Source organism: Glycine max, chromosome 13 (assembly GCF_000004515.6).
Source record: "Glycine max cultivar Williams 82 chromosome 13, Glycine_max_v4.0, whole genome shotgun sequence".
Classification (NCBI taxonomy): domain Eukaryota; kingdom Viridiplantae; phylum Streptophyta; class Magnoliopsida; order Fabales; family Fabaceae; genus Glycine; species Glycine max.
Window position 1 is genome coordinate 14,702,330 of NC_038249.2, and position 137,417 is coordinate 14,839,746.

General features: G+C 31.8%; 10 protein-coding genes, 1 long non-coding RNA gene and 4 pseudogenes across 16 annotated transcripts; 9 read left to right on the forward strand and 6 right to left on the reverse strand.

Moving 5' to 3' along the window:
* Positions 1-11,062: 11,062 nt before the first annotated feature.
* LOC100811507 (uncharacterized) lies at positions 11,063-15,200 on the reverse strand. The gene is made up of 6 exons (XM_003543849.5): positions 14,840-15,200; positions 14,018-14,167; positions 13,341-13,599; positions 12,802-13,020; positions 12,562-12,704; positions 11,063-11,618 (listed from the first exon to the last, which is right to left on the reverse strand). Exons 1-6 carry the CDS (start codon positions 15,152-15,154, stop codon positions 11,319-11,321), a joined length of 1,386 nt encoding a protein of 461 aa, XP_003543897.1. The 5' UTR covers positions 15,155-15,200; the 3' UTR covers positions 11,063-11,318.
* A 2,644-nt stretch (positions 15,201-17,844) lies between these two features.
* On the reverse strand, positions 17,845-21,469 carry LOC100809368 (uncharacterized). 4 transcript variants are annotated; one of them, XM_006593399.4, is made up of 3 exons: positions 21,337-21,458; positions 19,246-19,284; positions 17,845-18,999 (listed from the first exon to the last, which is right to left on the reverse strand). In XM_006593399.4, exon 3 carries the CDS (start codon positions 18,996-18,998, stop codon positions 18,204-18,206), a length of 795 nt encoding a protein of 264 aa, XP_006593462.1. In that variant the 5' UTR covers position 18,999; positions 19,246-19,284; positions 21,337-21,458; the 3' UTR covers positions 17,845-18,203.
* Positions 21,470-25,748: 4,279 nt separating this feature from the next.
* On the forward strand, positions 25,749-35,240 carry LOC100806175 (probable ubiquitin conjugation factor E4). The gene is made up of 16 exons (XM_003543842.5): positions 25,749-26,920; positions 27,827-28,031; positions 28,252-28,403; positions 28,492-28,780; positions 28,930-29,082; positions 30,690-30,893; positions 30,986-31,098; positions 31,235-31,349; positions 31,829-31,918; positions 32,006-32,209; positions 32,302-32,397; positions 32,537-32,659; positions 34,102-34,194; positions 34,301-34,465; positions 34,691-34,780; positions 34,878-35,240. The coding sequence occupies exons 1-16, from the start codon at positions 26,070-26,072 to the stop codon at positions 35,049-35,051; spliced, it is 3,117 nt and encodes a 1,038-aa protein (XP_003543890.1). The 5' UTR covers positions 25,749-26,069; the 3' UTR covers positions 35,052-35,240.
* A 3,474-nt stretch (positions 35,241-38,714) lies between these two features.
* LOC100801925 (probable mitochondrial saccharopine dehydrogenase-like oxidoreductase At5g39410) lies at positions 38,715-41,775 on the reverse strand. The gene is made up of 2 exons (XM_003543835.5): positions 40,976-41,775; positions 38,715-39,563 (listed from the first exon to the last, which is right to left on the reverse strand). Exons 1-2 carry the CDS (start codon positions 41,618-41,620, stop codon positions 38,874-38,876), a joined length of 1,335 nt encoding a protein of 444 aa, XP_003543883.1. The 5' UTR covers positions 41,621-41,775; the 3' UTR covers positions 38,715-38,873.
* Positions 41,776-49,081: 7,306 nt separating this feature from the next.
* Positions 49,082-53,050, forward strand: LOC100797299 (chorismate mutase 1, chloroplastic). 2 transcript variants are annotated; one of them, XM_003543826.5, is made up of 6 exons: positions 49,087-49,511; positions 50,237-50,462; positions 50,593-50,679; positions 51,367-51,510; positions 52,180-52,272; positions 52,634-53,050. In XM_003543826.5, the coding sequence occupies exons 1-6, from the start codon at positions 49,351-49,353 to the stop codon at positions 52,868-52,870; spliced, it is 948 nt and encodes a 315-aa protein (XP_003543874.1). In that variant the 5' UTR covers positions 49,087-49,350; the 3' UTR covers positions 52,871-53,050. The 2 variants fall into 2 exon arrangements, with proteins under 2 accessions (XP_014620773.1, XP_003543874.1); XM_014765287.3 differs by lacking the exon at positions 51,367-51,510 and having other exon boundaries at positions 49,082-49,511.
* Positions 53,051-58,218: 5,168 nt separating this feature from the next.
* Positions 58,219-60,405, forward strand: LOC100305564 (cupredoxin domain-containing protein). Its single transcript, NM_001250228.2, has 2 exons — positions 58,219-58,483; positions 59,798-60,405. Exons 1-2 carry the CDS (start codon positions 58,312-58,314, stop codon positions 60,133-60,135), a joined length of 510 nt encoding a protein of 169 aa, NP_001237157.2. The 5' UTR covers positions 58,219-58,311; the 3' UTR covers positions 60,136-60,405.
* A 1,513-nt stretch (positions 60,406-61,918) lies between these two features.
* Positions 61,919-67,067, forward strand: LOC102662678 (uncharacterized). Its single transcript, XR_005888123.1, has 9 exons — positions 61,919-63,373; positions 63,509-63,995; positions 64,082-64,166; positions 64,246-64,376; positions 64,467-64,512; positions 64,658-64,812; positions 65,854-66,325; positions 66,464-66,548; positions 66,655-67,067. It is a non-coding gene; the product is annotated as an uncharacterized lncRNA (long non-coding RNA).
* A 2,095-nt stretch (positions 67,068-69,162) lies between these two features.
* Positions 69,163-71,844, reverse strand: LOC100788336 (lamin-like protein). The gene is made up of 2 exons (XM_003543815.5): positions 71,594-71,844; positions 69,163-69,722 (listed from the first exon to the last, which is right to left on the reverse strand). The coding sequence occupies exons 1-2, from the start codon at positions 71,778-71,780 to the stop codon at positions 69,382-69,384; spliced, it is 528 nt and encodes a 175-aa protein (XP_003543863.1). The 5' UTR covers positions 71,781-71,844; the 3' UTR covers positions 69,163-69,381.
* A 3,197-nt stretch (positions 71,845-75,041) lies between these two features.
* On the forward strand, positions 75,042-77,499 carry LOC100790963 (checkpoint protein hus1). Its single transcript, XM_003543818.5, has 2 exons — positions 75,042-75,685; positions 76,917-77,499. Exons 1-2 carry the CDS (start codon positions 75,173-75,175, stop codon positions 77,358-77,360), a joined length of 957 nt encoding a protein of 318 aa, XP_003543866.1. The 5' UTR covers positions 75,042-75,172; the 3' UTR covers positions 77,361-77,499.
* A 6,836-nt stretch (positions 77,500-84,335) lies between these two features.
* On the reverse strand, positions 84,336-97,581 carry LOC121172704 (GPI transamidase component PIG-T-like; annotated as a pseudogene).
* Positions 92,638-93,314, reverse strand: LOC100787791 (GPI transamidase component PIG-T-like; annotated as a pseudogene).
* Positions 97,582-101,069: 3,488 nt separating the features above from the next.
* On the forward strand, positions 101,070-105,119 carry LOC100779243 (protein RTF1 homolog; annotated as a pseudogene).
* Positions 105,120-109,916: 4,797 nt separating this feature from the next.
* LOC100781931 (uncharacterized) lies at positions 109,917-114,885 on the forward strand. Its single transcript, XM_003543808.5, has 7 exons — positions 109,917-110,206; positions 110,726-110,820; positions 111,396-111,513; positions 111,643-111,761; positions 113,537-113,717; positions 113,885-114,028; positions 114,476-114,885. Exons 1-7 carry the CDS (start codon positions 109,982-109,984, stop codon positions 114,770-114,772), a joined length of 1,179 nt encoding a protein of 392 aa, XP_003543856.1. The 5' UTR covers positions 109,917-109,981; the 3' UTR covers positions 114,773-114,885.
* A 783-nt stretch (positions 114,886-115,668) lies between these two features.
* On the forward strand, positions 115,669-119,845 carry LOC102668497 (purple acid phosphatase 23-like; annotated as a pseudogene).
* A 5,179-nt stretch (positions 119,846-125,024) lies between these two features.
* Positions 125,025-131,387, forward strand: LOC100787268 (protein IMPAIRED IN BABA-INDUCED STERILITY 1). 2 transcript variants are annotated; one of them, XM_014765349.3, is made up of 9 exons: positions 125,025-125,911; positions 127,350-127,634; positions 128,022-128,339; positions 128,604-128,831; positions 129,025-129,122; positions 129,457-129,568; positions 129,660-129,992; positions 130,471-130,513; positions 130,680-131,387. In XM_014765349.3, exons 1-9 carry the CDS (start codon positions 125,585-125,587, stop codon positions 130,688-130,690), a joined length of 1,755 nt encoding a protein of 584 aa, XP_014620835.1. In that variant the 5' UTR covers positions 125,025-125,584; the 3' UTR covers positions 130,691-131,387. The 2 variants fall into 2 exon arrangements, with proteins under 2 accessions (XP_014620835.1, XP_006593682.1); XM_006593619.4 differs by having other exon boundaries at positions 125,026-125,911; positions 129,651-129,992.
* Positions 131,388-137,417: the final 6,030 nt, after the last annotated feature.

A 137,417-nucleotide genomic window follows, 5' to 3' on the forward strand; every position in this document is an offset into this window, starting at 1 on the left:
AACTTAAATTCATGTGATGCGTATTATTCATAAGATATATCTTGATTTCTTGATTTATGAAAAATAATATAGAATATTTTAAAATTTTAACATATAAGATTTTTTAAAATTTTGAATTAATAATTATCAACTAAAATTAACTTTTTTTGCTTGATGTCAATAATGTATCACAAATATAACAATTAAGTTATTAATTATTATTGTGAAATATAAATAATCAATTGAAGATTCAATTAATTATTATATCTTAAAAAATATGGAAATAATAAAAATATGAATTAAATTTATGTTCACTCAATAAATTATTTATATTTTATTTTAATTTGAATATATTGTAATTTTTAATCAAAACATATTAATGTTATTAATTAATCCAAATTAAAATATATATTACTCGTAATTACTTTAAATTATTTAAATTAAATATTTTAAAAAAGAAATGATTGAGTATTTTATGTTGAATATTTTTATTTTATATTTAAAATATTTTGTTTTACTTTCTACAATGAGTTATGGGATACTCATGTGGTTTCTTACCCAACAAAAAAAAATTAAACTGATATTTTATCACACTTAATAGAATTATATATTTTTTCATATAAAATAGAATTACGTATTTTAATATATAAGTCAATAAAATCTAAATTATTATTTTTTAATTTATTATGCAAATAAAATATATTTTTATTTGTTTCAAAATTTTAAAATTTCTTCTATGGATATCAACTTTTTTTTTTTTCAATTTACATATAAACTTATTTGATTATTGATATGTATAATTATTCCATATTGAATTATTTTCAAAGATACATCCCTTTTATTCTTCAACTTTGTTTTAATTAAAAATATAAATATTAGATACTAATAATTTTCATTATTACATATAATGTGAAATTATGTTCAATCAGAAGATACTATAAAGACAAATTTTTTTATTTTTGAATGTCATAATTGTCTTTAAAATATTTTGTATGCAAATAATTGTACATAAATTATTATGTTTGCAAATAAGCATGACTAACACATAAGCAAAAAAAGTGGAGACACCAAGTAATGCTATTATTTATAATTGATAAAGATATTTATTCAAAAAGTTTAAATACAATTTTGACTGCTCCATTAAAAAATAGAGATATTTGGTTCTCTTATTTTAAAAAAATTATAATTTTATTCAAATCTTCAATTTTGCCTATGATATATTTCTTTTATTTTGATAGTTGAACCTTAGACCTAATATATTCATTTAAAGTATCATAAAAAATGATTTAATTAATTATAATGTAAGATATAAAACTTAAATAAAATTAAATATTGAACTAAAATTGCATATATTTTAAAATATGAAGACTAAAATATAGAATTTTTAAACATAGAATGACCAAATGTCGCTATTTTGAAATATGTGGACTAAAGTGACTGATATTTTTAAAATAGAGGGATCAAATGTCTCTATTTTAAAATATGTGGACTAAAATGATAAATATTTTTAAAATAAGGGGATCAAATATCTCTATTTTAATGGAAAGACAAAAATTACATATTGAACAAAATAGGAAAATCAAAATTATATTTAAGTCTATTCAAAATAGTGTATGAAATATTTTTTAGCAATTTTATATTCATTATTGGCCATTAATTTTTTTTATTACTTACATCTGTAAATAAACAATTAGTTTAATAATAAGTAAAATATGTATGCAGTAAAAAATTGTAATATGTATAATTATCATAAATCATTTTTATTATTATAATTATAATTTATAAAAAAATCTTATTGCAATCAATTATTATATAATTTAAAATGAATTATCTTTAAAAAAATCAAATAAATTTATTGCTTAGAACTTTTGAGAATGTCCATGTGTAAACCTCCTTATTGAAAAATATTTTCGTATATATTATTATAGATTTTTAATTTTTTAAAAAATTTATATTAGACTAATATGTGCTTACATGACATTTCAAGTAAAAGAAAGAATAATATACTCAGCATGTATTAACTTTTTATATTAGATTAACATGTGATTATATAACACCTCAAGTCAAAGAAAGAATCAGTCTAACTCATTATGTATTGACCAAATTTAATGCCACCACCCAAGTAAAATAGGATAAAAATCTTATTTTATTGTATTCCTTAATAATTTATACAATAAATGATAAAATAATAGTAATCAGAAATTTAATAATGCACACAATTATTTTTCATTTTAATTTTTAATTATTAAAGTATTGCCTGATGTAATTTTATTTCTTATTTTTAATCATCTATGTAAAAAAATGTGAAATATTAGAAATTATTTTTACTATTTTCTATGTAAGCTTTAAAAACAAAAAAAGTATATCGATCTTTTATATTAGACTAATATGAGCTTATATGACATCTCATGTCAAAAGAAAGAACTAGTCTAACTTATCATGTATTGACCGAAGTTAATGCCACCACCCAAGGTCACAAGGTAAAAATCTTATTTTTATTTTATTCCTTACTAATTTATACAAGAAATGGTAAAATAATAGTAATTTTGTTTGTATAAATCTCTAAAAACAAAAGATGTTTTATATTAGACAAATCTGCTGACACCTCAAGTGAAAGAAAGGAAGAATTAGTCGAACTGGTTATGTGATAACTGAAGTCAATGTAATAACCTAAGTACAACAAAAAAGTTCATCTCGACCCAAAGTAAAGTAATGGTGTTTTTTTTAAGAGTAAGTTAATTTTATTAGTTGAGTTTGGTCAAAGTCAACTTTTTATTAGTATTCAAAGTAAAATTTACTGCCTCAAACTCATAAAAAATACTATAAAATGAAAATAAAATGTTTTTTGTGATTAAAAATTAAAAACAGAATATAAAAAATTAATCTTTCCAATTTGGTGATGCGAAAATCGTTTCCTAAAAATAAATGATACATGTGATTGTCAACCTATTGAAAATTGTAGAATGAACTATGCCACCATAATGGAATTTTCCTTCCAATTTAAAAATTGGTTTCTTAGTACGTTTCTCATTTATATGAAGAAAAAAAAGTTTGTTTCATTTCCCAATCGGTGCATTATTAAAGATTAAAGGTCATCATACTTAAAAAATAATAATTAAAGTTCACCTCCCATCCGTTTCCGAAACAATATGCTCATCACGTTTCACAAAATCGGTGATATGGTTATATATATTTTTTTTAATAAAGTGTTTGAAACCCGACCTAATCTAAGTTCAGTTTGACTTTACAAGCTTAATACACCTAAAATTAGAAAACGAGTAAACTAAGTGCGAATATCTCTCCTACCACCCCAGGGCATCTTCAATTTTATTATGAATAAATAACACATAGTTATCATCTTTCTCTATCAACATTATCTGGAGGCTTACAAAAATTATTTAATAGTAAGAAATGGTTACGATAATTGCTTATTATTGACTTAAATTTCTTGCTTGTTGAGCCTCAAAATCCTTATAAAAGGTAACAACTTTTGTTGAGAAACTAAAGGGATCAAAACTTCAAAGAGATCTTTATTAACCAATCTCAAACAAATCACACACAAATAAGTTTGATCTGATATTTTAACTTAAAACATTCAAACTTAAATTTTGTGTCTTTTCTCATTTTTATTTACTCAATTTGTTTATTTTTATTCATCTTTATACTTGTATTTCCAAGACCTTTAAAATCCAACATGAAAACCAATTTCATAGCGCTAAAACATTGCTGACACGTGAATAAAACTAAAAAATAAGGACCAGAAGTAAACTATCCCAAATAAAAAATAAAATACAAACAAAAAGTAAGTTTAACTTTCATAAATTATTGATATAAATTTTTATATTGTAACCAATTAAAAAATATTTTAATATAACTTGTAAAAATTAGTACAAAATCCAGCAATTTTATTGCTATATACAATAAAAAGTTAAATAAAATATTTACAAATATTCTAATTAATTTCGTTACAAAAGATGAAAAAGGCAAAACCAAATAACCAAAGAGTGGGTGGACGCACTTTTCGTCCCTATGGACCTTATTTCACACTAATGTCATCCTTAGAAATTGGAGTGTGAGAAGTGAGAACAACAAAACTTATTAAAAATTGGGGACTGTTTGAAATCATGAAGTCAAGAAGGTATTTTATTAAATAATTTGTTATATTCTAGTAAGAACTACTCATCATCCTAGACCAATGAAATTTTCTTACCAGTTGTGTGACTTCTAGAAGTTATAACCAACTCAAATCAAATATGAACCATCCTTCACTTAAACACATACCGATCCCACTAGTGAGGCTCACAAACTTACACCTGCTTTTTGTTCGGTCCAATTCTATTAACATAATACTCTCTCCCTCCTTGATTATAACAATTTTTCAAGTGATTCATGTTACTTAAAAAACAATTATTTTAACTAATCATATGTTAATTAATTATATTATTATTTTAAAATTATTCTTTTTTTTTATCTTTCTATCTACTCAATTGTTTCTCATTAATATTCGGAGAAAAAATAATTAAGAATATATAGGAAAAAAATAATTAATGCATTTAAAAATTAAAAAAGAATCTTATAAAAATGAACAAATAAATTTTTAAAAAGAATCTTATAATTAGGGATGGAAGAATTATATGGATGACTTTTGCAATGAAACATTAATGCCATTGGATGAGAAGGAAAAAATAATTATTCAATTAAGGTTGCAAAATAATTTTATACTATCATCCAATCAAAACTATTATGTAAGATAAGTTTGTTGACTTTTATTATAATTATTAGAGATATAAGTGAATCACGTTGGATTGAGTTTTGTTTATTTTTTAACTCAATCCAATTAAACTTAATTGGGTTGGGTTTACTTTTTTTTATTTGTGAACCCAATCCAACTTTAATTAAATTAGATTGGATAGATTATTAGGTTGAATCATGAAAAAATTATCATATTTTTAAGTCTTGAAAAAAACCCTCAAACTAAAACTAAAATGTAGTAAGAATATTTTTTTTACAAAATAGTAAGAATATTTTTAAAAATAAGTATTCATAAAACAATGTATCATTCATATCATAAACAGAGAAAAAAAATCATAAATGTATAATCAGAGTACCATTCATAAAACAATGTATACTTTATAAATTTTATAAAAAACTTTTACATAAAACAAAGTTGTGGTTTGCAGAGAGACACGGAAAAGATAAGTAAGCTTAGAAAACAGAAGAGGAAAAAGAAAAAAAATCTCAGGATTCCTCTCAATCCGCGTGCATATATATATATATATATATATATATATATATATATATATATATATATAATGTATATATGTATGTATATATATAATGAAAGTGATCAGAATGTAAGTTGTTGGCCAAGCTTAGTCAAGGTGACCCTCCAACTAGAAAAATGAAGTTTGTCATAACAAGAAATGGATATCTTCTAGTTTCTTTTTCTGTATAATTAATTGCAAAAGTTAGGTTGAATGTGAAAAATATGTTGAATTTGTTGGCAAAATTACAAACTCAGTTTGTCATGAATGTAAAATAGCTTGAAATGTGCGATTTCATGCACACTCACATAAATCTAAAAAAAAAAAGTTTAAAAAAGTTTTTCAAAACTATTCCTATCCACTAATAATATGTTTAGAAACATGGTGAATCACCTGGAAAAATCATGATAGTCTCAAAGTTACTCTTTGATATGATGAATTAAGGTAATTCCAAACATACAATAATAATGTGTTTGAATAAGTGTTATATCGTGTTGAAAATTCATGGTGACCTTAAAGCTACTGTATGGCAAATAAAACATGCTTTGATGGTAGTGTTACCACTCATCTAGGCATGTTGAAAATCATGTTAAAAGATAAATTGAGACCAAATTAATTAAAGATGATAAAAAAATCTATTTTTAGATGTTAATTACTAATTTAATTTTAAAATTGATTTTCTAAATTAATTAATGTGAGACTTTAACTTTAGACAAATAATACAGCAGGATCAATGTATATTTGTAACTTCTGCATTATTTCTTTAATTTGACGTGATTTAAACAATGGGACATCAGACATGTATATAAGATGTGCAACCAAACACATGCCTATTTTATTGTTAGATAGGAATGTAGAATAATTCATTTTTCTGTAAGCAGAAAGCAGAACAAAGAAATTAAAATAAGAGCAATAATATATTCTTCTGCTCCCACTATTTTATTTCTCTTAAATTTCACTTAGATTCTATGACAACCTGATTTGGGCCATAGCCATCTAACTAAATCCCATAAAATGTTATCTATAGTAGGGGCATGCTACTTAAAAGTAAGTCACACCAAAAGGCATTGCATTTTCTGAATTTATTTGTCATTTTTATATTTCTATGTAGTATTGAGACATGGCCATTGGAAAATCTTTTGCAAACTAGTCCAATATTTGAGTTGGCCAATTTTTTCACCAATCTGGAGTTGAAAGGAGCCTCCTCCCATTACCAATTTATCATCAACATTTTGAGCATCCTGATAAATAGCCACTATATATGTGGCCAACAGCATTACCCCAATTCTGCCACATTTATGTCTTGTTCCCTTTTCAACATTTATAAATTCAACGTCCTAATAGAAACATATCCAGGAATAGAAATCTGAAACAAACTTTCCACCATACCAATTATAAACAATCGAGCAAAAGGTTTAATTCATTTGATTGAGTAGAGTATATTATTGTAATCTTTTGATACTTTAAAAAATTATAACAAAGTAGCAAAGAGTAGCAAAGATGAAATTGGAGAAGTAAAAAAAAAAATGTAAATAGTAAAAACTTCTACCATCAATCTGACATTGTTATATGGATTGTCATAATGTTATCATGCATATGGCGGACTTAATACCAAGGATTGAACTATTTTTTGCTTATAGTCTTCCACTTGAATTTACCTTTCTTTTTTACTTGAGCTAAGCATATATATATTCGCCCGGTACCATACTAAACACCATATACCTGAATTGGATGTCTCTTGTTGGAAGAAGATTATAAAAAATAACAGTGTTAGAACAAATGAGGTAGTATTCAAATACTAATATTCTATATGTGGTACTGGTAGAATAGTGAAAAGAAGGAGAGAAAATAGTTGAGAATTCATTAATAATACTGTGAAAATAGGTAAAAATAGCTTAAAAAATTATTAGGCTTTTGATTAGTAAAGTAAAGGAATATCACACATTTTGCTAATTATTTTTGCATATTTTAAATGAAAAGTGAGATTAGTATTTGAGAATTGAGAAATGAGAGAAACTAAAAGCTAATAGTTACTTTAAAGTTAAATAGCTTTTTAGTTGTCTTCGTTTTTATATTTTTAATTTTTAATACTATAATATAACAAATTATATCAATATGTCATTATGGGCCTTGAAAATTTATGGGGCCCACCCCATTGTAGCAGCAAAAATATGATGGTTAATGAAAAGCAAAGCAAGAAGATACATTTCTAGAGCTGCTAGATTGGACATCGTGCCAATTAAATATTTTTTTTTTCATTATAACATACATAAGTGTTATTAATATAAGCCAAATAATTAACTTTAGTTTATAAATGATATTGCACTTCATCTTTAATAAAGCATAAACAATGTTACTTAAATAAAATATTTTCAATTCATCTAATGAATCATTGTAAAGTTTGACCATACGAATAAACTCTAGTTTTTGTTGATATTAATACGATATCAAGTGATGTGCAATTTCCTGCAGTAATCACACAATTTAAAACTATGATCGACTGAGTTCACATCTTTTTAGTACTTGCTATCACAGCTACTAATCAATTGTTTTAATTTTTTTTTTGGTCGATGAATATATATATATATATATATATATATATATATATATATATATATATTAGATTATAAAATTAAAGCTAGCACCAGGGGTGCAATAACTACATACATGGTTTCCAAAAGCCAATTCCCCAAGCCAAAAGAAAATTCACCAAAAATTCCCCTGATTCTAGAATCCTATGTATCTGCCTCAATAAATGCATTCATTTAATTCTAGTCCATATTTAATTAACCTAAGACCAAAAGACCTCAATCTATGTACAAGTGTACCCATATGTGTATACTACGTATATCAGCCACATGAATGATCACGTGAGTCCCTGAAAAAACATGCATCACCGCCACACCAAAAGTCTTTTCCCCAAGATTGTTGTTGTCTTCAATAAAAGGTACCCTTTGTCATCTGTATAGGCCAAGACATAGTTTGGTATTCAATATCCATTGGCTAAAAGAGAAGTCAAAATCTTTGGTGGCACTAAGCCAACACTAGGATATATACAAGATTGCCTCCCATATCTCATGAAATTCGAACTCCTTCTCTTGGAAAATGGTTTTGTTTCTAAACGTACAAAGACACCAAATTGTCGCACTCCATGCTATTCTCCAAGTCCTAAGCTGTTTCTTAAATCTGATGTTAGCCGGTGTAAGCAAGAAGTACCCCTATAGTGAATTTGGAAAAACAGTCTGTTCTTCAACCATGGATAACTTCCACCATACTTGATAAGCACCTTTACATGTAAGCAATACATGGTTCAAAGATTCCTCATGTTGATGCATATTGGACAATTTGTGTTAACTAGATAAATTCCTATTTGCAACAGATTGTCCCTAGTTGGCATTCTGTCTAACATAGCCCTCCAAATCATATGTGCTCCTTTTGGTGGAATTTCAATGTACCATATCTTATTCCATTGAAATTCCTCGCCATCTCCTATTCTTAGTTCTTGAATAATTGAATATGCAGCCTTAACTGAGAAATCTCCCGAGCAATCATTCACCCATATCCACATGTCGCGTTTTCCATGATGTAGTTGTTATGCATGCTGGGACTCCCAAGCAAACCATTCCCGCCGCCAAGTAAGATTCCAAGACCACATGCCATTTGACCATGAGCCCATATCACTGATGAGGCCTTCCTCTTTTGTTGAGTTTAGAAACATCCTAGGAAAGGTGACACAAAGTGGTGCATCATCAATCCACAAATCCAGCCAAAACTCTGTTTGTTTTCCCTCCCCAATGAACCATTTCATCCCTTTTTCAAACCATTTTTGCTCACAAGCACCACCACTTACCTTTCTAAGATCAGGCCACCAAAGATATGATTTTATTTCCTCATTTTCCGCTCTCAATCCCACCCAACGGCCATATTTGGACTGAATAATTTTGGCCCACAGGCTATTACTTTGATAGAAAAGATTCCATCTCTACTTAGCAAGTAGAGCGGCATTAAAAATTTCCAAATCTTTCACCCCCAATCAACCTCTCTCCTTTTCTAGGCAAATGTTGTCCCATTTTACCCAACATATCTTTTTCCCCCATCCTCTCCACTCCCCCAAAGAAATTCCCTTTGTTTCTTTATAATCTTCTTGTGAATACCAATTGGCATTTTAAAGAACGATAGAAAGAACAAAGGAATAGAAGTAAGGATTGAGTTGATGAGGCATACCCTACCTGCCAATGATATGATTTTGTTCTTCCATTTTGCTAGCCTCTTGTCAATCTTCTTCAGCACTGGCTCCCAAACCTCCAACCTCCTTGGATTTGCACCCATCAGCATCCCCAGGTACATGAACGGAATAGACATCAACCTGCAATTGAAAATGTTAGCAAAAGTCTCTAAGGTGTTTCTCTCAACACCCCCCTCCCCCAAATGAACTCTTAGAAAAGTTCACTTTAAGCCCTGATGCCAATTCATAACACCTTAACATGCAGTTCAAATCCAGGACATTCCTGGGAGAGTCTTCCCCAACAAAGAGAGTGTCATTTGAGTATTGTAGTAAATCCACCATCACCCCATTCTTCCCTACATTCACTCATTTAAAGAGATTTTTCTCTACCGCTGTCCTCATTAAACCTCTAATTTCCTCTGCAACCACTGTGAAAAGGAATGGTGCCAACGGGCCTCCTTCCCTAAGGCCCCTCTGAGGGGAAAACTCCTCAGAGGGACTCTCATTGACAAGCACAAAGATCCTAGTGGTGATTAAACATTGACGCATCCAACCAACCCACCTATCATCAAAGCCTAGCCTCTTGAGCATATAAAGAAGGAAATTCTAGGAGACTGAATCATAAGCCTTCCCATAGTCAACTTTAAAAAGTATGCATTGCTTCACAATTCTTTTGACTTCATCTAAGGTCTCATTAACCACCAAAACACTATGTAGAAGTTGCCTTCCCTCCAAGAAAGCCGATTGACAATCATCAATCACCCTTGCTAGAACCGGTTTGATCCTCCAAGATAAGATCTTTGTTAGAATCTTATACATGCAACCTACTAGTGATATAGGTCTAAAGTCCTCCAACTGCTCTGGATCATCAAACTTAGGGATGAGAGTTACAAAAGACGGATTACACCCCTTAGTTAGCCTAGAGTTGGCATGGAACTCATGAAGGAACCTCATGATATCATGTTTCATCACCTCCCAAAATGCCTTGATGAATTTGAAGTTGAATCCATCAGGGTCAGGACTCTTGGAGCTGTCACACTCCCAGATAGCATCCCTGACCTCACCCTCAATAAACGATGTTTTTAAGCACAAGGTCTCCTCCCTAGACACTTGATTGAATGCCACTCCATCCAAGGTAGGTCTTTTTTGGTTAGATTCCAAGAACCTATCCACAAAGAACTTGTGTTACCTCACTTTTAACCCTTGTAGGGTTTAGTACAGTAGCTTAGCGCTTTATATAAATAAGAATAAGAATTTAATTAGAATAAACTAATGGTGATAGGATGGACTCTAGGCCCAAAAGAAATAATATCAAGTGACTTAAAAATTTATAAGAAGAACTTAAAATATTAAGATATTATTTATCTTTTAATGTTATTTTCTATTAATTACTTGAGCTAAGATGATGCCACTTAAATGATTGTTAGAGCCCTGTTTAGTATAGGCTTTGCATTGTGCATTGGACATCCATAAAAAAAATGAATCATCTCAATAGCATTTTTATCCTTTGGAATCTTCTCTATTCTTAGTCTCAATTTACCATAGTTGTACTTTTAGCTTTATATCAAATGGTGTCAAGGTATTTTACATTATTATCCAATCATCCATTATCATATATTTATACTATAAAATGCACCAACCTTATATTTATGCATACCCCTTCACTTATGCCTCAAAGATTTTTTCATGCAAAACATCTCCCTTGTTTCCTCAACATGTACATGTAGTCCAATGTCAAACGACATTTACATTTTCCTTAAGAATCAAGTTCCTAATGTAACAAAATTATACTCATTTTACATTTGCAAAGTTAACATGGATTGGCAGGCCAAGTTGTCATGCACCTCTTCTCACCTTTTCCTGCCTGAAACAGTTTTCTTCACAGCTCCAACAGACACCAAAAACTGGTCAAGGGATGATAGGGTCCTCATGTCATCCGGAGGAAAATAGCTGGCTGCTTTTCCCATGATTGATGAGAAGAGAAGGGAAAGTGAAGGCCATGCAGCATTACTTTCTCCCAAAAACTCATCCAAAAATGCAAATGCAGCCCTGAAATCTGACCTACTTGCATTTATCGGAGCAGCAAAGTGAGCAGGGATTATTCTCTTGAATCTCCAATCTCGCAAAATGCTATCAACCCACTCTCTAACCTGGATCATAATAATGCAAAATGTGAATTGAGCTGATTTCATCTATCTTTATCCCCTTAATCATCTTATATATGACTTTTAAAATATTTATTATAAAAATTAACAAACTTATCGCACATAACAATTTTTTATAGTGTAAAAACCTTTATATTGTCTTTGTAAAATTATCCGGTTTTTACACTACAAAGCACAAACACCGGATACAACACATAAATGGACACTCCAACACGACTAATGTCTAAAATATAGAACACCGCATATATATATATATATATATATATATATATATATATATATATATATATATATATATAGACCTAATGAAATGAAATATAAGTATCATAATAAAAGATCTAAATTGATGGTATATTTACCGGAAGTTTTTTCTAAGACGACAAGCCTCACAAAAAGGTGAGGAATTATTTTCAATATTTTATATTATGGTATTCTAAGCAAACTTTACCAAAAGCTAAAAAAATGAATATTTTTATAATGATTTTAGTGTGTCCATCCATATAGAAGTGTTGACTCAAGTGTCCAAATAGTGTAGAAGTGTCGACTTAAGTGTCCAAGACAACAAATATTTTTTTTAATAGGACTCCTAACGAGAAGTGTATGATATGTGTCAGAAACATGTCCAACATTGTGACACTTCAAATAAGAGATGTGTTTGTTCTTCATAGATTACCTGTTTTCATTAATAATTACAAAAGTATCATCTAGTTTTCACATGTTTTCCATTTTAAAAAATTTGCTATTTGAACAATTTAAATTGAAGGATATATCATACTTTGGAACATCCAGTTGCATTACATTGAAGGACATGTGCCTTGCATAAGTTTAGCCTCATCCAGGTCAGAATAAAGTAAAAGAAACTATTTTAAGGTTGAACAGTTAGTTGTCAATTAATAGCTCTTAGTGTATCAAAAAGAGAGATTATTACCTTTTCAGGAACTTTACTGAAGACCAGAGTCTTCACAATAGGTGAAACAATCAACTTTTGTGACATCTGATCAAAGCTTGCATTAGGTTCTAAAAGGTTCGATGGACCAAGAAACAGTATCTGTAGAACCATTCTTTTCCATCCTGCGGAATAATATCATCAGGTTCAATTTGACATTGATGTCAAAATGAAGAAATGTGCTTTGTGCAAGTCAAAATAAATAATAATAGAAGAGTCGACCTTTTTGCCGGTTCCTTTTGTCGTCAACTACAGGCTCATCGGGTACCTTCTTTCCTTTACTAAGAAGTTTTACAGCCAAACCATTTTTTGCAGATGCTAACAAGGATTCTTTGCTTATACACTCAGGTGGCTGTCTTGGGACAAAAATAACAGCATCTGTCACCAATAGTGTTTTTGAAGGTTTGTGGTAGAAAGCTACCTCCACATAAGGTCCAATTCCTGAAGCAACCCACAGGCAAATGAGATTTTTCATCGTGGATTTACAAAGATTGAAAGGCATTTAGTAGAGCTTCTAGAAAGCTAAATGGAACTTATTATACAAGTACTTGGCAAATATTTGGTTTAGCTTATGAAAATGACTTGTGTTATAACATTCTCCCACCTTACATTCGATTAAGGTGGTTAGGACGCATACACACCCCAAGTGTATAAAGTTTATTGGAATAAGCTTATGTAATAAGCTCTTATTAGACAAGTGTGTAGTTCTTTACCCAAACACACCCCAAGTCTAGAGTTATTTAACAATAAGTGAAAATTACCAACTTCTGGCGAGCTTAGAATCTTTTGCTCTATTTCACCAGCCCATGGAACAGATAAATTTTCATCTTTCAAGGTTTTAGCACGAAAAATGCCGAAGAATTCCAATGGTAAGTTCAATGGCCAACTCCATTGCCTTGGTGCTACCCATACTTGAGCACGGGGAAATTTTCTAGAAAATGGACCAACAAATACTTTGTGCTCATAAGCAAAAGTAGGGAGAACAATATATTCAACTGGAGCCCCCAATTCCTTAATAAGCTGCAAGAAACAGAGAGAGAGAGAGAGAGAGAGAGAGAGAGAGAGAGATGTTAAGAAAGCATAATAAAAATATCCTTCTTGATGAAGTCATAGAAAATGCCTAGCAGCACTACAAAAGAATCAAAGTTTGTAAAGTGTGAAACAATCCAGCCAGTGAATTCAAAATAAAGTCTAGAAAATGAGGCCACCCCTTGAACCAAACCAATTCAATTATAAGCCAAATAAACAATAGTCCAAATTCCAAAAGAATGTGGAATTTATATACACAATTTCAATTCATTACCAAAACTGATCAAACAAAAAAATGAGGCTTATTACAAGTTTGCTCATTTCAAAACACTAGCCTTGGTTTACTTCCATTAAGGTTCATTACAAGTTTGCATGCTCAAAGTAAGAGAATAGGCTGTCAAAATGGAACCTGAATACACTCATCAGTTGGAGCTATGGGTGCATGGATCCATAAGCCCCCAGATTTTAGTTTGATAACTGTCATTCTGATGTTTGTGGAAACACTGCTGAATCCTAATGCCTGCTCTTGTTCGAACAGCCATATACAACCCTTCACAGCCTACAGCATGATCAAGAGAATATGAGCTGTTAGTGTCTCAAAAAGAGAATTTGCAGACAAAATTTATAGCAAAATGTTCCCAAGAAGTAACAGACGGGATTTCTATGTACTAGGAAATACCTACATGCCATTAACCATTACATGCAAAGCCAAAACAGAACAAAACAAAATTTATTTCACCAAGTAGTTAAAAGCATTTGATTTGAATCCAATAAAAATACAGGTTTTGCACATCAAGTATCATGAATTTCTTCATTGTTCATTTATCCAAAATTCAAAAATATAATCCATCCTATATAGCAAGGAACAATGTTCCTAGAGCATTTAGAAAAAAGAAAAGAATAAATACATTATACATATTACACTGTAAAGGTTTTTTACACTGTTATATAGTAACAAAACCGCCGAACTTGTTGATCTTTATAGTAACTACATTAAAGGTCATACGAATAATTTCTGGTTGATTGACAGATTAAATACTTTCACATGCATGCCTACCAAACTCAAAAGAACAAGTTGGAGCAAAAAGAACACCTAAGAAGATAATGATAGATCACTATAAACATAAAATCATAGATAGGCAACTCAATGAATAGACAACCTCAGCCAAATCAATTCAGTGATCAAAATAGTCATCCAAACCAAACATAAGACAAAGCAAGATGGCATTACCTCAGTCCTAATAGAGCGCCTGTTGAGAAAAGGACCAAGTGGGAAAGGAAAACCAGTGAAGTTGAAGTAAAACCTGCCACTAGCATTGCTGTTTGTAACACTTGGGGTGGCTGAAGCTACAACCAAGTTGGTCAATTCTCTTCTTTGTGGCCTCGGTTTTAGATTGAAGCAAAGACACTTCAAGGACCCTCCAACAAAACTTGAACTTAGGTCACCAAAATAGATGGGGTTCTGCAAAAGTGTGGACTTTGGAGAAGAAACAGCAATGGGTGCCACCATCTTTTGATGAAACAAACCTTGCTTTGTCACCACCATAGCAATGGTTTTTGTAAGTGTAACAAGTGCAGGGACCAAATGAAAAGCACTATTGGATATGCTTTGGACACGTGGACTTTGGTTGGTGGTGGATTGTCCTACATATATGTTTATGAGCAAAGTTATGTAACGGGTCTGATCGATCACGGGATTAGTGGTCTAATTTGGAGAATTAGTAATTTGTTCCGTTTGATTTAGTATATATTAAAAAATTTAAAATTATATAAGTATATAATTAATATTTAATTAAAAAAATATTCATATTCTAAAATTTAAAATAATAATTGAAGTATTAAAGTTAATAACACAAATTTATAAATAATAATTCAATAATACAATTAAGCTTTTTTTTGGAGTATTTTTTAATTTTTTTTTTTACACAAAATGAATTTTAAAAATCGATCGGAATTGTCGGATTTATTTTAAATTGGTCGAATATGACTAAGTCTGACCGGGTCATCTCGAACCAGATATATGACCGGTCCAATAACCAAACTAATATAATTATATCACCAAATTTTGATTGGACCGATTCAACCGGCCGAATCAGACCTAGTTTTTGAACTATGTTTATGAGCCTCATTTTATTAATTGTGTAAGCGGTGAAGTAATGTAATGTTTTTGGCGCTATGCTTCTTCTCTAATTAAAAGTAGAGTTTCAGCTTAATAATTCATATGTATGAAAGGTTTATGTAAGTTATCCAAAACAATCTCCAATTTTGAATAAAAAGTATGAGTTTAATTTCTCCGGAGAATCATTATTAATCAATTAAAAATTACAATAAGTATAGTAGTTTATAATTGAATTATAATGTAAAAACTTTTTTGGTTAACAACCAATTAAAAATCCTAATATAATTAGATAATAGTGTAAATACAACTAATAACTTATAACTAATTTTTTGTTCAATAAGATTATATGCCATTTTGCCGTGAAGAAGAGAACTTTCTTTCCTTGTTCTAGAACAATGTAGACAGCTTTTTATTTAGAGCAGAATTTCTATTTTATTTTCTGCCGTGGTTGATAAAGTGGAAAATTCTAAAGCATTCCTCATGGCAATTTTATTGGATGAATAAATTCGAATTTAAAATAAGTGAGAGACTTTTGGACTGTTTATTTGGGAATTTTTATTTTTAATTATAAAAATATCACCTCATTTTTATTGTTAAAAAGTTGTATCAAAATATAAATAATAAAACTTATTAACTTTTTATATAAATGTTTGGAAAATAAAATAAAAATAAGACAATTTTGTATAATTAAAAATAAAATAAAATGCTCTCTCAAAGAGACTGCCTTAAAATTTGTTTTTACTAATGGATGGGACAATTTGCTATTTATAGGGATAAATTTTTCATTATTGCCTCTAAAATATACCCAAAGAACCAAACTTCACAATTCAAAGAGTATAAGCAAAATATAGATAAAAGAATTTGTTCGACAGAACTGCTGATAAATAATAATCAATCTAATAATCAAACAATATAAAGAAATTTCATTAAAAAGGTACTACCAAATTAGATAATATTAGTTTGAAAAACAAGTTTTGTGGAAGAATATAGATTGCAGGCAGCTTCTATTATACAATTTGGCAACCTCTCTTGTTTCATCCGCATTTTACTTTTTAAAAAATCAAATTCTATTTTATATACTACATAAGAAATAATTTAACAGTTCATCAATCACTTATTAATTGAATCATCAAATTATATTTTAATTAACACGAGTAACTTTAATAAGTATGGATGGTATCACACAATAACCCATGTTCTTTTTTATCATGACTATGTAGGATCTTTTCATTGATATTGAACCCTAAGAATATTTTTAATAATAAATCTCATTTTGAAATCTTGAAATACTTTTTAGTGGGCCCATAGTTTAAGATCTCCAGACACTTTTTGTGAGTCCCACAAAAAATCTCACTTTAATATATTTTATGAATTATTTTTAAAATCACACCACACAAACCCAAGTTCCACAACTTCTCTTCCCCCTCTCCCTCCCATGAGAACCCTCTTTAGGATCCTTCTCTTCCCCCTCTCCCTTCCATGAGAACCCTCTTTAGGATCCTTGTAGAAGAACTCATCCTCCACACTGAAAATCTTGGGAGATCTAAGGAAGAGGGGATCTTAAGTTAGGTTCGCTCAAGATCCCCCATTAAAGGTGCTCTAGTAATGCTATATTATAAAATAGACATTCATTTTATCTAGTTGTCACTTCATTTTTCGGGTGTGCGTGAAACCATTCTAAGCTGAAGAAATGTGACATGTAACATATCTGAATCACAATGATGCAGAAATGATCGTTTACACCGATTATGCACCATAATAAACTCCTTGTTGCATCATAGGTTCAGCGGCTCAAAGAAAATATCAGAGGAATGCTCAAGTTCTGGTTAAGTTACTGTCATCCATACAAGTGCCACTATACCTACAATTGAATGTTGAATGAACAGTTCATTTTAGACTGCAGAGAACACAAATGGAATAAATCGAGTTTCATGTTGTATTAAAAAACCTTTTCCAAACTCCTTTATGTCTGCCCAATATGTGTGAGACATGCATTTCTTAAACAGGGTGTCGGACTTTCTACACAGCCAGCCATACCATAAAACATACATTTCTTAAACAGAGAACGGAATATCACTTATTTCAAGTTAAGCAGATAGTATTTCCACACACAGCCAAACAAACAACTCAATTATTATATACAATTTACAAATATAAGTATAATCAGAATTGAAATAAAACATGGCATTAATCAAACAAATTCTTGCCACCAGGAAAGGGCACAAGCATTTATCATTACCCTATCCCACTGCCCTGATTGACATCGAAGCTAATGCCAAAAACTGACATTTCATCCACCAACTAGCCAAGTTCGACCTGAGCTACAATCAAGACTCAAGTATACATATATTGATAACGACCCTATATGGGAAGATAAATGACAGCTTCTAAAGGAGAAGTCGGATAATTACAAAGTAGAAGATATAAGCTGTTGTCTTAATGTTTGCAAAGTTGGAGCCTACACTAGTTCACAATCTTAAGTGATAATTTCCCTCACAAGCCAATCCAAACTAGGATATGAGAAGTACAAAATGAGAAATGATGGGAGGGCAAACAGAATTGTAACAAGTACATACAGGGCCAAAATGGCTGCACTTGCTGGTATTGCATATAAGACAATTAAAAGGAATATAATGACCAATGGGAACTTAGCCGTCAACTGGACAAAGAAGATCAGTGACTTCCGAAGATAAACATGAAATCTTTCTGTATTGAGGTGATTACCAGTATTACCATGATATTGGTTGGAACTCGATGTCTCTGGATGGCGAACTAGCCCCCTCCGAAGGTTTCCATGGCTTACTTGGCTTCCCATGGTTAAATTATCTTTAATTGAGTGTTGCTGATTATCACCACAGAAAGGTGAATGCGATTTCCCTCTATCACCATTCATGCTCTCAACCATCCAAAGAAGAAAGTAGTTTTTGCGAGGGAATTTAAGGTTTCCCCGGTAAACTAAACGGAAAGACAGAAGGTTGCACCATGGACAGGAGATAAAAAGGGGAAGTTGAACAGGCAGTGTTGGAAATTTCACAACAGCCCACTGCAGTCCGAGGATACAATTTTTACAAAGGGTGTGGCCACACCATAAAACATAGGGCACATTTTCAACAATATTGAAAGATTCCCAGCATATTGGGCATTCCAGCCCTTCCTCTCTGCCTATAACAGAGTTTTCATCATCAGAACATTCCGAAGCAGAATGAGTAGGCTTTGAATCATTTTTCAGTCCCACAGTTCCAGCAATGCAATTCGATGCAAAGTTCCACATTCTGAATTACAATATGTAAACAACCAATCAGAAAGCATCATCCAGACCTCAAGTTATCATTAACGACTGGCCCAAAGCATACAATCTGAAATATGTGCAATAGGACAGAGTCACAGATGTGTAACAAGAATAAAACAAAAAATATTTTAAAAAATTGCCATAATAACACTTTAACTCAATAATATAAATGTTTACAAACAGAAATTAAATTCATTTGAAGTAAGGAAATGGTTATAATATCAGATACCCATCCTGCAAGTTTAGGACCACATGCAATCAAGTTACTCTGCAACCAGGAAATAAGATGAAAATCGTTAATATCCATTTTGATACCCAAAATGTTTTTCTTTTGTCTTTCTATTTAACTGTAATTCTCTTGAGAGCAAGTGGGAATTGAACAAGTTCGGCCATAATGATACAACCTCATACTACATGCAGCATTTGATATAATTTCCAAAGCATACCTATCAATCACAAAAATAAACTAATAACTATATTCCAGATTACTCTGTCAACTACCCAAATGCATTCTGGGTATCCAAGTCAGAATGCCTGTCATGCATGATCTATTCTGTTTTCATTGCTTCCATATGACAATCTATTTGGGATCCGTTGAAGAAAAGACATTAGCAAACAATCTCAGATACATCATAGCATTTAATAAGTTTTGTTTTGAAGAAGTCCCCTCCAGTCCTAAGAATTTTCCAACCACTGTTTCGTAGAGAATTCTCAACATCAAGAATAATAATGTAGGAATTGGTGGATGTATTAACCATTCCAATCTAGAGGTATGATCATGAAGCATGCACAATACAGTACTATAGTTGACAGAATATAAATAAAGATATCTCAATCCAGTGAACAATCAGTAATCAAATACGAATAACATGTTTAACTAGCTGCCCACTCTTATATGCACCAACTCAACTGCATAGCTGTCATAGCATAACTCAACTAGAGAGACATTTTTACATTTAGCATCAAAAGTCACCACCTAGTGATAAACACTAAAGCTTCCCCTTTGAATCAACTCAGGAAACGGTGAAACACACATGTAGAAGCTAATCAAAGCACCTCATTACACAAATGCACACCAGCCAAAAGTTAATTCGAAGTTTCCAACCCAGTTAAGTTACCAATAACTTGATAGCAGATAAGAAACTTACTAGGGTAAACTCCTAAGTTTGAATATTACGATCTTTAGAGAAAAAAACACACAATTTTTTGAATTAATATAAAAAGTGAATCTAATAACCAATCATTTTGGTCCTTCTATGATAAAAATCATGTCTCTCTTTCTTCATATGACCATATCACCTTATTCAAGAACAGGAGAGGATTCAAAACTATGAGAAATGAGAACAAGAGGCAGAATTTTGAGCAACAAAAAAAAATACAGATTTAAGTTTTCTAAGAGTTTTTTAGTTTTCTAAAACTAAAAAAAATTAAAAAAGCTGTTTGATTTAAGTTCTTTTTTCTAAACTTCTCCCACCCTTTCTCTCTCCATCTTTGACACGTTTCCTTCACCAGCTTATTCCCCCCTTTCTAGTTTTCCAGATCTGAATGTGGGAATTGTCACTGCCAAAGGACTTCAAATTCGGGGTGTTAACAAATCTAGTCTTTCAAATTTCAGTTCTGGTTGCAAATATGGTTTTGCAGTTCAGGTTTTATCTTCCAAAACCGTTGAGTGGACCTCTTTTATAGTACCAGCAGTAACAAACTAAAAAAGAAGTGATGAAAAGAAAACATCTTTTCCCTTTTCCTGTTTTTAGTTTTCAAAACAAGTGTTTTGAAAACAGTCTTCAAAATTTAGTAAATTTTTAGCTAGAGATTGACTGTTTAACAATGTAGAGTTGTTTTAGAAAACAGTTTTTAAAATCAAAAACTGAAAAGGGAATCAAACAGGCTCTTGATATTTTCTATTCTGCATAAAGTTCACCCCCTATTTCATATCAAGCCCCCACCTCAAAGAGAGGAGGAGTTCAAAAATCAAAATTAGCTTCTTAAAACAAACCAAAACACTCATCAAAGACAGCATCCAATCTAAATACAACAACAACAAAGCCTTATTATCCTAAGTGAGAGTGATAGTTTAAGCTACATAGATCACACGACGTGATTTGGCTCAGTCAAAAACAAAGTTTCAGAGATACAGCATCCAATCCAAATAATGAATAAAAATTAGAGAATTTTAATCGATCAATTAACAAGAAAAGTATTTGCAAATTGTAATCCCAAATGATTTGTTAAAAATCCCTAATCCAAACTAAGCATTTGATGAACACAGGAAAATAAGAATAAGCAGAAATCAAATTGGATTGGGAAAAGAAGATGGTACCGATTGCGCGCAAAAATAGAGAATCGGCGAAGCAGAAAGGAGAAGAGAAGAGTGACAGTGGCAGCACCATGTGTGCGTGAGAGAGAGAGAAACGGTGGTTCCGTTCAATTTGACTGAAACCAACACACAAGGAAAACGACGTCGTGTTTATTCAAGTGGCCCACCCCATGCCATGATGATAAAAATATTTGGTTAAATTATTTGATGGATGCTACACTTTTATTCAATTTTTAATTAAGTGTTTTTTAGTTTAAAGATTCTAAGAAAGTCGTGTGCAAATTTTTTTTAAAATTAGATATGTAAAGATTACCATCATTTAAGCTTTGTTAAATCATGTTATTAGGATATTTGTAAGTTGCCATTAGCAATCAATTGAACATTGTAATCTTCTTTTTTCACATCATTTAGAAAAAAAAAATTAGTGTAGAGTATGAGTAGACTACTATATTACATAAAAATTCCTTGTATTAGTATTCATATTTGTATGGGTAGTAATTTTAATATTTTTATATTTTTTGTTGGATATTTAAATGTTCGTCATATTGTTACCTATACTTTAATTAATTATAAAAAATCGATAAATAAAAATAATAGTAATAATAAATTAAAATCTCATTTAAAATATTTTATAAAATATAAACATAAAATATCACAAAAATTAAAATCTTATTCAATGATTTTGGTTCTTGCTAATACACCTCCATGTTTGCTAAGTTAACCCCTCTTTTTTTTTTATCAAAGTTGTTATCACCAATTACACCCTGTTAACATTGTTCCTGCATACCCCAATGATTGTGTCTTCCTCTTCTTCCCTTTGAACTACGACTTCCTTTCCATTGTTGATGTCATCATCGGTGTCCATTCTCAAGTGATAGAATTGGTTTCGTTCAACCACAAAATTGGCATCTATCAATGCGCTTGAGATCAAAGGAGGGTCTCCTACCATTCGCACCCTTTCGTTCTCAAGATGTTCAAGAATCTTTGTTAATAGAACAAAACAAAATTAGATCTACACAAAACGAAACCAGGTGTCGCACTGTCGCCGATGAAAAACCCACATCGCAACAATAAAAACTAGATCTGACTAAAACTAGGATCTAACAGAACAACTGATGACAATGGCTTGCAGTTGTTTGGTTTAGTAAGGGATGGGCATCAAGCATGACCGTCATGCACCCATCAAGCAAGATCGTCGCACACTGGTTTTCATCATCGATGTTGTGCCTACACTTACCGCGAACCGCCATTGAAAAGGAGGAGAGAGAAACCATCTTCAGATTTGGTTTCATTTTGTGCAAATCTAGTTTCAATTTTTGGTTATAATTGAAAATATTTGTTTATGTTACTTGTTAATGAACAAGTGGGAGAAGAATTCATGGGGAAAAAAACTCTTTGTCAGGAAGAGAAAGGCATCCCTCAATGACTTTGATTGGTTCAAGATAAGGATGTGTTGCGAATAAATTTGTATCCACACGATTCAAGTCATCATGTAATTAATTTTAATTTTAATAATAAAGTATTATTTTATTTTCATTATCATATTTCACTATTTGATTAAATGGTCCATTTGATAATGTTTTTTATTAAAATTAAAGACTTGTTATTATAATAAAAATTATGATAATGAGAAACAAGTTTGTTCTAATTTTAATCTAAATCGTTCTTGATCATATGATTATTTTAAATAGGATTAGGGGTCCCCTTGTTGTTTTGGGTACATTCATCTTCTCCATCTATCATCGTTAACCTCCTTTTCTTTGTAAAATTCAATCTTAACCGATCACTAAGTGTTGGAAAGTTATCTTTAAAAAAAAATGAAGGTTAATAAACAAAATCAAGATAAAACCAACTCATAACTAATTTTTTTTTATCAAATATCACTTGAGATCGTTTCAAGGTTCAACACCTTAACGACTCTCTCCTCTTTTCAAAAATCAAAAGATCGTTTCAAGGTCCAACGCCTTAATAATTATCTCCACTTTTCAAAATTTAAAACATCGTTTCAAGGTCCAACGCCTAACTTTTTGTTCGCAATTAAAATGAATCTTTCAAAAACATTAAATCAATTTAACACATAAACATTCAGACTTAAAGAACTACGTAGGTCTGAATTCTTCATCGCACTTGAGGATACGTAGGAGTAAGGGCAGTCCCCTTGTCGACCCCAAAAATTTAAAAAAAAATATAAAAGGAAAAATAAATAATATTGAAGTCACATTTTTGCACACTCGATTGAAGGTTGTTGTCCCTTGTGAGAAGCGCGTGGGGTGTTAATACCTTCCCTATGCGTAAACAACTCCCGAAACCTTATTTTCAAAATTAGTAGACCTTCTTTTTTTTTTCTAACGTTTTCCTTGAATAAACATTGGTGGCGACTCCGCTCATTTTCTCCCTTAGAGATGAATGCTTTGACTTATCCATTTCGCCTTCACATTCTCGTCATAGGGTAGATTGCGACAATGCTTATTTGGAACTGATCATTATAATACTCAATCGATTGCATATTAGTAATAATCTACATGTAATTGGTAGATCTAGGTAGAGAATATTTTATACCAAATTGCATGATCAAACTGTTTGGTAATCATTGGGGTATTGATTCAAGGTAAAGAACATCTTTTGAGCTTAATCATAGGCTTTAGTTGATTTTGGTAATCCATACTTAACTGGAGAAGGAATTTCATTAGGACTAGGATTAGGAGAAAGTTGGTACTAGTGAGTCATAATCCTTGGTCTTATCATCACTTAAACTTCTTTTTATATTCATTTAATTGTTTTCTTATAAAAAGCAAAACCACAAAATATTTAAATCCTCTTTTTAATCATCTCCATTGTTAGTTTAATAAACTTAACTAATTGAGAATACAACTGGTTCTTTGGGCACCATATCCGGACTTTCGAGTCAACTGTTGCTATTGTGTATGGTATATTTGCCCTTGTTCAAGCCTAACATATTTTATGCATCAATTGACATTTTTTTTCTTGAAGTAGTTCCAAACGGCAGACATTTATATTTTTTTGCCATCCTTAGTTACTTCAGTATCATCACCATCATCTACATTAATAGAGAGGTTTCAACTTTGGATAAAGATTGATCTTAAAATTCAGAATTATTCACAAGATTACTACTTGCAAATTCCTTTGAAGGAGGCACTTCAAGTGGAATTTCCATCTATAATTAATATTATATGAAAAAGGAAACAATAAAAAATTACATTATGCACTAGAGCATAAACAATACAAATTTAGAGCATTAAATAGGTACAAATAGTTTACATCTACACTACTAATTTGAAACACCAAACAATACAAAAATATTGGTTCATAATTAGAAGTCAAACTTAAAAGAACTTGTCAAAAAAGTCATAATTTCATACATAAAAGTAAATAATAGTTCATATTTTTTGTAAAACATAAATTATATATAAGTAGTCGACATCAACACTAGAAAAAAAGAACTGTGGTTTTAAAATACCAATTGGAATTGGAAATAGGTGTACTATTGGAAATAATTTTCAATTCAATAGTAACAACTAGCAAGCATGAACCATGGCTTTCAATTCAATATCAAGTAAATTTCTCAGTTCAACAATATCAATTTAGCAATAATTTTACGTTCAATAGTAACAATTTAGCAAATTTTTCACATTCACTTGAGTTTTCACCACTTGCTGCCAAGCATATACAATTAAAATCAATATTAAGTAAAATTAATGTGTTAGAGTTCAAGTCTCAAGGTAAAGTCTCACATTGGATAAGAATGAGAAAGTTAAACAACATATAAGTAAAGAAGACCCACAAACCTAATGTCTTAATGTTTTGGGTTGAAGTGTGGTGTCAAACTTGCTTTTGTGATTTGCTCGGTGATCCATTGGTGAAAATTTGCCGATGTTTACCCCCCTCATATGCACAACACAATGTCAACCAATCCGTCGATAAAACTCTATGTACGGAGTGAAACAATGTCTATTCACTATACCAGGAAGAAAAACAAACTCTATATTTCACTATACCGGAAAGAAAAACAAACTCTACATAAGTGGTGCGCGATTGGTGGCACAAACACTATTGTTTAGCAAGGAGTAAAGGCGCGATCGCACTTAAGTTCCACTACTCTGTTACTATTAATCATAAAACTAAGAAAATATATAATAAAAAGATAAAAAGAATCACTTTTGAACCCATCCCCACAAGAAATAATGGGGGAAAGAAAGACAACTTCATAAAATAAGGACTTGATAAGATTATTATCATATTAGTGGTGTATCTTGTTAATGCAACAAAGATTACACTGCTCAAGAGAATATCTAGTTACCAAAGGAACTCAAGAAATATCATTGACAAGCATAAATTATTGAGAGAAAACATTTAAAAAAAAACTTCTATTTGTTTATATTTTTAACATTCCAAATTAATCAAATTTCAGAATCCTCCCTGAAGGTAGAGGAAACTACGTCGTTTGGAACCTCTGATTCCTCGTTACCAATCCATGTCTCTCTTCCTGACACAGTTTCCCCCTACAAGAACCTTCTGAGTTCTGTTCTCTCCCTCTCCAAAACCAAACCATGTTCCATTCTCAACCCTTCCCTTTCACTCTCACTCAACAACAATAAGATCCTTTTCCCTCATCACACTTTCCCTTTCTTTTTTTCTTTCTCCACAAAACAAACCTATCGAAACAACAACCAATTTCAATTTCAATTCTAATTTGATCACTCTGATAACTTTCATCTATGGCGGCGGCAAAACCCCAACGCACTCCACAGGAAGTGGAGGACATCATCATCCGCAAAATCTTCCTCGTCTCGATCACCGAAATCGCCAACAGCAACACCACCACCAATTCGAAAATCGTGTATCTGGAACTGACCGCCGCCGAGATTCTCAGCGAGGGCAAAGAGCTCCGCCTCTCGCGCGATTGCATGGAGAGGGTTTTAATTGACCGTCTCTCCGGCGAATTCGCCGGCGCCGGAGACGAGTCTCCGTTCCAGTACCTCGTCGGCTGCTACCACCGCGCGCACGAGGAGGGGAAGAAAATCTCGAACATGAAGGACAAGAACTTGCGGTCGGAGATGGAGACGGTGGTGAGGCAGGCCAAGAAGCTCTGCGTCAACTACTGCCGGATTCATTTAGCAAATCCCGAGCTCTTCCCGAGCCGGGGTTCGGCGAGTACCGGCGCCAATTCGCCGCTGCTGCTGCTGATTTTCGCGGAGGTAGGCGGCGGGAATGTGTTTGGTGGCGGCGGCGGCGGAGGTGCAAAGAGTCCGCCGGGGTTTCTGGAGGAGTTTTTCAGGGACCCTGATTTTGACAGCTTGGACAAGATTCTGAAGGGTTTATATGAGGAGCTGAGAGGGAGTGTGATGAAGGTGTCTGCTCTTGGGAACTTTCAGGACTCATTAAGGGCTTTGTTGTATTTGGTTAGGTTTCCAATTGGTGCCAAGTCACTTGTGAATCATGAGTGGTGGATTCCCAAAGGGGTTTATGTGAATGGCCGTGCTATTGAGATGACCAGCATTTTGGGTCCCTTTTTTCATATCAGTGCTCTTCCTGATCAAGCTTTTTTCAAGGGGCAGCCTGATGTTGGGTGAGCTTGAGATTTTGTTGATTTAGCAGCTTTGTTTGAAATTCATGTATTGATTGGTTTTTAGTGGTCTTGCGTTTCTCTTTGTCTGCATTGGTGAGAGGAGCTGAAGGGAGTAGTAGGACATGTGATTGGTTGCTTTTTGTTATTGTGAACTTGGCTAGAGTATACCAGATTAGTTAAGCAAACTTGGTTCTAGTATAATTTTGATGTGCTTGCTGGTTCTATCCTTTGGTTTCATAGAATAGAAACAAATGGTTTATGGTCAGTATTTTGGACCTTCAGCAAATTATTGTTAGAAAAATTATGACTGTTCCAAGACTTGTAATGTTGTATGGACTGAATGTCGGGCAGTAAAAAGACAACAAAAGAATAAATGCAATTTAGTAGAAATGTGAATGGTGCGTTAGATGAATGAACTTACTAGACAAGAGATGATTAGGAATGAATGCATAGGGCAAAAAGTTGGGGTAGCGCTTATTGTAGAAAATATCATGTTGTGTTGCCTTAGGTGGTTTGGGTTTGTGGAGAAGACTTATAGAAGACCAAGTTAGGATAGTAGATTAGATGGAGGGTAGTCTAGTTGTCAGAGACAAGAGGGAGACTAAGAGAAAACATAGGTAAAATAATTAGGAAGTATGTCAAGAAATTTATCTATAGATATGATTTATGAGTGAACATTATGGTGTCCTTTGATTCATGTAGCCAAGTTCATTTAATGGGAAAAGGTTCAGTTGTTTATTTGCTACCCATTATTCTTGTTCCACTTCTTGCTTATTGTCCCTTTTGAAGTCTATATGTTTACCATATGAAGCCTAGCTGTGAGACTTATTTGGATGGGATATTTTATTGTTTATTATTTAATCCGGCTCCCTTTTTAACTTAATTTTTTTCTCATTTGAAATCCAGGCAGCAGTGTTTTTCTGATGCATCAACTAGGCGACCAGCTGATTTGTTATCTTCATTTTCCACTATCAAAACTGTCATGAACAACTTATATGATGGCCTAGCTGAAGTACTCCTCATCCTCCTTAAAAGTCAAGATACTCGTGAAAATGTACTCAAGTATCTTGCGGAGGTGATCAATATAAATGCATCCAGGGCTCATATACAGGTAAATTTCTTTCTTATCTGCATTTTTTTAGCGGAAGTGAAGTGATACACCAAGCAAGATAAATTGTGTTCAATTGCTTCTTTCTTATTTTATTTCATTTTGTTTTTTTTGCATTCCTTGTCATCATATTCATGCTGAAGTTTACTTATAATGTATACCTGTTTTTTGTTATATGTCTAATGAGAATATGTGTGGCATTTATTTATTTTCTCAAAAACAGGTTGACCCTATTACTTGTGCAAGTTCAGGCATGTTTGTAAATCTCAGTGCTGTCGTGCTTCGTCTATGTGAGCCATTTTTAGATGCAAATTTAACAAAAAGGGATAAAATTGATGCAAAATATGTGCACTACTCAAACCGCTTGAAGCTAAGGTGAGGGCTTTGTGTTTAAATATTAAAATTCTCATGGAAATTTCATGTATCTCCCTATAGGTAACTTTTGGTCATGATTCTGTTTTAGTGGGTTGACTGCTCTTCATGCATCATCAGAAGAAGTTATTGAATGGCTTAATAGTAAAAACCCAGCTAAGACTGGGGCAACCAATCAATATAATGATGATCAGAAACGCTTGCAACAATCCCAAGAGGCCAGTAGCTCTGGTAGTAATGCTGATGAGCTCTCAAATGAAAATTCTGCACGTGCTGAAAAGACGAAATATTCATTTATTTGCGAATGCTTCTTTATGACTGCAAGAGTGCTCAACTTAGGCCTTTTAAAAGCATTTTCTGACTTCAAACACTTAGTTCAGGTAATCATATGTATGTTTGGATAGAATTGAAAGTTGTTGGTATTATTTTATGGGAGCTAACTATTATTGCTGCCATATTTTATATCTGCTTTGGACATTTTCTTCTAAAGTTATGCAAAGAATAAATGCTGGAGTTATATTATATACAGGATATTTCTAGGTGTGAAGATGCTCTCTCCACACTTAAAGCCATGCAGGAGCGAACACCCACTCCTCAGGCAGAATTGGATATAAATCGACTTGAGAAAGAAATGGAATTGTACTCACAGGAAAAACTATGTTATGAAGCTCAGATATTGAGGGTAGGTCCTTTTCTCCCCAGCATTGAAGTTTCTTGTTATCTATGTTTGCACATACAGATATATGAAAATAAAATAAGTTGCGTCTGTGCTTGTATTGTGTGTGTTTTTTGGGGGAAGGGTGCGTGGGATTGAGAAAATCAATTATACCTTGATTAGCTTTATAGTTTCTTTAGCAATAGTAAGTTGTACATTCTATTATTATATGTAGTGTACTACAGATCTTAATGTACTCCAACTGTCATCTTGTACAATTGTACTACATCTTGTATTATCTGTAGTCTGTACATAGGTCTTTGCTCTAATATAAATAAGACTAATTGTGTACAGTTTCATTCATTCAAACTTCGGTTCTAAAAGGTTTCTGTCTAAGATCTTTCTCTCTCCTTATGCACATATTATCTGTTTCTAAAGAAGAAACACCAGTTTTCTCCTCTTTTTCCACTTTGTCCCTTTTCCTGCAGTTGTTTGGCCTTGACTTCTCTTTTCCTGCTGTCTAGTAAAACAGATGACAATCAAATGGCCTAACATATTATCTCCAGATCAGTCTTTTTTTTGTTGTAGTGGGAGAACCAAGCACTAATAGATTGTTGTCACTTTATATAGAGAGAAGATTTTTGCTTTGTTATAATTCTACTAGTTTCATCAACTTGAATGACCTTCTAGCATATTATTTACTGAAATCTGTCAAGGACTCAAGGATTCTCGAATTAGCTACTTTTATAACAAGCTGCACACATGATTTATATGCTCTTCTTTGAGGGGGAGTGTACAGCGTACTGCAAAATGTAGTATTCTCCAGCTGTACTCTTGTACTAAACCTTGTACTACAGGATGACGTAGACCTATGCTATATATAAATAATGTGTATGGTGTTATTTATTTGTATGTTGTCACAAATGTGGTTCTCTTTCTACGTTTTCTTACAGTAGTGACCCTTTTCTTATTTTTCTTATGTGAAATTTGGGGATTGATGGAGCTTAAAGTGATTTTTATTTGTTGGCTAGGAAGCACTGATATGATGGAACATGGATACAATATTACACGTACACATACATTGGGATATAGAAAATTTTAAATATTATAAGACGCGACATAGATAATTGTATACATACAACGTATAAATTAACATAATATAAAATTGTAAATCACCAGAGAGAATTCATGTTTTATAACTATCATGAGTCATTATAAATGCAATACAATGCTAAAATTTATCTAATTATTGTGGTATTCCAATCAGTGTTGGTATAAAAAAGTAAAAAAATTATGAAGATGCAACTAAAGTATTTGAAGTCTCCATCTAGTGCCTGACATCTGATATGGTTACAACATAACACGGTTGCTAATGTCTGTCTTTTCTTAGTTTCATAGTAAAGACAATATTCATTAAATTGATCTCTCAAGAGGATAAGCAATGAAGCATATCTTTTCTACCTTACAAAGATTATGTTCTTCTAAATTAAATGTTCACTGAAATTTGATACTTGATTCATCAATCATTTGATTTAGACATGTTCTTGTTACTTTTAAGCGTTCTTTCTAGCTTATAAAGTTTCAAATTTTTAATATTCTCATTTTGAATTACTGGCTTCACATTGTTTCCTTAGGATAACACACTTATTCAAAATGCGCTTTCCTTCTACCGCTTGATGATTGTTTGGTTGGTTGGCTTGGTGGGTGGATTAAAGATGCCTCTACCACCAACTTGCCCAATGGAATTTTCTACCATGCCTGAACATTTTGTGGAAGATGCCATGGAACTTTTAATATTTGCTTCCCGGATTCCAAAGGCCTTAGATGGAGTTGTGCTGGTAGGCTTCACCTCAAGAGTTTTTTTCTTGGATTAATCCTTTCTCTCCCAAATTCTTCGTATGCAAGATAATTCATTTATATTGGTCTGCAGGATGAATTTATGAACTTCATAATTATGTTCATGGCCAGCCCTGAATTTATCAAAAACCCATACCTGAGAGCAAAGATGGTTGAAGTCTTGAACTGCTGGATGCCCCGTAGGAGGTAATTGGTGTCTTTTTTCTTCTGTGTAAAATTGGAAAATTTGCTTATCATTATTATTATGTTGTGAAAAGTTGTTTTAAGTCTTCAAGCTATATAATTGAGTATGTGGTCCCCCTGTTCTATTCCCTCTCTGCAGCGGCTCAACTGCTACAGCCACCCTATTTGAAGGTCACCAACTCTCTCTTGAGTATCTTGTGAGGAATCTTCTGAAACTTTATGTTGACATTGAGTTCACTGGTTCTCACACACAGGTTAGTCTGATTTTAAGACTGTTGGTGGCATAACGCATGACCAACCTTTTTCCCCCTAATGCTGTCGGTTTCTAGATTAATATATGAGGAATATAGTTGAATAGTTTGGAAATCACCTTTCTTCTTGATTTCTTGAAACTCTAGCTTGAGCATCGAAAGGGGGTCCATAATAGTCATGTTAGTGGTTCTGTTTACTGAATGATGACTTAAGATGGATCAATAGATATGTTTTTTTATAATCATATGCATGCAATTGATTAGAGCAAAGGCAGAGAAACTTTTGAATTGTATTTCAAACTGCTTCACCAATTTTTTTATATAGCTCTTAATATAATGCCCCAATTATGGTTTCCTAGATAAACACATATTCATATACATATTACATTCCGTGAGTTTCAGTATTTGAAATCATTAGCCTTTTTGGGTTTTTGAATACAAGACCTAGGTAATTGTCTTAATTTGTCACTTGTCCATTGCAGTTCTATGATAAGTTTAACATCCGCCATAATATTGCTGAACTCCTCGAATACTTGTGGCAAGTCCCTAGTCATCGTAATGCTTGGAGACAGGTAATGTATTAAAGATATTTGAATTTTATTTTTATCTCACACCATACTCAACTGTATCTAATCATTTCAAAGTTAATTTATTTCCAGATTGCTAAGGAGGAGGAAAAGGGTGTCTATCTGAATTTCTTAAACTTTTTGATTAATGATAGTATTTATCTTCTTGATGAAAGTCTGAACAAAATTCTTGAGCTAAAAGAATTGGAGGCTGAGATGTCAAATACAGTTGAGTGGGAGAGACGACCAGTTCAAGAGAGGCAGGAGAGGACCCGGTTATTCCATTCTCAAGAAAATGTCTGTTGACATTTTGTTTCAACATAAAATTATGTATCTGTACTTGTTTTTAAAATCATTTAATAAAGCATTTAATGCTGGATATTTTGTAGATTATTCGGATAGATATGAAGTTGGCAAATGAAGATGTCAGCATGCTTGCATTTACTTCAGAGCAGATTACTGCTCCATTCCTACTTCCTGAGATGGTATTTTCTCTCTCTTTCCAACCAGGGCATGTTATGCATCTTGTAATCTCATAAAATAGTTTGTGGTTGAACTATGATTTTCCTTTGAAAATTTGGTATTCTCCTTATGAGTTTAATCTTATTTTTCCACTTTTTCAAGGTTGAAAGAGTGGCTAGCATGCTCAATTACTTTCTGCTGCAATTGGTGGGTCCTCAAAGAAAATCGCTTAGTCTGAAGGATCCTGAGAAGTATGAATTTCGTCCAAAGCATTTGCTAAAACAGGTTGGCATCAACTATATTTCAAAATTATTTAATGTGTGTTTTTTTTAGTAGTGGATAATTATGTCAGGGGCTATTTAAGCCATAGAAATTGCTCATCCTTAGTGGTGCAGTCTTTTAAGTACCCTAATCTAGTGCCTTGGAACTTACAGAACAGGTGGCATAATTGTATAAATCTAACAAAAAAATGAGATTTGTGGTAGGTCATATTTTGAGGGAGGGGAATACTTTTGCAGACAATTCTGGCCACTAAAGCTCTCTCTTTTGATGGGTTTTACTGGTGGAATTCTCTCCCCCATTTCTTAGTTATTGACTTCAATAGAAATAGGTTTGGTTATACAAACTACAGGTTCAAATAGTTTGTTTTCCCATGGGTTTGGTTTATCTCCCCCCATGCCTTTTGTTGCTATCTTTTTTGGTTGAATGATATTTCCTAGCTTGCTGTCTGCTGATTTCTGTGAGGTGCCAACCTAGATTGGTTTTCTCCCGTAAATCTTGTGCAGCAATCAGTTTTTTTTTAAAAAAATAATTATGACAGGAGAGGTGATATGCTATTTTTTGCAATCTTTAGACTAGTCAAACATGACTATAATAATATTGATTCTAAAAATGTTGTTTTTACATCTTCATTAATTCAAGGAATTTGAAGAACTTCAATTTTAGACTGGTTTATAAATTGTAAATGATATACACTTTTGACTTTTGAGCCTGTGAAAAGTCCACTTAATGACTATTTGATATGATTTCATGTATAATCTGTATCATATTTTTGGGGGATGAGAAATTCTTATGTTAATGAAGTTGTAATGTATACATGAAATGGATCTATATGAAGGTAATTTAAATCTTCGATTAAAGCCATACATTTAAATCTATAGTGGATTTGAGTTTTTCTTTTGCTCAATCCAAAGGCACAAAACGGTGGTATTATACTCCATCTATTTTTTGTTATACCGTTATGCACCTTGTTAATCTCATGTGAATTCCTTGTTGCTTTGCATGCTTAATTTCTAGTTGACTATCTCTAGTAATTTGATCGAGTCATTTCATAATGAATTGTTGCTCTCATAAATATACTTCGAAAATTATCCAAGTTCCAATTTTTCCTCTATTAACAGAATATTCTGTCTGTCATATGTTGGCTCTACATTACTTTCTTGTGCATACAAAGTTATTCTGAAACCTTTCCCAACACTAGTAACTTGGTTGAATCATTTAACGATGATTTGTTTTGTTGCTCTACGCATGCAAAAAACCCCTTTTGGTCTTTATTCTTTATTATTTATTTTATATTAAATATTAATGGTTTGATTAGTTTTTTTTGGAAGAGGGGTGGGAGGAGGCAGGGACCAGAATCTTGTATCTCATTTATATTGCGCGGCACAAATATATTACTAAACTTTATTTTTCAGAGCAAACTATTAACTTCAATATATTCTTTGTAGATTGTGCACATATATGTTCATCTAGCCAGGGGTGACACGAATTCCATCTTCCCAGCTGCCATCTCAAAGGATGGTCGATCATACAATGATCAGGCAAGTTTTGTGGGACTTTTGATATACTGCATACTGTTCTCAAGAATTTTTATTTTGTCTGTATTACCATATAAGCAAATGCAATCTGACTGGTAATTCGCTGCAGTTGTTTAGTGCTGGGGCTGATGTTCTTCACAGAATTGGCGAGGATGGGAGAATTATACAGGAATTTATTCAACTTGGCGCAAAAGCTAAAGTTGCTGCTTCAGAGGCCATGGATACTGAAGCCACTCTAGGGGAGATACCAGATGAATTCCTTGATCCAATTCAAGTATGTTTTCCATTTTTTTCTGTGTTCATGTGTTTTTTTATGGAGGTGGGGTATCACTCATAATTGACTCGCAAGTGTAAAATTTGATAGCGACCAGATGCATGATTACTCTTAATTAGTTTTGGGGAAAAATTGCTTTATTTTTTCCGAAAGCTCTAAAAAGTTGTTTATAAGCTGTTTTGAATAAAAGACAAGCTAATCCATAGTGACACATTTGTATTGCAGTACACATTGATGAAGGATCCAGTTATCTTGCCTTCTTCAAGGATCACGGTTGATCGTCCTGTCATTCAGAGGCATCTTCTTAGTGATAGTGTAAGTGTACACTTTTGACCTTTTGTTCCTCATTACTGATGTTCATACAGAGAAGAAGTTCCTTGGTTTATGCTTTTCTGTTTGGTTGGTTGTGCAGACTGATCCATTCAACCGTTCTCATCTTACCGCGGATATGTTGATTCCCGACGATGAGCTAAAAGCAAGAATTGAGGAGTTTGTCAGGTCTCAGGAAATGAAGAAACACTTAAGCCTACAGAGCACCAAGGCCACAATTCAGACTACAAATGGGGAAACAATGTTGATTGATTAGGAAAATATCTTGAGTTTCCTAAGTTGTCGAATGAAATATGGATTCGGGCCATGCGCATAAAGTTAGATGTTGAACCTTAACTTAATCTTATTCAATCATTTTTGGAAAAAATTGAAGCTATCATTAGAATTTTAAGGCTGTAAAGATATTTGGAACAGTTAATGTAAAGAAGTCATCCATTGAATACTACGATATATCTTATTTTATACAGATATGGAACAATCTTGATTGATTAATGCCCTTAATACCATGAACTTAAGATTTCATCTTGACAAACTTTATAATCTAATATAACAAGCTATCCACACCACTATCCCACTGCAAATCTGCAAATACTTTAGCCTCCATGAGTTAATGATAATTTTTTCATTAGTATTATTCCAATTTTTTTTATCGAACAATAATTTCATGTAACTATGTTTATTGTAATAATAACTAATAAGACCGTCCAAACTCCAAAGAGCTTAACTGGTGTCAATTTATATGTGAGATAATGAGTTTGTAATAAATTCAATGCAAATCAGAGGTATTTTGATTGCTGCCGTCTTTGCAAGGGAAACATCCACTTTGGGGATATGCTGCTTCTCCTTGCTTTTGAGAAGAGTTATGCTCTCTGCTTTTTCTGACAATCAATATGTCAGGATATCTATGAACAATTTAGGAATCATTTTCTAAAAATAATTAGGAATCTCATCAATATGGCACAAGTTGGTTGAGAAGTGAAGGTAGTGCGTGCCTGGACTGGGACTGGAAAGTAAGATTCCCTCAAACCTTCATACCTTTAGTTTTGATCAATACACAAAAATTCTAAAATTGAGAATATTGGTTAATTTAGTCTCTAAAATTATAAAAGAAAATATTATGAAAAAAAAGGACTACGTACCGATAGTATAAATTTTTTTTTTTACAATCATCCAATCATAATCCGTTATATATAAAGTTGATTTTTTAAATAATTATTTTAAAGTAATTCAAACATAGGTATTAAACTCCAAGGACAATGTAAAATTAGATGACAGTTTTTTAAAAATGATTATTTTAAAGTGATTTATATTTTAACCGTTGAGTGTTAAATTTTAAACGTTGACTAGACTAGAAAGTTAATCAATATTTTTAAAAAAATGCTTAAGGAAAGATTAAAATCATGCACCTTGAAGTGAATGGCACACTCATTTACCATTACACCGACATAAACATTTGAATATTTAGTGTAAAATGTAGTATTAATACAAGTTGTATGTGAAAATAGTTTAAAATTTAAATTTTATTCTTTTTAATTTATTATAGTTTTATAAAATTATATTTTTACATAAATTAGAATATATATATATATATATATATATATATATATATAAGTTTTATTTTTATTTAGTGATTTAGTGACAATATTTTTTTTTATCTATATTAAGATATTTAAGTTATTTATTGTAATATAGAAAAAAATAATATCAATAAATCACATACATAAATAATTTTAAAAATAAAAAATACTATCATTTTATTTAATTACGTGTGTTTATTACATAATTTAATTATTTAAAAAATTATGCACCTGATTAAATAAATTTAAATATAAATAAAAAATACTATTATTATATATAACAAGAATATCTTAATATAGGTAAAAACAATACTATCATTAAATCACATATATAAATATTTTAAAAGATAATAAAATACTATCATTTTATGAAATTATAATTTATATAAAAAAATATATATTAAAGATAGAATTTATATTATACATTTACTGTATAAAATAAAATTTAAATAATATGATAAAAATACGTAAGATTATAAAAATATAATATATAAAATAAAGATAACACTTATATAAATATACATATTCTAATTTATGTGAAAATAAAATTTAATCTCATATATTATATTTTAAAAGATAATATATAAGATTAAAAAATATAATAGATTAAAAAATAATAAAATTTAAATTTTGAATTATTTTTTCATAAAATTTATATTAATACTATATTTTACATGAATAACTAAATGATCATGTGTGTAGTGATATAGAAGTGTGTTATTTACTCAAAGGACCATGATTCTAATCCTATCTCAACTATTTAATTTTTTATTTTTTAAGAAAATATTGGTTAATTTTTTTAGTCTAGTCAAAATTTAAATGTCAAATACCATGAATTTCAAAATGTAGAGGGACTCAAATAATAAATTAAAAAATAGGAGGACGATTTGGTCAAATAAACAAAATAGGATGGATGAATTTTACAATTAAGTCTAAACTCTATTATATAACCCTTAAAATTAATAAATTACGGTTATTTCGATTCTTAATATTACAAAATGACATTCATTTCTATTCTTAAAATCATAATTATAAGATTAAAATGACCGATGTTTATATCCAATCATGTAATTTTGGTCCCCAAATCCAGATTTAGACATTGAGTGTTACAACAAACGTTGACTGCCATGTGTTACGTTTTGGTTTGTCCATATAGTGGTGCACGATTTTAACCGAGTGTGGTAATTTGTTTTACCCTAACCCTAAAAGCTTATCAGAAACTCACTAACCCTAATCCTATAATATCACAAACGTGATAAAATGGCACATGGAAAAAGTTGTAGTCGATTCAGAGAGAACAGTGGAGGCAAGGAGCAAACCACATACAAGTGTGGTGTGTGGTGGTGGTGCGCCACAAGCTTAGGAATCGATTCAGAGCAAGAGAACCCTCGACGTTACCGGCAATTTGAACTTTTCATCCATCTTTCTCTTTCTCTTCCTCCATCTTCTCCTCTCTTTTTATTTTTTCTTTTTTGTCTTATCTTTCTATTTCTTCCTAAACCCGCTTTCTCTCTCTAACCCGAACCACCTACCCGCTTTCTCTCTCCAGCTTCTTTGCATTCTCATTCACAGGACTACTAGTTCTGCAGCAGCAATTCTTTATTTTCCAGCTTTATTCTCTTTGAATTAATTTCCATACATTGTTTAATTTAGTCAATCAGTTAAAATGACGCACCAGCATATCGACGAACCAGAACGTGACACGTGACCGTCAACGTTCGTTTGTAACGGTCAACGCCCAAATCTGAACCTAGGACCAAAATTACGTGATTGGATTAAAAAAGAACTAAATCCGTGAATAAATTTAAAGGGAGACTAAAATCAAAATTGGAGAGAACTAGGAGGACCAAATTTATAAAGTTGTTTCTTTCATAGCAATACAAGCCGGTAACAAACCTTTACCTTCTGTTTTGTGTCAAGTTACTACTCCAGTGCATGCCAACATGTTTCAGACTAGCTACATTCAAACAAAACCTTCAGTCTAGAAGATTAAAAGAGGGAATCCAAGTTGCACCTTTTTCTGAATTAATTCTCCATTTCCAAGTAAATTAAGCCTCAATTAGCTCTCTACTAGCTATCTGCCACTGCCCACTAGTAAACAGTCTGTTCTATTATGATCTCCACATGCAATAAAGTAGTCACTATGATGTCAATCAACCTGAACAAATGTTGAAGCCAATTAAAGATGATCTAGCTGGTGATCAAGCCAAATACTTTTTTTAGTGAACACAGGGTATCTCTCAAAGTACTGAAATTCATGAGGCTAATTTTCTCAACAAATATTTTTCCATGCACATAGATTTAGAGATTATCTATCTAAGTATCAACTATGTCACACCATCTTGGTTCAAGTCAAATGTCAATATAACTGTAGTATTCTTACAAAATAATAATATAGACATATAAAACAAAAAAGATTCTCTCAATACTTTATTATAACTTCTGCACTCCGACCAGTCAGTTTTTTCACTTCCAACCAAAAATGGATGAACTGCTTAGAGTCAAGAAGAAATAGAGCTTTTCGAGATGACATCAAAAGATATTCCATTTTGTTGAAGTCTTTCCTGGAGATCAGTTGGACCAAATACAATCCCTGGAGTGTAAACACCTCCCTTTGGTAGATTCTTTCTTTGGCCGTGAAGAACGAGAGCGCACTGAACCATAATTATTGGGGTGGTTACATAACCCATTTCAGGTCCCATTACTCTTGTTATAATCTCCATGTCAGGTTTTGTGTTTCCCTGTGCAGCAAGACTCTCATTGCTGAAACCATGTCCAACAAACCACATCTTGAATGAAGCACTTGCAATCTCCTCTTCAGAAGGACCATTCTTACTGAACCCGCCAAAGGTGAAGATGGAAGGATACTTCAAAAGAAGCCATCTTCCAAAAGAGGTTCTTCCTAAAACACCAATGATTATTCCAATAAGAATAAATCCGAACACGTGCAACAAAGATTTTGAGCCTATCTTCACACCAAAATGAGCCGGCTTCACGGATGTCCAGTAGGCTTTCCTTTTTTCAACCATCTCAGCATTCTCATTCAACCCAGGAAGACCATGGGGGGATTCAGTTAGAGTAGAAAGTGTTCTTCCAACAAGAGTTGCATCCGCTGAAGGTAGTGTTACTCCCCAAAGGCCAATTTTCTTCTGGTGTTCTATTATTTCTCCTTTAGGTGGGGGCCCAGGAATCTGCAACCATAAATGAGTAATAAAAGTTCAAAATATAAGAGAAAATAACAAAGACGATATAAATTGGGCAACTAGTTTTAAAATTATAAACCCAGTTTGAGGAGTACTCTATCCTAGAAGATATGGTCTAGGTTTATTGTTCTATTGAAAAACAATAAAAAGGTCAATAAACAAAACTACATTAAGTTAATCTCATTTTAGATGAAATTAAAAAGAATGAAGTCGATATATTTTAACATTCAAAATGAGCTACAATCAACAACCAGCACAAGTAACTCAATGATGATAATATGATTCCCAGTTAAGGAGATTGTCAGAGGAATAAGGATTTCATTTCAGGTATGATAACCAAAAGTTCCCAAAACTTGAATATGTTACTGGTTGCATGCAGGCAAACATTGTGGTTTAAGTTCTATAAACTCCATTGCTGTATGTTGAGCTCTATGACAATGAAGTGTAGAAATTAAAAACTAAAAATCACTTAAAAAACAACAAATTTCAAGTATATGGCAATTCATGATTAGATGACTTAAGTCCATGAAAATAATCAATATACACTTATCTTCTCTTCCATCTCATTTCTACATCATTTTCTTCTTATCTTTCTTTTCCTTTTCCATTAAGTCACTCATCACATTTATCATTTTCTCTCCCAACTTTTTTCCACTATCTCTCTCTTCTTTCCACCCCAAGATCGGGTGAACGATTATCACTACTCTAAATTCATTGAGTTTGTTTATTATACATACACTGTCATTGTGAAAGTTTTTACACTCTAAGTCAATCAGAAATCATGTTCCATATTTCCTTTAAGATAACTATTGTAAATATCAACAAGGCTAAAAGATATATGTTTGGTCTCCTAACTTACTTTCCGGTTCTAATTTGGTACCCTATGATTTAAAAGTTCTAAAATAGTCCCCTAAACAATATTTTAGTAACATAGTTGTCCTTCCATTAGTTTTAACCCAAACGGCGTTAAACATGTGTCACCAGTGACTGCGGCTCCTCTGACTCCCGTGGTGGTGTAGGGTTCCGCCACACCGCCACCGGTTCCATCCTGTGGTTCCACAATCATGGAGAGGTTGCAACCGCCGAAGTTCATGTCGAAGAAATTCAGTCTGTTGGCATCGGTTTAGGGTGAACTCCGCCAGCATGGTCGGCGGGCACAGTTGAATTTCATGGGGGAGGAGCTGCAGTTGACTCGCGGGTGACTTATTTGATGATTATTTATTATTTTTATAACTTAAAAAACTAAAACTAATTTGATAGTACTAGTGTACTACTATCTATATTCCTACTCCAAAACCCAACAAACAAGAAAGAACCACACAGAATCCAATCAAATTCAAGTGAACTGAACCCCTTTTATCAAATTGTATGTGTCATTCATGGTGTGATATAAATCATACCTCAGGGATCACTCTGGTGACTCTAGAACGTTCCATTTCCTTCAAATCCTTCACAGCCATAACCGCAGACTCAAACGTCCCAAAGTTCCCCACAATTCTCTTATCCGATTCCAAACTCAGGTACGCCCCCACCCTGTTGGGCCGGGCCGGGCCCACCCACTGCCTCGAATGGAACAAAAAGCCCATCTCCGCTGGAACCGAGTCGAACCCACACGCCGAAACCACCAAAGAACCCTTTTTTGTTGCCTCCGCGTGGTACTCACGCTCCACGCGCTCCATGAACTCCGACTCGCCCGTGATGTCGAGGTAGTCGCAGCCGCACGCGACGCACGCCGCCACGACGGGTTCGCCATGGCGGCGGAAGGGGCCCACGCAGTTGAGGAGGAGGCGGGTCTGGTCGCAGAGGGAACGGAGGGAGGGAGGGTCGGCGGTGTCGGCGGCGAGGATGGGGATTTGGGGCGGCGGGTTGGGCTGAGCGGCCCATTTGAGGGTTTGGGCCAGCTTGGAGGGGTCGCGGCCCGCTATGGCGAGGGAGGTGAAATGGTTGGAATTGAGGAATTTGAGGGCTTCTTTGAGGACTTGCTTGCCGGTGAAACCTGAGGCTCCTAGGATTACCACATCGAACTTTGCTGCTGACACTGCCATGTCTTTTTCTTCTCACTTCCACTTCGCACCAACTGTATTAATGAATCTACTCTCCTGTTTTAAATCATTGTCTCATGTAATATTGTTAACATGTAGATGTAGCATGAGAAATACTTTGAATATACTCTCCAAAATACTATTTTATTGAAAATAACAAAAATATTTTATACTTCTCATATCATATTTAAGACTAGGCATGGTAATGGGTCCAAACCTACCGGCTTCAGATCCATCTCGATCTTGATGAAAAAAAATCTAAGTTGGTAGGGTCGAGATCACGTTTTCCCTAAACCTGTCCCAGAACTCGTCCTGCTAATAATTAATTTATAAAAATATTCTTATATATATATAACACATTAAAACCTAAAATTGTTGAATTGAATTTTATGCTAGTGTTGAATTAGATTTTATATTGTCATGTACAATCTAAAAATATGTTATGATTGTTATTTAAATTTTCTTTTTTATTCTATGAAAAATTGTATTTTTTATAAAATTTTATAAGCATGTCGGGGACAGGACGGGAAAACCTGACCCCATCGAGGGCGTGGATGGGTAAATCTACACCCCATCGGATTTTGGGGGCATGGGCGGGATAAGCAAAATTGACTCCGACCCGTTCCGTAGTCATGTCTATTTAAAACTTTGTATTTTTTTTAGATTCTTAACTAATTAAAATGGATTATATGTAATACATACAACCAGTTATGTGTGTGTTTAATTAGCTTTGGAAGTAGAAAATGGATTATTTTTAGTAAACAATTACTCCCTTTGGTCTTAATTATAAGAAAAAAAAATGATTGTTTTTGCAAAAAAGAAGACATACTTCATATTTTTTAAGAAGATTAGTTAATTTCATTAAATTATGTCTTTTTAAATAAATAAAAATATTTTTTTCAAACTATCTTTTATTGGAACTTGATATTAACCATAAAAAAAAACATTTAGCGTTATGAAATGAAAGGTGTTTTGGAGATGATTTCAATAAATAAGGTATAAATAATTGAGAACTACTCATATTTGAGACAAAAAAAGAAACTCTTGTTACTTATATTGGAGATCGGAGGGAGTATTTTAATAAATTTCTGAAATTAAATTTTATTAGTTATATACAAAAAAAAACTACATATATATATATATATATAATAAATTTCTAAAGTTAAATTTTACTAGTTATATTAGTTTTTAAATTTAATATGTTGTCCAAGTGAAACTAGAGTTGAATATTTTAAAGTAAGGTATCAAGTTCAAGGCATGTGCTAGTTAGGTTTCTTAACATGTATTATCAATGACAAAGTCAATAGATATTTCACATTAATATTATGGTGACAAAAAGATTAGTTCTTGCTACTGGTTTCACTAAGAACTATAGTGATAGTCAATTATTAAATTTAACAACTATAAGATAATAAATTGTATTTCCTTTGGACTTATATATAAGTAAAAAAATGATATCATTTATTGGACTTAAATATAAGCAAATCTAAACTAATTTTGCTTTATTTAATACTATCATTCCTAAAACACTTTTCATTTAATTCTATTTCTAATTTGAATGACTCTTTTTTATTCACGATAAAAATTACAATAAAAGGCATTTTAGAAATAACCTTATTTTACTTGAGAATAGTAAATTAAATGATATCAACTAACTTTCTTAATTAGTTATTTTTGCTTAGATAGGTGTTCAGAGGGAGTATATGACCATATGTCATGAAATAAAATGTCAATAGTTTAAATTTCATGTATTTATTTGACATTTTTCTAATTTCAAGTACCAATGCCTCACAATTTTAACAACCAAAATGATAAGTCACTTGATTATTTTGAGAATGAATTATGAGTGCAGATAAACATCATCAATGTGTATTAACTAACGTAAAATTATTTTAACTTAATTAGTAGTATAAAGTGTTGTTCTAGGTAGGTCAAATCACGAACCACTAGTTATCACCACAAACTCACAACTTGTATAATCATGAACCTTGACCCAATTTTGGACTCGTAGAGCTTGGCAACACATAGCCTAAGGTGTATGTTAGACAAACTGTCCTCAATGATTTCTCTGAGTAAAACACAAATCCTCCATGATTTAATAGACCCATCTCAAATTAACTAAAGTATCAAAACTTACAAGAAAAAGAAGAACTGAAAACTCAAATAGAGAATAGAGAGAATAATGATGATTTTTTTTTTTCTGGATGTGAAAGCAATAGTGAGAGCATCCCATTTATAGATAGAAAAGGGTCCAACAATAATCATGTTAATTTTATTTTTGATAATAAATATGATTAATTAAAAATAATATGTAATCAATCTATTTTAAAGTAGTACTAAAAAGGTTTTAATACAATAATTAAGTCAATTTAATTTGCAGCATAAAACCTTTTTAAAATGGAAATTATTCCATGTTTAGAAACAAGTAGAACCTTTTGAAATACTCAAAAAGTACAACAATTCCCTACATATTTCAAAAGGTTTTAGATTTCAAAGAAAATAAAGGTTTTTGGTTTCTCATTTGGGATGTAATGCGTCAGATTTGATGACTTAACACACAGCATAATTGGTGTAGCAAGCTATATGAGGCAAAAATGATTGGCATATGCTAGTGGTCTACCAATCACATTACACCCCCACAATCCTTGTCGTGACTATTGCGCTAATAGGTCATGTGTGTGCCCGATATTTATGAATGCTCTAAAGATTTTGTCACGATCTCATACAAGTGGCTTCACTTAACACTCATATAAGTGATTTCATCAAGTGTATGCTACAAATCATATACCACCCATAAGGGTTTGAAAATCATTAAAAATTTTATAAGTCGTTAAGCTTTTTCATAACCACATAAAGCTTATCTATAAAACTTAATCTCTCACTAATGTAGTATCTAGCACTTTCCCACACCATAAGAAGGGACTAAAAATTAAATTGATTAAAATCAATGTAGTGCTAGCAGAATTCACGCCAGAGATATTTTTTGTTTCCCCTTACAAAGATTCAAGGGACTAACCGCCTAAGAATTCTTTGTCTTAACACATTGGAGGGTACATCCTTTGTGGTACAAGTAGAGTGTACATCTACTTGGGTTGTAATACTGAGAACAAGAGAGGGTATATCTCTTATGGATCAGTTCAAGTGGAGGGTACATCCACTTGGTTGTTCAAAGAAAACAAGGGAGGGTACATCCCTTGTGGATCTTTGCTTGTAAAGGATTTTATAAGGTTAAAGGAAATCTCAAGAACCGGTGGTTGCTTGGGGACTGGAAGTAAGCATGAGTTGTTGCCGAACTAGTATAAAAACTTGTGTTTGTTTTTTTTCTTTCCTACACTCTTTAATTTCTGCTGTGTACTTTTTATTTCCACTTTACTTTTGTCTAAGTTATTATTTATGTTCTTTACTTTCTCATAACTTAGTAGTAAAGCCTAATTGGATCTAGTAATATTAAGAAGGATAAATTTTAATTAGTCAAGACACATTAATAATTAATTCAACCCCCCCTTCTTAATTATTCCGAGGCCACTCGATCCAACAACGCGTCACCATTTCATTGATATGTAGACCTCATTGATATAGGTATATTTTTGGATTAAATTATATAGGAATTGATAATTTTTCTCTCTTATTTCTTCCTTTATGTGCAAACAATTGAAATTTTAATGTCATTTAAATTTTTGTGCAAAAAATATTAAAAGTTGATGAATTTATGATGCTTAGTGAATAATTGGCGGAGAAAAACAAAGTAAAGCCCAAGAAGCAAATTCAAGATGTGAAGCTGCTCGCTTAGCGCGTCTCAGACGCTTAGCGTGATACACAGGCTCAACGAACAATGCACGCTTAACGTTAGGATAATTCTGGAAAGTGAAGGATAATGCTGGAAAGTGAAGGCACGCTTGCCCAAGACACGCGCTAAGCGTAGATATCGCCATACTCACTAAGCGCTTAGCACAAAGGTTTCATGAAAACTAAGCTAATCTGCACCTATAAATGAAGGAGAGAGAAGAAGGAAAAACACATAGAAATTCCAAGAGAATGCAATTTCTTATAAAAGGAAAATGCTAGAAGAAGGAGAACGAATCATTAGTAGTCATTCCTTCCCTCCATTCCCTTTCTTATCTATTCTCTTTTCAATTCATAATCCTCTTGAAATTTTAAGATCTCTTATGACTATGAAAGACTAAACCTCCTTTGTTGGGAACTTGCCAGTCAAACTACTTTTGATGTAATTCTCTTTCTATCTATCTAATATTATTACCTATCCTTTCTTGTGCTTAATGCTAGTGTTTATGGCTTGATCACCCGTAAGTTTTAGGGGTAGCGTTGGGAAACATTATTTTCTAATAGAACTGAGAAATGGTATCTAAATAAAGCATCATTAGGGATAGGTTGATTTTGTTTAGCCTGTTATATATCTTTATTCTTAATGTAATTTACTGTTTTATCTCTACAAAGGGATTTGAGAGAGAAAATAGATAAATTAGACTCTTTCACTTGAGAGATCTTGGTTACAATATATAAGTAGATTCAGGTGTAAATTAGAATGATTATAAATATAGAAAATTTATTAATATTACATTAAGAGTAGCTTTGGTAGACTAAGTTTTTAACATTCTCATCTTCTAAATTTAACTTCTATAATATTGGCTTTTCTTATCTTTTCTATTTTTGATTAATTAATTTAAATTCATGTTTAATTTCTTTTCTTGTTTATTTTAATTTAATTTTCTGTCAATTTATTCTACTGTTTTCTCACAATCTTTTTAAATCAATTTCTTTAAATTAATTTATTAATTAAATATTCATCTACCTAAGTACACATAAAGTCAATGTAAATTCGATACTCAGACTTCCGTTTTAATTTTATAATTTGATGTACTTGTCAATGAGTTTAACAAGTTTTTGGCGGCGTTGTTGGAGACTTTGTTCTTTGTACTTAGTAATTTGGATATTTTAATTTTTAAAGTAATTCATTTTAAATTTTTATTTTAAAAAAATATTTTTCAATTTTTCTTTATTTACTCTGATTGGTTTCCCAATCTTTTCTTAACAAAAAAATATTAGTGGTGACTCTTAACAATTCAGAACGTTATCGTTTTTTTTGAATATTGCAGCCACGATTGTGATAGGTAGGCTATCCACACTAGGTATTATGTTCTTATTGGAGGGAATATGATCTCATGAAGAAGCAAGAAGCAAAATACAATTGTCAGATCTAGTGCTGAAACTGAATGCCGTGTGATATACATGGCTTAGACAACTTCTCCAACAACTCAAATTTGGAGACACTCATGCCACTACATTAGTATGTGACATTTAATCAGGTTTTCCATGAACGAACCACCAAACACCGTATAGATAGATTGCAACTTTATGAGAGAGAAGGTATCCTCAAGAAAAATTACTCATGATTTGTCTAATTCTAAAGATCAACCTGCACATATTTAGTAAATCTCTAGAGGTTCTTGGATTAATCATATTTATAATGAGTTCATATCATATCACAAATATGTTTAAAGGGAGTATAAGACATGTTATTATCTTACATTTGTCATTAAGAACATATATTCTATTTGTTATAAATTAACAATTGACTAATTCTTGTAATCAATACGGATTTCTTATACTACTCAAAGTGACTAATTAAAAAAATGAATTGGACTACGATTCTTTTTTATTTTTAATTAATAAGAAAGTCATGTGGTATTTATTTTTCGGTCAAAAATCCTGTGATATTTAATAAAATTTTAAATTGACTGTAAAATCCTAAATTGAAAAAATATTAAAACATTAAAGAAAAGTAAAGGCTAAAGAATCAAAATGTAAATTTTGTCAAAATTGATAGGTCAATACTTTATATTATTCAAATATTAAAAATAATGTTGTTATAAACTAATTATGTAATTTAAATGCTAATTAAATATATAATTCTTAAAGATAACTGAAAAAGTAGTGCTCAACACGTTAACAAACAAGTAATTAATTATTAATTTATTACAGAAAAAAAAAAGCACCACCAATGTGAACTGACGTGGAGTCGTGGGCAGATGAAACAGAAGTTGTGGTTGGACATTTGAACACATCGAGCTTACCAACGCGTTCGCGACTCATTTTCTCATTAAATAAATAAACATATAAAGTGAGAGACCAAAGACTAGACAGGTCAAGCCTATTTACTTCCGTTATCAAAACTCTTTTATCAATTTTATTTTTTCTTTTTTATAAGATTTTTTTTTCAAGTTATCTTTTATATTAATTATATTTTATCCAAATATCCTTAATTAGTTTATAATAAAAGATATATATATATATATATATATATATATATATATATATATATATATTAAAAAATACATTATTTCTCTTATGAGAATTGAATAAGAAAACTAACACATAATTAGATGAAAAATTAATTAAGTAATAGAGAGATTGAGTCTTAATAATTTTAAAGATAATATTAATAAAATAATATAAATTGTTATCAAATTTAATACTACTAATTATACTAACTAACTTTTTAAAAAAGTGTAAATTAATTAAAAAAGTCTTATTTTAGAGGACAAAGATAATAATTTCCAGTTAAAAAAAAGAGATAATAATTAAAACATAATTATCAATACAGTTAATACCATTTTAAAAAAATGCTACTGTAGTAATTTTTTAAGAAAAAATTTAAATTTATATAAAGTTAATGCACACAACTTAAAAATACTACTTTCGATCAAAATTATAAGATTCAAATTAAAAGTGTGATTGAGTTTTTTTTTATAAAATTCAATTTAAAGTATATTCTATATTAATTATTATTTTTTTACAAAAAAGCTGTCCATTAAATTTAATTTTAGAATGATGTAATATAAAATATTTTAGGTCTAAAGTCGATCAAAATTTTGATAAGAGATTAAAAACATAAATTCTAAAAAGTTTAGGTATAATAAACAAATTAAAATCATTTATTGTTTTCTAAAATAATTTTATATTTTAATTATATTTATAAAATTATTATAAGTTAATAAAAAAATTAATCTACCAATTATATTTTCCAAAAAACAATTTAAATAATTAATTATCATTTATTAAATATTATTATTAAAAATAACACAATTTATTCATTTTAATATTATTAGTGTTATAAAAAAATCTAATAATATCTATGGACATTAATGGAATATACTCTGTTAAAAGAAGAATATTCAGTTGTAAATACTTATGATCTTTCACAAAAATTAATCAGTACTTTTAATTAAATTACTTTATATTAATACCATAATTATAAAAAAAAATCCTATTAATACTAATTGTCCATCTTTAATGTGCATCTCTTTTTAATTATAACTAAAACCCAATATCTTAGTTAATGATATGAACACAATATCACTCGAATGAATAGATAAAGTTTTTCTATCCCAATAAATAGTAGTATTATATAAAATACTACTCTTATCTTATATTTATCTCAAATTTTCAACCCATATTTACCCTAGAAGAAAGCAAGTGTTGAAATACTAATGATCCCCACTACACCAAACCTTTTACGTTACAGAGTTTGGTGTGGTCACTCACATCTCCACCTACTGCGTTTCAGGAGTCGACAACCTTTGAATTTCTCATTTCTCATCCACTAACTTCTTTCTCAATCCCTCTTTTTCTTTTTTATGTTTTAAACTCTTTTAAAAGCTTCTTCCCTCTTTGCCGAATTTTCCATAAACCACATTCTTGTTGGTTCTCTTTCAATGGAGTCTAAGCTTTTAAGAGCCACCACCATCTCAGTCCCTTCAACACCCTCATGCGCTTTCCATCGCACAACTCGCAAGGCTTCGATTTCCTTCAACCCCACCTCGGATTTCGCCCCAAAAAGCAATCTTTCTCTCCAGGCACATGCGGCTTCCATCGAGTAAGAGACATTTTCATTTGGGTTTTTTCTGAAATTCAGTTTTTTAATCTGAAAGTTTCGATTTTTTGGTTGTTCTGCTATGTTTCTCCAATTGGGGTGCATGTAATTGAAATCAACCATTGGGGTTCAATGAGAATTGGTGGATTAGCAAAGAGGAAAGTGCATGCAATTGGGTTAGTTGTATGTGCTTGATCAGAAAATTTAACAGCAATTGTTCTTTTTCTTAAAAAAAAAAATTCCAAGGCTTGCTTAAATAGTGCCTTAAGAAGGTTAATACACCTTTTTTTTTTTAATATTATGGTCACTTCTTCAATTGCTTAAAGATGTAATGTGAGCATGGAATTATTTTTTTAATTCTTAATATTGTAGATGCTTATTTTCATCAAATATTTTATTAGAAAATAACACATGTGCGTATAGTGTAAATGGTTTTTCCAGTGTTAACATAACATTACCTTCAAAATTACAAGAAATTATAAATTTGTTTATTTTTTTTAATAATAAATACCTTCAAAATTACATGTATCATGATTTCTGATTAGTTTTTGGTGTAACTTTTTTTACACTTGACAATGCATAGAAATTGAAATTATATTTTATACTTTTTATATGGTGGATGTTTTTTTTCCTCGCTGTTATGCTTTCAATTTTTGTTTTGTTTGTCAAGTGGATGCTAGTGAGGTTGCTCAGCCATGTTTTAAAATTACCCTAATTCTTTTGTGTAGGTCAGTGCCAACAAAGAAAAGAATTGATGAGAGTGACAACCTGACCCTTGATCATATAAGACGTTCTTTAGTTCGTCAAGAGGATAGCATAATCTTCAGTCTCATCGAGCGAGCACAATACTGTTACAATGAAGATACATATGACCCTGATGCCTTCTCCATGGATGGATTTCATGGCTCATTGGTTGAGTACATGGTCGGGGAAACTGAGAGGCTTCATGCCAAGGTGTGTGTGGACCTAAGTCTCAAAAGCAATTTTTGACTAAAAGTTTTCTGTAAAAAAATGATAAAGTAAAGGCACAAATGTTTGATATATAGATATTACTTTTGCTGACTGGATTTCCATTCCACTGAAGGTGGGTAGGTACAAGAGCCCTGATGAGCATCCATTCTTTCCAGATGGCCTACCCGAACCAGTGTTACCACCTTTGCAGTACCCTCAGGTAAATGATATTCCTTATGTTCACTTTGACAGAACTATGTTTTCAGGTAGATAGAATAACAATGTGTATAATTCTTTAAATTCCTACTGCCCAAGTTGATTGAAGCGGTATTTAGGAATTAGGAGTTTACAACATGGGAGGAGTTTAATGAATTGCTATTCATAACATTATCAGTGATACCAGCTATGTAGGCGTAAAGACATGTGAATTACTCAATTATCTCTGTATAGATTTTTAAAACTGGAGATCGGAAACTGGCTTAAACATTGTAGTGTGAAAAGGTTATTTAAAGAAATAGATCCTTGAAAGTAGGATCGGTGAAAGAGGTGGTCCTTTGTTATTATTAATTGAAATGATTGTTTTCTCTTTTCAATTATGATGAGATTAAAACATTGTAGTTACTAGTTACACAGAAAAGGAGAAAGAAATGTACACCGAGTAGGGAAATGCCCATTCTATGATAGTATAAGCTATTAGACTATTTCAACCCAGAATGCTTGCACTAAGTAATAACAGTAAAACATAGAGTGAAAGGAATATCAATCAGCTTGTTAATTAAAAAATTACAGCATAATTCTCTCTCTCTCTCTCTCTGTCTGCCTGTCTGTGTCACAGGTTTAATGAATCTGTTGCTATATTTTTTATGTGCTAATTGCTTCCCTGAATTTCTGTATTATGTATGGATAGGTGTTGCACCCTATTGCTGATTCAATTAATATAAATGAAAAAGTATGGAGTTTATACTTCAGAGTTCTTATCCCACAAATAGTCAAACAAGGGGATGATGGTAACTCTGGATCCAGTGCTGTTTGTGATGTAATATGCTTGCAGGTACACATTCATTTGTTTTTCCTTTTAGTCAAATTCAGTGGTAAACTGAAATGATGGACAGGGTGGTACCACCTTGTATTTTCAATTATTTAATTTACTTCTTATTAAGGAATCTCAAAGCATATAGTTTTATTATCTGTTATAAATGAATCTATCTATACCGTCATTTCATATCCTTTTTTGTTTCTTCTTTGGTATTTAACTTTTTACATGTGCAATGTCAAGATCATTTGGTTTGATATTTCTGAAATAATCTTTCATTTTGATGAACAAAAAAAATCTGATCCTCATCCAAACAGGAACATGCTAGTGGGAGTTTTTTTTTTCCTTAGAGTAAATTCTGTACTCTGTGGTGACCTACAAAACAGGATCAGGCCATGAAAGTGATAGGTTTCCAAAGAAAATAGGTCATAATCTGCCTGACTGCCCCCTTGATAAAAGATAAAGACCAGTGATAGAATTAGAAAACTAATATAGATACCCACTATGAAAACAAGCCTATATCATCTTTTATGTTAGTACAAATTGTAACTTGCCTTGGTCAATATTTGGCTTGCTTTATTTTGAAAAGTTCAGCAATTTGTCTCCCTCTAAGTGAGTAACTTGAGATTGTAATCCTAAGTTCTGGCTCTTACATTGATGGAAACATCTGTTTTCTTGTGCCTGCAGGCTCTCTCAAAGAGAATTCATTATGGAAAATATGTAGCTGAGGCAAAATACCAAGCTAGTCCAGATTCATATAAAGATGCCATTATAGCACAGGTGCAGTAGAAATACCAGTTAGAACCTTAGAGGGCAAGACACGGATACAATTATTGTTATTTTATTTTTCGAGGAAATTTACATTGTCAACCGTAAATCTGCTTCACATTGCAATCATTTTAATCAAATTATTGATCAACTAATCGTGCTAAACTGTTAATTTTCATGTCATAATTTTTTCTGGGTCATGTATAAATCTATTTGGAAACTGGTAAATGGTACTGATATGGACATGCTTAGAAGTTTGACGAGTTTGCAACCTTTGTATATTGCTAAGGGACAATTTAAGGTTTCATTTTCATTTTTCTGGAAGATGGATTTTTCACAGAATCAACTTTGTCTCATCATGGTGACTTTTCAGGACAAGGACAAGTTGATGGAATTGCTAACATATCCTGAAGTTGAAGAGGCAATTAAGAGGAGAGTTGACATGAAGACCAAGACTTATGGGCAAGAACTGGTTGTAACTACGAAGGAACATCGAACTGAACCTGTCTACAAAATAAATCCAAGCTTGGTTGCTGATCTATACAGTGATTGGATCATGCCATTGACAAAGGAAGTCCAAGTTTCTTATTTATTGAGAAGGTTGGATTGAACATAACAAAAAGTACCTTTTCAATTACAGTGTTCATAGGGTATTTATATTTTCTAGGAAATGATACTTGCAATGGGTAATTTCTCTTGAATCATGACTATAAACTTTAGTTTTTGTAATTAACATATGAGGAAGCTCATATTGGGTTCTTATATAATAATTAATGGCATCCTTTATGTTGTTTTTTCTTGTGTTGATTGCATTGTAATTAGTACTATAAACTTTTTTTTTGGAAAAAAATGTAAATTATATTAAACCCAAAATGATACAATAATAATCGGGGCATATCCCGCAGTTAAAGAAAATCAAAAGTCTTCATAATACAAGAAGACCTATATTAAGATGCTAAAACAAATATAACAGGTGCGCTTGTCTATACATAAGAAACTTAATCTTGCTAATAACCTCTATTATAGAAAATTGATAATCTTTAAAAGTCAGTTTGTTCCTAGACAGCCAAATGCAGTAGACTGTAATTGCTATAGCCAGACAACGTAATTTTCCTTGAACACGCCTGCGGAAAGGAGTCAAATCACGAATGTGAGCCCAAACTTGGAGAGATTTCCTACAAGAAAAGAACAAATGAGCATTTGACTCAGGCTCATTTGAACATAAAGGACAGAGGGAACTCTTGTTCAAAAAAGCAACTTTGTCAAGAATAAGCAGCCGATTCCTTTTAGCAAGCTATAAAATGAAAGACATTTTAGGGGGGATTGTTGGGTTCCATATAACAGAACACCAACTAACAGTAGGCTTGACACCTCTGATGTATTCATAGACTTAAACTTTAGTGTTATATTAACATGAGGTAGTATTATCATATGCTTTAAGTTTCAATAACAATTTTCTGGATGAGAAAGGACAGTTTCCCTGTGGTTGTTTTGAAAAGAGAAGGCAGTAATGACTATGTTAGGTGGTTTTGATTTCAAAACAGCAAATATTTTGCCTACTCTTTTTGAAAATGGTGTCATTAATGATATGTATGGAAGGGAAAGGTTGATTTCTAAAGACAAAAATTCAAAATTCAAATTCTATTTTCATTTTTCTTCTAATTCTAATTTCAAACTTTTTTTCTTTTAGTCTGGAGGTTGTAAAATATTCCAACCAACGTGGATTAACATGTCAAAACGCAAACTTATGCGTCTTTAATTAACTATGTTAACTGTTGATTTGAGCGTCTATAATAAAGTAGTCTTGGACTTCACCTTCTTGGGCTTTTCTTTACCTTGAAAGTGGTACTTTCTCTGATTAGTTTCTATATAAGTTTTATTCTTTTAGGATTTTGATCATTAAAAAAAGATTTTTATTTTTATCAGTTTTTCTAAAAAGTTCTGATTGACCTACTTTCTTTTTTGAGATTTTATTTTTCTTGCATTTGTGTATACAAATGATACTCCTAGTCCAAGAATGATAATATGGCTCTACTAGGGAATCAAAGGACAACATCAATCATGATTGTTGCCAAGCATGATATCTAACATCATAATTATCCAATTCAAATGGTTCACCAACTGGAATCAAAATAGCAACTAAAAGGGGCAGGTAGCATAATCTCGGTTTGAAGAAATTGATGCCCTTTAATTTTAAATGCCCCAATATGAAAGAATAAGCGATATCACCTTACCCTTGCCCAGCAATAATGATCACCACCTCATGGATGAAAAAAAGGATTTGAAGGAAAAAATTGGCCCATCAAATAAACATAATCATACCCATTTGATTAGGATTATCTGATAACACATTGAATTTGTGAAGAAAAATTTGAGTTTAATTTTTGGAAAACAGTAATGAACTTTATGTGAGACTGACTGGATGTTTGGAATCCTAGCTTAAATTTAGAAAAAAGCTTGTTTTTGAAAAAATAAGTTTTTTTATGAAGCTGAAAATATGTAGTTTATGATTATTTTTTAACAACTTATTATTCTTTTCAGCTGTTTTTATATTATTTTATTATGTAAAAACTGATGAACAAAATTATTATGATTATAATCAATTACAAGAATAATTGATTATACATATAATTTATTATTAAAATAATCTAATTTTTAAAGCTGTTTCAAACACACCCTAAGTCTTAAATTGAGAATTATAACTATAGCCAAGTCAAATGACCAAAGTTTCTGAGAAATGTCTCAAGTTCAGTAGCCAAAAGCTCTAAGCATGGATAGTTAAAAAAACAAAAAAAAAAGTCATAACATTTTATGCCCATTATATTTTCAATTAAAATTTACACATTAGTTCTGAGAGCAAGATTAAGTTAGCTATTGCACAAAGGCAGCAACCACGAGAAGTAAATAATATTTTGAAAATAAACTACACAAAGTTGTATACCTTTTACAAGTCATAGGATAATATTGTGGTTTCATTTTTTTGTTTGTTTGAAATATACAAGTTATGTATACTCAAGTTTTTGCTTTTGTTTTCAAGAAAATAAGATAGCTTATTCACCCAGGTTTCTATGTGGAGTACAGCAAATTCTAAACAGATTGAGTAATTTATCTTCACACTTGTCCCACAAGTTCCGTATTTAAAAATTTAAAAATAGGTATGAGACAGCGAAAATTTGCATGTCTTATTAATGTACGCGTTGCGTTGCGTTATCGTGATTTTAGGAAAACCTGGACCACGCTCATTGCTAAAGAAGAAAAAGGTTTTTTTTTAGAGCATGTTCTGAATTTTCGTATCACCTAACACATGGATCTGGCCAATCCTTCAACGAACACAAAGAAATAACAACTAGAAGATAATGATCGTAATAGAATATAATATTTTGATCCAGCTGTCAAATTGATATACGTTTGTTCATTTATTAATAATTATTTTGCTAACCATTTCTCAAAGAGCATAAAGTAACTACAATACCATGTTGGAATTTCTTTGTTCGAACTATGAAATGTTAATGTTCTACTTTTAACTTGTTAGTTGTTAGCACACTTGAAACTACAATACATGTTCCTCTTCATGCTCCTAAATTAAAGCTTCTTTAGCACATACTACGAGTGAAGTTTAAGGAATTCCAAGTACATAATTAAGTAGCTAGTTTAATTACCAAACACAAAACGCATACTGAATGTGATTTTGATGTATCTTTTTTTCTTTTTCAACGGAGGGAAGACTTGATGAGAACCACAGAATATAATCCTAGGATGTACTTTAATGCTGTTATTGTTTGTTTATGTTACACTTAAACCTTGCAATGGTATGTCGTGAGTCAAGTCTTATAATTTTATTACTTTATTAGAGTCAAAATACTCTTTTATGTATTTTTTATACAAACATCTTTACCAAATAAGATCATCTTCTTGGCCTAACAAATAAAAGCGTAAAAATAAAAGGTACATCTTATGATGTCAAAAAGGCAAAGTATATTTTAAGAAAAAGAAAGTATAATTTTCAAGAAATTATAAAAATATTATCAAACCACGAAGAAAAAGAACAAATTTGACAATGTACACTTACTACCTTGATTTATTCATTGTAAAATATATAAGATTTAAACATATTTTGTGTTCTTGAAAATATGACATTTTGTTTTAAATTGTTAATTTTGTTTGGTTAGTTTTGCTTTTGGTAATTTTTTTAAAAAAATTTCTTTCTCAACATTTAATGATAATGTGACATACATATAGATATATTCAGTGAGCAATCACTTTGAAATTACATATAACGTTACATGTCTAAATACACATCACATTTCCTCTAAATGTTTTCAATTCCTTTTAAAAAATTAAAAATATTTTTTTTCAAAAATTATAGGTATTAAGATCAAAATTTGTCATATTTGTAGAGGCTAACAAACATTAAACTTAAAACTACAATTACAAGATTTAACTATATTTTTGGTTCTTCAAATTTTGATTACTATTGCTTTTGGCTTCCTAAATTCAAATTTACTCTTTTAGTCTCAATTTCAAAAATTGCTATTTTCAGTATCTCTTGATTGGTGTTTGGTGGTGTGGGTGTATAATTTTTGACAATTTTTAAACATAAGAGAGATTGTATAAAAAAACATTTAGACTAATTAGAATGTAATGATAATGTAAAAGGTTTTTATATTATTATTCTATTAAAAATTATTACATATATAAATTTATTAACTTTTATAATAATTATTTTGAAAATTATACCTAACATGATTTCTAATGAGATGCCAATGTCAAAATTTGTACACTCAATAATTGGAAAGTAATCTCTAAACTTAATTATAAAAATATTTTATACATTAGCATCTCAAAGTATCAAATACCTTTTGCTACAAATGTTGACATAGACTTGGTGTGAGAAATTGAGCAAATAGTTTTAAAAGATTTTCATGGTGTATTTGGATAAGCTTATTCAAAAATACTTTTAGAGTAAGGAAATAAGAAAAAAAAAACAAAATGATCTTCTCTTTAAGTTAAAATTAGATTATGTATCAATTATAAAATCATCTTTTAAAAAAGTTATATGAATTTTTTTTACAAATTAGCTTATACATAAAACTAATTTAAAGTTTATGAAAAGCTCATTTTTTTTTTCTATAAGTGTTTTTGGATAAATTTATTTAAATATGTCCTTCGTACTAATTCATTGTTTGATACTTGTTTTGTGGGGAAATAATAAAAATTATTTGTTAAAATAGTTGAAATATATTTAATAAAAATTGTTAACTAATCAGAAATAATATCTAATTTTTAATGCAATTAATATAATAATAATAATAATAAAACTATTATGTATGATAATTTACCATTAAATGGGATTACAGACAATATTTCACTGGATTTTGATTAGAAAGAGAAAAAAAAATAATAACATACATATTTTATCTGTAAGTAGGAAAAAAAAACAGTTGGATAATTTTTTTTATGACCGACATTTACTACTTTGTTGGTACCATTGAGAATGACATTGAGAATGAGAGCCAAAAGAAGTCACATGTATCTATTTTACATTTTTACTTCAATTATTTAAGTTTTCCAAATAAACAGATTTTACAGATGAAAATAATAAATAGTTTGATATTTTTTCAGCGAATCCAAAAAAGAAAATATATTTTAATTTATTAAAAGTATCAAATTAGGATATTTATATCTTTCTTTACTCCTTTTTTCCCACCTGAAGATACTAAGATAGTAGTATAAAAATAAACCCTTACCCTTCAGCAGATTTTTTTTCTATAAATTTTTTAAAAAATACCATTGAAGCTGTACAATTTCCTCCGAGTATTGTGATAAAAAATCAATGGTAGATCTAGAAAGCAACAACAACCCTTGAAATTAAATAACCAAAAAAGACAACTTTCACACCATGCTATTAAAAAACCCCAAAAGAACCCAAAGGGGTGTCCTTAAAAGGCCAAAAAAACAGAACATAGTGACAGAGTGTTCCAGAGAGTTTGTTAAAGAACTGTGAAGAAGAGGGTAACTGCAAACAAAGCAAGCAAAACAAAAGACGCAGTGATGGAGAGGATGAAGAGGGTGCTTCTGCTGCTTCTGGCCTTCACTGTTCTTCTCATGTTGCCAGAAGCTTCTGCTACAAAGTTTACTGTTGGAAACAACCAGTTTTGGAACCCCAATATTAACTACACTGAGTGGGCTAAAGGCAAACATTTCTACCTTGGTGACTGGCTCTGTAAGTACCCTTTCTCTCTCTCTCTCTCTCTCTCTCTCTCTCTCTCTCTATAGTTGTTTTCTACCTTGATGATGAGAGTGTTGCTGTACCCTCTCTATGAACTGGATCTGAATTAGTTCAACACTAGGATAAGTTGATTAAACTTGGTAGCTTATATATATGATAATTTACCATGTTTTGAAACCAAGAGGGTCTACATTGGATGATTTCAGATCTTATGGTTTTCTATCTGTTGTTAACCTTTGAGCCTCTCATTGGATCCATGTTTTCTGATAGAGAAAAGGGAAAGAAATTGGATGAGAAGAACTGAGGAATTGTAAATTTGTAATGTGTTTCTGTCCAACATGTGTAAATTAACTGTAAAAATGGGATTTTTAGGGGAATTTCATTGGGGTTTCTCTTCCCTCTCTGTGCTCCATTTCCTTGTGAGTTCTTAATTAGCATTTTCTGTCTTGAGGGAGTGTAAATAAGAAATAGGGTTTGGAATTTGAATCCATTTTTTATGCTTTTGTTGCCTTGTTCTGCATTTCCAGATCCCTAATTACTTTGTTGCTTGTTCACACATTTCATGTTTGAGTGAAAGTGTGAAACCATAAAGTCCTCATTTTCGCCAAATTGAGTTTTTCTTGGGTAGTTTTGGTATGACAGTAAGTTAATTTGTGTGTCATTGTCTTTTGTTCTTGCACCTTCTGTCCCTGGTGGTGGTAAGTTCTGGATGCTCACCACCAAGATAATGTTTGAAAAATAACACTATAAGTTAGTGGTTAAATAAAAATCTGGAATCTCAATGAGGCATTTGAAATGTGAAACAAGTATCGAGAATTGAAGATCTTGTTTAACTTTTAAACAATTTTACCTATGTTAAGACGCACTGTTTGCTGGTATATACTTTGAATTAAAGCCAGCTGCTCTAGTTTATGAGTTCACTAATTAAGCTAAAGTTAATCAACAGGTTAAACTGAATATTCCCATCAACATCTTGGCAAAAATGTGGTAAAGTAAAATTAAAAGAATAAACTTTACTCTCCATTGGTAGCTTAATTTGTTAACGAAATGCAACTTACCAGATATAGATGTTTATTATCTTTTCTATCTTAATAGCTTTTTTGTGTAATATTGATTTGTAGTCTCTCATTATTTGTTTATACGTTAATTTTGGTTAATAGAAGCACACAACAGTTGCTTGCTGTTGCCATGAACAAACTTGTGTGGTTGTGTGCTAATTTCGAGCTCGGAAACAAGAGAATGTGCTTGGAAGATAGATGGGCAATAGTAACTAGTTATCATCTTCATGCTAACTTGGTTAATTTGCAGATTTTGTGTACGATAGGAACCAAGCGAGCGTGTTGGAAGTGAACAAGACAGATTATGAAACATGTAACTCTGATCATCCACTCACAAATTGGACTAGGGGAGCTGGAAGAGACGTGGTTCCATTGAATGTAACAAAAACTTACTACATTATCAGTGGCCGAGGGTTCTGCTTCAGCGGCATGAAGATAGCAGTTCATGTTGAAAAGCTGCCACCTCCACCAAAAGCTGCCCCTGTAAAGTCCGCGGCACCGACCCTTTTTTCACAAGACCGCATTCTTCTCATGCCTGTTGTTTTTGCCATTGGAGCAGCATGGGATGCATTCATTCATTTCTGGTAGTGATATTATTTTACACACCACCATTGCACAACACCAATGGATAGTGTTCATGTTGTGTTACTCTTTTTCTTTTTTCTCAAAGGCAATTGTTGCTTGCATGGTGATATTAGTAGTTGACCTCAAATGGGTCAAAGGATGATGTTTCAAGTTAGGTAGTGTTTGTGTTTGATTTTCAAAATGTGTTGTATTTCTGTATGTTAATGATCAGAAATATGTCAAACTGGTTTAAATTAATTTAATTTGTTGGAGAATTCAAATGCGGGAGTTGCGGGAATGTGGTGGTATCATGCTTTTGGACTAGTAGGACCTTGTCCATGTGCGTGTAGTATCAATGCATTTTACTTTTCTCCAATTTTCGTGCATCTTAGTCCCAAATTTTTATATATTAAAAAGGTTATACTAATTTGGAAGACCCTTTTTTGTGATTTTTTTAATAATCCAATAACTTGTAATTGATATATATATATATAGGTCTCGACTCTTAACACGTCCCCTCGAGCCAGGACTCGTTACCCACCAAGCGAGGGTTGGCGGTACCTACCGGGCAGAACTCTAATATCATATTAAATTTTATAGTGTAGCAAAGACATCTGAAAGGTCCCATTAAAAATCGGTTCATAAGGGGGTGTGTTATCCAGCTATATAAGCACTTATCATGTTTATGAATCATCCGATCTGGGACTCTTAACATCTTATGCATGGTTGTAAGACAACACCATATTTGAATGTAGACTTCATAAACATAGGAGTTTATTTGCATGTTCTCAAAGTATAGTAAGCTATAAACTAATTAAAAAAATTCAACTATTTGTGTCATTTATGTCAAAGTAAACAGTTTAACATCAATATGACAAATTGTCATAATCTGATCTATTATCACCAACTTATAAATTTAAGTGTTTGTTAATGTTGCACCAAGTTACATGTTAGGGAGCAACTTATAAATGTACTTTATTTTTTTCTCTCTCCTGGAGATATCCTTTCACGAAAAACATATTTTGCTATGTAAAAGGAGTGCAAAAAAGAACATACAAATTGCAAGCGTGTTTCTGTTGTATATTTGGTCAATAGAATCATGTGTTCATTTTGTAATTTTTTTCACCCTTTCTTTTATACAACAAAAACATATTTTTGTTTTATTAATTATTTATGAAAAAAATTGTAATTGATTTAGATATAAGTTATCTTTTTTACTTGAATTAATTTTGACACAAATTATATTAATGATCACATAAATTATTTTTTAATAATAATCAAATTAATTATGATATAAATTACCATTTTTATTTAAATTAAATGAATCATGACATAAGTTATAATGAAAAATGATGACATAGGTTACCATTTTTAATTTAATTGTAATCAAATTAATTATAATATAAATTATATTAGTCAGTACAAACTTCTTTTTTTAATAGTAATCAAATTACTTGTGGGATATAAATTACCTTTTTTATTTAAATTAAAATTAATTGTGACATAATTATATTTTTAATTATAATCAAATTAATTTTAATACAAATTAATATCATAATTAATTCAATTATCTTTAAAAATGGTAACTTCTATCTAATTAATTTAATTTTAATTAAAAAGACGCTGACTACTATTAAAAATGATAATTTGCATTTATAATCAATTAAAAAATTGTAAAAAGTAGATAACAAAAATACAATTCCGTTATGTAAAATAGGATGCAAAAAAATTAAATAATGAAAACATGATTCTGTGGACAAAATACACAATAAAATATATTTTTGTCATGTAATTTTTTTGCACCCAATCAACTATCTTATATAAACAAGGCCCTCACATGACTGGCGTGACAAATTTTTGCTTACGTGTGGCACTATGGTGCATTCCAATTCCCGCCCAAAAATGTTTATTTCACACTTTAATTGTTTTTGTCATTTTGTAATTAAATGCGCTATCAATACCGTTGTGTTATTTTTGTTCCCAAGATGTTTGCGCTATCATTGCTTCTGCAGTTGAAGGGTTTTGGTCATACACTTCCATTTGCCTCCTCTCCGTATTACATTTTGTTTCCCTGCATTTGCAATTTCGTTTCTCCATAATCCATTTCAACATTTCATTTCGTTTCTCCATATTCCATTTCTCCATATTCTAGCATGTTTGTTTTCGTTTTCTTTTTTTTTCCTACCTTATCTTTGTATCATTCCTTATATTTTTTTAATGTCGTTTTATGTACCTTGCCTTTGATTCCAGCAGTTTTGTTTCCATTTTCTTTTTTTTCTACCTTATCTTTGTATCATTCCTTATATTTTTTTGGTTAGTTGTTTTATGTACGTTGTCTTTGTTTTATATTTTTTTTGGATTTGATTTTTTGTGGTTCTTGACCATTTATGCTGAAAGTATTGTTGTTGTTGTGGTGCATGTGTATGATTCCCTTTTCTTTTTTATTTCCTACCTTATCTGTGTATCTTTCCTTATAAATTGTTGTTGTTGCCGTTTTACTTTTTCCCCTTATTTCATCTCAGATATGCATGGTAGGCCTAATTTTTTGCTTCTAAAATATATGTTTTTAATGTCATTTTATGTACCTCGCATTTTTTTTTTCAAAATATATGTTGTTGTTGTGTATTGTTATGGTTAGTTTAGGGTGTTGATCGTAACCTACCCTATTTATCCTGTTTTCCTTTTTCGTTTCCCGTTTTGACCTAAGATTTGCATCTCTGCATGGTAGCTCTAATTTTTTACTTCTAATATATGTTCTTATGCATTTGCAACACATTTATGGTGAAATCTTTTTTTGTGGTGGATTTCGTTGGTTACTTTAGGGTATATATCGTATCATAGACCATTTTTGTTGAAATGCGAAGTTTGTTTTTATAGCAATGGTGCGTTTTTTTTTCCAGTTTTGTCACCTAATATCTGCATCGTAGCCTAAAATTTTTTGTTTTTATATTGTATGCATTTCGACATGCTGTTGTTGTTGTTGCAGTTTTCCCTTATTTCACTGTTGTGCTGAAATCGTTTTGTATGCCCTATATCATTACCTTTGGTGTTCATACCATTTTTAATAATGTTGGATTACTGTGTTGTCATTTTTTGTATTCCACACTTTTTGTTTTCTATGACCTAATTTTTATTTGTGTGTGTATTGTTTTGTTTAGTTAAGGGTGTTTATTGTTTGGTATATCCTAACTGAACTTCGCTTATGTTTTTGATCGAGAACAACAAAGAAGATGACTAATAGTATCCCGCATTTGGAGTACAGGTTTGTGATGTATTCGATTTCTCCTTTAATTTTGTGTTCGTTCAAATTTTATTATTTTTTGCAAACTTTATTGTTCTGTTTTATAACCTCTTTATGTTGTGTATTTGTGACAACAAAATTGTCATGTAATTGTAGTCATGTCTTGAAAGGAAAATCTGATATCTGAATTGTATCCGAAGAAAGGCACATGGAAGATAGCAGTGCATATTAATGATATCTGGGAAGTTAAGAAGCACAATGGGAGACAAGCGATTGACATGATATTGATGGATCAAACGATAATTGTTATGTTATTTGCTTTCATTGTTATTTGTAATTTGGATTGTATATAACTTTGATTTGTAACTGTTACAGGGTGCAAAGATCGGCGCCACGCTATGGCAAGAATTATTCCCTAAATTTCAATCGAAGTTGCATTTGGGTTGTTCGTATTTGATCCAGAACATCAAAGTTGTGGACAATTAGTCTGATTACAAAGTAAGTGCAATTCCATTTTTGGTTTATTTCGTCAAAACAACATTTGTCAAGGAGGTTGAAAGACCTGAGATTCCTGCTAATGTACACGTGATAACTGAAATTGTTGATATTATTTCTGGCGTTGCACCGCGACATACTTTAGTTGGTGAGTGTATTAATTTTTTTCATTAGGTATTAGTTTATATATTGAACACAAGTTAATTTTGTGTTTTTATGGTGGTTTTAAAATAGATGTTGTGGGTGTTGTTGTTGAAGTTATCGAACGAAAAACAGTGAATCCTGCATACAGTGTTACGGTGAAGTTGAGAGATAATAGGTAATTTTGATGATTTTTAAAAAATTGTATTGAAATATGTTCAATCACAAATTAATATGTATTTGTTATGTCATGTTAGTGATGCTGAGATCGTCATGACGCTGTGGGAGGATTATGCTCTTCAGCTAGATGATGCTATTGAAAAAAACCATTTTGTTAGGGATCCGTTGGTGCTTATGTTAACATTGGCTAAGATCAAAGATGCCAAAGGTGACTACAATGTATATTTTTACTTCTTACGTTTTTGCTTCAATTTAATATATGACTGCATGTTACATGTAACTATAATGTTTTTTGCAGACAAGTATCCCCTCAGTGTCCAAAATATCAAAAATGGTTCCAAGTTGTATGTGAACGCTGATATTTCCGAGATCAAGAAATTTTGTGATAGCTACGATAACTGCAAACAACAAAGTTATATATTTTTTTATAAAACTCTAATTTTATGACGTTCTTCAATGTTCTAATTTTTTTTATGTTCTTCAATGCAGTTTACATGTGCCATTTTATGTTGGTGGAGTAACAGATGAAGGGAGTGGTTCGCAGTCCCAATATACCAACAATTCACAAAGAAGTTCATAGGAAAATTTCTTGCATAATGCTCAGATGGTCAGCTTAGGTGACATAAGCAGAGAGACTGAGAGAGGTAAGAAGAACAAATTTTAAAATGAAACACCATTTTATTGTCATCATTGTGCTGCACTTATTTTTGAATTATTGTCATCATTGCACTGCAGTTATTTTTGTATTATTATCATCATTGTGTTGCACTAATCGATTCATTTCTTCTTTTCCAATATGGTAATTATTTCGAAACGTCAAACTGAAAGTATATTGATTTTTGTATTTTTGTGATTAATTAATACACTGCACTTACCAATGCATTTCTTCTGTTTCCAACATTATTGGATTTCCAAATGTCAACTTCGTCATTTAATTGTTTTTGTATTTTTCTCATTAATACGTTGTACTTACCTGAGACTTTCTTCTGTTTCCAAGATAATGGTAATTGCAAACGTCAACCTCATGCTTTATTTGTAATTAATACGATGTACTTACCAATGCGTATATTGTTTTTCCAAAAAGTTTCTCTTTCCAATGCTTTTCGGTAACCAGAGTTTCTTTTTTTCCAATATGGTAATTATTTGGAAACAAAAAATTGAAAGTATATTGATTTTTGTATTTTTGTAATTAATTACCATATTGCACTTACTAGTGCATTTCTTCTATTTCCAACATTATTGGATTGCCAAACGTCAACATTATGCAAAGTTTCTTTTGTTTCAAAGATAATGGTAATTCCAAACGTCAACCTCTTCCTTTAATTAATATTTATATATTTGTAATCAATACGATGTAATGACCGATGCATTATTTTCCCAAAGAGTTTCTCTTTCTAATGACGTTCGGTAACCGAAGAGGTTTCGGGTTACAGCACCATTTGCTATTCGCAATCATGAGTTGTAACCCATTTAATTTTTCTTGGTGTGACCTCTCCACTTTCATTTGTTATATGAGTTAATCCAATTAGGACTGTTACTGTTTGACCGTTGCTACGGTGGATGAAGTCATGATTGATACACCATGGAGTATTGTAGTGCCGATAGTGTTGACAAATCTGATGAACTACTCAATCTTGCTTTTGGAGTACTAACACCTGAGTTTCTGAACTCCTTGAAAACATCAGGGATACCTAATCACAAGCTAAGAATCAAGGTTGGTACTCCCATCATACTACTACGAAGTTTGGACCAAGCAAATGGTTTATGCAATGGAACTCGACTTATTGTGACCAGACTTGGTACCAATGTAGTTGAAGCAAAGATAATTACTGAACCCAATATAGGTCATAGGACATACACACCAAGAATGAATATGTCTCCTTCTGATTCTCCATGGCCATTCAAACTAATTAGAAGACAATTTTCATTCATGGTTTCATTTGCAATGGCCATAAACAAGTCTCAGGGACAGTCCTTAGCACATGTAGGATTGTATTTGCCAAACCCAGTATTTTGTCATGGCCAACTATATGTTGCACTTTCATGAATGCAAAATAAAAAAGGACTACATATTCTTATTCATGATAATCGAGGCATTGTAAAAAAATACTACCATCAATGTAGTATACAAAGAAGTATTTGCAAACTTATAAACAGGTATGCTTCCCAAATTCTTTTAGTTACAAGTCCTACATTCTCAACCTACAACATTTTCCTTTGACTTCATTTTCAACATATCAATATGTAATTATACAACATATCAATATTTAATACATTTATTTCTTTATGTTGCAGCATGACAAAACCAAGGCAACTGTTGCAAATTTGTTATTACATCACTCTCACTAAAGTACATTGATTTAAATTGTCCCCTTTTCAGGTGCATATTGTTGTATATAGTATCATAATCTTACTTACAATTATTAAATGATCACTAACCTTATCCACAAATGTAATCAACTCATTCATCTCTGTTTATTGTGCAGCCTCTCTTTCATTACAACAACATCACACTAATGACAATCACAACAACACCATCTAACAATCTACAATAGCATCAGGTTAGTTTAAAATCCTTACTTTATGTTACTTTTTTCTACAAATAGCTAAACATTATGATCATACAAATAAACATTATTATTAAACTTTACACATGTGTTGATAATATTCAAATAGGAGTATGAGCTCATGCATTGGCACGGGTGAAAGTCTAGTTTTATAAAAAAAAACATTATTCCAGTTTGCACGTGGATAGTATTTTGGTGTTTTCATGAAAAGAACATTTTTGAAAAAAAAATTAAAACACATGTGGATGGTGTGAATAGCAGAAGTAGTAGTGTTAATAGTAGCCCCTTTTACATTTAGGTGTTGTTGGATTTGTTCTTGCACCAAATCTTAATGGATGCTCCCATTTTTAAGTAAAATGTGGTTCTAAAGTTGCTATGTTCATGTTTTGAAAGGAACAATTTCAAGGGACATGCTAGGTGCACCCAACAACATTACTGGTGTACCCAGCAATTAGGTGAATGGACAAAATTGTCCTTGTGTTAAAAAAATAATTTCTTCTTCCAGAAGAATGTTCTTCCGGTAGAATAAATTGTTCATCCGGAAGAAGATTCTTCCGGAAGAAGAAATTATTTTTTTTAACACAAGGGCAATTTTGCCCATTCACCTAATTGCTGGGTGCACCAACAATGTTGCTGGGTGCACCTAGCATGTCCCAACGAATTTGGGTCGGGCTATTTCATTGGGCTCGATAGTTTTGTGGGGATTGAATATGGGATAATTGTCTTTTCATTACACTTTTTTTCATCTCTTCATTTGTCCTAAGATCCAAAATTAGCTTTTAATTTGATTTTTGTTGCTCTATTGCTTTTATTTCTATCCAGATAACGTTACGTCGTTTATCCATTTAATTTCATTTAACCTAAATAGTAAATTGTCAAGTATTACACGAGTATTCAAGAGAAGTATTTTTTTAAGAGTAAATTATACTTGCACTTCTTGTGTTTTTCTCAAATGGCATCCAATATCTCTCATTTTTTTATATTACTTTTATCTCTCTTTTTCTAACGTCGTTAACTAAAGTCAATTTAAATATATGAACAGACAAAATTGCCCTAACATCTTTGTTACACTCGCACCCCTTGTGTTTTTCTCAAATTACACCCAATTTCCCTCTCTTTTTTTACATTACTTTTACCACTCTTCTGTTAAGATCATAAACTAACGTCAATTGAAATATGTAAGCTGACAAAATTGTCCTAACATTTTTGTTAAATACTTAATAACAAATTAACAATTGACCATGTGAATGGACCTTTCTTAAGACAATAATAGTTTTTCCTTTAATATTTGACTTTTACTTCATTGTTGCTAACACTTGAAGAAGATGCAACTCTTGATTGAGACATTATATCAAACACTTAGCCAGCGAAAATAAATATTTTAAAGAAAGGAGTTAAAAACACAAATATAAGAGCAAAATACTAAAATTTGAAGCAAATGATCATACTCAGTCAATATGCATTGTTGGGAACACATCCAACAAAAATACAACAACCAAACGATCCAACACGAACCAAAAAAATTGAACTAAAAAAGAAGAGAAGGAAGGTTGTTAACACATGCATACCAACAAGGTAGTTTCATATCCAATTAGAGAAAAAAGAAAAAGAAGGAAGAATGTTAAAATATTTTTAGGATGAAAATGATGTCATGTTTTTTATGAAGTTAAGAGGAAGAAAATGATGATATTTTAAACATAAATTTTCATTAAAAGTCATGTGACTAGTATATACTTACTTTCTGTTAAATTATTAAATGGTGTTTAAGAGGGAGGAAGTCTGGGTGTAATGTGGACTAAATAATTAAGGATTTTTTTCATAAGGTGCAAAAAAAGAGGAATGTCGGATGCAATTTGAAAAAGGGGGTGTGAGTGTGAGGAAGATGAGTATTTTAGATATAAAGTTTCATTAAAAGTCATGTGATTAACATATGTCTATTTTGTGTTAAATTATTAAACAATATTTAATTAGTGTTTAAGGAGAGGGTCTGAGTATAATATGAGCTAAACAATTAAGAGATTCGATGAAAAAAAGGAAAATGTCATATAATAAACTAATCAAAAGTTTGCATGAGTTAGTTTGTAGTAGTTAGTATTGGAGGAAAGCAATTAGACATTTAGGTAGTTATAACTAGCTGAATTTGTTGTTGTAAGATCCCTGTATAAAAACTATTTATTGTAAATCATTTTGGAGAGATCAATAATACAAAACTTATTCTTAATTCCATTTACTCTCTCACTCTCTTAATTCCTCACTAAACAGAAACTATGTGAGAACCACCCTTGTTCCAACATCTTCAAGATAACTATACTTTTACTCATCGAATATTATTGCACAATTTGGTACGCTTGATACGAGTAAACAAAAATAAGAAAGAACAAGTCAAAATAAATGTTAAATGATATAATAAAATACTATGGAGGAATATAAATAAGATTTTTGTAAAATATATATATATAATAATCTGCAGTTAAATTTTTAGCTTACCACAACCAAATCAACCATCTGCGACGAGACTTAAGAGTATAACATGCACCAAACTCTCTAAAAGAAAGAAACCAACAATAATATCTAAGCCAATAAAAACAAGCACCACCAATACTCTAGCCTATGCTTCTTTTATAGACCCCCATCTCCATCAATCACTTACAAAATGCCCACTACCATCAAATTCACAAAAAGCACAACATTAGCAACAATGATCCAAATGCATGTGAACACAGAAGAACCAGACACGACGGGGGAAGGAGCTGGTGCCACCATTGCGAGTGCGGGATCTTGGTACTCTTGAACTTGCACAGCCACTTTCATACCATGAAAACAGTAACCTCCATCGGAGAGGTAGTAGTAGGTCCTTGCCTCCGTCATTTGCACCACGTCACGACCACCTCGAGTGATGTTTTTTATGAAGTCCCTGTCTATGCAGTTCTCGTAGCTTGTCTTGTTCACCTCCAGAACGTTGAAGTATCGTCTGTCGAACTTGAAGACTTCATCAGACCCACGTTTATTAATCAGCATAAGAAGATGATAATATTAAGAGAAAATAAGTTATATATGATCATTAAATTCATTTTTAAATGAAATATACTTGCATAAGCATTCCATATATAAGTTAGAATAAATATAACACACCTAATTATTCAATCACAAATCAATGACAAAGCATCTCATATGATAAATTTATTATTTTTATAATATAATTATTTTAAAAATTATAATAAGAATGATTTTATGACTTTTAATTGATTGATAATTGACCATGTAAATTTTTATATACTAAAATGGTTATTAAACTCATAAATTTTAAAGATACATTTTAAAGACAAAACGGGAGTTAGAAGATTATAAGCTTTAATTATTGAAAAAGGTAAAATTAAATAACAAAATAAGATTTCATTCTATTCACTTGTCGATATATATTCACTATCTAATGTTAAGAATGTTACGTTCAGTTTGTTATTTGCCAAAACAAATGATAATTATATACAAGCTTATCCAAAATAAAGTACCTTTAAATTTTATGAAGCTTCCAATTGTGATTAGAATTTTGTCTCCAATTTGAGATCAATTTTGTTTGCTCAGTGTGTGATTTTCGTACAAGCCATTCTTTTGTTCTTTATGTTAAAGCTTGCATTCTCAACGTTTTGAAAGGAAGATTCTGTTTTTATTTCTTTTTCTTTTCCCTTACGATCTTATGCTTCTCTTGACTCTGCATGCTTTTAACTTTTTCTTTTTTACTATATACTGATGACTGTACTTTCAATAGTATTATTACAGGTTAATTTCTTCTAATTACCCTTATTAATGTTTACCTTCCATTTCAGGATCAGGAATTAATTAATTAACATGTTTCATTCCCACTTAATTAGCAAAGTTTTCTGAATTTAACAAAAGGTAAAAGGGTACTATGTTTTCTTTTTGTTCTCTCTTTTACAAATAAGAGTAGTATCCTTGGTCAATACTCCAACTCACGTAAATAAAGTTTCTTATTGTAATTAACCTATGACAACCCTATTAATAGCTTTTATTTAAGTATATCTACAAGTATAGAGATAGCAATATATAGCAACTAACGTGGAAAACTAATTAAAATATATCACAACTGCTCTGTATAACATATATGAATACATGCAAGATATATCTGTTCCTCTCACAGTTACACTACCCAAAAGTAACACTGCATGCTCAATAGCTAGATAAATATATATAATAAAAAAGAAGTAAAAGAAGACTGTAAAGGGAATTGAACAAATTAAGGATTTAATGTTGTTTTAACTTGGAATTAACCACCATCAATATTTTAGCATAGAACAATAGGCAACTTATATATGGCGCAATAATACCCACAAGACAAATGATGATATACATTAATTTCGGTTGAACGAAAAAAAAGTTGAAACAATTTACAATGAGTAGTTAAGTTAAATTAAATTAAGAAGACAAGTAAAAATTCCAAAATAACAGAAATACGTACTCCAAAAGAGCTTGTGTGTTAATGGCTAATAACTAGTATCAGCAACCATTAATCTTTGAAATTAAAGGAGTTTTGGCATCCCATATATAGGAGAAAATATGTTTGGTCGTAATTGTATATGCAATTTTTTTTTTAATATCAAAATAGTTATTATTTTATTTTCTCGCACCTTCATCTGTCTCTCGAAAATAACATCATCAGCAAGACCACATTAATTACAGCATATTTTAGCGTTTATATCTCTCATTGAAGATCCAATTATAAAGTTTTGAGCAACATTATATCATAGAATAAGAGTGATGAAATGAAATCGACTATATAATTTTGAAGAACATGGAATTAAATTAAGAAAACAGAAGAAGTATATAATATATATGCACTTACTGAGCCAATCCCCAACATAGACATGCTCTTGAGCAGCCCATTCAGTGTAGTTCACATCGTGATTGATCCAACCTTTGGACCCTCCCACCTTGTGAAGCACCGGACTTCCCATGACCACCAACGAAAGCCACCCTATTGCCACCACACTCGCCACCACCATCAACCGAGCACCCCTCCAATTCTCCATGGCTCGTCAAGAAACACAGAGATAAATGGATAGATAGATAAATAGATATATTAATATAATTAATTTTGTTAGAAACTATATATACTCACTCTCAAGGACCATATATATATATATGTGTGTGCATGAACTATAGCATATAGCACTCGTAAAGTGGTGCCTCGATAATGATTGCTTTTTTTAAAGTGTATTGGGGTGGTGTAAGAAGTAAGAACAGCCTCAGTGACAACTAAACGTAAAGGCGTTTCGCATCAACAACACACGCTATTCTTGCTATGTTAGGACTTTAGGACAATGCGATCCCACGCTTTTCTTCATGCAATGGGTGTAGTTAGCATTGTGTCACTGATCAGTAATCTTGTCTTTTAATGCAATTTATGTAAAATAATTAAGTAAATAACTGCCAACTTATACATACATAATAATCATGGGTACTGTCAGAGTTTTTCATATATATGAGTACGTTTCTATGCAATTAATATCAGGCAAAGAGTGCTGATCTATTAGTAACCGGGGTAACGTACGCTTTAATTACTCTTGTAGTATTATTGGTCATTTAAGTTTCATTAATATATATATATATATATATATATATATATATATATATATATATATATATAATAATATTGAATATGTTAATTATCATAAAATTATCGCAAAATTTTAAGCAGTATTATATTTTATTTAGTGGAATAAAAAAATGCAATCACAGTTTTTACAATCAGATGTGATTTTCTTAACTTTGATAGTGATGGGCTTAAACTAAGAATTGGGATAACATTGAGAAATTTGGTCACTTTTATATTAAAAAATAATAGTCCAACGCGTAGCCGGATAAAAACAAATGACATCTCAATTATTATAACTTCTAATTATGGAAGCAATAATGGCATTTCATTTTTTTATTTTCAAAAATTGCTTGATGACTTCTATACTAAGAAATACGCCAACTAAACTATTTTAACAAATTTAATTGCCTCCACGCAATTCGTTGTAAATTAAGAGAAAGACAACTACATATAACAATCAACGTGAAAACTTTCGATCTAAAACAAGGTTATAACTTCATCCATGCCGATAAGAATTTCACAACAACAAAGACAAAATATTTTTCAGAAGTTAAAAAAATGAAAAAATTAAGATTAATTCCATGTCAAATATTTCGTAATGTTGAAAAAGTTCAAATACTCTATATCAATATAACAAATAAAATATTAACAAAATTAGAGCACAACTCTCTTTCTAATCAATTCGTAGCTTTGGCTTAATTAGTTTGGAAATTGAAATTCATTAATTTATACACGGGAAAGAAAGAAGAAAATGGAATTCTTTATTTAAACTTATTAACTATCTGTTATTTGAATGGGTGAACATATAATAAATAGTACTTGTTTTTTTTTTAATTGACGGTCTTTTTTTTCCTTGTTTTTTTACCATAAAGTCAATCTTAACCCTTGTGTCTTCATGTGTGCATCTATTTTATTCTTCCAAATTATGAAACCCGAAAACGAAAGCACAAATGAAAACACCCATTCTCAAAATCCTAGTCCTTGTGGTTCCCTCAAATTCTCAACAAATTTTATACATCAAACAACAAGCTTAAATGTAAACATATGAGAAGCAAGAGATGATATATTGCACTTATTTTTTTTATACTGATTTACTCCTTAACCCTACGCTACATCTAGTCGTAGTAGGATTTTCACTTAAAAACACACCAACCACACAAATGTTCTTTCCCCCCAAGCATCTATAAGTTTTTACACTAGTGTTCTTTTCAAGCCTCTATAGGTTGCACAACTAGTATATTTCTCAATATTGTTGTCAAGACTATGTAGGATACTCATAATCATTATTATTTTTATGTTAAATTAACCTATAGGTATCCATCCTATTACAATTTTTTTTAATTAAATCCTTATATTTTTTTTATTGAGTTCCTATATTAATTTTAAATTTATAATTAAATTCCCATGTTAATTTTTTATGAGAACCGAATATTCCATCATAAAAATGGCATTATTCTATGTCAACCCAAATAGTATTGTTGTTACACATGCATTATATCTTAGTTAGGTTCTTATGTTAATTTTTTTTTTATCTAATGTGTCTTAACACTTCGTGTTTTTCATTCTCAACCCTTGTGTTATCTTGTAAACTGTAATCCAACCCTAAAATATGGATTTCATATCTTCTAGTCCATAACTCCAACCTTAATGTCTGATTAACCCTTAATTTGTTTGTAATATTATTCGCACCTCCTTAATCACTTTTGTAGTCATTTATGATTTAGAATTCGCACCTTTGTAATCAACTCAAGCATACTTATTTAGAGTTCATATTTACGTGTGTGTAATGAAATTTTTCATTAAGTCTATTCGATTTCTCACGACAAATTAATATAAGAACTTAAATACAAATTTAAAATTAATATAAGAACTTAAATACAAATTTAAAATTAATATAAGAACTCAATTAAAAAAAAAAGAACCTAATTAAAAGTTTTGTAATAACATGAGTCGATGTACTTAATTTTTTTTAAGCCTATACGGATTGCTTACACACAATTAATATTTTCCTTAAGCCTTTGCAAGTTGTTCACATCACCAAGAATTCTTTCCCTAGTCTGTTCAGGCCCACAACACACAGTATTCTTACCTTATCATTACAATTTTCTTTCCACAAGCCTCTATAGGTTTCTTTGACTAGAATTTTCATATTTGCAAGTTCTCATAGTCCAAGTATTATTTCACAAGTCTCTTTAGACTTAAAATTAACGATTGTTTTTTTTAAGGAAAAAGCGATTGTTCAATAGTTGTATTAACTAACAATTAACTCAATTGTGCATTGTACTCACATACTCGATCACTATATTAAAAAAAACAACAAAAAAAAAAACACTAGTCTTTTAACTGCATACTGCAGTATTCTTTCCTTAAAGCCTTTATAGGTTTTCAATAAGTAATTTTCACATTTGCATATTCACACAACTCTAGTATTCTTTTATATGAGAATTAAGAACATATTTTTTTAAAAGAAAAAGTTAGTGTCTCCGTTCAACTCAACCTAATATTAGTTAGTGAAGTTTGTACGAAGGAATCATTTTATTTTTAAAAAATTCTTAATAGATTATAATAAAATTCTTATTAATATATATAATTATTAAAAAATTATACGTAGAAAACAAAAAGAGTCGATGTTTTAAAAAAAATATTTTTTTAGATTCACACTTTTTACCTTCTATTTTAATTTTAAAATATCTCTTTTATTTTCATTCTGAATCCAAACACACAGCATTGGCGTCTATGGTCTCCATTTCCATTCCCCTCCAAAAAGAAATTCACTGTCTCTCGCTCTGACTCTCTTGCCTCTCCCCTTTAACCTTCTCCGCCGCGATGAAATTCAAGGCCTTCGTGACCGACAACGGCGTGCAGCTCCTGGAGAGGCGGTTCCTCCCGGCCCTGGAGAGAACGGGAAAATCGTGCCACCTCTTCCTCACGCGCGACCACGCCATGTTCCTCCACCTCCTCAACGGCGACGGCGTCCAGTGCCTCGCGCAGTTCCGCAAGGAGGCGCTCTTCCACGACTACCGCATATCCAGCCAGAACGACGACCGCATCGCCTTCGCTCTCGACCTCTCCCTCCTCCTCCGCGCCCTCCGCAGCGCCGTCGCCGTCGCCTCCTCCGCCTCCGCTTCCTCCGCCCCCACGCGCCTCGAGATCAAGCTCGTCAAGAAACTTCCCCCTAATTCCACCCAGCCCATGCCCTACCTCACATTGGAAACTCGCGGGTATAAGTCTGCGGTTATTCAGGATATTCCCATCTCCAAACCCTTGTCGCGGGCGCAGGTTACCGAGCTTCAGAGCGCGCTCGATACGGCGCAAGATCTCCCTCAAACACTCGTTCAGGTACGTACTCCCCTGTTCCAATTTAGTTTGATTTTTTTTTTTTTTATCTGTAGTAATCCAATCAAACACATGTATATAAATGATTTACAACAACTCAACAACTCACGCACTCTGCGCAATCATCCGAGTTAAACCACCTTGGTAGAAACTAATTATTTTGGTGTAAGCATTGCACAAATTAAATATTTTGAATATTTAAATTACATTATAATTTAGATTTATGATTTATAATGTAAACTGTGAAATAAAGTTATTTTAAATTAAATTGGATAGGTGTGGTTGAGAAGAGCAAGTATATTTATATTTATATAGATAAAAAAAAAAAAAAAAGGTTAGCTTAAGATCGACGAATACTTTTTTTTGCTAGTTATAGGAGGAATGCGTGAAATGCATCTCCCAACGAGAGGAGAGAATGTTGAGAATGCCTAATTGAAAGAGTAAGGAGACTCAAGATGCCCATGAGGACTAACATATAAGCTATATTTAAGAAAGAGTATTGGTAATGCCTAAAATGTAAATTATATTTTAGATGAAAGTATTGTGATAGAAATTATTTGTAAATTGAAACAGATAAGCATTTAAGATAATCATATAACCTATAAAGACTAAGGGATCTATATTTTAAAAAAAAAAATAAAAGAAAAGGGGAGAAAGGTAAATAAAAAATGGGAGTGCACAGTTGAGAGAGGGGCAAAACCTCAATTATGACACAGGAAGGAAAGAGATGTGTTATCACGTGCAATCGATGAATAAAATTGTCTGAAGAAAAGTGGAGACCAAAAAGGTCTATATCCATTATAATTGCTATAAATGATAGATATAAGGAGGTTAGTTTGAGATGATTGAGAAATATATTTTTTTGAGTTACTAATAAAATGTACTATCAAGGAGAGAGGAGAGAATATTCAGAATACTTAGTTGAGAGAATGAGACTCTACTCTTCAAATTGAGGATTCTAATTTACAGTATAGGAATAGATCTACTTGTCTGGGTTATTTCTTTTTGCAATTGTTTGATTTAATTAAGATTAGTTGGACGTTAATTGAGTTATATTTGTTGAGTCAACAATTAGTCACCAGTTTATTCAGGTTAGTTACATTCAGTTATGTTATGTTGTTTGTTTACAGCTCATTGCGGCTGATGTGTTCTTGTGTTTGTGTGTGCACAAAGTAGATGAATCAAACGAAATTTCAGTCTTTTAACTCTCGTCTAATTTCCACGTCCAATGCAGGTGCCTGATTTGAATCAATTGTTAAACTTGGTGGATCGGATGAAGCAGGTGGGCGATGTTGTGAATGTGTTCATAAGTAAGCATGGGGATTTGAGCGTGCAGGTTTCAACCACGCTGATTAGTTTGGGTGCTGAGTTTCGGAGACTGGTGGTGATTGGAGAGAAAACTAATGCTCCTGCTGAAGATCAAAATCTCAGTGCTCAGACAAGATCATCGAGGTCCATTTCGAGAGGAGATGGGCAATATGTGCAGGTGAGTGTTAAGCACTTCGCCAAAAGCCTCCAGTGTCACTTGACCAGACCAGACTGCACTTTCTTTGGGATTGCTCCGCAGGGTAGTTGCCTGACGGTGATATTTCAGTTCTTTGTCCCAGGTTCTCGCCAGACTGATAAATCAATCAGCTTGCATTGCAGGCTTCCTGTTCTTGACCCTGGTTCTGGTTAAACTCCAACAGTCTTCTTGTTATGTATAAGTTCTTTTTTGATAACCTTAGAAATTCAGTTGAGAAAATGTCAAGTTGATTAGTGTGTATAACGACTGTTGTGATAAGCTTTTTACTAGAATATCATATTAATTTCTTGTATGCATGAAAAAGTTTTATATTACATTACATCTAATATTTTATGATAATGATATAGTTTGGTAATGTGACAGATATAAGGTACAAAGTTGTCTTAGTTACCCTGATGTGCAAGATAGATTAAGGGAGCAAATTAGGCTATTGAAAGTGTAATTTTTTTGAAGTCAGGTGATAATGTGGAATTGAAACAAACTGCAATCTAGAGTAATTTAGATTTTAGAGCAATTAGTAAGGTTTGGTCTTTGCATATACAGATCGTTCCATAGTAAAGGAAAATTTACTGCCACACTCTTTTTTTTATGTTCATGTGGGGTTCGTTGTCCTAATGGTTTTATCTCCCGATTTACTACATCGCAAATTTACTCCCTAGTAAAGAGTGTGTAGGAAAAGCTTATTAGAGAGTGTTGTTGACATTTTTTGAGAAAAAAAAAAGTGAAAATGATGGTAAAACTGATAAGTATTTCTTGAATCTCAATGTAATAATGTGTTTGGAGTTAACTTCAAGTACATCAAAAGTTCAAAACCCATTTTTATGAGTTGACAGTGCTGCGGCAATACAAATTGGCTTCCTATCTTAGCCTTGAGGCACTTTAAGAATCACTTTAGGCCTTGAGTTATATCATTTATTTTATTGTGTATTTATGAGTTCATTTGGTTTGTCTACTAGCTATACCAACTGAATCATGAAAAATAATATTAGCTCAAGAACCGTCTTTCTATCTAGTTATTCCGCTGAATCAATATTTAAAATAAATAATAACTGGTTTTGGTTTCTGGCATACTGGCGTAGTATATAAAAGTATGATTTAACTCCTCTGCAGTAGGCAAGTGTGTAAATAAAAAAGTTAAGATTTATCAACAGTTAATATGAAGTTACTTTAGATTACGAGCTCAACATGAATGAAAAATTACACTCGTTCCATTTATTGTGGGGTTGACAACTATATCCCGGAGAAAGTAACAATTGAATTTGACAAATGTGCTGATTGGATAAATTATTCCAAAAATACTTATAGGATGTAATAAAATAAATAATATATATATATATATATATATATATATATATATATATATATGTAGAATTAATAATTATTTAAGAAGGAATTCATTAACTCTAAGTGATGAGTTTGAGTTTTATAATAAAATTAAGATCTTGGCGGGGAAAATTGAATGAACAAAAAAATAAGCTTTCTTAAGTCATTTATGATAAATTAACATATTAGAATTTGACAATTATATCATACTTTAGAGTTCGTTCAAAACTTTAAAGATTGAATAAAATATTATATTATTTTTCTAATGATTTTTGAAAGTAAAATATATATTACTTCATATTATAACATTGGGGGGTGTTCTTAGATGTCTATATTGATTAATATTTTATTCAAAATAATATATTACCAATTTAATATTTAACTTGAGAAATTACACACAAACGGATGTTTTTTAATTTGTTAAAGCAATTAATTTTAATATTTGATTATTAAATTAAAGAATTTAATATGATAAGTAATTAATTAATTTTAAGGGAAATATTATTATATTATTTGTTAGTACTAAGAATGTAAAACTATATTTGTATATATAAACAATATAAATTATTTTGGTGAGAAGCAACTTAGGTTCACGTTGCAGTTTGTTAAAAGAAAACAACAAATCCAATTTTAACTTGGTCAAGTTTGTTTTAAATTTGAAAGTGCTACAAGCAAGTAATTGATAGAAACAAACAAAGCTTAATGGACGTGAGTTGGATCCTATTTTATAGGATTGGTGGTTTCTTTTGGTATGCTATATATTGAGTAGCATACTGCACACAAAAGTGGACTTGAGTCACCACTTTTTCTTCTTTTCATCAAAATATTTTAAAAGAACTGTTTTACTAAAGTTTTTACACTATTGAAAAACTTTCATACGAGCTCATTCAACAAATATACTTTTATAACTTTATCTGTTTTAATATAATTTAAATACAAAATATATTATTTTTATTCCATGCATGTGTTATGAACACATTTTTTTCCTTCACATAACTCTCACAACATCATTTTTCACGCTTTGTGCCACCTGCTAAACAAGCACGCTAATGTGACTCACGAATTTTGTCCAACTGTAGGATTTTCTTTGAATTGGTGAAGGAACTGAGTCATGGAATGAGGTGTAGATTATTTCTTTTAATGCAAAAGTCACCATTTTGAGCTCATCTAATTTCTTATAAAACTCTTCCTCAGATTCTGTTACAATTCATAAGGTTTTAATAGATAATTTACTTTCTTTGTTTTGTTCGTTCCATTTTAAGTTTTATTGCCTACATCAAAGTGTCTTCCCATTCCCTCTTATATATATTTCAAAAGATGTGATTTTGTTTCAGCAAAGTGTCTTCCCATTCCCTCTTACATGATTTTGATTATAAGATTGAAAATGTTATTTTATTTTGGGGGAAGAAGGTCAATAGAAAATTGGAAAAACAATCATGTCTGATTTATTGGATGATGTGGACAGTGATATTATATTGACTATTGAATACTTTGTAGCGAATTTGGAAGTTGTTGATACTAAGTACATTATATTAATCCTATTAATAAAACAAGATTAAACGAAGATAAAATATGTTGGCAATCCCTAAATGTGAAACTTAGTTTTAATCTCTAAAATAAATTTAATCTTAAACTTTATAAAAATAATAATTTTGTTTTCACGGTAAAAACTGTATTTGAATAGGGGCAAAAATCAATTGATCAAAAGTTAAAGATCTTGAATCAAATTGATCAAAAGTTAAAATATATTAACTAATACTATTTTTTTTTTATCAAAATACAAGAATTAAAAACATATTTTACACTTAAATCAATTTTGAAAAGAATAGTTATATCATTCAAACCTTTTTTAGTTTTTTATTATGCTATTACTAATAAATTTCTGATTTCTAACCTTTTAAAATCATTTCATATCTTAAATCTTGTAAAATTTTAAGTTTAGATAAAAAAAATACTAATTTAAGAGTTTTAAATACGAAAAAATGTAGCATTAAAAGTTAAAACCATAATTTCTTAATTTAAAAAAAATGTGAAACTAACATTACAAATAATCCAAATTAAATATAATAGTACGTTATTTTTTAAATGTATTGCCTCACTTTAAAGGACTTAATTTTACTTCTCTTTACTTTTTTATATAACTGCAATTTTATTTCTATAATTTTTTATTTTAGCGTTAATTTTTATAATTCGAAACGTTAGCTTCTTTTCTCTACAATCGTTCAAATTTTGGTTTCAATTATATTGTTAATAGGGTAAATCAAAATCAGAAACCTTTTCATGGTATAAAAAGTAAAATGAAAATGAAACAAGCAATAGCAATAAAAATATATTTTAACCTTTCTTTTTCAAATGAAATAAGTAATAGCATTAAAAATATATTTGAATTCAATAAGATAAAATAATTGACAGTGGCATGTGCCCCAAATCCGAACGAGCATATCATATCACTGTTGTTGACAAGAAAAATCAAATCTTTCACTGGAGAAAGAAAAAAACCAAAAAAAGAAAATTTGTTGTAGTAGCCAGCAAAGTAGTTTTTTATATATAGATCAAAGCACCCTTATGTGCCTATCCCTTGAACTAGAGCATGACACAAGTATGAGACATTAGAAGGTGCCCTTTCACCTCACATCTTTTTGACATGCAAGTTTAATTTTATACTCACAGAACTGAAACTTCAATTAGCAAAAAACTTAAATATCACTATACGGATGAGTTACGTGAAGAAGTAGAAGAAACTGCTCATGTCCATGCTCATGTAGGAAAGTTCCAAGAGTTAGAACAACAATTGAATTATGTTTTAAGAGCCACCACCACATCAAATTCAATACAGTAATACAACAATTATGATAATAAAACTGCAAGATACTTGGTACATTCGTAAGTCACAATAAACAAAGTTTTCACACATCCCATAGTTCTGGAAATTGTCATAATTTAAGATTCAAGGAAGGAGTCTTTAAAGGTAGTCTACATCAAATTCAAAATCAAGAACCACTATTCATGATTTTGACAATAAAAGTGCAAGGTCACAAGTACAATTTATTTTGAAGTTCCAGCAAACTAAGTATGTCAAATGCAATATGTTTCATACCTTTGCCACATCTAATTATTTAATTAATAACAAGAGAATCAAACACAAATTCGCAATTTGATAATTCCATCTCGGGTGAATAACAAATGAATTTTTACACTGATTTTCATTCATATAAAAAGAGTAATAATCATTTTTGTCCCTTAATATGTAATTCGTTAAAAAATACACCCCTAAAAGAAAAAAAATACAAAATTTAATCTTGAAAGTGTAAAAAGTGCGACAAATATGTCATTAACTTCTGTCACTCACTGTTAATCAAATAGTCTATGTGACACGAAGGGAGAAATAAATTTGTCACTTTTGACTTTTCGTCTTTCTAATCTGCTAACAAATGTGTCCCTAAAAGATAAAAATGTAAAATTTAGTCCAAAAGTGTGACAGATATATCCGGACGTTAATAATACATTGTGATTAATTATTATTATTATTATATGCTTATAATTTAATGCTCCTATTTATTTAGTACTTATGTAATATATTTTTTAAATTTTCTTTTAATATATATATATATATATATACATATTTATTATTTTGATTTCATTGTCAAACCTTAATCTTTATTGTTAAAAAAAAACTTTATCTTATGATTTATATCTTATAATTTTATCAAATTTTTACTAAATTTCTTACTTTTAATCTTTAAAATTATTTCATATCATAATTCCAACTTAAGTATCCTCATATTTAGATTGAAAATAATATGACGAGAGTTTTAAATAGAAAAAGTACATATATTTATAAAAAAATATATGTATATATTTTTAAAAAAAGAAATTAATCAACTATTTTTTTTTTAAAAAAAATCTCACAAAATTTAAACTAGATAAAGTTAAAGTGAAATTATAAGTCGTTTTCCTTAATTAACAATATATATATATATATATATATATATATATATATATATATATATATATATATATATATATATATATACCCCAAATATAAAAAAAATCCTTGGATACATCTTATTTGATTCCATTTGAGACAACACTTATTATACATAATAGGAATGAAATAAAAATAATTACTAACAAATAAAGAACCTAAATAAATTTAAATAAAAAATACAATAATGCTCAAACTAATATAAAAGTTAACTTTAAAACAAAACAAAACAAAAAAACTAATAAAAGGTTTATTATTTGCCTTTGGGACGTAGAGTTATATCTAAGGACTACAACAACCTTGTATTCCATTTGACATACAATGACATAATACATAATAAAGATTAATAATTAATTGAAGAAAAAAAATCAAGAAATCTGACTTTCATTTTTTTAAAATTGTAACTCAATTTTTTTATATCAAAACTAAAGAATTTTATTTTATTTTAAAAAATAAGTAGTTATATTGATTAATTAAAAAATTAATTAACAATTTGATAGATAGATAATCAAAATATAAAAGTTCAAATCCTAAATTGTATTTTATTGTTTTTTAATCTTTTTTTCCATAGCTTTCCTCTTATACAACTTATTATTAGCGTTGCACTTCTTATACTTTTACGAACTAAATTTTACATTTTCATCTTTTAGGGACACATTTATTAGCGGATCGAGAAGATGAAAAGGCAAAAAAATATTATAATAAATATACCTTTATATTGACAATCCACGTTGATAATCGTTTCTATAACAAATTTGTCCATTCGTGTCACCTAAGCGATTTTATTAACGGTGACAGACGAAAGTTAACGGCAAGATATATTTGTCGCACTTTTTACACTTTCAAAAAATAAATTTTATATTTTCATCTTTCAATGACGTATTTGTCAGCGAATTACATATTGAGGGACAAAAATAATTATTTATCTTATAAAAAAAAGCATTCAGGGCCATCATATCATACCTCACATCTAGCTGACATCAAGAATACAATTTATATTGTAGTTTTCATTAGGCTCATGAAAGCATTCTATCCAGATTTAAAACCTTGCAATAAAGATTTAAACATGAAGCTGGATTTAGGGTCATTAAGGCTAAAATCAATATATCTCAATGATGAATAAAAAATTCCTCTCATACGGAAAGCTTCATTTTTCCATTTTAAGGGCCAGGGTCATCTTATAGACCCTAATTTTCAAATGATGTATAAAGAATCCATCACATAGGGACAAATGCACTTATTCATTTCATGGTCAGGGACAACCTTATAGGGTTTATATACCCTGTAATGAGAAAAGTGTGGTTACCGCAATTTGGTAATTCCATCTGGGGTGCATAACTGAATTTTTACACTGATTTTCATTCATATAAAAAATGCATTCAGGGCCATCATATCATACCTACCATCTAGGTGATATCAATAATACAGTTTATATTGTAGTTTTCATTAGGTCATGAAAGCATTGAATCCAGATTTTAAATCGCAATAAAAATTTAAACATAAGCTTGATTTAGGGTCATTAAGGCCAAAATAAATATATCTCAATGATGAATAAAGAATCTGTCTCATACGGACAACTGCACTTTTCCATTTTTAAGGCCAGGATCATGTTATAGGACCTGTACACTTCAAATGAATAAAGGATCCATCATAGAGGCAACTGTACTTTTTCGATTTCAGGGTCAACCTTAAAGAGTTTATATACCTTAAAACATGCCTTTTGATTTGAAGTCATGCAACAAAGATTTAAACATGCAGCTTGGTTTTAGGGTCATTGTTGTATACCAAAATTTTGCAGATGATGAATATATAATTTCATCTCAAAGAGGCAACCACATTTTTTCAATTTAAGGGACAAGATCATTCTTGCATACCGAAATTTTGCAGATGATGAATATATAATTTCATCTCATAGAGACAAACAAACGATCCCATTTCAGGGACAGGGCCTTTTTTGTATACCAAAATTTTGCAAATGATTATAAAATTTCATCTCGTAGAGGCGCCCACACTTTTTCGATTTCACGTGGCAGTGTACCATATCTTAAACTGCCCAAAGCTGATAGAAATGCCAATTCAGGAGCAGAATAAGTGGTAGAAGACTCCAGGAAGTTGACTGAAGCACAAGAGACCTGATAGTGAATGGCTTAAGTTTTTCCAAGAAGTGCCAACCTAATGTAGAGGGACATCAAAAACTGCCCACAATTCAACTCCTGGAGGCTTTGCATTGCTGCATGATATTGAATCAAATCCACCTCATCTATCATAGTTCCATCGACCTTGTGTAAAAGATAACTCCATTGCTTTAATATGATACTTCTGAACCTGTCCATTAAACACTAATCCACATGTTACTTAGTATATTCAGGAAAAAAAATTATAAGCAATCAGAATGCAACAAAATTATATACCGTTGCTGCTTCAATCCAGAGCAAAAGCACAAAATCGTAAGAATAAAGTGTAAGCAATGAAAACCAAGACTATAACTATAGAAATAGTGAAACCCAGAATGCCCATACGTATTCGATGTCACAAAAAGGACTTCCTTACAAACTTTATTGTGGGTAAAAGGCTTTTGTTCTTGTTGTGAATAATAATAGTAATATATAAGATGTTAGAACCACAAATAATTTCCTTCCACGACATATTTTTATTTGGGATAAAATGCAATAGAAGAAAATATCCCTGACAAAAACCCGAATGGCATACATAAAAAAATGAAAAACACAGAAGTAAAACATCAATGTTTCGTTTAACTTCCATAGAACTATCAAAAATGGAATTTTCCTAGGATTTTTTTTTTTAAATAAATATCAAACATGGGAAACTAAGTTTATCAACCTATGATTCCTGGGGAAAATAAATATTTATCCTCTACCAAATGTCTTCTAAGGCTAAAGAAAGTTGGAGCTAATCATAATTAATATCCAAGTATAACTCATGTATAAATTGTAATAACGAGTGGAAAAATCTGATGCCTAAAAGTGTCTGCAAGTAAAGGTTTCTCTATAAGTGCGACTTGAAATGCAAAAGCTGTAGTGAACTAGTAGGAAAGTTCTGAGAGTTAGAACAGTTGAATTATGTTTTAAGAGCCACCATCACATCAAATTCCATACAGTAATACAACAATTATGATCATAAAACTGTAAGATACTTGGTACATTCGTAAGTCACAATAAACAAAGTTTTCACAAATCCCATAGTTCTGGAAATTGCCATCATTCAAGATTCAAGGAAGGAGTCTTTAAGGTAGTCTACATCAAATTCAAAGAATTCACTTTCAAGAACCACTATTCATGATTTTGACAATAAAAGTGCAAGGTCACAAGTACAATTTATTTTGAAGTTCCAGCAAACTAAGTATATCAAATGCAATGTCTCATACCTTTGTCACATCTAATTATTCAAGTAATAACAAGAGAATCAACCCAAATCCGCAATTTGGTAATTTCATCTGGGGTGCATAACAACTGAATTTTTACACTGATTTTCATTCATATAAAAAATACATTCAGGGCCATCATATCATACCTACCATCCAGGTGACATCAATAATACAATTTATATTGTAGTTTTCATTAGGGTCATGAAAGCATTCTATCCAGATTTTAAATTGCAATAAAGATTTAAACATGAAGCTTGATTTAGGGTCATAGGCCAAAATTAATATATCTCAATGATGAATAATGAATCTATCTCATACGGAAAGCTGCACTTTTTCATTTTTAGAGCCAGGTTCATCTTATATATTTAGGGCCAGGGTCATCTTATAGGGTCTGTACACTTCAGATGAATAAATAATCTATCAAAGAGGCAAGGCAACTGTACTTTTTCGATTTCAGAATCAGGGTCAACCTTAAAGGGTTTATATACCTTTAAACATGCCTCTTGATTTAAGTCCTGCAACAAAGATTTAAACATGCAGCTTGGTTTAGGGTCATTGAGGCTAAAAATTAACATCTCTTTTTAAAACAAAGAATCCATCTCCATGGGACAACTACACTTTTCCAAATTCAAGGTCAGGGTCATCATTATATACCCTAATTTTTAAGTCAATAAAGAATCCATCTCATAAAGGCAATAAAAAAATTTCTGTTTAGACGGTTAGAGTCAACCTTATAGATACTCCAATTTTTTAGATGAATTAGGCTCATAATGGCAACCGCACTTTTCTGTTTTCAGGGTCAACCTTATAGGATTTATATACCCTAATTTTGCTCATTATGAACAAAGAATTCATCTTAGGATTTATATATTATGCAAATGAATGGAAAACAATTCATCTCATAGAGGCAACCACACTTTTCTATTACAAGGTTAGGGTCAACCTTAAAGGGTTTATATACCCAGATTTTGCAGATAATGAATGAAGAATCCAACTCAGAAGCAACCACAGTTTTTTCAATTTCAGGGTTTAGGCCATTCTTATATACCAAAAATTTGCAGATGATGAATAAAGAATTCATCTCATAGAGGCAACCACACTTTTCTCATTACAGGGCCAGGGTCAACCTTATAGAGGGTTCGAATACCCCAATTTTGCAAATGATGAATAAAGAAATCATCTGAGACAATCACACTTTTTTTACTTCAAGGTTAGGTTCATTCTTGTATACCAAAATTTTGCAAATGATGCACATAAAATTTCATCTTATAGAGGCAACCACACTTTTCCGATTTCAGGGAATGGGCCATTCTTGTATACCGAAATTTTTCAAATAATGAATATAGAATTTGATCTCATAGAGGCAACCACACTTTTCTGAATTCAGGGACAAGGTCATTCTTATATACTGAAAATTTACAGATAAAGAATATAGAATTTCATCTAATAGAAGCAACCACACTTTTTCGATTTCAGGGTCAGGGTCATTCATGTATACCGAAATTTTATAGATGATGAATATAGAATTTCATCTCATTGAGGCAATCGTACTTTTCCAATTTCAAGGATAGGGTCATTTTTGTATACCGAAATTTTGCAAATGATGAATATAGAATTTCATCTCATAGAGGCAAGCAACCACACTTTTCCGATTTCAGGGACAGGGTCATTCTTATATACCAAAATTTTTGCAGATGATGAATATAGAATTTCATTTCATAGAGGCAACCACACCTTTTCCATTTCAGGGTCAGGGTCATTCTTGTATACTGAAATTTTGCAGATGATGAAATAAAATTTCATCTCATAGAGGCAACCATATTTTTCCGATTTCAGGGACATGATCTTCTTGCATATCGAAATTTTGCAAATGATGAATATAAAATTTCATCTCATAGAGTAATCACATTTTTCCGATTTCAGGGACAGGATCATTCTTGCATATCGGAATTTTGCAGATGATGAGTATAGAATTTCAACTCATAGAGCCAACCACGCTTTCTGATTTCAAGGACCGGGCCATTCTTGTATACCAAAATTTTGCAAATGATTATAGAGGCAACCACACTTTTCCGATTTCAGGGATAGAGCCATTCTTATATACCGAAATTTTGCAGATGATAAATATGGAATTCCATCTCATAGAGGCAACCACACTTTTTCGATTTCAGGGTCAAGGTCAAGGACATTCTTGTATACCGAAATTTACCAGATGATGAATATAGAATTTCATCTCATAGAGGCAACCACATATTTCTGATTTCAAGGACAAGATCATTCTTGCATACCGAAATTTTGCAGATGATGAATATAGAATTTCATCTCATAGAGGCAACCACACTTTCTGATTTCAGGGACATGACCATTCTTGTATACCAAAATTTTGCAAATGATTATAGAATTTCATCTCGTAGAGGCAATCACACTTTTTTGATTTCATGGGCAAGGTCATTTTAATATATTGAAATTTCGCAAATGAAGAATATAAAATTTCATCTCATAGCAGCAACCACATTTTCCGATTTCAAGGACAGATCATTGTTGTATATTGAAATTTTGAAGATGATGAATATAGAATTTCAATTGCCATAAGAACTGATAAATATAATATGAATCAAATTCATCAATCAAATTGATCTATTTAACATGCAACCTTTATTCGCAATTGATGCAAATGGCCTCAATGATTCTTTAAAAACTACAATTCTCTATAAGTGACTATATTGAAAAAAAATATAAAAAACTTCGTACCCCATTGCCCAGAGGCTCTTCGCTATGCGAAGGTATGGAGGAGGGATGTTGTACGCAGCCTTACCCTTGCATATGCAAAGAGGCTGTTTCCGGATTCGAACCCATGACCAACAAGTCACCAAGGCACAACTTTACCGCTGCACCAGGGCACAACATATGAAAAAAAATATACGAAGATAAAAATAGATAAACAAAACATTATATACTTAAAATAATATTCAATTAATTAAACTTTTAAAAAATCAAATCAAGAATAATTGTTCCTTACAAATATTATTGTGTATAGCTAAATTAAGAGTGCATAACATTATCACTTCTTAAAATGTGAACTGAGCAACCAAATTGAGTAGAAATTTATGAATAAAAACAATTTTTACCAGTATTTCACTGCAGAGATTAGAATGCTCAACTAGAGGTGTTCCATATTCCAACTGTATAGATGGGGTATCTTTAAACCTGCTGGAAAAAAAAGGCACAATATCCACAGGAGAAGTTGTATGATTGTATCCTGTGCCAGATGTATGTGAAATGCAAGAATTGAAGGAAAGGTTGTTTCTTCACCTAGCACATAACATGTTGGCATAGAGAAGAGGGGGCAGAGACAGGATGCTTGCTGAAGAAGTTGAAAAGGAAAAAAAATTGAGAAACTTGAGAGAAAAAAGGAAAGAGGAAAAATATAAAGAAAAGATGAAGGAAGAAATGTGCTAGTGGAGATTCAAAACTGTCTCCAAAAGCCTCCATAATTAAAGATATATGATTTTGGCTTCCCGTTAAGTTAGTAAAATGAAAATAAAAAACAGAAAACATAAGTGATACAAAGACTTCTAACACAAACCAGCAAATGTCGTATGTTAAAAGGACCTGGACATTTACATGCTAATAAGAAAGGTTTTATATTAGAATGCTCTAAAACTTATTTCTACAAATTACTCATAGTTTACTCCTAAGTCCCAACTCCCTTGAATTTATGCCATTACTTCACAAAACCCCCCCTTTATTTTGAAAACTTGCATAAATTTTCCCAAACAGAGCTTGTTACAGGAAGTTTGTACAAAATAAAGAAAATCCAAGGAAACTGAGAGTATTTTAAATATCAAACTATAAACTAGTAGACAGGAAAAACTGTATACTTGTACAAAATAAAGAAAATTCAAGGAAAGCTAGAGAATAAGCATACTTTGTATTCTAGTAGTCGAAGGACTGAGCAAGTGCTTGATTTTAGAAGGCCAAATAGGCTTACGTACTCACACTTTCAGTCATTGGATATTCAGCTTCTATGATAGTAATCTCCTCTTAACTAAATCAACTCTTCACAGTGTTGTGCTACCATCCTGAAAAAAAGTTTTAAACCATGCATACATAAATTATAAAGCTAATATCATGAACCCACTATAAAAAGTGGAATAAGAATACCAAGATGATATATTAACAGAAAGTAAAGGCACATTGGGCAGTGGAAGGTTTGTATTGTACATGAAAATACATGCAATTAGACTATAGTACAAGTAAAACTACTTAGTTGGAAGATATCATTGTGAATAGTATTGCCATGTAACGGCAAATTCCTGCAACCAGTAGTACTCTAAGAATCAATTTTGGACTAACAAAGGACGATGACGAGGGATAGGGCAGACTTGATTCCAACGGTCTGCCTCTAAGCTTGGCAGATATAGTTTAGATAGCACTCAGTGAAGGAACACTGCTTTGTTTGCATCTACAGGTAGAAAAACACAAGACGTTAGCAGCTGAATAAGAATAATTAAACAAAAGAATGAGAGGGAAGGCAGTGGCTAAAATGCATAACACTAGGCATGTAAACAATTAAAATTTATGATATAAAAGTACATGTTACTCTTAAAGATCAAAATTTAGATTAAATCCTCCACACCAGACTTAAATCTATATATGATGGATACCCATTAGTGAGGTAAGTTGGTTTAGCAAATAAGGCATGTTGCCTATTAATCTTGTCATTTGTGAGAGAATTGGGGCCTATGGGCATTGGGAAGTCCAAACACTCAAAGTTCTACAAGTTTAAATCTCTTATCCTCTCTAATAAGATACGATGTTTCTATTAATATACTTTAGCAACACAAAGACATTCATATATGAGGACCACCATAACACAAAAAAATCATGTAGACTATTTAGTTTGCTAATGAATTTTTCATGTCTAGTTTGTGATAAGTGCATTCGATCATTAATTTCAGTGAAGGTATTAGGCAACAATCTGGAAAGCTAATGCAGAGAGAGAACAAAGTGAATGCTTTCTTTTTTATGGCTATTAAGGTAAGAATCCTTTGTTAATTACAAAAGCGCCATGCTTGGGGATTACTCATTGTTGTACGAAATTGAATTACTTCATTACTTGTGTCCCAGGATGCAAACACTACAACAGCTAAGGTTTACCTTTGTTTTTCAAAAGTCTTTCCTCTTCTCCGGAGAACATTTAGCAAACAAAGCAAAAAAATGTGCATGTAATTGTGATGACATTGTATGGCATACTGAAATCAGGAGTCATCAAGGGTACAAGTAAAAGTTCTGTGTAAGAGAGAACAAGACTCTTTTCCTGCATTACAAATCCAGATAGTTAGAGGCATGACTAAGGAATACTATATGTATACGTGTTATAAGCAGAAAGAGTGGAGATTCAAATAACCTGTAACTTAGACAACAGTGGTGACTTGCTTCGAGATTTATCAGAAAATTGCAAACCAGCATGGAAGTCAGGAAAGCTTATTATTGCTGATGGAATGTCAAATCCTTGATTAACATCTGGAGGGTATTCATCAATGTGTAAGAAGCCCTATGCAGACAAACAAAAGCAGGTCAAAATCCAATTTGATATGAAAAACAAACCAATTTCCTATTCATCCATCCTAAAATAATATAAAGTGAGCATATCACATAAGGTTTCCGATACCACATTACTATCAACTTTTTATGCCATGGTGACATGTACTTAACTGTATGTTATAAATGGGTCAACAAGGCCCATATGAGCATAGCAGCCTAAAAGAGGAAGGGTTAAACAGGCTTATATTTTACTGTCCTGGCCAATTTAAGGGAAGCCCATGAGCTAAATGGGCAGTTCACCTTTACTCAAGCAGGGCCAGAGTTTGGCCTGGCTCACTCACTTCCATCACTACTTTAAAAAGTTATAAATATAAATCAAATTGATATTTCATATGATTCCTCCTACTTTCACATGATATCAACACCAATCCTACTTTCATATAATACAATAAGTTACTTATTAAGATTTCTGAGGTTGTTTACCAACATTAACTTACACAGTTCAATGCCAACAAAAAAAAGTGAGGCAAACATTGAGAGGAAAAAGAACTACTAAAGTACAAATGGAAAGTAAAAATTTGATCAAACCTTATCAAACACTATACTCAATATAGCTGACTTCATTTCACAAGGAAATTGAAGAACCATCTCCATCACCTCGGGTGATACTTTGTCTTCGGAAGGTGAAACACGCATTCTCTCAACAAAATCTGTGAGTGCTTGAGGCCTTTCATCAACTACTAATTGCAAAGTATGATAATATACCTTAACATACCAAGGCACAATTTGGAGAACATTAGCTTGCAACTTACACCTCTCTTTAACATATTATTGATTGCAACAAGTCCCTGGATCGATTTCAAGGATATTGCAATAGCACCCCTTTCATTCCCACTTCCCATCGAAAATCTACTGGCATATAAAGGTGCATGTGGGCTAGACCAAACAATTGGATGCTTCCTTGTTAGGCCTAAATCAAATTGTTCAGTCTCCGTGTATTCTTTGATTGGATATTCATACAGAATTGAGGAGCTCGTTTCCATTTCTGCATGCACCCTTTTGGGAGTAACAGATAATTCAAAGCCAGCATTCCTTCTAAAATCCTTAGGACCTGTGTCATTAGCAGCAAATTTAGCAGTATTCTTCTAGAGATTATCAAGTTGAGAGACTAGATCTCTCTCAGCATGAAGTTAAACATTACTCAACTTGGCAAGAACAGATCTTCCACTGATTTTTCTTCCAAATAGAGAACTCAGGGACCAGCTTGGTTGTATTGTATCTTTGTTTCACTGACATGGTTCACACCTGCTTTCTGTTCATTAGGCTGGAGTACAACTGTAACTGTTTGTTCTAGATTAATTCCTAATCTTGACCCATTTGAATGATCTGTGGACATTGTCAAGTGCAACCTCTGAGAGTGGTAAAAGCTTCTGTAAATAGATGGTCTCTCCAATAAGGAAGAGAGTCCAGATTTATCTCAACAAGGAAGGAGTTTCAACCAAGGGGTAAGATTCTCAGTGCACACAGCTTCACGTGGTAGTGTACCATATCTTAAACAGCCCAAAGCTGATTGAAATGCCAATTCAGGAGCAGAATAAGTGGTAGAAGACTCCACGAAGTTGATTGAAGCACAAAAGAGACCTGATAGTGAATGGCTAAAATTTTTCCAAGAAGCGCCAACCTAATGTACAGGGACATCAAGAACTGCCCACAATTCAACACCTGGAGGCTTTGCATTGCAGCTTGATATTGAATCAAATCCACCCCATCTATCATAGTTCCATCGACCTTGTGTAAAAGATAACTCCATTGCTTTAATATGATACTTCTGAACCTGTCCATTAAATAATGAATATAGAATTCCATCTCATAGAGGCAAGCAACCACACTTTTCAGATTTCAGGGACAGGGTCATTCTTATATACCGAAAATTTTGCAAATGATGAATATAAAATTTCATCTCATTAAGGCAACCACACTTTTTCAATTTCAGGGTCAGGGTCATTCTTGTATACTGAAATTTTGAAGATGATGAATATAGAATTTCATCTCATAGAGGCAATCACATTTTTCCGAATTCAGGGACAGGATCATTCTTGCATATCGAAATTTTGCAAATGATGAATATAGAATTTCATCTCATAGAGGTAATCACATTTTTTCGATTCCAGGGACAAGATCATTCTTGCATATCGAAATTTTGCAGACGATGAATATAGAATTTCATCTCATAGAGGCAACCACACTTTCCGATTTCAGGGACAGGGTCAATCTTGTATACCAAAATTTTGCAAATGATTATAGAATTTCATCTCGTAGAGGCACCCACACTTTTTCGATTTCACGTGGCAGTGTACCATATCTTAAACAGCCCAAAGCTGATTGAAATGACAATTCAAGAGCAGAATAAGTGGTAGAAGATTCCAGGAAGTTGATTGAAGCACAAAAGAGACCTGATAGTCAATGGCTTAAATTTTTCCAAGAAGCGCCAACCTAATGTACAGGGACATCAAGAACTGCCCACAATTCAACACCTCTTTTTTAAAAATTAACATCTATTTTTTAAACAAAGAATCCATCTCCAAGGGACAACTACACTTTTCCAAATTCAAGGTCAGGGTCATCATTATATACCCTAATTTTTAAGTCAATAAAGAATCCATCTCATAAAGGCAATAAAAATTTTTCTGTTTAGAGGGTCAGAGTCAACCTTATAGATACTCCAATTTTTCAGATGAATTAGGCTCATAATGGCAACCGCACTTTTCTGTTTCAGGGTCAACCTTATAGGATTTATATACCCTAAATTTGCTCATTATGAATAAAGAATTCATCTTAGGATTTATATATTCTTCAAATGAATGGATAAACAATTCATCTCATAGAGGCAACCACACTTTTCTATTACATGGTTAGGGTCAACCTTAAAGGGTTTATATACCCAGATTTTGCAGATAATGAATGAAGAATCCAACTCAGAAGCAACCACAGTTTTTTCAATTTCAGGGTTTAGGTCATTCTTATATACCAAAAATTTGCAAATGATGAATAAAGAATTCATCTCATAGAGGCAACCACACTTTTCTCATTACAGGGCCAGGGTCAACCTTATAGAAGGTTCGAATACCCTAATTTTGCAAATGATGAATAAAGAAATCATCTGAGACAATCACACTTTTTTGACTTCAAGGTTAGGGTCATTCTTGTATACCAAAATTTTGCAAATGATGCATATAAAATGTCATCTCATTGAGGCAACCACACTTTTCCGATTTCAGGGATAGGGCCATTCTTGTATAAGGAAATTTCGCAAATAATGAATATAGAATTCCATCTCATAGAGGCAAGCAACCACACTTTTCAGATTTCAGGGACAGGGACATTATATACCGAAAATTTTGCAAATGATGAATATAAAATTTCATCTCATTATGGCAACCACACTTTTTCAATTTCAGGGTCAGGGTCATTCTTGTATACTGAAATTTTGAAGATGATGAATATAGAATTTCATCTCATAGAGGCAATCACATTTTTCCGAATTCAGGGACAGGATCATTCTTGCATATCGAAATTTTGCAAATGATGAATATAGAATTTCATCTCATAGAGGTAATCACATTTTTTCGATTCCAGGGACAAGATCATTCTTGCATATCAAAATTTTGCAGACGATGAATATAGAATTTCATCTCATAGAGGCAACCACACTTTCCGATTTCAGGGACAGGGTCAATCTTGCATACCAAAATTTTGCAAATGATTATAGAATTTCATCTCGTAGCGGCACCCACACTTTTTCGATTTCACGTGGCAGTGTACCATATCTTAAACTGCCCAAAGCTGATTGAAATGCCAATTCAAGAGCAGAATAAGTGGTAGAAGATTCCAGGAAGTTGTTTGAAGCACAAAAGAGACCTGATAGTCAGTGGCTTAAATTTTTCCAAGAAGCGCCAACCTAATGTACAGGGACATCAAGAACTGCCCACAATTCAACACCTCTTTTTTAAAAATTAACATCTCTTTTTTAAACAAAGAATCCATCTCCAAGGGACAACTACACTTTTCCAAATTCAAGGTCAGGGTCATCATTATATACCCTAATTTTTAAGTCAATAAAGAATCCATCTCATAAAGGCAATAAAAATTTTTCTGTTTAGAGGGTCAGAGTCAACCTTATAGATACTCCAATTTTTCAGATGAATTAGGCTCATAATGGCAACCGCACTTTTCTGTTTCAGGGTCAACCTTATAGGATTTATATACCCTAAATTTGCTCATTATGAATAAAGAATTCATCTTAGGATTTATATATTCTTCAAATGAATGGATAAACAATTCATCTCATAGAGGCAACCACACTTTTCTATTACATGGTTAGGGTCAACCTTAAAGGGTTTATATACCCAGATTTTGCAGATAATGAATGAAGAATCCAACTCAGAAGCAACCACAGTTTTTTCAATTTCAGGGTTTAGGTCATTCTTATATACCAAAAATTTGCAAATGATGAATAAAGAATTCATCTCATAGAGGCAACCACACTTTTCTCATTACAGGGCCAGGGTCAACCTTATAGAAGGTTCGAATACCCTAATTTTGCAAATGATGAATAAAGAAATCATCTGAGACAATCACACTTTTTTGACTTCAAGGTTAGGGTCATTCTTGTATACCAAAATTTTGCAAATGATGCATATAAAATGTCATCTCATTGAGGCAACCACACTTTTCCGATTTCAGGGATAGGGCCATTCTTGTATAAGGAAATTTCGCAAATAATGAATATAGAATTCCATCTCATAGAGGCAAGCAACCACACTTTTCAGATTTCAGGGACAGGGTCATTCTTATATACCGAAAATTTTGCAAATGATGAATATAAAATTTCATCTCATTAAGGCAACCACACTTTTTCAATTTCAGGGTCAAGGTCATTCTTGTATACTGAAATTTTGAAGATGATGAATATAGAATTTCATCTCATAGAGGCAATCACATTTTTCCGATTTCAGGGACAGGATCATTCTTGCATATCGAATTTTTTTGCAAATGATGAATATAGAATTTCATCTCATAGAGGTAATCACATTTTTTCGATTCCAGGGACAAGATCATTCTTGCATATCGAAATTTTGCAGACGATGAATATAGAATTTCATCTCATAGAGGCAACCACACTTTCCGATTTCAGGGACAGGGTCAATCTTGTATACCAAAATTTTGCAAATGATTATAGAATTTCATCTCGTAGAGGCACCCACACTTTTTCGATTTCACGTGGCAGTGTACCATATCTTAAACAGCCCAAAGCTGATTGAAATGCCAATTCAAGAGCAGAATAAGTGGTAGAAGATTCCAGGAAGTTGATTGAAGCACAAAAGAGACCTTATAGTGAATGGCTTAAATTTTTCCAAGAAGCGCCAACCTAATGTACAAGGACATCAAGAACTGCCCACAATTCAACACCTGGAGGCTTTGCATTGCAGAATAAGTGGTAGAAGATTCCAGGAAGTTGATTGAAGCACAAAAGAGACCTTATAGTGAATGGCTTAAATTTTTCCAAGAAGCGCCAACCTAATGTACAAGGACATCAAGAACTGCCCACAATTCAACACCTGGAGGCTTTGCATTGCAGAATAAGTGGTAGAAGATTCCAGGAAGTTGATTGAAGCACAAAAGAGACCTGATAGTGAATGGCTTAAATTTTCCAAGAAGTGCCAACCTAATGTACAGGGACATCAAGAACTGCCCACAATTCAACACTTGGAGGCTTTGCATTGCGGCTTGATATTGGAATCAAATCCACCCCATCTTTCATAGTTCCATCGACCTTGTATAAAAGCTGCTGTGGAAACGATATGGGAATTAATCACAAAGACGACGATTGAACGTGTTTGACTTCAAATTTGAAAACGTCTACAGTGAAAAACAGATAGAGAGGGTTAATCGTTAAAAGAAACTAAACTAGGGTTTGATTCTTGAAACTTGAATTCTGAATAGTTGCTTTTGAACCACAGGAAATAGAGAAGTACAGACAGAGAAAGTAGAGCTTACAAATAGAGAAAGTGCGTGGAAGGAAATAGAGAAGTACTGAACAACTAAAGTAGTTGCTTTTATTGTATCATTTCTCCTTCTCCCTTATGCTCTGTTTGGTAGAGTGGGAAACTTTCTTAAAATAAGTAGTAAAATTCTAGTACCTAGCAAAATCACTTTGAAAATAATTATAAAGAATACTCTCGAGTGACATGCCTTGTTTCTACAATTTAATGGGCAGGACCTTGGCAAGTCTTGAGTAATAAATCTTCCATACCCGTGCATGTTATTGTGTGTACTACGTGTTAAAAAATATTTCTGTATATAATTATTTTCTTTGAAAATAAATAATAAAGTAAATATAAAAAAATAATAAAATATATGAGATATATTTGATCGTTAATATCATAACGAAACAATAAAAAAATCTACTTATATTTCAAAAGCAAAAATGCAAATGTCTTTTTTTTACTATTGAAATTAAATATTGGTTAAAATAAATATTTAAATCTCTAATAGATAATTTATATTTCATAAGATTTGTTAGAATGTTTAGCGTTATCTTCTATTTATGAAAATAAAATATACTAATTATTAAAAAAATTAACAGATATATTTTTTTCCTTTGACATAAATAGAAATATATACTAGTTGTAATATTTTTTATTTTTAAATTTACATAACAAAATCCATTGATAATCACGTACTTATATTTTTTTATTATTTATACCTACCATTGTATAAAGGGAATAACTATTTTGGTTTTTATTTTTGTTTAAAACTATTTTATCCCTTAGTAATTACATAAACATACTTAATTTATTCAATTATTTCTAAAAAATTGTTTAATAGATAAATAAACAAAATGTAACCGTATCTCTCCTAATTCAATCTTCCTTGTCCTTAAGTCTCGAACCATCTTCTTTTTCGTATTCCCACGTTGTTAAGAAAATATAATTATCTCTTGCTCTTCTATATATCATTCCTTTTTTTTCCATCAAGTTGTATCCATTCTTTCCCCAATGATTTCCTACGACTTCTTCAAAATCAATGACAAAGAAAAACAAAACAAGCATGGTCATAGCGAGGGCAATTGGGTTCTCAAGGTTAGAATTTTATTCCATGAATCTTCATTTTACATTGCTGCCATTTTTTCCTTATAGATCTTCATTAATTTTATCTAAAACTTCAAATTTTGTTAAAATCTCACTACTATTTGGACTCCAAAATTTTCTTATTCTCTTACCTTTTTTTTTCATGTAACCACGTATAGGCTCACCACACATTCTTCGTTTACAATCTTAGTGACTACAGTCTCTATGATTTTGGATTGATGAGTATCACAACTTGATCTTTCAATTAGAAATGGATTTTTTCCCACTTGTTTCAAAACATGGTAACTAACTTTCCATATACGTAACATTTCAAATTGTAATGTCAGAGACCATGAGTTCCTCTTGTTCCAAATTGAGCGAAATTCTAAACAAGAAGGACAATGACAGGAACGAGTAGGTTCTCAAGGTAAGTTTTAAGGTTGAAATTTCATTTCATGATTCTACATTTTATTTTCCTTAATCATTTTTTCCTTTTGATTTTCAATGCTTTAATTTGTTCAAAAGTCTTAGATAATCATTCTTCTTTTCACTTTAGATATTATATTTATTAAGTACAACATTTTGGCATTTTCATTAACATTAATTGTAGAATTTGGTTGGTGTGGGATTATTGTCCAAAATATTCCATTTTTATTCTTTATATTTATTTTATTTTACTGTTGCTTTCACTGAATTTTAGTTATTTAAATTTCATCATATTTTCTTTTACTTCCACTTATTTCTTTGCATCTACATCCTTATAAATTTTTATGTGTATAGCTATACCGTTGAGTTGGAAAAGAGGATGATGATTGAACATTACTTATCTCTTAATTGAGTAACTAACATAATCTCTTGAATTGAGTAACTAACATTATCTCTTGAATCGAGTAACCATACTTACCCGATGGATCATTAATTTACATAAATATTTCATCTTTGACAAGCTTACCAAATCACACAAGTAGTATAAAATGGACAGTTCAAGTATCATTTTCTCGAAGGACTTGTACAATATTTGATAATTTACACACTTTTAACTTATTAGACAAAATATAAGCGGACTTGACTAACAATTATTAAGAACCAAAATAAAGATGAAAACTTAAAAATAAAACTAATAAAAATAGTTTATGATTCTCAAGGATCTAGACGGTAGAAAAAACATTGCACGAAACAATGATTATGAATCTTCGGGTTTAACTTTACTGAATTACCCGTTCATGCATACATAAGTTATTAATCAATATTTATCATTTTTTTGTTTACACCAACTCATAAAAATGCTCAATCCCTAATTTCTTATAAGAAGAGATAAGTTCCTTGACTAAATTACCAATTCCTTACATAACTTAACAAAATTACACTCTTTAAGAAGAGGAGTTAGAGGTGACTAATGGATCTTGCTCTATGCCTACTAATAATACCCATTAGGTGCTCTTATTTAATTCACAATTAAAATATATTTTTGAATCACATTTAAACCATAAAATTAAATAAATGAATGATCAAACTAAAATAAACATTAAGCAAAAAAAAAAAAACACTTATTGGTGAACGGTGCATTTGATGGTGGAGAATGGAGGATGGGGGAGAGTTCCACACAATTGCATACCAACCAATACCTTATTCTTTTCCAAAAACATTTTTTAATGCTTTGTTTTTCTATCCAAAAAGTATCAACATGACATTTGTGGCCTAATGAGTACAATTTATTGTTGGGCGTTTCACATCTCATAAAACTAGGATAACTACCGACTTTCTCTAACTGAGTGTGTATCTTTGTGTCTGCTGTACCAGAATTAAATATATATATATTACTTTGACTCATCCTCTTTTAACAATAAACTTCCAAACATTCATTTAAAACATAGGAAAACATAAAAAAAATTGATTCCAAAATCTAAACATACTAAAATGATTTCTGAAAAGTTAAATTCTAACTAAAAGAGTGAAAACAACATTTTAAAATAAGGAAAATATAAAATAAATGCAATTATATGTTTCACGAAATTAAAAAAATAATAAAATTATTAATAATATACATGATTACTGAAAATGTTTTTACATTACTGTAAAGACAAGTAGGGGGATAATAGGTAGCTCAAATTATTTGAATATTTGGACGGGATTGCATGAAAATAAAGTCCAAAATTTTGTTTGCAAAACTTTCTGGCTTTAATAGCAAGAGATATTGAAATTTGAAAGTGAGAGACCAAAGCTTTGGCTTTAATAGCAAGTTTGAAAGTGAGAGACTAAAGTTACCGAATAATACTGTATTTTTTATTTCTGTTAAATTAGAAAAAAATTATATGGGATTTAATGAATTAAAAATTTATAAATATTTGTTTAATCCATCAATCTTTATTTTTGTTAAACATTCTTTAGTTATTTTTTAAATTAAATGTTTAACAAATAGTCTTATGTTGAATCCCTTATTCCTAAGCCAAACACATCTTTAAATTAAAAGTTAGACAAATATTCTTATACCATCCCATTCTTGTTTCTCTGTGAATCAAACATACCATACCCTTAGTTCTTCTTTTTTTTTCTCCCTTTCCCGAATTAACCCCACTTCCTTCCAATTTCCAACGACGGCGACATCTTCACCGTTAAGGGCTTTCCGCTCTCTACACCTGTCTCTGCGCCTCAAATGATTGACCCGTTGCTGACGCCGTTAGTGGTGCTGAAATGGGTGGTATTCTGGGACGAGGGGAAGATGCAGAAGATGGAAAAAGGGGAGAGGAGGGTAATTCGGGAAAAGAATGAAAAAGAATCTCATCCGTCGATTTTAAAAATGAAAACATCCCAACGGTCCAAAATTGGTTTCCCACGGTGGGAGACCTGTGACACTTTCCCACTCTACCAAACAGAGCATAAGGGAGAGGGTGAAAGGATACAACAAAAGAAACTACTTTAGTTGTTCAGTACTTCTCTATTTTTCCTGTGGTTCAAAGCAACAAAAGCAACTATTCAGAATTCAAGTTTCAAGAATCAAACCCTAGTTTAGTTTCTTTTAACGATTAACCCTCTCTATCTTTTTTTCACTGTAGAAGTTTTCAAATTTGAAGTCAAACACGTTCAATCGTCGCCCTTTGTGATTAGTTCCCATATCGTTTCCACGGCAGCTTTTTCTAGCAGTAAGCTTCGCGATCTATGAATTCTTTTTGTTTCATACCTAGATCTTCTTGTTCTTGAACACTGTTTAAAAGGGACTTTTATTATTTGGCTTTATTAGAAAGTAATCAAAATTAATTAGACCCAAGAGAGTACTTTGCTTATTGAGTTTAGTTATGATTTTAGTTGACTTGAGCTTAGTTGCATAATTCTCTCAATAAACCTGTGACTCACAGCACTTGTGTACCGCATTTTAGGTTATCTTTAATGGAAGTCTTCTAATAGTAACGTAAAAGATGACAAAAGATTACTAACTGCTTTCCTAGATGAACTTATTCAGCAAAAAAAAAATTACATAGATGAACCGACTTCTCTTTATAAGAACTCTTGTGATAATAATTTAAAAGATGACATACTACTTACCTAAATGATGTGTGTTTCAATCCATATCCGAATTCAAGTCCCCTATATCGAATATCCATTTGGATGCATTGAACATTGTTGTATTAAGGAATGCTAGTAACACACTCTCTAACTAACATACTCCCCGTTGGTTTAAAATTTTATTGAAACTACAAAATCAGGAGAGAGACTCGCCAAAAAAGGAGTTCAACCCACCAAAATGTGTGGATTCCAATAAATTTCAACCGATATTAGTGTGTTGTTATCATTTCTCTTGTTGTATATCTTATTTACTACTTGTGTGGCTAACATAATTCTCTTAATAATCCCTGTGGGTGGGTTCTCTTTCATCTTTAAAGGAAGTCTTGCAATAATAATGTGAAAGGTGACAAACCGCCTGCCAACATGAACTGCGGGTCAATCCTTTTCCGAATTCTACTCCCCTATGTTGGCTATCCACACAGATGCATTGAACATTATTGTATATCATAACTATGACTTGCAAGGCTTACATAATTCTATCAACAACCTGCATAGTGTGTACTAAATTCACAGCACATGTACCGCTTACCGCGTTCTCTTTAAAAGAATTTGTGGTAATAATGTAAAAGATGTCAAAGTCAAACCACGTACCTACACAAACCGTGAGCCAATTTTTTTTTCTGAATTCTACACCCTTATATAGACTATCCATGCGTTGAATATGTTTGTATACCATAACTACTACCATATATGGCTTAGATACATTCATGAACCCAATTAAATATTTTATGCATGCTATTCCCATCTAAAGCGGTCTTTGTGGATTTGTGATTTATGCAGGATAGGATTTAGGTTGAAGTCAGGACAAATATGGCCGATTTGGAGAATTTGCTTTTGGAGGCTGCGGGGAGAACTGGTACAGCTGGTAGAAATCGTCATTCTCTTCCACCTTCAAGGAGACGACATGATGGCGCCTATTCAGATGGTGGGAGTGATTATAGGGATGACGATTCAGATGATGAACTCAATTATGCAAGCAGAAAGCCCTCTGGATCACAAGTTCCTCTGAAGAAAAGACTAGATCCAACAGAAAGAGATGATGATTTAGGCAGTCAGGAAGAAGCAGATGATGATGGTCGCAACGATCATGATGGTGATAGCAGTGATGAATCAAATATTGGCGATGATCTCTACAAGGATGAGGATGACAGGCGAAAGCTTTCTGAGATGACTGAACTTCAAAGAGAGATGATCTTATCAGACAGGGCTACAAAAAAGGATGATAAAAATGTGTTGGGAAAGATAGCATCAAAGCGTGAGAAAGGAAAGGCAGCAGCACCCAGAAAACAGTCTCCCCCCATGTCGTCATCGCGCATGTGTGCATCAGCCAGATCTGCTGACAGGTCAGCCAAGAATGATGCGTTAAATGAATTGCGTGCAAAGCGATTGAAACAGCAAGATCCGGAAGCTCACCGGAGACTGAGAGAGGCATCAAGAAATGCAGGTCCCCGGCATTTTTCTCCACCAAAGCGCAAAACGTTCACATCAACAAGTCTCAGTAGTTCAAGTCATAGTGAGAGTGAAAGTAGGTCCCATAGTGATGATGAAGGGTCAATTGGGGATGGAGGAATTGCTGACAGTGATGATGACAGGGCACTAGCTGGGTCTGAGGGTCCATCCTTTCAGAATATAAAGGAAATAACTATTCGCAGATCAAAACTTGCCAAATGGTTTATGAAGCCTTTCTTTGAGGAGTTAATAGTTGGTTGCTTTGTAAGAGTGGGAATTGGTAGATCAAAAACTGGACCAATCTACCGACTCTGCATGGTGAAAAATGTTGATGCTTCAGAACCTGATCGACAGTATAAATTAGAAAATAAAACTACCTACAAGTATTTGAATGTTGTTTGGGGAAATGAAAGTTCTGCTGCTAGGTGGCAAATGGCTATGGTTAGTGACTCTGCTCCAATTGAAGAGGAGTTCAAACAGTGGGTTAAGGAAGTAGATTGCAGTGGCGTCCGGATGCCAAGTAAACAAGACGTGCTAGAAAAAAAGCAAGCCATCTAAAAAGCCATCACATTTGTCTACTCAGCGGCTACTGTGAAGCAGATGTTAAGAGAAAAAGTCTGCCTCAACAAGGCCACTGAATGTTGCTGCTGAGAAGGATCGGCTGAGGAGGGAATTGGAAATAGCACAAAGTAAGCATGATGAGGCAGAAGTGGAGAGGATCAAGACAAGACTGCAAGAATTAGAGGCATCGAGACAAGCAAAGCAGAAGGATGCCAAGGCATTGAAACTGGCTGAGATGAATAGAAAAAACAGGTTTGAGAACTTCAAGAATGCTTCTGAATTGAAGCCAGTGAATATAGGTTTGAAAGCAGGGGAGGCAGGTTATGATCCATTTTCAAGGAGATGGACTAGATCAAGGAATTACTATGCTGCAAAACCTGGTGAAAAGGCTGCAGCTGGAAATAATATTGTCAATGGCAATGTGGCTGGTGCTGGCAGCAATGGAACAGGAGCACCAGTGACAGTCGAGGCTGGCATGGTGGCTATCGCTGCTGCCGTGGATACAAGTGCTCCCGTGGATCAAGGGACAGAGTCAAATATGCTGCACAATTTCGAGCTGCCAATTTCATTAGCATTACTTCAAAAGTATGGTGGGGCTCCAGGAGCTCAGGCAGGATTTATGGCAAGAAAACAAAGAATAGAATCAACAGTTGGATTTAGAGTCTCTGAAAATGATGGTAGGAGGCATGCGTTGACGCTGACAGTCAGTGATTACAAAAGAAGAAGAGGGCTTCTTTGAAATTTGTTGCTGCTCTAGCAGTATGCCAGTTGAGGTAAGTCCGAGGCTCTATGAGCTGATGGTTTGTGTTGTGTTGACTGTAATATTATGTATTTTGAATTTTTTAAGTGGTCATGTTTCCATAGATTTTTTATTTCTCAATGCTCAAACATAAAACAATAGATATTTCATAAATGTTAGTGAAGAATGTGTGTGATTTAACAATGATATTTAGCCAGATTGTTGGAAGTTATAGAGAAAGCTTGATAAATGCACATGAAATCTGATATCATGGTGAAATATTACAGACTATCTGTCCTCTTGAGTTGAGACTGTTATTGTCAAGAAGAAATTTTGTTTCACTTTCAATTTCCTTTGTGCTGTGATAAGTGTTATACTTATCCGCGGACTTTTCTTGTGCTCTTGTTTTCCGGTATAGGAAGGGTTCTCTTAAGAACTGTTGTAGTTGTATGGCAAGCAATAGTAGCTACCTCATTTGCTCATTGTATTCATGATAAACAGATTCAAAGTATAAATCATTTAAAAAAACAATGGTGAAATGCAAAATAATGGCATCTGAAACCATAATGTTATTTATGGGCTAAAATAGAGAAATATATGGTCGAGGTGTGGCATTCATGATATGGTATGGAAGATATATGAACCTTGTTATTTACGTTATTTATCCATCGTATTTCAACCGCTTGAATTGAGTTGTTTCCACACTTAGTTTAATATAAGAACATTTTTTTGTGTATTTCTTGAGTTACCAAATTGTGCTTAAAGTCATTTTCTCTTTGAATTACCTCTTCATTTTTTCTATTTTTTCCTTTTTTTTAGTTTAATTTTTTGTTGTTCTGGGTGAAAATTATAAAATCTAACTAGTATTATATGATACGGAAACCATTTTCATAAAAAATGAATCGAACTGACAGAAAAAGTAAAGAGAAAAGAATCATTAGTGGTTCTTAATTAAATACACACACTAGCGCACCTACTTACATAATTTATCTTTCAATCACTCAAATTGTCTCTTTTAATAGCGATTTAAAAAAAAATAATTCTCTTCTAATATTAGGCTTGGAAATTGGAATTGTCATACGGTCAAAATGAGGCTGTTATAACAAATGTGAAAGTTGTCATTATGCTGAAGATTAGGCCACAAGAGCTTTTCCTGGGATGTATGCATCATGGTCAAGTTGAATATTTATACTGTAAGACTACAAACAACTCTATTTTGCTTGTAGGCAAGCAACATCTTCCAACCTTGTCAAGCAATTAAAAAAGCTATTATCAAGAAAAGGATTTTTGCAATGCCTAGTCCAATGGTTGTGAACAAGAGCTTGTACTTAGTAGTAACATCTATTTTTTTTGTTAATTTTTTGGATTGTATAACATCATTAATTCTATTCTAGTTATATGCTTAAAAAACTGAATCTCCACATCAACCAACAGAATCTAGCGAATAGAATGAGAGGGCTTCTCAAGCAACTTTTTCCCAACCTTTTATTTCCTTTGGACAATTTTGGTCAATCCCAACAACAATTTTATATCCTTGAATTGAACCATTGCTACTACATGACCTCAATTGACTATTCTTCTAATTAATTAATTTTTTTTATATAAAAACTCTTATTAGATTATTTCTAAAAATGCGTATAAACTTTTCGTGTTTCTTGTAGCATTCCTCACATAGCATTGCAAATAAAGGCACCACACCAGCAACATATGGATACTAGATAGCATACATGCAAATCATGAGCAACAAGTAGTAAAGAATTGTGCCTTATAACACTACATACCATATGCATCATAAATCCAATAATCTCAAAATACTAAATGTGTGAGCGAAGGGAAGTGAACTCATCACAAATACATACACCTAAAGGGAAGATATAAAGTTGGTTGAATTGGTTAAGGAGGAAGGAAAAAAGAGTATTGAAATACAACTGTGAGATGAAGTTTCACATCGTGTAGGAATGAAAATGATGAATATCATATAAGTGAAAATAAGATACATAAATCCAAACTTTAAATTTTGGATTAAAGTATGGTGTGAGTTCATTTATGTGGTTGTTGACCTATTGGTAGTCGCTCTTGGGTCTCATATTTTATACATTAACTAAATTAAAAAAAGGTAAATATCACGAGATTGTATTCTTTCTACACAAATCAACCTGTTAGGAGACAAGCTAATTTGGTGGCACACACTTTAACTACAAACTCAATCCACTTTGATACTAAGAATATCTTTAATGTAAATTCTTATTGTATTCACAATTCTTTATTAATCACACAAGATAATAAGATAATACAATTTTGAGCATATACAATGCAAAGATTCAAAATCACTTTCTTTTTTTTTAAAAAAAAAATAGCAAAATAATGTATATATATATAAAAAAAAAATTCAAAATCACTTTTACTCATGCTATCTAAAAAATAAAGATTCAAAGCAACTTTTAAGAACATTTGATTGAGTTAAATAAGTGATGTGCTCTGCAGAGTAGCACTTTGGGTCAAGATCTGTGTCATGTCTCATTTCAGTTTATGAAATAGCTTCGTAGGCATTAAAATGATCCTAGGCTTCTTGAGCTTGACATTTGAATGTTTATTGTTCATTACTTGGGAGACATATCCCAATGATCAGCGAGTGATTATACAATTTAAAGTTAATCATAAGTTATTGAATTGGTGTTATAAAAATTGGGTTCAAGTGGTCGACAATTGGTTTGAGATTTGGGTGGAGTATTAAATTTAATCAATTATACAATTGGACTTGTGATGATATAATGATCACTGGTTTTTTAAAAAATGCTTTTCAATATAAAAAAAGATTAGATATATTTAATAATTTAAATTTAAGATATTTTTGGTTTTGTTTCCAATTTAAAATATATTATTTTTAGTCTTTTAAATGCGCAGAGAATATTGTTTATAGTCTTCAAAAGTGAAATTGAGAGATTAAAAAAATAATATTTTAATTTGTAGTCTTCCAAAAAAATGAAGTTAAGAGACTAAAACAATATTTCATAAATTTGAAGACTAAAAATAGAAATTTTTTTAATTAGGACACTAAAACAAAAAATGCTTCTAATTTGAGATACCAGAAAACATATTAAAAAATACTCCAAATTTGGCTAGCAGCTTCACCCGAACATTCGGGCTATTGCTTCCTGCACTTTTCAATTGATTCCGGGATTTCTTTTTGTCTTTCGGAATGCTCAATCCGAAATACAAAATTACATTAAAAAATGTATTTCCTTTTCGTTTCTTAAATCATCAATCCGGAAAGTAAAAAAATAATATTAAAAAAAAGTAAAGAAAGTAACTTGGGAAGAGCATGAAACAACATACCCTCATTAGTCCTTAAAATTTTGAAACAGGGAGATGCTAGATGCACTAGCAACTGGTGCACCCAATAATTAGGTGAATGGACAAAATTATCCTTGTGTTAAAAAAAAAATTTCTTCTTTCAGACAAAGGTTTTTCCGGAAAGTTATCGGAAGAAGATTCTTTCGGATGAACAAATTGTTCTACTGGAAGAACCTTCTTCCGGAGAAGCTATCGGAAGAAGTTCTTCCGGTAGCTTCTCTGGAAGAAGGTTCTTCCGGTAAAATAAATTGTTCTACCAAAAGAACTTTCTTCCGAAGGAAGAAATTATTATTTTTTAACATAAAGACAATTTTACCCATTCACTTAATTACTGGGTGCACCAGTAATGTTGCTGGGTGCACCTAGCATGCCCCAAATTCGTTTCACATAGAAAAAGATATTTGATTTTGGTGGGCGGGAGAGATATAATATGTCAGCGAAGCGAAAGAAAATGAAAATTCCCATTAATGATTCTAGGATAAACCCAGCAAAAAATAAAACATATTGGTGAGGATGTACGTGTGACACTCACTTTCATGGTAAAACGGGGTCAACAACCTCTTGAACTCAAAGTTCTGCAAGTTAAGGATGCATGCCATATGAAAGTATGAAATAATTATGCGACGTGAAGAATGTGATATTGTGTTTAAATACAAAAATAACAATGTTTGGGCATCTTATTTTTTTTGGTGACAAATGGGTTGGGTCTTTGTCAATTAGAACATGCTTGGGAAAGATTATTTTTCCCAATTTAAGCTAATTTCAAGGAAAATAAAATTTGTTTATAAAATAAGTTAGTGTTTGGGGCATCGACTGAAATTTATAAAAAAAACTTTTTTTATGCAAAATAAGTAATTTTTTAATATGAAAATTTGTAGCTTATGCTTATTTACTAACAACTTATTTTTCCTTTAAGTTGTTTTTATACTCTTTAAATATGTAAAAGCTAATTTTTTGTTGCATCTAAACAAAATTAATTATTTTCAAACTACTTTTTTTTATCAAACTTATCCAAATAAAAAAGATTCTAGTGATAATCGATTATTCATGTATTTGATTATTGAAATAATCTAATTTTTCTAAGGGTCCAAAACACACCTCTAGTGGTAGGTTTTCAATTACGATTCAGTTATGATTCAATTATGATGTTAGTTAGGCCACATCAAAAATTTAAATGCAAAAATTAATTGGGATTGGGTTGAGTGCTTTTTAACCGGTGAAGAATGGGTTGAGTCTTTGTTAATTAATGATATGTTATTACCATTCACTTACAATTTAATTCTTAACTAGGTTCACAAAAATATTGTTTAATTTTTTTTTTATAGCTAAAATGCACTTTGAGTGCTTTTGATTATATTCAGTTTATTCCCTTATTTTATTTTATTTTTAAAAAGTTCAATATATTACTTTATGTTTTTGAAGTGATTCAAATGGTCCTCATAGATTCTTGTACTGTTGTTCGTGAGACTCTTGTTTTTTTATATCATTTTGGACTCATTGTTTGAACCAAAAAGGGCCAAAGTAAAAGGGGGAGTGCATAGTTTTTGAATTTCAGGGTATTTTGGGAAAACAAAGTACAAGGGAGTGTATTAAAAACAAGGGGAGTGTAGATTGCAACTCCTCACAAGTCCAGACCCAAATTCGCTTAGCAAACAAGAAATGAGAGAGATAAGATATGTTAGCGTAAACTGAATTTTGGTGGCACCTGACAACTAAGAAGAGAAGAGACTCAACTCAACAATGGCTTCTTCTATTCAGTGTTCAGTTTGGGTTCCTTCCCTTCCCAACACTAACACCATTCGCTTTCTTTCTGTTAACCCAAACTCTGTTACTTTCTCTTCTTCTTCCCTTACCAGAATCAGAGCCTCCTCTTCCTCCCCAACCGTCGAAGAAGCCGCTATGAACATCGACAACCTCCGACGTTTCATCAACCTTAACTCCGGAAAGTGGAACGGCTCTTTCTATGTGACATTTCTTTTACTTTTTCTATTCAAATTAGAAAACTTATGTTGGAATTCATGTTGGGAATGCATTAGAAATAACAGTAAAGATCATTTTTCAATGAAAACTTTCTATTTTTTTTTTTTGTCTAAAAGTTATAGTCACCAATTACCATGATTCTGATTAGTTGATACTGTACAACCTTTTTACTCTGATAGTGCATACAAATTGAACTCTAGATATTATTGTAATTTTTTTTTAAGTTGAAATTTTAACAGGAAAAGTACTTACCCAAGTGCGCCTATGAGAAAATAGATTATACACTAAGAGTGTAAAATAGTTTTACATGATGATCCCATCAGAATCCACCATGATAAATTTGTTGACTTTTATGGATAACTACTTTAAAAGTAATACTAATAATAATTTGTGATTGAATGACGGTGTAAATCTATTTTACAATATCAGCGTATAACTATTAAACTCATATGTTATTTATCTATCTATTTTTTTAAATACATTCTTTTCCTCTATGTTTTGTAGCAATTTGATTCATGTGGGAATATGTTGCAACAACTGAGTACCAAGCTTTCTGCTAGCTCTTATGGGGAAGATGAACTCATGAGTCTCATTCAAACGTAATCAACCTTCTTCTCTCACTCTTATCAACACGCATCATTCCTTTACTTTTGAAAAAAATCATGAGAAAATAATGCAACCCAACTAGAAAGAAGTCCAGAGGAAATGTAAACAATCCGCATGGATTGTTTTTATTTTTTTATTTCCAGTCGATATACAAAATGTCTTCTTTTCCTTTTGTTTTGTGTTTTTAAGAATTTGCAAAGTAAACAATGAAAATAAAAAAATATTGTTTTTGCCATCCCCTCCTTTTTAATTTTTTTTTTTGGAAAACAGGACAAAAATTAAAATAAATGACATTTTTGTTATTGTTAGTAAAAACATATCCATGAAAATAAACCAAATGCATCTGAAATATTTGTCAATTCCTTGAATTAAAGCATTTATGATGTGATCCTTTCTAAGAAAAATGGATTGAATTTACTAAACTGTAACCCCATTATATTAAATAATTTGAATCTGAGTAATATTTGCTCATCATCAGCTTGCTTAAGAGGATAAGTGATATCTTGTTTGACTACTTTAATTTTCTATTTTTTCAAATAGTAAATTGTATACCTGTTGCTCCTTGCAGGCTGTATATTAAACAACCTTCATCAAGTACTTCAATTTCTGGAGATGACAATGATGCAGAATGGGCAGAGTACAAAATTAAGGAAACCAATATGTTTACTGTTGACAAATATCAACAAGTGAGATTTTCTTCTTATGCTGGAAAATAAAAAACTGTAGTTTAAACCATCATGTTTTTTTAAACTTTCTTGGTTCTTTCTGTGTGATCCCATTGCTTCTTTACAATATCCATCACAATTAGTTTGCAGATAGGCTTTTTCCCATCTGAGAAAGCATTTGCACTGAGGTATCAAACAGCTGGCATGTTGGAAACAGTATTAAGGCAAGGTGTTCTTGGAGAAGATGACACTGGTGAAGAATCACCAAGGTAAAATGCTTCTTTTTCTACAATAGATCAACTAGCACTATTTGATTGATTTCTATATTGGTGAAGTGTAGCAATTGCTGTCCTATAAACGTTTATCATGCATTGGTGAATGAAATCAAGGCTGCACTTTACTGGCGTGCTTGGTTTATAGGATAGAAATAGAGAAGATGGAAATAGAAGAATTTTTTTTGAATTAAAGTAGAGTGTAAAAGGTGTGGGTTCCACTAAGTACAAAATTTCTCTCCAATATTGTTTTTGTCTTTCCTTTCAAACACACTCTTAAATGTTTGTATTGCCATAGCATAGGGATAACTTGCTAAGTACTTTTTGTCACAACATTTTGACAACATGCATAATATAAGTGGTAACCTGAGAAGTGTGGTGGGACTAGACCTTTGGCTCTACTCTTAGTAACAGAAGAATAGGAAGATAATGTTGCAACAGCCAATAAAAAAGAGAAAGAAATTATTAAACATCAACATTGAAATGTTGCTCTGAAGTTACTTCTCTTGATGATACTAATTTTCAACTTGATGCTAAGTTTTATTTCCTTTGTAACATGCACATCTGGCTGTTTGTGGCTTTCTCACTGAAAAGTAATTTATAATATGGATGCATATGAGCAATCTTAGCAGGAGAATGTAGAGATGAAAACTTTATAGCTGATGATAAAACATTCAATTTTAATGGAAAATTTGAAATCTAAACAAGAGAGAAAAATCTAAAATAATTCCGAATTCAAATTTTCAATTGAAATCTTTGACCAGAATACACTAGCTAAGCCACGTGCCTGCTTAGCCTGGTGAATTTAGCTTACATTCTAATTTCTATAACTCTGTTATGTGACAAACTTATGCTATTATTGTTTCCAAGACTCAAACCATGTAAAACTATTTTTACAAGCTATTTGGGGCTTTCTTGCTAAAACATTATTTGACATGGTGTGTTGTATGTGTCTGTAAAACACCTGCAGTAGCAGGAAATACAAATATTTAAATGAAATGTCTGAGCTGTTTGTTTTCATTGAACCAAGTCCATGGTTAACCCAGTAATTTTTATTTAAATCCTAATTTCTATAGCCCTGTTAACTCAAGCTATCAATATTTTGTCAACCATCATTTTGCCTTAAAATTAGTGTATGTTGGCGTGTTGCTGGATTATTTACATCATATCACTTAACCAACATAGTTTCCTTTATGTTGTCCAACTGTTGATAATTCAGATAATGACTTAATGCTAGTATTATCTATGTTGGTTTTTCATGCAAAGTAGGGAAATAAATCTTTCAAACCCTGTTTCTTTAATTACATTTAATAATATATTTTATCAATTGTTTGATTCAAAGCATTTGGATTGAATGTCATTTTGATTAATCTGGAACATCGTCTAACATGGTTGACACTTGACAGCAATAACCAAGTTTTATTCGACTAGGTATTCTGCACGTTGATTAATTATGCCATTTACCTTTATCAAAACCAAGATTTTAGTAAAACCATTTAGAGATATTTCTTAATTGTTTCTGCTTAAGTTTTCTTTAGTTTTCCAGTTTTCCTCTTCTCCTTTTAATCTTTAACAGGTTAATATGCAAAGTTACAAACCATTTGCTACTGTGGATTAATAATGAAAACCTCTTCCTGTATGGATCAAAGGGTTTATTGTTGAGTGATTTGAACTTTGAGGACCAACATGAGAAAAAGAAGGCATACATGAATTACTAGTATGCGTACATTATATTTTATGCCTTAAATTTTGTACACTTCCTTATGGTGCAGAAATCTCAAGCTTCCCTCTCGGCGACCTTCTGTTGTATGTGAGAATTGCCTGTACTCTCTAGAGAGAGATATGCGAGCAAGAGCCTTTCACATTTTGGAGCCAAAAGGCACTGTAGATATGCTTATCCTCTTCCTAGAGGAAAGAAGTGATGGGGCTCCTCCTCTACTTGATAGTTATAGGGTGAGCTTAACTGAGAGTCTTAGATATGCGCAACTTTCTTTTTTTGTTTGTATATCTACTGCAGATTCGATAACTGAGTTTTTGCTTTGACAGTTCTACCCATTTTTGACAGCAGCAGGACAATATCTCATGTCTATGTTTCTTATGACCTTTTTTATTCGTTTCAGGATGCGAAGAGTAGGATTATACCTTTTCTTGGTAAATGGAAAGGTCATTCCATCACAAAACGAAGTGGTGTGTATGGATCTACAATTGCTAATGCTGATACTGTTGTGTTGCACGATATGGATGACAATGGCCAACTTATGCAGGTATTTTACAACTTAGTAACACAAGTCACATAGGCATAGTGAAATTGTAGTTTAAAAAATTTCTTAAAGCATTGAATTGTGCTATTAGTTTGTGAAAAAAAAAATCAAAATTTAATCACATGATGATTTATTTATGCCCCTTTATTCAGTTTGGGGGATCTTTCATCCCTTGTTAGTTCTACTATGTGGGGGCATATAGGATCTTTTATTGAGTGGCATTCTCTTCTGTCCACTTCATCACCCCATATTTCAGGTTCTGGTGGTGTATTCTATATATTTGATTTGAGTAATGTACTATTGTATGATAAACAAGCAATTTCTTCTATTTGGTTCAATAAGAGTCCTTTCCCTTTACCTGCATATGTTGTAGACATAGGATGTTTTAAAATTAACACCCCTTTCTCAACACAAGAGGTTTTCGTTGTTGATGCTGTTATTGGATATCAGGATGTTACTTCAAGTTCAACTTTTGATGGGGAAAATGTTACTACCAATGTGCATTGGACTGGCACAGTATCAGACTATTTGGTTACATTTGATGGAGGTTATCAGATGATACTATTACCCGGTGGCATGTACATGGGGTGCCCTTGTGATGTAGCAAAAAGTGTGGCAGAATCAAAATCGTTCCATTTGGAGTTCTGTTGGTTGGAGACACCTGACAAGAGGCAAAGGCTTGTTCGCACGTATGATGTGCAAGGCTTGGCTGTCTCATCTACTTATTTTCTTGAGACCAAATTGTGAATCCTATGTTACCTTTTTCTCAAGTCATCCAAATTGTTGGCTCCTGTAATAAATACTCATATTTGTCTTTGCATCCGTTGATTGAATATGATTGGTTAGTATATTTATTTTGAGCCTCTGGTGGGAATGTAGTTTAGTTGTAGAAAATCCAATACACTGGTAAACTTGATCAAACCAAATGTGAGGTCCTATTAATCCAACCTTTTAGTTCAAATGATAGATATAATCACTCTCATAAAAAAAAGATCAACGGGTACAATTAGAATATCATACAGCACAAGTTACACTTAATATATATCAATCCTTACACAATGATTGGTCCAACTTGGTTAGTCAGCGTGTACTCTAGATATTAGGCAAGACTATGCCCATACTAAAAAAGACAAAGTACAAAAAGGGTAAGAGAAAAAAGTGCTAAAGTCACGATCTATTTTAAATTGAGATAAAAACAAGTTTCAATTTTCTTAAAGTATTTCAAAATATTGATTTTAGTTTCTATAAAAATTTAATACATTTTTATTTCTTATAGTTTAACAAAAGCATGAGGTTTTGGTTTTTGACGATGGAGTAAAATCATGTTACTTTTGAAAAAATATGAAGAAAGAAATATATTAAATTTCTACAAGAACTTAAGATATTGTTAAAAACTAAAAACATATCTCTACAAGAAGCATATTCCAATATTATAACGGAGATGCCGATATTAACATGCCAACAAGGCAAAACAACATATAGCTCATGATCACACTTAACTACATTGAAGTCTGTATTGTACGTACTTACACCACGATGATCATCAACCTTGTTAATACTAAGTTAAGTTACCCTTAACAACACAACATCTTCAACATCCTCAGAAACAGAAAACAGTTCATTCATTCACTTTTGGGTCAGAAATGAAAATCTGCACCACCTTTTTCATGCCACTGGCCATGGTTTTGGTGATGATGGCAGTGGCTGAGAGTCACATTCCCACCACTTTGGATGGCCCATTTGACCCAGTTACCCACCGGTTCGACCCATCACTGCGACAGGACAGTGAGGACTTGCCTGTGACTCATCCAAGGCTCAGAAAGAATGTCACTTCAAACTTCGCTGAACAGATTGCTCTTGCAATTTCTTCACCAACTTCCATGTGGGTTTCTTGGGTTACTGGTGCTTTATCTACTCTCAGAATTTCCAAAAAGTTTTGTTTTTTAAGAGTAAATACTAAATAGTCTATGCGTGGGTAATATAAAGATTTTTACATTGTCATTTAACTACAAATCATTGTGTTTTAAGAGTAATTAGTTTATGCACCGACAATGTAAAGATAGAATAAAAATTTTTACATTATCATCTGATCACAAATCGTCAAACTTTAAGAGTAAATCGTCAAACTTTAAGAGTAAGTAGTCTATGTACTGACAATGTTAAGGGATTTTACTATCTGATCACAAATTGTCATGTTTTAAGAGTAAATTTTACACTCTCACTCAATCACAATTTGTTAACTTTTACACTAATGATGGTGTTGTATTCTAAAGCATCAAGTTGTTACTTGGTTGTGTTGTTTGGTTTTGGATGAGGGGATGCACAGATTGGCCTGAATGTGACCCCGATAGATTCTGCATCTGTTGAAAGTGAGGTGTGGTATGGGAAAGAGAGTGGAAAGTACATAAGTGTTAGGAAAGGTGATTCTGTTGTTTACAGTCTGTTGTATCCCTTTGAAGGCCTGTGGAATTACACCTCTGGTATCATTCACCATGTGAAACTCAAAGGTATGTTGAGTTACTTCTTGTTTGGGTTTCTGCTCAAATGAAGGGTAGTGTTTATTTGGTGCTGAGTAGGAAGCAGTGATTACTGACTAGGAACATGCTGCTGGTTGATTTTTGTAGAACCTATCCAGGCATGTTCCTATAGGTATGATTTATGACAGAAGATTGTGATGTTGTCTGATTCATGTAGCCAACAACAGATGACCTAGTGGGGAAAGGCTTGGCTGTTTTTGTTTTTGTTGGTTATTTTATTTTCTGGGATGCAATACTTCATGATGTTTGATGTCTGCCTTGTGACATATTTGGCAAAACAATAATCAATTATTGGATAGAAGAATTCATTTCTATTTACTTGTCCAATTAATTTGTGAAAGAGAGTTCTTTTGTGGTCTCCAAAACCTTGCTTCTTTCTGTATGCTATGCATTCCAGTCTAGAGTTGTGGCATAATTTTGTTCATTGCAGTGTCTAAATGTTCAGCTCTGGAATCATCTACGTTTTTCATTTGTTACTCTTCTAATCATTTCCCCTATCATATAACTATCAAATCATTTGTTGTTAAAAAGAACATTTGAAATAAAGTATCAGAATATGAAATGCTCGATGGTACTTGTTAAAAGCAAATTCTGAGTCACTATATCAAAACAAAAGGGAGGGTATCAAGTGAATAAGTACAATAACTTGTTATTCAAATTGGAGAAAGTTCAGAGATATTTCTTTCTTGGTGTAGGTCTTGAACCTAGCACCAGATATTATTACAAATGTGGGGATAGTTCTACACCAGCAATGAGCCGAGAGTTTATTTTTGAGACTTTTCCAAAACCTAGTCCAAATAATTATCCAGCTCGAATAGCAGTTATTGGAGATTTGGGCCTCACAAGCAATTCAACATCAACTATTGATCATCTAAAATTCTAATGGGTGGAGATTTAACATATGCAAATCATATGCTAGTTGAAAAACGAAATGGGTTTTTGAAACAAAAGGTTTATGGAGCCTTTGACCTCAGAAATTCCGGTGATGGTTATTGAAGGGAATCATGAGACTGAACCTCAAGCCAGTGGAATCACATTCAAATCATACTGTTAGAGCATCAAAGAGGACTCTAAATTCTACTACTAATCAAGCTAAGTAATTGTACCGAGTAAATTGTTCCTTGCTTCTGTTATTTACTTATGCGGTATTTATAATTGCGATTACAATGGGTGCAGGCACTATTGACCATGATGAGGGGGAACAACTCTTAACGGAATACAAAATATCTCCTAACTGAATATTGTGGAATATCCTAGATGGGCAGACAGGGTGAAACAATGGTGTTTGCTTGTCGGGACACTACTCGTAGTCACGAAGGTACGCAGGTGCTTTGTGTATCCTTATGGGCTGTATTACTAACACATACCTGATACAATTTGCAGTTCCTGCTGAAGAAAGTGGCTTTAAAAGTAAGTTCTACTACTCTTTTGATGCTGGGGGCATACACTTTATCATGTTGGGAGCATATGTTGATTACAATAGCACTGGTAAATGATGATAACTGATACAGTTTATTTCACCTTATGTAGACCAGTCCATGCGTATAATTTTAGATGGTTGAACTTGGTGTGTTTCACTGGATCTTCAATCCAGGTGCACAGTTTGCTTGGCTGAAGAAAGATCTGCTAAGTGTAGACGGTAGTGTAATTATATATACACACCACAATGACACAAACAAGAGAATCAAGATCTGATTTACCTGAGAAAGTAGACCATATATAAAGAGAACCCCAAGGATTTGTGATATGATTATAGAAACATCCTGAGTGATTAAATTAAATAGGTTGGATTCCGTATCTTTTTCATCATAAAAATGTAGGTTTAGAGTGAGGAAGCAAGCACAAAGGAGCTTACATGAGAGAGATGGTTTGTAGAAGAAGAGGATTTAGTGGATGAATTGCATGGAAGTGATTGCTGTGGATCCTGTGACTATAATAACAAAGGCAAAGTAAGATTGAAATCATAACCCAACTGAAAAATAACTTGATTTTTTTAAAATGATAACAAATTAACAATTAAGGCAAAGCAAACAAAATGATGTTGGATAATCAGCCATTGAAATGAAAACGAAAAATAAAACATTTTTGTAATAAGTAAAATAGCAAGTTAAATTTTTCTAGTCTACACAAATAATATTAAATCTATAATGAAACAACCCAAATGATTAATGCACTAGTATAAGATCTCGTTGCATTCATATTTATGGAAACGATTTATTTAGTAGGAGAATTTGTGTTTGATTTTCACCATATGCAAAATTCTCTTGGATCATTCGTAGTCATGTATTGCGAGCGAAATTAGTTTCTGACCCAATGAGTTAGAAGACACTCATGATCTCTGACTCAGAACTAAAAAAAAATCTAATGCAACTGATGCCAAAACCAATAATGACAGTTAGGCAAGCTAGAAAAATAACACTGAAACATATTTTTTTCTAATAAATTTTGCAGTATGCATAAAATTTAATAGGCTGGATTAAACATATGAAAGCCTTCCAAAGGAAAGTCTTTAGTTAAACTTTTATACCATGGAAGACAATATCAATAACAAAAGTCTTTTGTCTCTAGGTGATCGGCTCCATGAACCACACAACAGTACTGAGCTCAGTTATAGACTAAATTCCTAGGGATATAATTCACTTTTACACAGTGGAAGACAACAAGGAAAAAATCTTGGTTAGAAATGATGTACAATGTAGGTATTTTTGCACTTGATGAATACAAAACTGTAAAACATCATTGATTTATGTCAATTAAAACAGTTCTCCATTGGTCCACCTGAAGTCATCACATAAAACCTGGAATGCTATAACAAGTTTAGACATGGGTTATAATTTATAAACAAGACCAATGGAATTCCTCACATTTGTAGTTTCATAAATAATCAAGAAAAAGCTTCTGCACAGTAAATTTTCAGTATAGAACTAGTACTTTTAAATCTTTGATGCACAATTCAGGCTGTCGCACAATGTATATTTGGTCACCAACTGCATTTTCTTTGTATTTGTCTTGATTTCGGTGCCAAGTCCATAATGCATATGTTGAATTCACAACCTGCAATAAAATAGGACAATAAATTTTTAAAAGAAAATGATTAATAATATAGATAAGAATTCATGGATTGTATCCATGTCCTAAACAAAAACTCAAGCTTTTGCTTTATGTGCACTATCTATTATATTACAAAATTAAATATTTGGTATATTATGTTGTTATATATTAATGTTGAAAAGATTTGTTCTCTTTTTAATTTATTGAATGGATATATCAATTGTGTTTTTAATATTTTCATTTTCTGAAAACAAAAGATAGTAAAATAAATAAACTATATTGTTAAATTTGAAAAAAGACAAATGAAAAACTATTTTAAGAAATTTACTAATTGCTTTCTTTTCTTACATTTTGAAGGTGGAGTAGAGCTAGGTTTTGGACAATCACTCATCTAAATCTTGTCAAATAGTGGTCAGGATAACCTATTTATGTTTCCGTTATTTTTCATTTTTTTTCTGCCGTTATCATGTCATATATCTTCCATGTAACAAATAAAAAGGTAAATGCTCATGGCACTAAAGAAGTTAAAGTAAAAATATTTTTATTAAAAGATGGAAAATTGTATTATTTATAATTTTTTTGTGCTCTCATATGATTTCTATATTAAATACTTTTTTTAGTTTTTTAAAGAATGTCTTAATGACACTGGTTAGCCAGACAAGAAAAAATTTCATATTTTTGGCCAATTTGTGGTAGAGCTTTTATTTGTGAGACTTCTTAGGTTCAAATTTTAGTGTTGTTATTATACATAAAAATAAATAAAAATTAACTGGCTTTTGTTTATATTTACAGGTGATAAGGATTTATGCGTAAAATCTACAGGATTTTTATACTTAGAGATTTTGTTCGTAGTTATCATCCTTTGTTCAGGATTGTAAATGTGTCCGTCTTCAGCAATCATAGGTTTAAGCATTTCCATCATAGTGATACTTTGGAATTGAGCATGTTACATGCATGCTTCTTTTTATTTTTCATTTTCTGTTTTGTAAGTTAGGATTCATCAAAACAAGATCAATGGGAACTTGAAAAGCCATTAAATATTGTTAAAAGGCAAACATAGATCTTTTTTTTATACTATTTAAATTCTGCCCTAAATTTGCATGTGGCCGCAGTGTACGCACAATTTTAACTTTTGGAAGCTTTTGCTTCTTTTTTTTTTTGTGTTTTACTGTGCTAATTATATAGTATTATACTAAATACTATATAAAATAAAAACTCATAAACTATTACATCATAGTTTTGAAAATTTTAATGTTCTCAAATAGTTAAATGAGTAATGAAACTGAAATTTTAGATAAAACTAATATAGTTTAAAACAAATTAAAAATCAAAATAGATGTTCTACAACTATTTTTGTTGCAACAGATTTGAACTAATTACTTATATTATAGATATTATTAATAATTTAATATAAACTAACGTGTCAATAAGTCTAGATATAAAATCCATGACAAAACTCAACTTAACAGATTTGATTAGTTCAGTTTGAGTTTGATCCAAACACAAAAATCATCCAACTCAAATTATTTGGAGTGATTTGGGTCCATCCAGGTTCGCAGATGACCCATATCTATGAACACCTCTACTAAAGGAGTTGAGTCAATGAGCTTCGATGAAATAAGTTTGATCTATTCAAAAAGTGAATTTATTTGATTGGTCCATGTTTCACACATTTTTAATTTATTGATGACTTGAACTCAACGAGCACGCTCAAATCTTATACTCAATTTTTTTTTAATTTTAATTAAAAATAATTAACAATCTAAAAACTTGATCCATATATCATAAACACTTATTGAACACTCTTTGTTTTTATTATTATATATCTCTTTTTTCCTATCAAATTATATCACTTATTATATTACATTTTTTTTCTCTTCTTTTTTTTTTCTTTTTCTTTTTCTCTCTAAGGTGTCTATTAGCATAGGAGTCCGGAAAGATCTTTATCCACACACACTACTCTTAGTATATATCAACATGATTTTTCTTCATTAATGTAACTAACCAACTCAGATTTTATACTTTTTTATTAAAAAAAATAAAAAATTAATGCATGTTCCCATACAATGTATGAGACAATTATTCATATGGGATACGAAGTAATATTTTTGTTATTTTGAAGAAAAAAATTAAAACCGGAAAAGAATAAAAAATAAATATTTTATAAAAAATAATTTGACATGACAATATAAATCTATTTTTTTAGTTTAAAGTGGTATTTTGAGCTGTGACGGTATAAATCTCTTTTAGCTTATCATAGTTAAGTAATTCTAAGTTATGATTTCATTGAGAACATAAACAAAATTTCTATATCCAAAATATTTAAGATCGACCTTGACTCTTATTTATTTGGGTAAAATATATTTGGGGTCTCTATAAAATTTAAAAAATATTAATTTCTTCCGTATAAATTTTTTGTATTAATTTGGTCCTTTAAAAATAAAACATATTTTTAACGGACCTTGATGGTAACTCCGTTAGATGATTCCCTAACGTGACTTATTTAATTACTTTCTTTCTCTACCTTTTCAAGTACACTCAAAAAACATCACAACCCACTATTGTCTCATCTTTTCTCCCTAGTCTCATCAGAAAGTGTGAGAAAATTGTAACACCCTTAAATATAGTCTTTCAAAATAACCCTTTGATTTACTTAATGAAAAGATAGTCCCCGGCTTGAACAAGGTTACCTCCAAGGGAAGATACCTGTAGTCTAGACCAATCAGTGAGCCAGCTGTTGTGGTTCTCAACACCAATCAGTGTCTGAGATGTGTTTATGTATGACTTGTGTGTACCATGATATCTCTGTTTAATTTCAACATAAGATAATTACCAGTTGTGGATTCAAGTTTTGTTATTCGATTTATTTTCCCTTTCAAATATCTTTTGGCTAACATATGCAGCCTTCAGTTAATTTGTACATAAAAAGCAACACCTTTCTCAATGACCAGTTTAGTTTGGACTTTTCGATGAACTATTTTGCCTTCTGATGTTCTAATTTGGCCTACGCTCTATTTCTGTGAACAGGAGTTATTACAAGTGCCCTAGTGCAGGATGCAATGTGAGAAAGCATGTTGAGAGAGCTTCAATGGATCCCAAAGCTGTCATAACTACCTATGAGGGAAAACATAATCATGATGTGCCTGCCACTAGAAACAGAAGCCACAATATTGCTACTTACAATTTGATGCCTTTAAAGCCACATAAAGTAGTGCTTGAAAAGCATCCTTTGCTTAAAGGTATGGATTTTGGAAATAATGACCAAAGACTCGAGCTTTTGTGCTTAAAAGAAGAGCAAATCATAGCATCATAAATCATAGTTACCACTAATACATAGTTGATCCCTTTTTGGTATGCAGGGTTGTTGAGTGAACGGTATAAATTAAACTGTGATGCCTAGCTTAGTTATGAAGCTTTAGTTAGTGCGTGTGTATTGTTTCGTAGGTTTTCTGAGTGTAAACGTTTATTTTCTCAATCTAAATTATGGAGCCGTTTGTGTAAGTTGTTAAATGGTGTTAAGATTATTACTTCAAATAATTTATGGACAGTTATTGTATTTACAAAGAAAGTAGTCTATACATAAATTGTGTAAAGGATTTTTATATTGTGATCCAATTATAATAGTGATTTGTGGTGCGTTTGTTGACTAAATAGTTATTGCAATTGCTTTAAAAGTTATTATTTATCATGATTTCTAATTTTTAGACAATAATTTTTACACTGACTATAAATAGAAATTAAACTTATTTAATAAAAATAACAGGAATTTCATGGTTTTGTTTTGTCCTCCATGTAAGGGCAGCCATAAAATGTTTACACTTGACATAGAAAATGGGAAAGTTGGCTTCACATGATTGAACTCCTTTCTATGTTAACAGTAAAAATAAACTTTTTGTCATTTTCTGTGATAGGACATTATTATTGTAGCAGTAATACCGTAACAGTGGTTGTAACTCGCAATATGCTAATGTTATTACGTATACAAATAAAGTTCTTCACACATTTCATGCAATTTCATTGCATAAACCCCATCTTTCTTTTTTCTTTGTGGCATTTACGTGCCCAGAATCTTTCATTACAGATCTACACTATTTTTATATTTTTGAGTTTTATTATCATGACATCAAAAGAGATACATTAAAAATAAAATGTTATTTACTATTCTCTATTAAATCATTTTAATTAAGTAAAATGAACCAAATATTGTTATTCTTTTGATTCTTTATTTTTGTTCTTAGAAGTCATGTTATGAAAACTCTCATTTTTTTAACCAAATATTGTTACACTTTTTATATACTTTGATTTATCGATAAAGTAAAATTTTATAATGATTAATCGATTTTCTAAAAGCTGTTAAATAATTTTAAAGTATTTTTTTAGCAAAGAGTAGATGTTAGTGAGCAGTGACGCAAAAAAAAAAAAAAAATCTTCTTATCTTACATACAGATTTGGCAAAACAATATTTTTTAAATATACTTTTCATTCTTAAAATATATGTTTATTTTTTTAATTTTTAATCAGTATATTTAGAAACATGTGGTAATATGTTCAATACTATTTACTAGTTAAAAGTTAGTTATATCCAATTATGCAAATCTGAAAAATATGACAGGGTAGGTCACAAAAACAAAATTGGTCAATAATAACATACATGATTCTAAAAAAAAAAAAAAATCAACGACATGAACTCAAAATTAAAGAAGTGTCAAATGCTAAAAAGAACTATTATTAATCAATAGTAAAATGTTAGTTAAATCCAATTATGCAGATTAGGAAATATTTCACGGTAGGTACAAAAACAGAATTAATGAATGATAACATTAACATCTTAGCTTAATTCTTTAAATATTTTTAATATTGTTTTCTATTTAAAATCAAAGTTTTACTTCAATAATTAATTTCATTTTTAACTTTTATTAAATAGTCCCTTAAATAATAGGCACCTTAATGATTAATATTATATATATATATATATATATATATATATATATATATATATATATATATATATATATAACTATTCAACATTTTTACCATATGCATTCTAATCTTTCGCCATGTGAATTTAACTTTGTCATTTGACAATGACGGACAATCATTAAGAATTTTTATAACATTATTTACATTAAATTTGAAAATTACAGTTCAGCATATTTTATATTTTTAATCTAATTTTGTGATATAACTTAGGAGCAATAAATTAAAGAATAAGAACAAAACACATGCAAATGCAAATAAATTGCATCCTCCATTTTGTATGATCGTGCTTGAGGTGGAGTCGTTGGCAGCAACCACTGCCACCATTGCATGACACAAATTACATTCACACCCCATTCTCTCATTGGTCATCTCTGTTTTCCAACCAAAGCTTGAAAGCAACCAACAGAAAAATTAAATCATAACCCACACCACACCCTCCAAATCCAAACTGTCACACCCCAATTTCTTTTTCTTATAACTTTTAACTACAAAAAAAGACATGACCCAATTCTGACTCACGAATTTCTGTTCCTCTCCCTTTTGGCACTTAAAATTCCTCCAACCCCCCATTCCCCTCTGGGAAACAGGGGAAGAGAGAGAGAGAAAAAAAACAGGGGAGGGAAGGGGTTGCTCTATCACTTTGTTCTGTTCCACAACAAAGCCACCATTTTCCCCTGTGAATCTCGCACACCCTCTGGGGAAAAGAAAATCCCAAAAAGGGTTGCATCGAATTGCACGGAACAGAGACACAGAGATAAAAAAAAAACAAAAACAAAAAACAGGGGAGGAGAGAGAAAAAAAAACAGGGGAGGAACGAAGCTGCCATTTTTGCTGCAATTCCAAATGCCATTGTTTCTGAGTTTTGCTCATCACGCTCTCTTTTGAATCCCCTTGTGCTGGGGAAGCAACCACATTGGGGGGTGCTGATGTAGGGGAAACTCTCCCCTACCATCAACATCATCCAATTCTTTCTTCTTCTTAATAAAAAAAAATGGGTTGCATAAGCTCCAAGAATGCGGTTGCCAGAACTTGTTCTCCGTCGCCCGCAGTACTCGACATTGCAGAGCCGAACCCCGCTTATGCCAAGGGCCATTCCTGGTTGCCGGTTTTGGAATCCAAAACGGGTTCAGAGGATGAGAGGAGCAATAGCAAGTTCAGGAAGAACAGTTCAAAGAAGAGTAGTGGGTCTTTCAGCTTCAGGCATGTGGAGGCTGAACAGAATGCTGCTGGTTGGCCCCCTTGGCTCATAGCTACTGCAGCAGAAGCCATTCAAGGATGGATCCCTCTCAAAGCTGATTCTTTTCAAAAGTTGGAAAAGGTGTTATACCAGTTCCTCTAATTATAACTATCTTCTGGTTGTTTTTACAACAGACAAAAACAAAATATATGAAAAATAATAATTTTATAAAACTAATTTTATATTACCATTAATTTATTTGTAAATTTTGTTATTCATTTTTAATATTAAAAGAGATATATATAACAATTGTAATAGGATGGAGGGAGTCCTAACTAGTGTATAGGAAAAAATATAGGTTCAGAATTTTATGTTTTTAGGAAAAATTATTATATGATTTAAGACATTATGTGTTTATGATTTCGACTCATCTTCACTTGACATATCACTAAATTATTCAATTTATAAGAAAGGATTAATAAAACTTAATTATGTGTTTAATGCAAATTTTCTGAGAGCATGGTTGTCATGAACTATATGTAATAATTTCTCATGTTTTTTTTTTTTTTGTGTTACTACTTATTATCTACTTTTTATTTACTTGAAGCCAACCTTTAATACCAATATTTATTATGACCTGTTATGTCATTACGCTAGTTATCAAGAAGAAACGTTAAATGTTAGCATTCTTTATGACATTTTATGTTGATATTTTATTACAGTAGTTATCTAAGATGAAATTTCAATTTTAGTAAAAGAATATTCTTTAAGGATGTATTTGATTTAGAGGATGAAAATAGAAGATAAATTTTTTAATTAAAAATAGAGGATAAAAGATGTGAATCTAAAAAAAAAAAAAAAAAATTTCTCTTCAATATCATTTCTCTTTCTCCCTGCCAAACAATAAAAAACAGCCAAGTATTATACTAAAGTTTGTTTGGTGACTATGATACCTATTGCATATATGGTTTAACTTTAGAGACATTAATTATTTTATGAACAATATGTATTCATTGGCTGTGTATTGTAATTTTGACTTTTTGGAGCTATTCGGAAAGATGGTTTTTAGATTTGAAATTGTCGACTTTGAATGTTTTCTGTTGTAGTGTATTGTTCTCATGTCACTGTATAAGAAATATCATTATTATTTCCTGTTGTCATCATTTTTTTTTTGTTCTTATGCCTTCCCCTTCTTAATCCTTTAAAAAAACCTAATCATTGTGTTAAATTATTCAGGAAAACTGAATTATTCTTGTCAAAAATAAAAGAAATACTTGAGAAATTTTAGCTTATACATGTAATTTAAATTATAACATTATTAGTAATTGAAATTGTTATATTTTAAGTACTAAAAATATGAAATTATTTAATGTAACTGAGTTGAGTGAGCTAAGCCTATGGTGTGTTTATCATTCTGGAAGTCCCAAACCATAGTTTGAGCAAAAGCTACAAGAGACCTTTTCAGTGACAATGAGTAATTGTATGTTTATTAACTGAATTTGCTATATCATGTTGTCATAAAATCTGGTCAAGCCATTTTGGATTAATGACATGTTTTTCAATATTTTCATTTCTATAGATTGGAGAAGGTACATATAGCAGTGTGTTCCGAGCACGTGAAGTTGAAACTGGGAAGATGTTTGCTTTGAAGAAGGTGCGCTTTGACAATTTCCAACCTGAGAGCATTAGGTTCATGGCAAGAGAAATAACAATCCTCCGCAGGCTTGATCACCCAAACATCATGAAATTGGAAGGCATAATCACTTCTCGCCTATCAAACAGCATATATCTTGTGTTTGAATACATGGAGCATGATCTTGCTGGCCTAGTATCACGTCCTGATATTGTGTTCTCCGAATCACAGGTTTTTTAGCATCTCATTTCTGATAAATCTATCATTAAGAAATAAATTTTATGAGTATATTGGACAAGATTTAGTGTTCATGTTATGCCACGCAACTTTGTTTTTACTCTGTTTAATTTCTATATACTATTACTATTAATGTATGATCATAAATCACTGTTAATATGATTTTTAAGATAATTATTGTAAAAATAAATAAACTTATCCTATATTGTGATTTGTGATTGAATGACACAAAAATCTTTTAAGATTTATACGATTGGTGTATACATTGTTTATTCTTATTTATTTTATTTTCTTTTTCATTTATTTTTGGATGATCAAAGTTAGTTAGGTCATTTGTATGCATTGGATGTTACATGCATGTATACTATTTTCCCTCCACAGATAAAATGTTACATGAGGCAACTATTAAGTGGACTTGAGCATTGTCATATGCGTGGCATCATGCATAGAGACATCAAATTATCAAATATCTTGTTGAACAATGAAGGTGTTCTCAAGATAGGAGATTTTGGATTAGCAAATACAATTAGCACAAATAGCAAGCATCATTTGACAAGTCGCGTAGTGACTTTGTGGTATCGCCCTCCTGAGCTCTTGATGGGATCAACCAACTATGGAGTGTCAGTGGATCTGTGGAGTGTGGGCTGTGTATTTGCAGAACTTTTTCTTGGGAAGCCTATCCTTAAGGGGAGAACTGAGGTAATCCTCATAATTAATGTGTTTAATTTGTGCTATGTAGTACTTCTATTTATAAATGTGGAGTTGTGGAGATGCAAACATTTCATTCAGTTTGAAATTCTTGGTTGAAAATAAATGTTCTTAGATTGAGTTTTCTGTCAATTGAAGCTAAAATAACTAAACTATAAAAACAACACAAACCGTGCACAGTTTCATTTCTTACACTAATTCTCAAATTTACTTTTGCACATTGACATGCTATATGTTTTTTTCTTGAGTCTACAGGTTGAACAATTACACAAAATTTTTAAGCTGTGTGGTTCTCCACCTGAGGAGTTCTGGAAAAAGACTAAGCTTCCTCATGCAACAATGTTTAAACCTCAGACTAATTATGAAAGCTCTCTTCGGGAGAGGTGTGCAGATTTTCCTGCATCTGCTGTAAATCTACTCGAGACTTTATTGTCGATTGATCCAGGCAACCGAGGGACTGCCTCATCTGCCCTAATGTCTGAGGTAAAGTCCATTGATTTTTTATTATGTGTATGATTATGTATCCTTCATTTTCCGAAGAATTCTTATATATATTATATTGTGACAAAGAGTTGGTGTTCTAAGCATATACTTCATAGCTGTTATTCTAAAGATGTTAGTTTATTATGTTGTCCAATGGATTTCTGATTTTATTTTCGTGGTATACCCTTTACAGTATTTCAGCACCAAGCCATATGCTTGTAATGCATCAAGCCTGCCAAAGTATCCACCTAGCAAAGAAATGGATGCCAAAAGTATGGGAGATTCATCCAGGTAAACTATTATGGTCTTTCTTATTCATAAAAATTTCCATGATGATAGTTAGTTGTTCATGTAATTGAATTTGTCTCGTGCTTTGAATCTTATTCCTGAGGTCTAGTCTTAATGCAATGATTAGATTGCTACCTTGTGACATGAAAGTCATGGGTTTAAATCTTGAAAAGAGCCTTTTCATTTGCGAGAATAAGGTTGTGTACATCTATTCTACCCTCCCGAAACCCCACCTAGCTTGTGTACTAGGTTTCCCTTGAGTCCTAAACATAGAAGAACGATGAGAGTGAAAGTTTTCATCCTTTCTATCTTACACTCAGAGCTTGTGTACTCTCAGGAAAAAGACTGGAGGTAAAATGAGAGAGGTTGCAACATCAAGAAGGCAGCAAAGACGGGTTAGTAAAATTTTGCAAGATCCAAACAATTTCGGCAAATCAATTTCAAAAGAGGTACTCCTTTTTCAGTGGAATGCTACTACATCACTTGAAGATCACTACTTTTTTCCATACTTATCTCAGCTTCTCTGTGAAGGACACGCAGAACATTTCTGAAAATGCTCGTAGAGATGATGGTAAAGCACATCTTACAAAGGGAAAAGGAGGGGCCATGCACAAAGATTATACAAAGTCTCATTTGGATGCTATGTCTGAGACCTCCCAAATGAATGTTGCTAATGGTAATGGCTATAGTGTGGGATCTAATAATACCTTTACATGGGTAAAAAGGAGAAAACAAGATGCATCTTCAACTCTATCAGATGGATCAAGAAGCAAAATTAGTGCACTGGATCCAAACTTTGCAAAACGCACATATGACTTAACCACACTCAGGGTGTCCATGGATTTAGATCCTGAAGAACTGATGAATGCTCAGGTAAACATGAAATCCTTAGGTGAATATAAACAAATGCTTTAGATCACTTCATCATACAAAACCACAAGGTTATCATTGTCGAATTAAACTCAAAAGTGCCACCTGCTGTTTTCAGGCTTGGCTAGTGGCAACTAACACTTGACATGTATAGATGTATATGGCGAGAAAATTATTACATAATCCAAGATTACATGGTTCCAGACAATCTTTACACGACACAGAATCTAGTTTTGTTAATTTTTTCTCATAAATTAAAAAGTCAGTTACATATCATGTGGTGAATAACCAAGATCATGGACACGTGGTGGTCTTGGATCATGTAATAAATTTTTCACGTATGACATATATGTGCATGCTAAATTTTTCTCTTGTTTTTTTAACAATAGCTGAAAATGAACTTTACTGTTCTGTCGAAAGTTCATGTGCATATTCTATGTGTATCAAGTTACATTTTGTTTTCTGTACCTAAATTTTACAGGGTGACAGAGGGCGTGCTGTTCGTAAATCAAGATTTGGAAGAGGTAAGACTATATTTTTACATTTGGGGCAATGCCACGCATGCAAAAGAATTGTGAAACCAAAAAGGAAAAAATGAATAAATGAATAAATGATCAATTTCTTGTTTGAAACAGCCTTGCAAGTGAACTGCTACTAATGAGTATTTATAAATCAATTTCTTGTTTACAGACAACAGATGAGGCAAGGATTGCAGGAGTGGTGCAATGCTAACCACTTTAAGGGTGCCTGACATCTTGCTGAACCATCATAGTTTTTGACTTACCTCTACCAACATCTTGGTGGCACTTCCTTCCTTTTGATCACAAGAGTTTACTGTTCATACCCTTCTATTGTACAGGATTAACAATAATCAAATATAGGATTACAGTATACACATGTAACGATGCCAAAATGGAAGATGATACAATTATGAATGATTTACTTTTCTGATGGAATTTCACTATCTTGGTACATGCCAATTTTCTCTCAATGTAAGATTTAAAAAAAGAAGAATAAACTACAAAGAAAAAGTACTTTGACATATCCTGTTCTTGGAAAATCTATCTGGAGTTTTGGATCACAAATAATCAACAACAACGAAGTTAAGGCCATAGTGACTTTTCTTACATGTATGCTCATGAAGTGAAAAGCTAACACTCCCATTTGACCCTTTTAATGCGGTGGCTTCTACAATTCTCCCTAATTTTTGTAATACAAAATGAATGGTCTTATTTTAAAATCATCAATGATTCCAAATATTCTGAGATCATTGTAAAAGTTACTTTTTTTTAAGTTACTATTGGCACTACTGATAGAGGGTTATCCAAAGAGCATAAGGACCTAGAAGTACTTCATGAGTTGAAGGGTCCAAAGACAAGGTCCAAAGTCAAGCTTCTAGAAAGAGATGGTCAAGAGGATCAAGGATGAACTATTCATCAAAGGCAAGGAAGAAAAATATCACAAGGAACTAAATTGGAGCACGTTGAAGATTGCTAAATAGCTTGCTTAGCCATGCACCAGCTGGCCAAGCACAATTCCAAGCAATTGGGCTTAGCATGAATGTCTAGCTTAACACAATTCCAACCCGAGGAAAAATTGGGCTTAGTGCAAATGTCTGGCTTAGCGCAAACCTTCCGTGAGAATTTACGGAAACTTTTGTTTACTTGTGTAATGGGCTTCAACTTGATGGAAAATAGGCCTTATACTGAGCGTTTAAGGGGTTATTAGAGGCTTAGTTATCTTCTTAAGTCTAGTTCTATAAATACTCAGAAACTCTTAATTATAGGAATTTTTGCATAATTGAAATTAAGCTTGTGCTTAGAGAAAACTTAGAGGGTGTTTGGTTTGGTTGTTTTCTGTTTTCATTTTCACTGAAAACATAAATGGTGATGAAAATGTGTTTGGTTGGATTTTTGAAAACATTTTCAGTGAAAATGAAAACAGGAGACAACCAGAAAATGAAAACAATAAAATCTCATTTTCAGTATTTTCAGTTGAAAACAGGAACTTCATTTTGGGTAAAATAAAAACATGGTGACAAGGAATGTAATTTTAAGCAAATCTAAAAATACAAAAAAGACAAGAAGTCAATATATCATAAATTTTCAGTGTTTTTATTTCCTGAAAACATAAAACAAGAAGTCAAACCAAACATGTTTTCAAAATTTAAATCTTTTGAAAATGAAAACAATTTTCAGAAAATGAAAACAAGAAATGAAAACAGAAAATGAAAATGCAAACCAAATGCACCCTTAGTCTCTTCTTTAATTTTTGACTAAAAACCTAATTGATTCTTATCAAGGAAGCTATTCCTTTGTGGCAAATCTTCCTTTGGCTTATCGATTCTTTACGGATTGTGGTGTCGTTCTGTTCATCTTCTCCACCTTTTTTTGTTTTTTTGTTCTTGTGTTCTTGAAAAGTCAACAATGGTGATTCTTGAATTTGCATGTGGAACGATCCAAACCAAGCGTTCATGGCTTGGATTGCATCAACTACTCACGTGAGTAAGTTTTTAGGTAATTCCAAAATTATCTTTTCCACCAAATCCAATTTTGTTGTGAATTTGTACATCAGTGTGAATTTGTGCATTAGAATCGTGTTTTTGTGATACATATATTTTTCACACAATATATATCCCGAAAACACATTTTTGTTTATAATTTTATCCATTAAATCATATTTCTATTTAGTTAATTATTTGCACCACCACTTAATCAAACGAATATATAATTCCATTGTGGCCAAATATCACAAGAAATTATATTGTTGTTGGATTTTCCTCAATCAGTCCGCTCCACAACACATCTTTCCCATGAAGATCCAAGTTCAGATATTGTTTTCTTAGGGCACTACTATTCTGCCTCACCTCTATCATACCGATGGCCCCAAGATCTTGACGGGTGGTGTGACGCACACGAATGGGAGGGGGATTCAATCTCTACCCAGAAGGTCTTCTGGGAGTGTCAGACCCTCCAAGACTACCGCCACACCTCAGATGTAGACAAGATCCTCCTCGACAACGGCAATGCCTTCGGCAGCAATGATGACTCTGTCTTCGTCTACCGTGATGATGCCACCAAGGAAGAGATGCAAGAGCAGTGGTAGACCTACTCTTTAGTGAGAGTGGACAGATACCGCTGTTAATTGCTATTCATGAGTACTAAATGCATCAAAAATAGGATAAAAAGTAGTAATGTACCTCTAATTTATGGTTTCTTTTGTGATATTTATAAATAATTTATTTTTGTGTGAATTTATACAGTGGAAACTCCATTTGGATGACTAATGTTGAACTTATTTGGATTTTTAGGCTAAAGAAGAAAAGATTTTGAAATGTTGTTGAAGTGCTCACTCAGCGAGTCAAATTGGCTAAGCGAGTTTTATCCGCTTAGCGAGGAAGTCAGCTCGCTAAGCGAGTACAAAACCCTAGAGAATGCGGAGTCAGTGAGTAGCACACTTAGCACGCAACCAACCTGCCAAATGAAAATTTTGTCTCTTCTCGCGCTTAGCGCGTCCAAGCCGCTTAGCAGCCAGCCACTAACTCTCGCTCAGCGAGACATGTTGGCTGAGCACGCCTTCGTAAGCTGAGAAACCTAAAAATCTTTAAAAGCTGAGAGAGGATGGAAAATGAGGCGTCAAGTAGCGTGGAAAGAAAGAAACAGGGCATCAAGGCTGAAAGAAGACATTTTTCTTCTTATCTTTACTTCACCATTCCATCCCCTACATCGTTTTCCTTCTTGTATTAAGCCCTCCTTGCTAATGGGGGGCTAAACACTTCATTATTGGGGAGTTTTTTCGCTGAGCACTCTTGATGTAAAAACTCTAACTATCTATATAATATTATTGCTATTGTTCTCTGCTTCTATCTGTGTTTAATTTTCACACTTGTGGCTTGATCACCCATTTATATTTTTGTTAGGCTTTGAGTATTGGAAAATGCTTTTAGTCCTTAGAACTTGGTAGAGCAACTAGAGGCCTGCATTTCTGGGAATGGTGTGTAGTAATCTAGTAAATGTTTCTTCTTTTGCGTAATGCAGCTCGCTTAGAATGAGTTTGTTAAGGAATCAAGAACGAAACTAGGAGGGCTAGGCTCTTTCATGTGAGGAATTACGGCTAGAGTAATTTAACGGTGCAAAGATCATTAGAGCATTATTAAATAAAGAAAAATTTATTTAGTTACATCAAGAGAAAGTTAAGTAGAATACTCCTCGACATTTTCATCTTGGTATTTGTTCTATTATACAATTCTGTGTTTGTTTTGTCATGTGTTTTAAGTTTAGAAAAATTAATTCAGGAATTTGAAACATGAATGAGTTATTTCACTTTATTACACTGCAATTATAATTATTTACAAACTAAATATGCGTCATCTAAGTATAACAAATTCCTCATGGACACGATACTCGAACTACTGTTTTAATTACTACTTAAGCAAATTGGTACACTTACCAATCGAGCTAACAAGTTTTTGACGCCATTGCCAAGGAATTTCTTTTTACTTGGTGTGTATGTTACAGTTTGGAAACAATTATTCTTTATTCGTTGATTTATTTTTGTACTATCAACTATTTTCAATTTGATTTAATCTCTTGTCTTGGTTAACTGCTCTGTAGTAGCTTGCTTCTTGTATGCGAGGTAAAACTCCAGCATGAGACTTAGCTCCATTGGATTTGGAGATTGAAGCTACTTGTAGAAGAAACAACACAACAAAGAAAAGAAGAGAGCTACAGGATATGACAACTAACCTCAGTGGCGAGAGAATTCCTTCATCTGAATCCTCTTCATCATTCCACACTGAGCTAAGAGAAATAGGCGTTGGTGCATCGGGAACAAATAGAATGGCAGAACACAAAGCTCGTGGAGGGAACACAAAGCTCTAAAATTTCAAAAATGGAATGCTCTACCATTACCATTGGATTTGTATAGATTTGAAGTCACTATCTCATTTTTATGTTAGATTTTTTTAAAAATAATTTGTCTCCACTGACTTCAGAATTTACTTAGATTCATCATTATGTGGGAAGAACACAAAGCTCGTGGAGGGAAACCACCACCACCCATCGTTGTTGGTGGCAATGACGCCACCTCCATCCCCGTTGTGTGTGCCATTGAGGGAAACCAGCGAAAGGAAAGAATAGGAGGGTGGGGGTAGGAAAATGCATAGGATTTATTTTGATCCTTTCCTTATAATTTTAGAATGTTTGAAGTGGGAACAACAAGAGTGGTAATAGGAATAGTCCCCTTTTTTTAGGAAGTAAAAGTTCCTTTTTTATATGCTCAATTTGGATATTTTAAAAGAAAACACTTGAGAGAAAAAATCTTCCCAAATCCTAATTCATTAACGCTTTATGCCTCAATGGTGATGAAAGGGAAATAATAATAGACATATTCGATGTTAAAAAGTTAACATGTATAACACAATGGAATGAGGAAGCATATTTTGTTTCTAACTTTCTAAAGCAAAAAAAAAAAAAAAAAGAGGAATTTGAATAATAAAAACACTTTTTTTAATACGCACATAATTGTAAGTATTCTCAATCATGCATTTATCAAAACTAATCTTTTTTGAGATGTTTAAAGACACTTAAGGTAGGTCGTCTTCTTTCAACAAGTTATTTCCATACAAAAATAAATTCAAACTACGAAACACTAAAACCTTATAGGACTTGTACTCATTGTCACTCAGACCACATCAAAGACACTCAATAAAAAGGAAAAATCTTAAACTAAAGGAAGGAATGATTGACTCTAACATATAAAGGGAAAAATTAAGATGACCTTATTTAACATAACTAATAGTCATCACGAGGTAACCTCATATTATCATCAATTCTATTATTGACTTAAACCTTCAAAAATTTGTGTTTATCTAACATAATATTCTTTCAAATACAATGGTAATGGTAAGATTGTAGTGACCATACTTTTAACTAACCAATGGCCATGACAAAATCAACGACTCACATGCAGGTTCAAATGAAGTAAGGATTTGACTCTTTTAAAATAGTAAATATACTTTTGAGAATAAAACACTTCTTTATAACTATGTGCATGTTTGGACATGCCTACGTAGAATTAATCTGAGATCAATATAAATTTAAGTAACATAATTTTAGAGTAACGTGATTTTTATTTGAATACATATATTAAAAAATTGATTTTCATATTCAATGTTATTTGGAAAGTCAGAAACAAAAAAAAATGTTATTTGGAAAGTAGTTATATCAAAATTGATTTTGAGTGTGCAATTATAAAAAAGGGTTTAGTTATTTGTAGATGTCTTTAGTATTGTAATTTATTATTTATTATTATATTGATATCTAGATTATTAATTTAAAAATAAATAAGTAGGTTTATAACAAAAAAAATTATAATAAAATTAATAATTAAAATATTAGCTTGTGAAATAAAATGCATCTCCTTAAGAAAAATTTACAAACTAAATTAACATAACAATCAAATATAAAGTAGCAAGATAAAAAATACAAAAAAAGATAAATAATTCTTAATACACAACTTTGACCTACAATAATAATATTATTCTTTTTTTCGTGAACTAAATAATTTAATCTCATAATGAATCTCAAACATGATCCTTCTTAGATGTAAAAATGACATTTAGAACTTGGGATTGATTCAAGTTAACCATACAGTAATAAGTATCTTTAGAGTAAAGGATTATGTTTTCATCTTCATAGCAACTAAAATCAATACCAGTTCAACATTCCTTATAATGAAATTATGTATAATTGTTGTTGCACAAACTTTTTAGATTTGTGTTTCAAGTTTGTAGCTAGGCATGAGTGGCAAGATTGGAAATATGTTCTTCCATGCCCTAAAATTTCTTTCTATTGTGCACCTTAAACATAAGATACTACAAAAAGAATTATCAACATTAATTAAAACAAATTTGCCCAAGACTACCAAGTGCCAAAATTAATCGAAATACCTGAATGCCTAATCGATGTGCAAGTCGGTAGCGGCGATAAAAGACACAAGCAACATTAAAGGCACCGATAAAAAATGCAACATTAAAGGCCATCATAAATGAACCGCGGGGTGAAAAGCTCTATTCTCATTGTCATTAAAGATAGATCCATTGACACATAGGATGGATGAAGGACAAATATGAGAAAGTGAAGACTCAGATTTAAAATTTGATTTTACCTAGACATGAAAGTAATCATGAGCAATTTCGCTTCATAATCAAATTTGACGGACTAAATCACATACGATAAACTACTCAAACATCATGATTTTTCACGTTCGTATGATGTTTTAACGTGCATCTAAACACACACTAATATGTTGACAATTACAAATGTATAAATAACAAATTCTGAAATTATTTAAACTTCAAATATTAGATTTTTTTAAAAATAAATAATTATAAACATACTCTATCTTCTAAAATACCACTCTTTTGTT

Bases quoted from the DNA above. Each gene is read 5' to 3' on its own strand.
- LOC100788336 (XM_003543815.5), bottom strand. From the start codon at position 71,780: ATGGAGAATTGGAGGGGTGCTCGGTTGATGGTGGTGGCGAGTGTGGTG. The intron at 69,723-71,593 runs GTAAGTGCATAT...GGTCTGATGAAG, and splicing joins CTATGTTGGGGATTGGCTCA to TCTTCAAGTTCGACAGACGA.
- LOC100305564 (NM_001250228.2), top strand. From the start codon at position 58,312: ATGGAGAGGATGAAGAGGGTGCTTCTGCTGCTTCTGGCCTTCACTGTT. The intron at 58,484-59,797 runs GTAAGTACCCTT...GTTAATTTGCAG, and splicing joins CTACCTTGGTGACTGGCTCT to ATTTTGTGTACGATAGGAAC.
- LOC100787268 (XM_006593619.4), top strand. From the start codon at position 125,585: ATGGGTTGCATAAGCTCCAAGAATGCGGTTGCCAGAACTTGTTCTCCG. The intron at 128,832-129,024 runs GTAAAGTCCATT...TACCCTTTACAG, and splicing joins CATCTGCCCTAATGTCTGAG to TATTTCAGCACCAAGCCATA. The intron at 129,569-129,650 runs GTACTCCTTTTT...TTCTCTGTGAAG, and splicing joins GCAAATCAATTTCAAAAGAG to GACACGCAGAACATTTCTGA.
- LOC100797299 (XM_003543826.5), top strand. From the start codon at position 49,351: ATGGAGTCTAAGCTTTTAAGAGCCACCACCATCTCAGTCCCTTCAACA. The intron at 49,512-50,236 runs GTAAGAGACATT...TCTTTTGTGTAG, and splicing joins GCACATGCGGCTTCCATCGA to GTCAGTGCCAACAAAGAAAA. The intron at 50,463-50,592 runs GTGTGTGTGGAC...ATTCCACTGAAG, and splicing joins CTGAGAGGCTTCATGCCAAG to GTGGGTAGGTACAAGAGCCC.
- LOC100801925 (XM_003543835.5), bottom strand. From the start codon at position 41,620: ATGGCAGTGTCAGCAGCAAAGTTCGATGTGGTAATCCTAGGAGCCTCA. The intron at 39,564-40,975 runs GTATGATTTATA...TTATGGTTGCAG, and splicing joins TCACCAGAGTGATCCCTGAG to ATTCCTGGGCCCCCACCTAA.
- LOC100806175 (XM_003543842.5), top strand. From the start codon at position 26,070: ATGGCGGCGGCAAAACCCCAACGCACTCCACAGGAAGTGGAGGACATC. The intron at 29,083-30,689 runs GTAGGTCCTTTT...TTGTTTCCTTAG, and splicing joins ATGAAGCTCAGATATTGAGG to GATAACACACTTATTCAAAA. The intron at 31,350-31,828 runs GTTAGTCTGATT...TGTCCATTGCAG, and splicing joins TCACTGGTTCTCACACACAG to TTCTATGATAAGTTTAACAT.
- LOC100809368 (XM_006593398.4), bottom strand. From the start codon at position 18,998: ATGTGGAACTTTGCATCGAATTGCATTGCTGGAACTGTGGGACTGAAA.
- LOC100811507 (XM_003543849.5), bottom strand. From the start codon at position 15,154: ATGGTGGTGACAAAGCAAGGTTTGTTTCATCAAAAGATGGTGGCACCC. The intron at 14,168-14,839 runs GTAATGCCATCT...ATCATGCTGTAG, and splicing joins GGCGCTCTATTAGGACTGAG to GCTGTGAAGGGTTGTATATG. The intron at 13,021-13,340 runs GTAATTTTCACT...GGGTTGCTTCAG, and splicing joins TCTAAGCTCGCCAGAAGTTG to GAATTGGACCTTATGTGGAG.
- LOC100781931 (XM_003543808.5), top strand. From the start codon at position 109,982: ATGGCTTCTTCTATTCAGTGTTCAGTTTGGGTTCCTTCCCTTCCCAAC. The intron at 110,207-110,725 runs GTGACATTTCTT...TATGTTTTGTAG, and splicing joins AGTGGAACGGCTCTTTCTAT to CAATTTGATTCATGTGGGAA. The intron at 111,762-113,536 runs GTAAAATGCTTC...CTTATGGTGCAG, and splicing joins ACTGGTGAAGAATCACCAAG to AAATCTCAAGCTTCCCTCTC.
- LOC100790963 (XM_003543818.5), top strand. From the start codon at position 75,173: ATGAAATTCAAGGCCTTCGTGACCGACAACGGCGTGCAGCTCCTGGAG. The intron at 75,686-76,916 runs GTACGTACTCCC...CGTCCAATGCAG, and splicing joins TCCCTCAAACACTCGTTCAG to GTGCCTGATTTGAATCAATT.